General features: G+C 31.3%; 9 protein-coding genes, 4 long non-coding RNA genes, 8 other non-coding genes and 2 pseudogenes across 29 annotated transcripts in view; 15 read left to right on the top strand and 8 right to left on the bottom strand.

Annotated features, from left to right (window-relative positions):
- Nucleotides 1-4,998: 4,998 nt before the first annotated feature.
- LOC114402672 (phytosulfokines 3-like) lies at nucleotides 4,999-5,705 on the top strand. The gene is made up of 2 exons (XM_028365322.1): nucleotides 4,999-5,177; nucleotides 5,300-5,705. The coding sequence occupies exons 1-2, from the start codon at nucleotides 5,004-5,006 to the stop codon at nucleotides 5,423-5,425; spliced, it is 300 nt and encodes a 99-aa protein (XP_028221123.1). The 5' UTR covers nucleotides 4,999-5,003; the 3' UTR covers nucleotides 5,426-5,705.
- A 4,775-nt stretch (nucleotides 5,706-10,480) lies between these two features.
- Nucleotides 10,481-13,539, top strand: LOC114402609 (ribosomal RNA small subunit methyltransferase E). Of its 2 annotated transcripts, none has more exons than XM_028365257.1 (9): nucleotides 10,481-10,723; nucleotides 11,066-11,139; nucleotides 11,275-11,417; nucleotides 11,533-11,579; nucleotides 11,676-11,784; nucleotides 11,946-12,007; nucleotides 12,303-12,417; nucleotides 12,650-12,810; nucleotides 13,212-13,539. In XM_028365257.1, exons 1-8 carry the CDS (start codon nucleotides 10,559-10,561, stop codon nucleotides 12,799-12,801), a joined length of 867 nt encoding a protein of 288 aa, XP_028221058.1. In that variant the 5' UTR covers nucleotides 10,481-10,558; the 3' UTR covers nucleotides 12,802-12,810; nucleotides 13,212-13,539. The 2 variants fall into 2 exon arrangements, with proteins under 2 accessions (XP_028221058.1, XP_028221057.1); XM_028365256.1 differs by having other exon boundaries at nucleotides 10,482-10,723; nucleotides 12,650-12,814.
- Nucleotides 13,540-15,149: 1,610 nt separating this feature from the next.
- LOC114402913 lies at nucleotides 15,150-16,170 on the top strand. The gene is made up of 2 exons (XR_003664552.1): nucleotides 15,150-15,388; nucleotides 15,781-16,170. It is a non-coding gene; the product is annotated as an uncharacterized LOC114402913 (long non-coding RNA).
- Nucleotides 16,171-19,707: 3,537 nt separating this feature from the next.
- LOC114402815 lies at nucleotides 19,708-21,229 on the bottom strand. 2 transcript variants are annotated; one of them, XM_028365496.1, is made up of 4 exons: nucleotides 20,477-21,229; nucleotides 20,272-20,355; nucleotides 20,129-20,196; nucleotides 19,708-20,035 (listed from the first exon to the last, which is right to left on the bottom strand). In XM_028365496.1, exons 1-4 carry the CDS (start codon nucleotides 20,885-20,887, stop codon nucleotides 19,999-20,001), a joined length of 600 nt encoding a protein of 199 aa, XP_028221297.1. In that variant the 5' UTR covers nucleotides 20,888-21,229; the 3' UTR covers nucleotides 19,708-19,998. The 2 variants fall into 2 exon arrangements, with proteins under 2 accessions (XP_028221297.1, XP_028221298.1); XM_028365497.1 differs by having other exon boundaries at nucleotides 19,708-20,032; nucleotides 20,477-21,225.
- Nucleotides 21,230-35,209: 13,980 nt separating this feature from the next.
- On the bottom strand, nucleotides 35,210-37,271 carry LOC114402575 (cyclin-D4-1-like). 2 transcript variants are annotated; one of them, XM_028365201.1, is made up of 5 exons: nucleotides 36,685-37,271; nucleotides 36,514-36,600; nucleotides 36,132-36,426; nucleotides 35,945-36,009; nucleotides 35,210-35,738 (listed from the first exon to the last, which is right to left on the bottom strand). In XM_028365201.1, the coding sequence occupies exons 1-5, from the start codon at nucleotides 36,928-36,930 to the stop codon at nucleotides 35,496-35,498; spliced, it is 936 nt and encodes a 311-aa protein (XP_028221002.1). In that variant the 5' UTR covers nucleotides 36,931-37,271; the 3' UTR covers nucleotides 35,210-35,495. The 2 variants fall into 2 exon arrangements, with proteins under 2 accessions (XP_028221002.1, XP_028221001.1); XM_028365200.1 differs by having other exon boundaries at nucleotides 35,945-36,048; nucleotides 36,685-37,265.
- Nucleotides 37,272-39,961: 2,690 nt separating this feature from the next.
- Nucleotides 39,962-43,874, bottom strand: LOC114402107 (annotated as a pseudogene).
- A 1,512-nt stretch (nucleotides 43,875-45,386) lies between these two features.
- On the bottom strand, nucleotides 45,387-50,642 carry LOC114402352 (nucleobase-ascorbate transporter 4-like). The gene is made up of 14 exons (XM_028364886.1): nucleotides 50,366-50,642; nucleotides 50,163-50,260; nucleotides 49,874-50,050; nucleotides 49,463-49,563; nucleotides 49,263-49,338; nucleotides 49,097-49,156; nucleotides 48,385-48,563; nucleotides 48,012-48,108; nucleotides 47,626-47,712; nucleotides 47,485-47,543; nucleotides 46,926-47,017; nucleotides 46,354-46,431; nucleotides 45,896-46,056; nucleotides 45,387-45,800 (listed from the first exon to the last, which is right to left on the bottom strand). The coding sequence occupies exons 1-14, from the start codon at nucleotides 50,472-50,474 to the stop codon at nucleotides 45,582-45,584; spliced, it is 1,593 nt and encodes a 530-aa protein (XP_028220687.1). The 5' UTR covers nucleotides 50,475-50,642; the 3' UTR covers nucleotides 45,387-45,581.
- Nucleotides 50,643-58,812: 8,170 nt separating this feature from the next.
- LOC114401210 (cysteine-rich and transmembrane domain-containing protein WIH2-like) lies at nucleotides 58,813-60,320 on the top strand. Its single transcript, XM_028363673.1, has 3 exons — nucleotides 58,813-59,118; nucleotides 59,242-59,428; nucleotides 60,057-60,320. The coding sequence occupies exons 1-3, from the start codon at nucleotides 59,067-59,069 to the stop codon at nucleotides 60,100-60,102; spliced, it is 285 nt and encodes a 94-aa protein (XP_028219474.1). The 5' UTR covers nucleotides 58,813-59,066; the 3' UTR covers nucleotides 60,103-60,320.
- A 3,778-nt stretch (nucleotides 60,321-64,098) lies between these two features.
- Nucleotides 64,099-64,698, top strand: LOC114401570. Its single transcript, XR_003664301.1, has 2 exons — nucleotides 64,099-64,241; nucleotides 64,350-64,698. It is a non-coding gene; the product is annotated as an uncharacterized LOC114401570 (long non-coding RNA).
- A 3,473-nt stretch (nucleotides 64,699-68,171) lies between these two features.
- On the top strand, nucleotides 68,172-72,040 carry LOC114401733 (sulfhydryl oxidase 2-like). The gene is made up of 7 exons (XM_028364317.1): nucleotides 68,172-68,430; nucleotides 70,738-70,762; nucleotides 70,857-70,949; nucleotides 71,050-71,231; nucleotides 71,462-71,531; nucleotides 71,625-71,696; nucleotides 71,796-72,040. The coding sequence occupies exons 1-7, from the start codon at nucleotides 68,246-68,248 to the stop codon at nucleotides 71,814-71,816; spliced, it is 648 nt and encodes a 215-aa protein (XP_028220118.1). The 5' UTR covers nucleotides 68,172-68,245; the 3' UTR covers nucleotides 71,817-72,040.
- Nucleotides 72,041-73,426: 1,386 nt separating this feature from the next.
- On the bottom strand, nucleotides 73,427-76,069 carry LOC114401734. Of its 3 annotated transcripts, none has more exons than XR_003664340.1 (3): nucleotides 75,869-76,069; nucleotides 74,347-75,765; nucleotides 73,427-74,002 (listed from the first exon to the last, which is right to left on the bottom strand). It is a non-coding gene; the product is annotated as an uncharacterized LOC114401734 (long non-coding RNA). The 3 variants fall into 3 exon arrangements; XR_003664339.1 differs by having other exon boundaries at nucleotides 73,427-75,408; nucleotides 75,503-75,765; nucleotides 75,869-76,066; XR_003664338.1 differs by having other exon boundaries at nucleotides 73,515-75,765.
- A 9,904-nt stretch (nucleotides 76,070-85,973) lies between these two features.
- Nucleotides 85,974-86,045, top strand: TRNAP-UGG. The gene has a single exon. It is a non-coding gene; the product is annotated as a tRNA-Pro (tRNA).
- Nucleotides 86,046-87,045: 1,000 nt separating this feature from the next.
- Nucleotides 87,046-87,117, top strand: TRNAP-UGG. The gene has a single exon. It is a non-coding gene; the product is annotated as a tRNA-Pro (tRNA).
- A 1,017-nt stretch (nucleotides 87,118-88,134) lies between these two features.
- TRNAP-AGG lies at nucleotides 88,135-88,206 on the top strand. Its single transcript has one exon. It is a non-coding gene; the product is annotated as a tRNA-Pro (tRNA).
- Nucleotides 88,207-90,646: 2,440 nt separating this feature from the next.
- TRNAP-AGG lies at nucleotides 90,647-90,718 on the top strand. Its single transcript has one exon. It is a non-coding gene; the product is annotated as a tRNA-Pro (tRNA).
- A 3,530-nt stretch (nucleotides 90,719-94,248) lies between these two features.
- LOC114401459 lies at nucleotides 94,249-105,426 on the bottom strand. 2 transcript variants are annotated; one of them, XR_003664276.1, is made up of 6 exons: nucleotides 105,186-105,426; nucleotides 104,540-104,671; nucleotides 103,464-103,606; nucleotides 100,332-103,154; nucleotides 98,929-99,003; nucleotides 94,249-94,775 (listed from the first exon to the last, which is right to left on the bottom strand). It is a non-coding gene; the product is annotated as an uncharacterized LOC114401459 (long non-coding RNA). The 2 variants fall into 2 exon arrangements; XR_003664275.1 differs by lacking the exon at nucleotides 104,540-104,671 and having other exon boundaries at nucleotides 105,186-105,425.
- Nucleotides 97,103-97,174, top strand: TRNAP-UGG. Its single transcript has one exon. It is a non-coding gene; the product is annotated as a tRNA-Pro (tRNA).
- TRNAP-UGG lies at nucleotides 98,351-98,422 on the top strand. The gene has a single exon. It is a non-coding gene; the product is annotated as a tRNA-Pro (tRNA).
- TRNAP-UGG lies at nucleotides 100,350-100,421 on the top strand. Its single transcript has one exon. It is a non-coding gene; the product is annotated as a tRNA-Pro (tRNA).
- Nucleotides 102,185-102,256, top strand: TRNAP-UGG. The gene has a single exon. It is a non-coding gene; the product is annotated as a tRNA-Pro (tRNA).
- Nucleotides 105,427-107,368: 1,942 nt separating the features above from the next.
- Nucleotides 107,369-108,714, top strand: LOC114402399 (octanoyltransferase LIP2, mitochondrial). The gene is made up of 2 exons (XM_028364956.1): nucleotides 107,369-107,557; nucleotides 107,809-108,714. The coding sequence occupies exon 2, from the start codon at nucleotides 107,812-107,814 to the stop codon at nucleotides 108,514-108,516; it is 705 nt and encodes a 234-aa protein (XP_028220757.1). The 5' UTR covers nucleotides 107,369-107,557; nucleotides 107,809-107,811; the 3' UTR covers nucleotides 108,517-108,714.
- A 3,315-nt stretch (nucleotides 108,715-112,029) lies between these two features.
- LOC114402106 lies at nucleotides 112,030-113,558 on the bottom strand (annotated as a pseudogene).
- A 2,420-nt stretch (nucleotides 113,559-115,978) lies between these two features.
- The window catches only part of LOC114403439 (endo-1,4-beta-xylanase 5-like), a 4,059-nt gene continuing 2,004 nt past the window's right edge, over nucleotides 115,979-118,033 (bottom strand). For 2 of the 3 annotated variants that reach the window (XM_028366418.1, XM_028366419.1), the window contains exons 6-7: nucleotides 116,918-117,709; nucleotides 115,979-116,419 (exon numbers count right to left, since the gene is read on the bottom strand). In XM_028366418.1, the coding sequence (XP_028222219.1) occupies nucleotides 116,072-116,419; nucleotides 116,918-117,709 (1,140 nt within the window). In that variant the 3' untranslated portion in view covers nucleotides 115,979-116,071. The remainder of the gene's footprint in view (nucleotides 116,420-116,917; nucleotides 117,710-118,033) is intronic. The other variant, XM_028366420.1, reaches the window with a different exon arrangement.

The raw sequence follows: 118,033 nt of genomic DNA, 5'->3' as shown, positions 1-118,033 counted from the left end.
CAAGTTTATTTGTAAACAGGCATTTACTACTATGGCACTAAAAGATTATAGATAGTGCGATATCTTTAAGTCTAGTCTCAGATTATGGTTCAAAGTGCCTTTTTCTTGGTCAGAAGTGAAAAATTCTTCCACAAATAGCTTCTAGCCCACCCTTTTTTAATGACCAAGCAAAGTAAGAAAAATGAAGTCATTATTTCAAACAGAAAAGGATGGTAATGAATAATGAAGGTTTCTAAGTATTTTTTGGTTTGGTAGGACCAAATAATCGCTGCCTCTATTCCTTTATGCGCCTTTTATGATTCCTTTTTTTCCACCTTTCCATTCTCCTGTTTTTCTTTTCCATCTTTGCCATTTTTTCAATAACTTTTGTGGTAAGAACTTATTCCAAATAAAATGCGTGTGATGTTAACGATCAAGGTCTTATCTTCAATTCATTCTCAAATAAAATTTGTCATTCCAATCAATTTATTTTTCCTCTAAGACAACTAAACAAGCCCTTCACAATCTGGTGCCGTAGACGCAAGCAGCGAGGTACTTCTCACCCAATTAAAAAAAGAGACCGGAAATAATGACAACGTGGTTCAATCTTATCCTATTCTCTTGACATATTCGAGGTTAAGTACACACAGCAATATTACTCACTAACAGGTCACATACACCAAGTCAAAGTGGCATATATGCTTTAACTTGCCTCTATGTGTTGACAAGCGAAATCAAACTCATTAATGCGGATGAAGACTTAGGCAGCACAATTTCTGTATCTATCTCTTAATGCAATTAGTAATCTGGTCCCCCTCCTCTTGTATTTATATGACTAGAGAAATGGAGAGATTTTACGGGCATGCTGCTATCACTAGATGATAAATTTTGGGCTATTGCAGAATTTTCTGAGTTTTAGCTTTAGACGCCACTAGATTGTAGACCTCCTTAATTTCATAATCTATGAAAATCTGTCAATTGTCCAAATCATAGTTCTCCCTGTGATAGGTTCATTTAAAGCTTAATTTGTTCAAGTTTCAAAGCTGGTAATGTTTACATCCTACACCGACCTAGTATGTGAACAAAGTACTACCTATCGTAATAACTTGGTATGTGAGCAAAATACTAATTATGTTTGACTTTTGCAATCCTCTTATAATGCATTGAGGTAGGTTTGTTCTCAATTCTAATATGGACTAGTGTCCAACACCGTAAGTAAATCAACCATCAAATTCAAAATAAGACAAAAAAAAAAAAAACAGAGAGCTTTAGATGGACCTTTAAATTTGGAGCTTGTTGTGCCTTCACCGAGGGTGCTAGGGTGGCTGGCAAACAATGGCGGATGACAGAATGGTGACAAACCACGAGCTTCGATGACGCAAAATGTCATAATTGAGATTAAATTAATAATTTTAATTATTTAAATTTTTGTGAATGCTTTCATGAAATTAAAAATATTATGGGTTAAGTCAATAATTTTAAATTTACTTAGTTTCATTATTTATAATGATCATAAATGCTTTGTTGAAATTCAAACTTTTAAAACTGGAAATAGTTGCATGGAAATTAGTAATTTCAAATTAAGTAATTTTAATTACTTGATAATTGTTATAAATTTTTAAAAGTAATTAGTTGAGAATATTTAAAATTAAATAATTAAATTCATATTTACTAACTTTTGTTTAAAAATTGATAAAAATATTTTTCTTAAAAATTATTTTGTCAGATAATAAATGGGAATACAAATTAACACGAATATAATACTGTTTTAAATTTTAATCGTTTAAGTATGTGTTATTAAATTTACATTATTTCATTCATTTTGCTTAATTTTGTTTTTAATATTGTTTACAAGATGTTAAATAGATGATCTCCATAAAAGTGATTATAATGGAATAATGAGTTATTTTTTCATAAATTATTATTATTGTTTGGATTTTGTTACGTAGCTTCAATTTCTTATACCGCTTCTTTGATTTTAAGAGAGAAATATTGTCAAAATTAATTTTATAGTTGTATTCACATTTAATTTTCTTTTATTTTTAATAGCTCTTCTATTATTTTTATTAATAAAAGTTTTATATTGTAAATTTTTTAATTGATTTTAATAATATAAAAATTAATAAAATTGTTAATACAATTTTTTATATAATAATATTTCCTCCTCTAAATTTACTCGTGCACTAGTAGTATTATAATTATTATTAAAAGCTTGAATTTTTTTTATCTGTTTCAACAATATATTTTCCAATTAGGGAGGCTACGTTAGTTTTATATTTTATATTGACCGCTATAATAATTTTGTTTTATCTTTTCTTTATTTTATCAATTCGATAATGAAGTTTAGGTATTTGCAAAAAAAAAAATAAAAAAATAGAGACAATTATATTTAATAAATAAGACTAAAAATGCAAATTAAGGTGTTAAAATTAATATCATGCTATCATAAAATCATAATATAAATTAAAAAAATACACCATTCACATGTATAAAATATAGGTTTATAAAAATAGTGAATCGCTATAAAAATTCAGCCAGTACACATCATTTTAGAAAGAAATTACCTTTTTTTTACATAAAGAAATTACTAGCATTTTATAAGTTTATTTTTTTAGTGAAAAGGAAGGAAGCATATAAATAAAAAAATTTACTAGCAATATTACAAATTATATATTCAAAAAGGATGATACAACTGTTTATAACTGAAATCGGTTGTACAACTCAGTATATTTAACATTAAAAATTTTGGTCTTTAAAAAATCAAATTTAACCTTTAAAATGAATTTTAGCTAGAGATGATGCTATTATTAATGCATAAATTTTTTTGTGAAAGCGTACTAAATATAAAAAAAAATATCAAGTCATTTTTATAAAAAAAAAAAAAAAGAAGAAGATTATATATCTGTAACCAATTTTACAACTGGTTATATATAACCAATTTTGGATATATATATATATATATATATATATATATATATATATATATAATGATTTTACTAAACCAGAATCGGTTATGAAAATCGAATTATGGTTTGGTTATTATAATCAAATTTCGTACATGGTTATTAAAAAGGTTATTAGATTTCTTGTAAACTACACTTTTTTGTGGATGTCTAATTGAGAGAGTGAGGGATCCATTTTATATTCTAATTTTATAATATAGATTTCTAGTTGTTGTTTTTTTAATAAAATAATCTTATAAACTTATGGGGAAAAAAACATTAAAAAATGAATGAGAACATAGCAAACTAATGTATTAATCAAACGTCGGACGATCATTGAGAAGCATCATATCACATAATTAATCTTCGAAAAGGGACATCGATCGATCACTTGAACCACAAAACATGGGTTGTTCTCATCATGTAGGCTGTAGCTAGCTGCGAAACCAACATGAATGATTTTTGCATATATATATATATATATATATATGAACCATCATGGCTTACCTAAGAATAAAAAAGTGCTAATTCAGGAAACATCATTATTTCGATTTGAGCAGGAAATTAAGGAAAAGCTAGCTAATAATAAAAATTCTTCTGCTGGTAACCATTATAATAATTATTTTGTTGATGCTGCAGCAAGAGCAAAGGTGTGTGACCGTTCTTGTTCAAGATGGCATCTATGTTAACTTTCAAGGTGTCTCTGACCTCCTTAAGACGTTTCAGTTTATGCAACAGCTCCAAGGTCTTTGGACGATAACAGTCTATATGATTCAAAACAGTTTTACCCTTTCAAGAGCTGCAAAAGCTCCTCAAGACAAGTGTAGCGACTCTGGCTCGGTGTGCGAAGAAAATGGAAGAAAGGAGACCCTTGACCAATACGCTTCATTCTGCTGCCTAATGTTAGTTAGGGTTTAGGAAACTGGCCTATTTGAATAAATATAGGACTTAACTAAATTTTTTTAGGATAAAATCTTCACTATTTTAATAATATATTTTCAAACAAAATATAAACAAATCTAATTATCAAATCAAAATTTGACCGCTATGTAATTTCATTAATGGTTGAGGCAATTAGTTACTTTCGAGTAAACTTATGGGATCTTTTCTTAAAAGCCAATTAAAAGACGAATTCTAGCGTGAATACTTGCCAAATTAATGATTCACGTGGTGAAGTATACAAAGCGGTTATTGTAGATTAAAACTAGTGCATGTTCCCGTGAGATGTACAGTCATATTATTTGAAGTGAATAAAATATTAAATTATTTTGAACTTTAAAATTTAAAATTTGTAAATAATATAAAAGTAAATATGTTTTATAAAATTTAATATGACATATGAAAACATGATTTTTTTTTCAGCTTTTCATAGTAAAAAAACTCTAAGTTAGGATTTTTCATCTTTAAATTGTCATTAACTCAAATTTATTGTGATCACAAAAAAAGAACAATTAAAAGTCATTTACCATGAAATTTAAAATAATCATAAATCAATATATTAAATATATTATATAAAACACAGTTATTAACTGTATAGGTTAAAGTAGAATATATTTTTATTTTTGTTTATTATAGTGATATATCAATTATGTAATTAAAAAGGGTAATAAAAATTAAATGTACATTTATCATATTTATGTATAAAAAAACTAGATACAAAATTTTAAATTACATTTAATTATTTATAAATGCTTTCTTAAAATTTTAAACTTCTAAAAATTATTATTTACTTTTCATCTTAGACGGATCAACTAGCATAAGTATGTTCACGATTCAAAGTCAAAAAAGATTTTGTTGTGAAATAACCTACTAATCATATAAAATAATAAGTAAATGCATACTAAGTATGAAAAAAGTCTCCACCACAATAAGGTAGTGATTTTGTAACAGCTTTCTTATATACATTAAATTTTAGTGGGAATTTTATACAACTTGCATATTCTCTTTTGAAAAGTTTGGGGATAGCTAGATGTATGTGAAACACGGGAGTCTAAGTCTACTATTGAGAATCCAAAGAGTAAAGTTCCATTCCTGCCCCTACACCAGCCATCTATATAAATAAATGATCCTAGAGTCACATATATGATACATGTAGTAATTGTCAGTTGGCAGTTTTTTCTTAGAATGAAAATGTCGTCTAAGGTCACTAGTGCCACCCTTTGCCTAGCAGTCTTATTCCTCTTCTTAACCTTCACATATGCAGGCAGACTTGGCCCTGCATCTTCCTCTATCACTTCAATCAAAACTCAACATGGGGTGAGTTAATTCGCTTAATTCATATCATATCATATCATATGATCTGCATAACCATGGCAATTTCATCATATGCATGTCTTTTGTATTGTTCAATTATGAATAATCTTCTCATGTGCTTGAAGGTTTTGGAAGAGGAGAAGTTGGACGTGGAGGAAACTTGTGATGGTATTGGTGAAGAAGAATGCTTGATGAGAAGAACACTTGTGGCTCACACGGATTATATCTACACGCAGAAGCACAAACCATGAGATATTCATATATAGCTGGTTCTCATATCAAATTCAGGCTATATGCCTCACTCGTTTACATTTGTAATTTATGTCTAAGCAATAGTTTTCATACATATGCCACTTAAGAAATTCTAAGAGATAGTTCAGTCACTTATTTTTCATTTCTTGCTGTTGCCGATAGGAGTTTTAATAATCTGTATTAAAAGATGTATTCCTTTTTGTTTAATATTGTAAAGCAACGTAAATGTACACCGATTTTGGTAGATATAAATTCGGATATTACCTTTATTTTTATTTATCCATAATTTTGATACCGAGTTTAGACAAAAAATATGCTTTTTTTTTGGGGTGGTGGTGGGCACGGTAGCATGTTCACAATTTGATTGGTCATATTAAAATACAATGGAACCTTGCATGATAAAGATAAGCATCAGCTGTAAAGTCTTCAACTTGTTTGGCAAATAACCACCACAATGGACCGAAAGTCACTTTGGTTTCCAAAATGAATAATAACATGTGCGGGGAGGGATGGACAAAAGAGAAAAAGCTTAAAATTATATATATCCTTCACGATTATAGCTTTGGCGTTTTTTTTGTTTATAATCGATGTTGAAGATTGGAATAGATATGTGTAATTTTTTGCTTTATTACTATTCAAATACAATGAAACTTGTTTGGGACAAAAGATATGATACCACTGCCACCTAAATATTCTTGCACTAGTTCAACATTTTTTCCTAGATGACTACGTCGTGATTATTCTAATAAGATTTTATGAAGTTCCTCGTGCAGGATGGACTCAAAATATCAAACTATTATTAATTTTATCCTAAATATAAACGTGACTTTGTCCAAAAACTGTATCGGTCACACTCATCTAGCTCCCCCGGCCACGCTCATTATTTTTGCTATTTTGCATCTAAAATGTTCAGCTTTTGGAACATGGATAAAGAAACTCTTATAAATTCACCCCGCGAGTAGTAAATATACTAATTAGCCAATCCGATTAAATAAAACTAAACCGTGAGTTTGGTTTAGTTGGTTCACTGTATTGCTTTGTTAGCACTGCAAAAATATTTTTTAAAAATTGGATTATGGTTTAAGGGTTTAGACAAACCCTTTACACCAAGCTAGAGCTAGCATATAAATTGATTTCAAATGTAAGTACATGTGCTATTACTAATGCAACACCTTTTTTCTTGCAAGCTCGAACCGTTTCATGCTGATTTACATTTGAGCTATGTGGTATCCCTTGTGTTATCAATGGTTTTTTCAGTTATTTTTACTATAAATATTCAGAATTATGTCTTAGCTACCCAGATTGGGTTATTTAAGAGCCATAATCTGTTATTGTTTATTTGTTTCTTGTGATAAATTACAATGTTTTTTGGAGTATCATCGAAACAAAATAATTAGAATAAATTGAGAAAAGCAATGAATTGTGATTTAAGACCAAACGAAATTATCGTCATGATCATATATGGTTTCGTCAATTCCACCTTCCACGAATTTCCCTCCTGGTTTTGCTTGTTCGTTACCAATATGAACAAGATGACATACTTTCTTTTTGGTTCAAAACCTACCAATCAAAAATTCTTTCGTGGGTTTTGGGTGTTGGAAACTTCATCTAGACAAGAAATCATACGTTGAGATTAATCTAATATCAATTAACTTTATGTAGAAACAAGATTTTCAGAATATTATTTTCTATTAAGCTTCCGTTAATTATTTTATCATGAGGATCCAGTGGAAAATAATTTTTTATTTTCAACTTCTCCTAATATAAGAGAAGCGTCCACGACTTTTCCTTCTGAAGAAATTACTCTCCAATATAAAAGCTCCACCTTTTTCTCCATTCCCTTGGTAACTAGCTAGTACTTTGCAAAAATGTTATACAAGTAAACTATATTCATAATCAGTCATTGTGATCACACTATATGCTTTATAGCCTTAGGTCATCAAGTGCTGTCCTCCTAGATTCCTGTTGTCAGGTATTTCGCATTCAGACCGTACGTTATATTTTGTAAAACGAAGATTATACTACTAATATTTTATTTTGTAAATCCAATTTAAAATACACATGTAAAATGAGAACCATCCATATGTATCCTAATTAACAGTCTATATTCAAGATTACATGAATGTATGATGTAAGGAGCGAGTCCATTTTCAATCCAATATATTCAATCTCACATTTTTTTAGGGAAAAAAAAGAATATTATTAATGTACTCAACTTGGTACAAGACGTAACAAGCTAAGATAATTTGATAATTAAAAAAACATTACAATTTGAAAAGTCTCGTCTTAACAAAAACGTATGCTACTAAGTGGTAATGGTATCCCCCTCCCCGCCTAAAACAGAAAGAAAAAAACAATTATTTCACGCCTCATATTCCTCAACTCCAACCAAAATTATAAAGGACCTTTTGACTAAGGTTCTCTAGAGGCATTTTTAGGAAATAAAAATAATATGAATTTTTTGATAAATTAAAATATACTCTTCATTAACTAATTTATAGATATCTTATCATCTTTTTAAAAAATTATATGATTTTGGTTAACGTTGTCGTTGAGGGATGTGAGCCATAAAACTCATTTTATCTTTTTCTCTTACAAATCTTATAAAAACTAAGCCAAACAGGTTAAAAAAACAACTGTACTCTCGGATGGCACTATGCTAGAAATTTTACGGCTTACAAAACTGCCTAATGCATCAGAATCGACCAAGCCACTGAGTTTGAGAATGGTCTAACCTGAATGACTTTTTTTTGGGGGTGCAGAATGGACACGAATGACTTTAATCATATCAAACATGCTCATGTTTCAACCAACAACTAGCAGTGGACATTGCGGCTGCAAGCCCATGTACAACGCATGATTACTCAAAAACAAGAGGCAAAATGTTAATGTTATCTGTCATTCTGTCCGTTCATGTTTCCAAGTTAAAATTTCAACTTAGGTTTTTCTATGTGAAGTTTCAACCTAGGTTTATATGTGCATGACATAGGATTTTAATTTATTAGAACAACAAATTTTTTTATGAGGTTGGGGAGGTTGATGAACAATTGAAAGTGCCATAGAAAATAGTTGTGGAATATATGATATGTCCGTATCATGATCAGTGATTATATAGAGAGAAAACAAATTATACATTGATAGCCTAATAGTTTTACGTCAGTACATAATTATTAACTTTTATATATATATATTTAAAGCTTGGATTTTATTTTTTTAACATATATACTCATGGAGTGCATTATGGGCTAGTTAGTGTATTGTTGACCAACAAGGTAAGTAACTTGGCCTACAAGCATGATTTTGACATGCTATTGATGGTCATGTGTCTTTTCGCTGACTCTGAATCACTACGATTAAATTAAAGAAATTTTTATTTCGAGTGGATTAGTCGGCTTGGAAATCTAGATTCACAACCTAACCATAGAAGTTTCTCTGTTTATATGTCTATATTTTCATGACGCCTAGGTGACTCTTTGCCGTACGGTATTTGCTGCTCAATTTGGAAAAAGAAATTGATTCCGATTACTACTAGGTTTGACTTGGAAACCTAGGATTACTTGCGCTATGTATCGTCATAATTTTAATGTTTACCTTCAAGGGGAAGTCAATGTCTAGAAAATTGAACATACGGGCACAAAGGTACAGTAATACTTGAATTAAGATCGAAACCAACTTTCCTCGTAATTTGTCTAATCCAACGATGGTTGTCACTTCTTAAACAACACACAGCCAAAACAGAGGGCAAAACACTATATGAAGATTTCAACGATCAACACAAAGAAACAATAAAACAGTAAACTAACCCAAAAAAGAGAGCTATAGCAGGAAATCAGAATAATATGGAGCTTGCACAGGCATGATTTTGCCAAACAAAACTTGGTATCACTTCGTAGTTGTAGAATTTGCACAAGCACAGTGTATGATGATGTGGATACTTAATGATATGGTTAACAAGTATCCTTCAAGTATGTAATTTGGATTGGTATTATATATAAACTATGAAATAACATCTTTTAGGAGAAATAAGTCCTTTAAATGAATCTAAATACATTAAAAAAATTGTTTTTTTATTCTTGAGTTAGAGAATACTTCATTTCAACAACAAAAAAATGGAGTTACTTATTTTCATTAAATCCATAGAGAATTACATATGAATAAGTTAACTAGTTAAGTATCTAACCTTTTAATACTGATATTTATGGTTTATAATATTTTTTATATTTGTCAAGATATAATAAGTTGAATTTTTTTTGTTAAATCATACCATATTATTTATAATTAATAATAATAATAATAATAATAATAATAATAATAATAAAAGTTATTCTATAAGCTAGACATCACCTGGTTTGCTTAATTGATTTATTCTTAAAAGCCTTTTTTTATCAGGCTTTTTAAAAGCCTTTACATTAGGCTTAAGGCGAATTAGGATATAAGATCAGAATAATTAAATTAATCAATTTCCACCTAAATGCAATAAAGGTATAAAATAGTTTAAATGAGAGGAGAATAAAATAAGATGGAATTGAATTCTTTTTTATTAATAAATTGAATTCTCTAATGTAAAGAATGTATTTTAGAATGAAAGGTACAAATTTACCATCGTTCTAGGATCTGTTTATATTGTACACCAATAGACGATAAAGTAAGTTATTTGATCTTATAATAACGAAGATTCTTGTAGTAAATATAAATTACTATAAATCTGCATGTTTCTCTTTGATTGTACTCCCTTTAGATAAAAAAAAATCTAGGAATTCTTCATGTAATATTCATACTAAATAGCTTTATGAAGTTACATTGTTGCTTTTACATAATACAAACTACACAGTCTCATCTCTATTTCCCTCTTAGAGAATTTGCATACTCCCTTGAAATTAAAACGTATAATTAAAAGGAAAAAAAATGGCGACACAAAAAAGTTCTTGTAATTTTGTGTGCAAAGAAAGCCCAAAAGTTTTTAACAGGAACTGTGGACTAGATTTTTACACGGGCCTAACCAATGGGCCATGGTGGGTTTTTCCCGCCATAAACAAAAGACCTTTCTTTCTCTCCCTGAAATTGCAACGCAACCGTTTCCGACGAAGACAAGAACGATAACAAAATTGAAATCGAATTGGGTGCGAAGTGAAATGTTGCAAACCCTAGGAGGCGTAATCCCTCGCTTCGTGAGTCGCTCATGGCTCCGAAACCTGACGGTGCGTGCAATGGCATTCTCTTCCTCCTCCTCCGATTATGGAGACCAGTCACGTGGTGGCCTTCCCCGCTTCTACTCCGAAACTCTTCCTCCTTCCAAGGCACTTTCTTCCTCTTTCTCTCTGCTTCTTTCACAACTCTTTCGTAAGCATATTACTCTGCAATTCCATATGAATTCGTTCGATGTAGTTTCAATTTGGAACCAGTTTTAGTTAACAACGCCTCGTTTGTCATTATCCTTGTTGTGTTGGGTGTAAATTTTAGACAGCACTTAGCTTCATGGAGGGTTTAAGGAAAGTTCTTAATTCTTGTCTTGTAATGTTCATTTTAACGGCTTGCTGACATTTATTTAATTTTCATTGCGGTTACTATGCGTGCCTTTTTATTTGGTTTGGTTAAGATAGTTTTTGTTAGTTTGTTAATTTTTACCTGGGATAATGCAGGGTAGTGTTATACGCGTGCAAGGTGATGAATTCTGGCATATGACAAAAGTTTTGAGGTTGACCACCAATGATAGGTAATTCTTGTTGATCCTTGCTCGTGATTTGTGGCAATTTATCTTGTCCTTGAGTTTTGATATTTCTTTTTCCAAATTGAATAATCTTTTATAGTTTTGAAGATTTTGTTGATTATCCTAATCATGCTGTTCAAGGGTACAGCTCTTCAATGGGAAAGGAAGTCTGGTAGAAGGATGCATACAGAGCATTGATCGAACTGGACTTGATTTTGTTGCATTGAATGATTTGATATCAATCCCTCCACAAAATACACAATTGCATGTATTTGCTGGTTTTGGTAAGTTCGTGTAGTTTTCTGTCAAACTGCAACTACTTATTAACTGTTGCGAATTTTGAACACTTGATTTTCTTCCTTCCAATTTTTTCACTCATTGAGAACCATACCTGTCTAGGTACTCTGAAGGGTGGCCGTGCTGACTGGCTTGTAGAGAAATGCACAGTACGTTTCAATAATATATTGAGATTTTATCTGGTTAGACTTACAGTTTCTATTTGTTATGTTTTTTTTTTTCTTATTCATGTTTAAATACAATAGGAATTTGGAGCCAATAGTGTTACTCCTCTATTGACTGAACGTTCTCCGTCAATCTCAGAAAATCGGGTGGACAGATTGAAACGTGTCATTTTAGCAGCATCCAAACAAAGTAACTATATTTTTACTTGCATTTGGGGTTAAACATTTATTTTACTCCCATCAGAATTTTCTTTGGGCTATTCAGACTGAAGTAAATTTTAAAGTTGGGTCTAAATGGCAATCTATTTTGCTTTTGGTCAGTGAACATTACGTTGTTGGGTTTTTTTGCAGGTCAACGACTGCATGAAATGGTCTTGAAACATCCTATAGAGATTGATGACCTTTTGCACCTTGTGAGTTCTCCATTTCTTACTGCCTAACCAGAATTTTGGGCATGAATTTCAGTTATTTGAGAAAAATATTAACCAGGACATTGTGATAACCCCCATCTTATTAATCAGTGATATTTTGTAAGTCTTGATGTCCATACTGTTGTATATGCTTACTTTCCTGGAAATTCTTCAGAGTTAAACAAGGGATTTGATCCCATTCCCAGTGTTGTTAGCAATTTAATTGATATACATGGCTACATAATGACATTAATAAACTTATTATGCTGATAACTTTGGTCTATTTTCTGTCCCTTAGATTGCGCAATCAAAGCTATCTCTTGTTGCAACTGCGAAGGCAACTCCTGTTCTTAGTGCATTGGCATCCTTGGAAAAGGAAACTAGTGGCTTAATCATAATTGGACCAGAAGGAGGTTAGTATATGTTTATTGAAGTTCAGTTTCACCATTTCGTTTCAGCAAATGTCTGGACATGATTGGGCATGTCAATTGATAAGATAATAAGTTGAGGTTGGCTGAGTTTAATTCTCCCTTTCTTTATCAGGGTAAAATGAAAACGTGTTACCTCATGTGATTGCAAAACAACATATCTATTTTCTGCTTAAAGTCAAACTAACGCTAGTTTATGTTGCCATGGGTTCTCCAGATTTCACCGAGAAAGAAGTGAGTATGATGATGGAAGCAGGTGCTACAGCTGTTAGTCTTGGACCTCATCGTCTTCGGGTTGAAACTGCCACGATAGCACTTTTGGCAACTGTCATGTTATGGTCTGACTCACAGCAAATTTCAGTCTGTTGATTCCTCAGTGTAGGTAGGCCAGACATGCTCAAGTTTTAGAAACAATAAATATATATTTTGTTTTACTTTACTTCTCTGTTAGATATAATTTATTATAACGGATATAAACTATAAAGAATTAAAGGTTGTGTAGATCATTGCCTTCTCTAATTGAGAGTATTCACTGTGTCTATCAATTGATAAATCCAACTGTGGCAGGAGAATAATTCCAAGATCTATCGGGTAAATATGTAATTTGACCCTGCACAAATATATTTTCTATAATTGATAAAATGTGGATTTTAAAATATAGAATCTTTCAATGTGTCGCCTGGCATAACCAGCATGGATTCTTTATTTGCAACTTGGGGTATAACCACTGGTAGTCTTATTGCTAATACTTTGTTTGGTGTTTGGTTGTCCTGTTGAAGCTGAGAGAGTACGTGGATGACACAGAGGAGTGGGAGGACTACATAAACATTGCCCTGGATTGAGAAACAAAACCGTCTCCTGCAAATGGGAGTGAAGCTGGGCACAGCAAGTGTGCTTTTGAATGCCTTAATTTGTGTGACTGGTGTATTTGCCACGAACATTCATATTAAGCTATTTGATACAGGGATGCCTCAGTTCCTCGGGACTATTTTTGGAGGCATTGCTGCTTGCATATTCTTGTATTTGGTTACCGTTTTTTGGTATATGGTGGACTAGCTGCCCACCAAATTGTGTTCCAAATATAAATGTAATTTGATTTGAAAGTTAGTTTTCTTTTTTATCAGCATTGAAAGTTAGTTTTCTATGTAGGTGCTAGAAATTTTTTCACTACAAGACAACTACGGTAAGTCGGTAACAATTTCTTTCTAATATATTCCAATATATTTTTTTCCCCAATTTTAATAACTTTTTGAGTTATGATTTCTATTTCAAAAGATAAAATACTGTATATTTTTAAATTTAATAATTAACATGAAGTGAACAAATTACTAGTAATCTATATACTCTTAATTCTGTTACAGTATATATCGAAAGTGTAATAATAAAAAATTATACAGAGACATTAAAATATATTTTGGTAATTACATATTTAAAGTCAATTTTGATACAAAATATTCGAATAACATTTTTTTTTAAAATTTCAATACCCTTTAAACAAAAATCATCAATTTTACAAAATTACATTGATCGAAATCAAATTCTACCGATACAAATCCAAATATCCAAATACATACATAATCTCTTAACCTTTTGTAATAATCTTGTCTAATACCAAGATTTTGGGCTTTTAGCTACAAGAATATACATGTGCATTTACTATTGGGCTGGGCTACGCGATGATAGTTGGGAGTATCATGTTTTAGCTACAAACCCTAATCCAAATTAGGATACAGTCCCTATTTACAAAATCGAATAAACTAATTACTCAAGGAATCACCCTTCAAATTGGTTGATCGTGATTCGTCTTGATAAAAAAAAAAGTTATACATACAACCAACAATTAAGTCCTAATCAATATATTTAAAAATTCAGTTATCGACTAATTATGTCAAACTTTGCTAATAAATGTAATTAGTTTTTAAAGTATTATTTTTAATTTTAACTTTAAAATGAAAAAAATTAAGTAAAATGGTCCCTTAAAAAAATCTATAAAAAAACAAACATCAATAATCTTCAATATAGTTTTTTTGTGGCTTGACATTTTAATTTTGTGGGTCCATTAAAAAATTAGAAAAAAAACCTTTATAAAAATTAGTGTGTTAAAAAAATAAGAAAATATAATAGAAAAAGCTATGATGGATCATGGTTAGTTTTCCAAAATGGGATAATGAGCCTGTCTGCTGTTTATTTATAATATTCTTAACTTATTATTATTATTATTATTATTATTATTATTATTATTATTATTATTATTCGTTCAACACTGAAGTTTCATAAGAAATTCAATTGTAGATAAATTTCAAATTTTTACGACGATTCGATCCTAAATAACGGTGTGAGTTTAGTCAACAAGTTTTTTTTATACTATTATTCAATTACATATTATCAAATAATTAAAAATTATTGACATTTATAATAATTATTTCAAAAAATTATATATAAGATCTTTCTAATTAATTGTAATGACATTATTATATCAAAATTAAATTCAAATTTATTTCTTCTTTCCTGTATTGAAAAACGTTTTATATATTATCCCACGACAGGATGATACATGAACCAATCTATACTAATGAGCTATCAAAAACCATTTTTTTACAAATTATTCAGAGCTAACTTAGCTCAAAAATAAAATGAGAACTTTTTCTAGTGAAGAAAGAAATGCGTTTGCATAATGTAGTCCTAAGCAGTTATATAGTCCATGTGTCTTGTTCTGCCTCATCTCATTATCCATTCGGGATAACTCTTGGTTGTTGCTAAACAAGAGACAGATGAAAAATATCAGTTGAGTTCAATAGGGCAACGCATATTGATGGCACTAACTGTTACAGTAAACTAGTATGCTTCTAATTTGCAAGCAGTTCCCAGAACACAAGGAAGAGTAGCAACCAAAAAAACCACACCAACCTTAAGCACCAATGTGGAACTTGGAAGAAGAGGACTTGTCTTATCCACGGTAATCGCCACCACCCAAGTACCTGAACCTGACTCTAGGACTCAGCTTCTTAAAAGCATACACATTTTTTTACACATTCTTTAGTTGTATTTTAATGAAATTGTTATCAGAAGAAATCAGAGGAAAACAAGGAGAAAAATGACAAAGAGGTAAGCAAATCACTAGCTGAATTTCCCACCTGTGCAGTTAAATGTTAGAGGTGAGTATAAGATGCATTAACGTTTTTTTAATGTGGAAGTATATGAGTCAATGAATTAATTGATACTTTGTCATCTGAGGAATATTATTTTCTAGTCAACCACATTCAACATTTGTCTTTAGTGTCTGCATGAATGAGCATAAGATGTGCCCTTATGTTTTTCTAAGTAGTTTTATATCACATTGTTGAGCAGAGGTTGGAGAGTTATTACTAGCGCAACTACTAGGATTACTTTGAATTGATGGGAGAGGAAGGGAAGCTTTCAGATACAGAAAAGGGTATCCTTGATTGGCTTCAAAAAAACAAGTGAAAGGTTTTCTTAATTGTTTTACTTTTCAGTCGGTGCTCAGATGACATTGAATTTGCTTCTGTACACTGTAGCTTTACCTATGGAATTGTACATTAGAGATGTACATAGGCACCCTGTAGATTGTGATTTCCTTTGTCCTTGAAATCCTCCAATTACAAGCATTTCAAGTGATTGAGTTAATAAATTTAATTTGACATTGGTTGGCATCACATTCTTCAATAGTATATTGTACCACAATAACTATCTTTCTCTTTTTGACATTGATTGGCATCACATTCTCCATTTGCTCCAACATTTCCAGCCTTATGTGGTTTCTTCTTTCTTTCTCTTTTAGATTTTTTTTTCTCTCTCTTGGGGTATTTGTATATGGTGACAGTTTCTTTCTTGTAAGATGGGTCACCGAAATTTGATAGATACTGAGGGCAATGGTTTGTTGCACAATAAGATAAGCATTTCACTGCATTGCCATGACTTGTTCAAAGGACATGAAAATAAAATATTATTGGCAAGTTAAGGTCTGAAAGTCATCCCTTAAAAAAAAAAATACCAAGGATCTATGTGACTGAGCTGCCGAATGATTTGGTAGTGTGGTCAAACATTACTTTTAGGTTCACCAATCACCACCTGCATTCTTTACTCACAATTGGTGATTTAAAGCCAAATTTCATTATCATTCTTAAATCTTAGCTCCCAAACCTAATAAGGTCATCTAAAAGATAAATAGTGTGAGAACTTCTATAGTAGCATTGTGGTAATTGACATTGTAACTTGCATAGTCACCAGCTCATTATGTAACTAGTGGTTTGCATATCCTGCCCATAACTTTGTATCAGTTTAATTGGAAGAGCCCATCTTATACTTTGGGAATAAAAACAACTATATGAAGCCTGTTTTAAGATTGAATTTCCTTTATCAATGGCCCTCAAAGTAGATATTTTGAGTCAAATATCTGGCAGTTTGTACCTGTATATATATGTATCTCTCATCAAGGTTTTGTTTGTATTAACATTATGAAGGATCAAATTTCATTATCAGTCACACGTAGTTATCCAATGGTACAATTTGGTTTTCTTAATCTTGCCCACGAGTTGTATCAGAGAATCCAGTATCCCACATGTGAAGTCCAAGATTGAACAGTTGAAATTAAGTAGGAGTTTCCAAAATAAAAGTCTACACTTGAAAGAAAACAAAATTCCTTTAGGATTTGAAGTGTGTGGGTTTTGACTAAAGGTGAAGGAAGAATATTGCTCTTCCATGGGCATAAAAGCCATTACATTATACCGTGTCAAGTGAAATTGCATTTTACCTTTACTGCATCAGAAAATAGAGTAGTAACTAAAGTAAACACTTTGCTTCCTACGATGTCGTGGAATTTTGCAGTGACGTAATGAGTTACTCACTGCCCGTTATACTGTTTAACACATTCATGTCCTCGATCGGGGAAATTATTAATCTTTATCCTTAATTATATGATTTATAAAAAAAAATTAAGCTTTTTTTTTAATTTCTAAATGTATTAATTATTTTTTTACATATTTTTGCTTAATTATTTTCTTTTTAAATATTAATAGAAAAATAATTAAGTGAATATAGAAATAAGAAAAGAGTAATTTTAGAATAATATAAATAATTTACCTATTTAATGTGATTAACTATTGTTTTAAGAGAGATAAATTAGTTGAAAATGTTTTAGAATTAAGAACGGAAGTATATATCCTGATACTACTACCACTAGTGTGTTTGATTCATGGTTGTGAAAGAAAATTAATTATTTTCCACATGAAAGGAACCACAACTCTTTTGTAACTTGGAGATTTTCATGATGTAAAATTGATTTTTGTGGAGCCATTACGGAACCAATGGCAATAATACACTAATGTTTTTAATTTTATTAATTTTTTAAAATTAAAAAACTCAATTATATGTCACTTTAAGAATTGGTCATAATCATGTAGTTTCGAAGGATATATATACAATAATTGCTCCTGTCCTTGGCATAGAGCTTGCAACCCGCATGAGTGCAGAAGTTGTCCCAAGAGATAGAAACATCAAACATCCATACTAAATTGGCAATGGCCACAAAAATATAAAGATGAGACAATAAACTTGTTGGAAGCAACAAAGCACCTTCCCTACTCTCTTATAACCTGGTTTGATTTGGGCGGTGGTTGGAAGAGCAGAAGTGTTTCTCACACACCCTTTTACATTCTTATCCATTTAGATTTCAGATGGAATGCACCTGGGCTCATCACTTTCATATTATTTTCTCTCACTATAAGTTTGTTTGTTTGATTCATCTGCAAGTTAACCTTTTTCAATTATTTTAGTACTTTTTAGTTGCCAAGACTCCCATTGCCTAACTTCAAAATTATATAGGCAAATTCTAAGATCACATCTTACTTTTATACCATATGAGTCGAAAGAAAAAAGATAAAGAGAAAAAAAATGAATGTGATAAGAAATGATGACATAGATAGGAAGATAAAAGAAATAGAAATGAGAGAAACGAAAAGTTTTTAGATCACTATATTACGGATAGTATAAAGTATCCATTTTGTCTATAATTAATCTGTCGGAAAATTTGATTGAGTATAAATATAATAACTCAATTATATGAGAGAGCATGTGGGCTGAGATTATGATTTTTGTCATCCTAAATTCTCAATAGGCATCTTTTTCTTTAGCTTTTTCAACCTATCTGGACTCGTGCAAGATTATTTTTCTTTATTTTAACAGGATCTGACTAGGAATAAGTAAAGGAATAAAAAAAATCAAAGGCAGGATTGTGGATGACATCAAATCCTATGACAGCTTCCAAGCAGACAGAGTTGGAGAGAACAAACCCACAAAAACGAACATTACATATTCATATTTTAAAAAAGAGGATCCTTCCAAAAGAGATAAAGTTGACAAACTAAACAAAATGGGGCATGTTTCTTTGGGTCAGGAAGATTACAGGCAGGATCTCCAGTGCTTAAAAGAGATTTTAAAAGAGATACATATCAAATATTCCAACATCAACTTTGACATTTCCTCCTCATCTTAGTACAAGGTCCTCATTGCCCATCCCTCATAACACTACTTACCATCTTTCTCCTTTCTGGAAGCGGGTTAATAAGCCTTAATTCTGAAAACACTTGAACCAAGAAAAATAATGGACCCTTGTCTTGTCTTGACTTCCCCTAACACTCTTAAAGGCCCTGTCCCTTTTAACGATTAAAACCTTTTTCTTCCCCTTAATTTATTGTATCATGGCTACTAGAACTAATAATATAAAGATTCTACATAATCAATTGTAAATGATCAAAGTGATCCTACCTAACTTAGAAAAGAATCACGTAACACCTTTATCTGAATTATCTGTCAAACGAGCTTTGATATATTAAGTCGGCAGCAATTATTTTTTATTTTGGCTTTACTACTTACCCAATAAATTATCCCATTGGATTATCAAGCGCATATCTTAGTTTATTCCTGACTCCTTTCTTGATTAAATATTTCTTTTCATGTAAATTTGTTATTAAAATAAACGTGTTTACTATTGAATTTAAAAGACTTAAGATTTTGTATTTTAAATTAAATTAAAGATTAGAGTACTCTTCCTTCACCTTAAATTGAATGTAGACACATGTACAAGATCTGCTCTTAGCATGTTACTCAACTTGGAAGCTCTTAAAGTGGAAAAGTTGTATTTATTAAAGTGCTAATTTTATACAGCCAACGAAAAATAAGGCTAGGTTAATTATAGTATTTCATTTTAAAAGCGATGGAGTAGCAATTAAATATTATTTCAATTTTAAAGAGATTGAATGTTAGTACTGCATTTATATTGAGAGTGAGGCTTCATGGAAAACAAGAGGAGAGCATGCTTACACATACACAGAGCCTGCCTAACTGATCTACTACCTTGTAATCATCATTCATTGACAAGAAAATTAAAAATTTCTACAGCAAAAAATATAATAAAAAATCTAACTTGCCTTTTCAGGTTGTTTCCCACTACATTAACAAGAGAAATGAAGAGAAAGGTACAGGGTTCCTTTCAATACTAAATTCCTTCAACGCCATGATTCTCCATCCTTAGCAAAAACTGATATATCTTCACCTTATCCCCATCCCTTTCCCTCCATACCATCTGCTAAACAAAGAATGCAAATAAATAAATATGATCACAATCACAACCAAAAATTAGAATTATGTTTTCTTCCCCTACACATAAGAAGAAACTTACTTGTTGCCTTGAAGCTCATTTCCTGATTGTAAGAAACCAAAGTGTTCTCCTTGGAATGATGGTCTTCCCTGCCAGAATACAAAATGGTTCTAACTATTTGCCTCTTCTAAAGAAGTGTTAAATAAGAGAATGAAGCAAAGTACCTCAAAATAAGTTGCAGAAAAACCTTGTGAATAATCTAGCATACTCCCTATGGAAGTTTGTTGGTTGGCCACATTAACATTGTTCTGAAAATTTGTCAAAAAATAAACATAGAGTAACAAACACAATGCAAGCAAGCAAGCAGTCCATCATATATGGTAAAATAGTACTAAAAATAATGAAATAGCATGCAAGCCTCAAACTTACAGTGGAAAAGTCAAAGACAGGAGAGCTAGCAGTGTCATGAAGAAAAGAAGGCAGATGCTGCTGATCTTGAAGGTGTTGTTGATTTTCTTTAACTTTCTGCTTCTTTGCACCACTCTTGGCCAGCTTCACTGCCTTGTTGGAAGCTGAATAAAAGCAACCATTGACTTCTTCATTGAAGTATGCCTCATCATAATCTGGGAAATGTGGAGGTCCAGAAGAAGCATCAGATACCATGGACAAGTCCTCCTCCTCACCTTTGAATCTTTTGTCTTTGTGTTCCTCCTCATAAAACCCCTCAGTTCCACCTCTATGTGAAGCAGCAGCATTCTGGTTAAGGAAAGAATTCTCCAGGTATAGAGTCCAACCAGACTCACACCCACTACTGCATATTTCGGAACTAAATGTATTCATCTTCCTTTCTTTTTTTTTTCTTCTTCTATATTTTGTAGCATATAAGAAACTATAGGCGACTCCAATTTATGATGAAAGAGTGGTAAAAGGATGAAAAGAATGGAACAAATTGTGAAACTCAAAACACACCCTTTTAAGTTTTAACGGTATGGCTTAATGGCAATGTGGTTTTGGTTTTGGTTTTGGGGTGCAATGTCCACACACCAATGACCAAACCAAGTTGTATAGAAATAATAACAAGAGTGGATAGGAGGTGGAAAAGACCAAAAGAGAATCAAACTCAAATCCTAGACTAGTTTTGTCCTCACTCACTCTCCCTTTCTATGCCAATGAGTAAGTGCCAGTTGTGTGGATTATAGGGAGAGAGAGAAAGCCACACCCCCTTCACATGCTAGACAGCGAAGCACTGTGTACCCTTTTAACAAAACAGGATGCACGTCTATTTCCTCTGTATAGGAGTACTATGCAATGCATCTCTTTCTTTCTCTGTCTATGACCACTGTTATAATATCCCAATTTAGATGAAGAATTCAAATATTATATATATATATATATATATTGGTTTTTTTTATTGGTTAGTAAAGGATGCTGCTTCATTTTAGGAGTATAAGTGATTCTCCTAGAATTTGGATTTTATTCAGTATTCATAAACATGATTCATAGGTCGAATGCAAAAAAGAAGTATGCTGTTCTGAACATAGACAGTACAGTACTAGATTGTATTTGGTATATATCCTAGTGCCCATATTTTCCTTTTATGTGTCCATTTGGTGTGGTGAGTTTAAATTTCAAGGTTTCAAACTTGCAATTGTACACTTTAAAAACAATGGATCAAAGCAAATAGAATTGTGTTACCATTATTTTATGCAGATTGCATGTTGAAATGGCCTAGTCTTTGTTTCTTAACTTTCTATTTTATTTTATATGTTTTATTATTATTTTAATTAAAACATTCATCTTTATAGTGCAGGTTAGTAAAGTGAAAGTTTTAATTCTAACTTGAGAATATCATTAAAAACACTTAAAATATTATGCTTCAATCTTCTTTTCTTTTCCTTTCTTTTATATCCCAAAACCTCATCCTAGAGAAAAAAATATCACCAACTATCACTCATTTTTTCTCTCACTCACTCTAGCTTTACCAGTATTCTTTAATTTTTATCAATGCACGAAAAAAAATAAAAATAAAAATAATCTTAATCTTTTACATTTTAACTTTTATACCTTCTTTGTATTTTTATTGTTTCTTCTTTTTCAACCACATTATCTATTACATTTATTATTTATTTCCCTTTCTTATCTTTCTTTTTTATGTTTATATACACAACTTTCGTGGGTTATGAAATGATCTTTTTAGAAATATAAAAGTAAAATTATATTTTTAATTAATTAAGATCATTTTTATTGATTCCTTTTGTTTTGAGATAATATTTTAAATATATATCATAATAAATAAATTAAAACATATAAATATTTATAACATTAAATATAATTCAAATTATTTAATATTTAATTAATACAACTGAAAAGGTAAATTAGCTTTTAGCATAACTGCATCAGTAGAGAGACTGTAAAAATCTTTTGGGGCATAGGGCAGTTGACTAGGAATTTATGTATCCACATGCAATCACATTCACAATCCTTCCTTCTCTCCTTTTCAAGAATTTACACGGCCAGGATTTGCATAGGCATGTGAGCACGTGTGCATGGAAAGTACTGCTACTATGTATTCAGAAGGAGAAGCTTAAAGTGATAACTACTATTATTAAAAAAAAAATAGATTGATTATTATAAAATATTTAGACATTTTTAATAAATTATGAAGTTCTCGATTTTTTTTAGCTTTTTAAAATAGCTTGATACTTTTAATTGAATTGATACTTTTATATTTTAAAACATTCAAATCCGTGTGCTTGGTAGTATATTGGTATATAATTACATATATGCGAAGTTACAATTACATATATGTCTGCACGTGCACATGCACTTCTATCTATATCCCACCGGTATTTTTTTTTTTTTGTATAGATAGTTTTAAATGGAAAATGAAAAATTGTCAAAAAAAATGGAAAATGAAAAATAAAGATTTTAAATAAAAGTAAACTTACGAAAGGACCAAATTATTATTATTTTTTTTTGGTGTGGAGGACCTAATTAATTAAATACTGTAAAAACTAAAATTATACATAAACCAAAAAAATACACAAAATAGAAAAATTAAAAAATGATTAATTTTAAAATTAATAATGAGTAAATTAAAAACTATCGTGTGCGTTAAATTGTTAGTGAACACGTGTTAGTCAAGTAATGATCGATTTCGTTTAATAATTAATAGAAACGAAAGTCTATTTAAGTATTAATATGTCAGATTGTTAAAAATTAACCTCGTTTGAATTTGAAACTTTATGTGATAAAATTTAATAAATGTCTATCCTTTATTCCTTTTTACCTAAAAAATATTGTAATTGTTTGACGATCCATCTAGGCAACAAATGAATATTGTTCACAATATGGACAATGATTCTTAATAATACCTCTTAAAATAAAAGGTGCACGTGATGATGGTCAAATAAAAGAAGTACTACGAACGACGTACTGATTGGCTTGGAGGCCTTTTATATTGCGAAAGAAAAGATATAGAGGTAGGCTAATCTGTATTATTTAATTATTGATGGAATACAAGGTGAGGTGGATCAATTGTTATAGAATTATATTAATTTAATTAATATTTTGAGTTTAATTTTTTTTTCTTATATATTTGAGTTTAAATCTTAAATATATTATGACGTTATTTGAAGATTTTATTAAATGAAGTATGTATTTTATTACATAAAATGTGCATAAAATAATAATATTTTTAAAAAATAACAAAATAATTTTATCTTATACTTTAAAATTGTTAAAATAATTATATGAAATAATGAAATAAATTTCGTATATTTTATTTCATCTTATTTTAAATAATTCAAACAATAACAATCAACCATTTCTATTAATCCAAACATTGAGATAATATTCAGCATAGCATTTGACTCTTTAGGTGTAAGCAAAGTGCTTTTTTAACTTATAGAAAGTTAGATGCAAAGCAATATTTTTTTAAGCTTGTAGGTAGAAATTAATGTCCTTCAAATTAAATATTAAGAAATCATTAAAATAATATATTAATAAATTTAACTTCTTCTAATAAAGTCATTATATTATATATACATATATATCGAACAATAAGTGACATGGTTACTTATGCCTTTGTTTTTGTGTTTTCTTGCGTGCTATTGTACGTTTCTATGAATCAAGATAAGATCATGTATTACAATCAAATGGAAACTTAATTTCGAGTGGTGCGTTTGGTGCTCTACCAGTGCGCTCCATCATATGCTTAGATTTTAAGTTTGGTTATTTTATTTGTATGTACCAGCCATCAAATTAAGTTGAGCCACCCGTCAATTCATATTAAAATTTGATACGAGAAACCAAATGGTCAATGTTTGGTTAAAAATAATATTAATCAACCAAACTGAAATTGTCTGTTCCAACATGGAAAGTAGAATTAACGAAGCTTCCTAGCTAGTATTGATGAGGTTTTTATTTTTATTGTTATTTTCGGGGAGAGGGGTTGGTGATCCATACTAATTATTAAAACACTAGGAAGCAACCATTAGGAGCCTAAAGCCAAAGAAAGGGGGTCGTAAATAATGGAAGGCAATGCTAACTAGTGTGTCCCAAGAATATTGATTAATAAATTTAAAGTAATAAATATTTTTTAATCAAAATTCTTTAAGACACTTATTAGTAAGATCCATAATGTAAATATCACTAGAATTATTGCATGCAATATGCAAAGGCTACATGGCTTGTGTAGAGAGCACATGAATGGCAATAATAATGATGATGCAAATTGCAAACAAGGGGGAAAAAATTTAAAAAAACCCATGTGTAAATTATCCTTCTTGGATCACTCATTATCAGAGGGCAGTACTATAGTGCAACAAACAATCTAATAATAATAACTAAGGGTAGTATAAACATCGAACCTTCCCAAAGTGGAACTTCCCTAGCCATGGCATCATAATTGTCTTCTTACCCTTACCCTTATTTTTTTGATTTTTTTTTTTTTCAGTAGTTATCCCTACTGCGGACAAGTCTAACTGCATCCCAGTTCAAATCCAGCTCATATTTGCCATAACTTCACAATTTCTGAGATGAGGCTTCTCAACAGCTTTGGGCCCATTAATATTTTGACCAAGTCCCCTTCGAAAGTGTCAACTTCCATTAGCTGGTAATTGGTAATGAAAGGTACTAGTACATTATTGTTATTTCTTTTGTAAAAATAAACCTATACTTTAGTGGTCACTTTGGTGTCCTTTTATAAATTTCTCAAATATTCAGTATCCCCCATATGCAGTAAATGATAAAACGATAAGGAAGAATCAAGAAAGACGTTACTCCCTTACTTGTACTCAGAATCAGCAAGCCCTGAACTGAAATCCACATTAAAAAATGTGGGCTGGAATGTGTTTGTGGCTACACTGGGACCTAATGACAGCTGGTCGATCAATGATAGAATCCATTCATGCTTTATAAATTACAATATCATCCATCCATTTCGCACACATTATTTAAAAGGGGAAATAAAGTTGGTTCAGTTAAATATTTTACTTCCTATTTTTATTTTTCAGCTCAAAGCAACACACTAATCATTTTAATTCTCTTTATTTGACCTTTGTTTATTCAAAATATATATGGAAACGATCATTTAATACGTTAAAATTAAGGTTGAATGGATGAGATAATTTTTAAATTTAATTTTGGATGAAAATAACTTTTTTGAGATTTTATTTATCTTTTTGTTAAACTCAAAATTAATTAAAATCTTTTTGTCTCGATGAACTCAAGATAATAAATTATTTTAGATTAATATAAAATTTTATATATGTAATTTATGTGAAAAATATTTAAAATTTAATCATAAATTTTAAAAAAATATTATTTAATTAAAATTTATAGAATGATATAATAATTGTTAAAATTACAATAATGTAATTTGATCTATAATATATATATATATATATGTATATATATATATAATAATTGTTATAATTACAGTAACGATTTGCATTGTGCTAAGTATGATTTGTAGTGTGGAAAATTTTTTTTCTCTGTTTTTTGACAGAAGTCAATTTTTTTCTTACTTTCTGGAAGATAATACATTGTTCAATTATATTAATAACATATTAAAAATCAAATTTTATTTTTATTAAAATATGAAGTTAAATAATTAAAACCTGTTGTCACCAAAAAAATAATTAAAACCTGTTATTACACGCAATATTTTTGGTGTGCTTATTGATTGTCACGCGCAATATATCACGGCAATTCTTTGTACGGCCGCTTAAGTAACTCTCATATACGCTCGTCCGTACAATTGACTGAAAGCCTCGTACCATGTAACGAGTGGAACTGATCATGGAACCAGTGGATCAACGTCAAATGTTGTTTTTATTTTTTAGGTAAACGTTAACTGTACCCTAAAATAGAAATGTTCATAGGTCTTAAGCTTATTTGTTAAATAATTTAAAATGAAAATATTTTTATTAAGAAATAAAAAATTATATTATTCATTGATTTTTTTTATGATCTTTTGTAAGTTACGTGATAAATATTTTTTTTAGTTCTCTAATCGATATTCTAAAAATATTAGTTTTATTTTTAAGTTGAAAGAAAAATATACATATTTTGTGTGTATCGTACGAAAATTAATTATTATTTCAAAAACAACAATTTTATATCAATAACATGATATAGAAAAAAATAATATATTATTAAACTTTTAAAATGATAATTCCATATGTGTTAATACTAAAAAAATTATATTTTTCCCAGGAATTAAAATATACAAAATTTAATAAATAATTTATTAGTTTTATATTTTTTTAAATATATTTAAAATTTGAGTGATAGAATAATGAAATAAAAATAATAATAAAAGCTCATAATTAGATTATAGTATTGAGTAAAAAACATTTTATCCATTTAAAATATAGTTTAGTTTTAATTTCTTATATAAATTGGACAGAATATATCTCAAATTATCATAATTTATTTTAATTTTATTTTTTATTTAATTCAATAATTATTTGTAGTAGAATTTAAACATGCAGTCAAACAACAATTGCCTTAAATATAAAAAAAAAAAAAATTCTATAACATTTCATCTTTGGCACATTTTCTCACATGCAAACGAGAATTTGCAGTTTCTTCCAGTCATTTTTTGAATTAAGCAGAATTGGTCTTTGAATAAACATTTAATTTAAGAGGTGTTTAGTGTAAGAGAAGTATTTAGTTTTTCATGAATCTGACGAAGTTGAACATGCTTATTTTTTGTATTTGATTTATTATTTAAAAAATAACATTGTATTATTCTTCAGGAATTTTTTCATCTAGGTGCCACACGAAATTATTCTTATCGGAAGAGGTGGAATTTTTTTATTTGAACTAAAAAAATTGTTTTCTGGTATAAAAAATATCATGAAACATTATAAATTTAATATTATTTTTGGTCCATTAAGTTTTACACTTATTTTATTTTAGTATATTAAATTTTAAACACTCAATTTTAGTTTTTTTATGTTTTTTAAGTTTTATTTTAATGCTTTTTTAATTTTCTGTTAATAACATTAGTTTCCCGTTAACAATGTTAGAGTCTTAAATTAAAAATAATTAATTTAATATAGTGACGGTTTTTAACTATCACTTTCTTTAAAAAAACTGACTGCATCTTTCACTCGCCGTTCTCTGTCACAGTTCTTCCACTACGAAACCGCACGATCCTCCCTTGTCCCCACTGTCTCTGTTACACCATTTCTTTGCAAACACGATTTGAAAAACAACAATGAGAGAAACAAAAAGGAGAGAGAAAGTCCCAAAGTGAAAAAATTAAATTACAGAGTAGCGTTGATTGAGAAAAAGTAGGAAAGAGGGTAACATATTATTGACTAATTTTTAATTTTTTTTTTTTACCTATTTGCTGCTCAATCAATCTGTGTTACTATCTAATCTCGGAAATCTCAGAATGGAAATATTGCAGGAAGAGGATGATGTTGATTAAGGGGTTTGGCTGGTTGATTTAATTTGATTTTGTTAAGGTTTTTACTTTTTAGGTTAATTGATGCAAATACAGCGATGTGGGGTTGGATTTTTAAATGCTGTTTGGCTCACAAAAGATTGTTGCGGCTGAAATCCCCTACAACGTTTAAATTAATATATTTATGATAACATAATTAATTTAAAAATGGTAGCGGTTTTGAACTGCTGCTATTATGTTAAAATTAATTATTTTACAATATAAAAGTTAACATTTTAATGAAAATAAAAAATATATATTAAGATGAAAACTGTTAAAAATATAAAGGATCAAAATTGAAGTTTAAAACTTAATGTTTTATCTTCATCTTTTATATTTTTTAAAGTTTTATTTTAATATATTAAATTTTAAAATTTTCATTTAAACTCTTTATATTTTTAAAAGTTTGGTTTTGATTATTCATGCTTTTGAAATTTTTCGTTATAGTTATTTCTTCTAATTTTGTTTACAATATTAGTATTTTTTAATTTTTAAAATAATTAATTTAAAATAATAACTACTAAAATGTTGTTATCTTTAAAATGTATTCACCAAACTTATTTTTTCAACCTCTATTATCTTGTACAAATTTCATAACTACCACAATCCACCACCAACATAGATCATATATTCGACTATGATAATAATTGTTAGATATGATGTTATGATGATGATTTTGAGTGTTACTTTAATTTTTAATTGTCACTAGTTTAAATTTCAAAATTTAACACAATATTAACATTTTCTAATTAATGTAAATTAGAATAAATGATTAAAATGAAATTTTCTAAAACATAAAGGATCAAAATCAAACATTTAAAATTATAAATGACTAAAATAAAACTTTTAAAACTTAACATATTAAAATAAAAAATTTGAAAACATAAAAGAACAAAATGAAAAACTTTTAAAATAATTAAAATAAAACTTTTAAAACTTAATGTAAATTAACACAATATTAACATTTTCTAATTAATGTAAATTAGAATAAATGATCAAAATGAAAATTTCAAAAACATAAAGAATCAAAATCAAACATTTAAAATCATAAATGACTAAAATAAAACTTTTAAAACTTAACATACTAAAATAAAAATTTTGAAAACATAAAAAAACAATATGAAAAACTTTTAAAATAATTAAAATAAAACTTTAAAAACTTAATGTACCAGAATCAAACAACATTAAAACATAATGAATTAAAAATGATATTTAATCTTTCAAGAACTCTATTTTTATCATGATATCAAATTCTATTTAAAAATATTTTAAGAATAATCTTATATTTTACTTGATATTAATACAATTAAATAATTTTAATTCATTTTCTTAATCATTGTGAAATTAATTATTTTTATTTATATAAATTCAGAGCAGTACTATTTACATAATATTATATAAATTCAGAGGAGACCTTTCCGAATTAATTAGATCGTGATTAATTAAATTTAATCGCATAATGTTGTTTGACTTTCAATTCTGATAATCAGACCCTGGGTTCCCTGGTCATGGGCGAAGGGTTGTATTTATTATCTGTTGAAGATATGGTCTTGACTATTCCAAATTCCCACGATGACAAATGCAACTTATTCAGTTCAATGCCACTTCCTGAGAAAAGTAATCTTTAGTGAATAATAATATAGGAAATAACTCGAATGTTTTTCCTGTTTCCAGCATAATTCTTTCTAGTGGTTCTAAGCAAAACATAGACAAGGAGTCCATCATTTGTTTCCTACACTCTCATTATTGTATCTTTGTATCTCTTGTTGTATTTTGAAAAATCTAATCCAAAATGAAAATTTGAATTTGAGAATGGATTTTTTTGGAATGCAATAAAAGATGTAGGATGCAATAGTAGGAGTGCAGAATGCGGTAACCGGTTATTCTTTATTCAATTCTGCTCCTACGAAGGGTCTCCTAGTAGCGTCAAGGAACAATGGGCTAGTGGGCTCTTGTTTCCTGTGCCAAAGTATTGCTTCCTACACCTTTTACATTTTGCATTAGCCAATCCAAAAGATTAAAAATAAAAAAATTCAGCAAGAAATGGGTGAAAAAATTAGACACGTATCACATAAGTCAAACATTAGTCCAATAATATTTATACAAGACCAGATGCAATAAATTAAGAATATAAAAAAAATTAACAATTAGAGAATGAGAAGTAATAACTTAGGAATATAAAAAATTAACAATTAATATATTTGAAAATAAGTATATGTTTTTTACAATTAGTACAAAAAATACTCATTTATTTTTTATATACGAGACCAGATGTAATAATGTGTCTAATTACTCATTTATTACTGGTCAGATTGTTTAAACTTAAAAAATTTTAAAATAAGTAATTTTTTAAGACAAACATATCAAAAAGTAAAAAAAAAAAAAACTGTTTATTTTATTTAAGTAAGTGTTTTTTTAATTAAGCAAACGTGCCTGTATTTTTCTTTTTTTGGAAACAAACGCGCGTGCGTATATCACACCAACAGTCATTATAGGGTAATATGAAGTGCGACATGTTTATACTGACAGAATGTTTTTTTAAAAAAAATACTAAGATTGATACTAATAAAAATATTCAAGAGATTAAAACTAAATTTATTCATATTTACAACTGTTGAATGCTTATTTTCCCAAATAAATCTCCGGGTGGCTCCTCATGTTGATAAATGTTTGGTCAAACAATTGATGAAAACCCCATCAAACTCTCCACCACTGTCTCTGCTAAGTCTGGCCCTGACCCAGCGAATATATGTCCAAAACTAAAACAATGTCTACACAAAAAAATTAAGCGCAATATTTAAGGCATAAATTGTTCTGATTGAAATATAGTACTATAACTAATCAACTAGTAATAGAAATCACGCTGCTCAGTGTCTTTTGAAATAGTTTATGACTTTATGTTATTTGTCATTGACACCACTTCTTCAATACTCGCTCTAAGCTCTATCCCCTCCGTCCTAAAATATCACAGTTTTAGTCTTTTTTTTTAAAAATAAATTAATTAATGTTTTTTTATTTTTTAATGAGATATTTAAATATTTATTTTAATTATATTTTTTAATAAATAGTACTCCCTTAAAATATTTAATAATATATTTATTAAAATTAAGAGAAAAGAAGGACATTTTAGTAAAATTACTCTTTAATATATGTGTGAAAACCTTAAACATCAGCTATTTTGGGATCAAGAGAGTAGTTTTAATAAATACTTCCTCTTGATCTATGTATAAACAAAAAGGTTATTTTATATACTTAAATATAAGGAAATTTAATTAATTTTATCTTTATTTAATGATATTATTCCTAAAATATCACTCATTTAATTACAACTCTTTTCTATTCATGATGAAAAATAATTTAGAAATAATTTTATATTTTACTTAAAATTAATTAATAATTTTAACTAACTTTCTTAGTGTATAAAAATAATTAATATTCAGAAGGGGTATGGTTCTAAACTTATATGGATACAGAAAATAGAAGGACATGGTTAACGAAAATTATAGCAATGAGGGGTAGACAATTGTGAAAGGGTTACATGGAGATTGAAGAGAGTGGGTGGTGGCTATCCAAGGGTGTTAATGCTTGTTTGTCTCATGCTTCGGCTGTTTCCAATGCTGAGGTTCAACACACCTCACATTTTTCTAACTCTCAAAAAAGCCTGTGAAGCTTCTTACTACATAACTGTACACTGTTTTCTGGCCCCATTTTCCTCAGTGGACCCCTCCTCTTACATCGACAATTCAGATTTACAAAATAAATGTTAGACCAACCAAAAAGATTTGCAAAATAAATGCTACTACCTCTATGAATTTTCACTCTTAAAAATTACTAGTATGTTATGTATCTTTCTTATATCATGGCGCCTATTTTATAAATCTTTATTTTATCCTCTGAAATTATAAGATTAATCATTTAATTGTTTTATTTATAAAATATTTACTTTAGCTTTTATTTTGCAAAAGTATGAGTTTGAAAATGTAGCATTCTCGTATTTGATACAAATTATAAAAAATTATTCTCACATATGATCCATTCCTAAGAATCTATACTACATATAGGTTATCCTCTTTTTATTCCCATATAAAAGGATGGGAACCCTATATTTTCATAAGAATGAAAGCTACTTTTAAAATAACTTCTCATTTTTCTTTATTCTAATTTATTTTTATACTTTTCTTTGTAATTAAAATAAATTTAAAAATATTTCAAGAGATGATAAGTAGTTAGCAAACATCTTTAATGGAAATGACAATGAATTTATAACAACTCAAATATCATGTTAACCAATTAAGTTACATCCAAAATTTAATAAATTAAAACATAATTCATAAAAAAATTGGATCTAAAAATTAATAAACACCAAACCTAACTGGTTATACAATTTTTCCTTATGCATGTTTTTTCAATTTGATCGCTTGACTCACAAAAGTCACAATCAATCAATCTGTGGACTCATATGGACTCAATTGATTTTGAATATACTACTCAAAATTATTTACTACCCAACAAAATAAAATAACTATTTTATACACAATCACTCGCAATAAGCTAATTTTAAGTAGGATTCTTTTTTTATAATTTTTGTTTTTAGTTCTTAATTTAAATTTTAACGGATCAAAGTTTCATAACTTTTTATTTGTTGTTACTTTTAATCTTCTTGTAACAACAATAACTAACAATTTATGAGTAATGTTAACTATTGGTTAATTTAAAAGATCGAGATGATGCTAGATAAATCTGAAGTCGTGTATAACACTTTCAGATTGAATCAAATTTTGGGGTTCAACCAAAATTGTTCAAACGGATAAAATCAGAAGATTATAATTCAAGAGTTTTTGTTTTGGTCTTATATATTTTGTCACCCGTTATGCTTTCTGAACCAGAATGATTATTTATGATCAAAGAAAATGTGGTTTTTGGCGGTTGATGGAAGTTATTTCTTTTTAAAATTTGCCGTTGATGGAAGTTTTATTAATTTCCATGTAACTTCCAATCGTTGATGGAAGTTTTAATAACTTCCATATAACTTCCAAAATTTGCCTAAACCGAACATCTTGTTATTACATTAAAACAAACGTGTACTCTTATTTTAACATAATAAAGAGATCAATTACACTAAAATGTCCAACATTAACAACACATTAATTTGTAATATAATTAAGGAATTTAGTTGGAATATTCAAGTATAATTTTGTTTTCTATTGTAAATTGTAATTTTAATCTTTTATCCATCAGTCTTGTAATTGAAATTAATTATTTATATTTATCTTGCAATTTTCTTGGTTTATATTTCAAAAAAATTACGTAAATTAAAAATATTCATGAAAAAATAATATTTGTCAATTTTACCAAATTGTATGATTCCATATTCCTCCACGTGTTATTTTTTAATTAATAATTTTTAAAAATATTTCACTATTTTTATTTTTAAAAATTTGTTGTAAAATTCAAAAGTTAACTTTACTATTGTTTTTATACAAATTTAATTTAAAGATTGTTTATATATATATAAAAAAAAGTTTTTTTATAATAAAAAAAGGATATTTTCATAAATGAAAGCCCGAAGCCCCCATGTTCTTTGAAAAATGTTATCTGGAAAGTAGACATGATATTCTTTCGTGCACACGCGTTCTGCAGTGCCGGAAAATTTGCTGATCGCATGGGTCCCATTTACAGGCTGGGATGTGGAATTCAAATTGACCAACTTACACTTACACAGAAACTCCGACCCACGAAGGAAGCCCTATTACTAATACCTGTGGGCTCAACCTATAACTGATTAATTGTACGGTCTAGAACCCTAGATCACTACCCTAAACAAAACTTGCATGGACCCATTACAATCAAATTAAACTTGCCATGCCGTATATAGTATTCCCAAGAAGAACCTACTAATATTTTTGTGTAGCCCCTAAACTTTTCGATATTCTTCTTTTTGGCTTTTTCTGAAGAAAAAAAAACTCACATTTTGTTTCTCCAACTGAATGAATTAGTACTCTTGTTGAGAATATGACTCAGTGCATGCACAGAACTCTGAGGTCCGGAGGAAACGAATATTTTCATATCAAAGTTTTACCCGACCCTGTGATTTCGAGTGAGATGCAGATTGGAAATTTGGAATTAATGTGTTAGAGGTTTAGGGTTTAGATTAAAAAACCAAATTTCTAAATCATTATTGGTTCATTATAGATTACTTGATACTACTATAAAAACAAACATTGCAAATAGGTCATTTTCTAAGCTAGCATTTATAACTTCACAGTGAACAAATTTAATGACGATAAAAGATAGATTAAAAACAAAACTATGAACATGGATAAGAAAAAAAGAAAAAAAAACCTAAGGTCAACCATAACGAAAATCTTTGTCATTACCCGGAAAATAGTGTCTCTCCCAGTCCCGTGCTGTGTGTGTTGGGTTATTATTCAATTATTAGGAGCGTAAACGTAGTCGAAAGTCCTAAGGTCTCGTTATTCTCAACAGCAGCTTTTTGGTTCCTTGTTTGTTCCCCCTACCTACAATCCAATGAGGCTATGACTATATAACCCATAGACCATTGTCCTACAACTATACACTATTACTAGGACGTGATGTGTATGATTTGATGCAAGTATATGTGACCTCCTACACCGTTTCTTCTTTGCCTTGACATTGGTCAAATCATATCTCTCTCTTTGACCCTACCACCACCACTTTTCCCACTCATATCATATATTTTCCCTCCAATCTCTCTCTTTTCGTATCCATTACGTGGCACCAACCCGTCATACCAACGTCACCCTCTTCAAGCTCAGTAGTAACAGTAATAAGCACCACATGTTCCTGTGCACCAATTATCCCCGATGATTCAAGATCCAACTGCGGGCCCCACTTGTCGGACACTACGTGGCTCAGCCCCGCTGGCCCATTAGGCCCAATCACGCCAATTCCATTTTCTAAATTACGACCATGTTGTCCTTTCAAGCCCAATATCTCTAAAATTACCCCAAACACATCATAACACGCAAGCATTTTAGGCGGCACAAAATAATTTCAGCCTTCATCAGTTTCTCTGACCGATGCCGTACTTTCAAGCACAGGAATGCCACATACATGGCTTAATCGTTGCAATATCGAACCAAACAACTCATTAGATCCACGCAATTATTAATTTATACGAACGTCATTCAATTCAATGATAATACATCACAAGTTAAAAATTATGCAACAACAATAATAAATTAAAAATTGAAAAAGTTACCTTCGCCGAATCAACCAAAGACTACCCAAATCTTGACCTTGGTCTTTTATATAATCAAGATATAAATTATAATGCATTCAAAAACCACAAAGTAAAGTAACCTCTTTCTCCCTGACAAGAGATACCCAAGAAAAGGAGACATTTATATATTATATTGTGACTGTAATTATTATAAATATATGAATATATGAATTATATATGATGCCGAGAATGAAGTGAAGTGGAGTGAAGTTTCGGTCTTGCATCTACCGCCGGGGTGCATCCGAGGCAGAGGATCGAAGCCGTTTATTTGGCGGCTCGGCTTGTTCCTCGGCTGAGCCAGCAAAATTCCTCTCGGAAGGTGTGTCGCAGCTCCCACAGGTGGCGGCGTCGAGCACGCCGACGGGGCTGGACGGCGCCGCCGCCTCGGTTATTCTGACTTTAATGGATGCGGGACACGTGTCCACCACGTACTCCTCCATTAGTTGGTGACAGCATCTCACCATTTCCTGTCCCCGAAGAACAAAGATTCATTTGTCAAAATAATAATAATAATAATAAACAAACAAACAAACAAAAACCAAACAGAAAAAAAAAACAACTTATCATCACCCAACACTGAAACACACAGCTTTCCACGCTTCTTAAACCTTCCAATTATTATTATTATTATTATTAAACCAAACCAAATCAAATAAACATTTACTTAGCTTACACTGTTTAATCTGTCATGAAAACTCAGCGGTAATTGGCCGTTGGCGGAGCACTGCACGGCAGCGGCTGCGACGGTGGACGGCGCAAATCCCAAGAAGTTAATGACTGCCCCAATGAAAACACACGAGATAAACGACGATTGAAGGAGAAATGCATGTGGTTTGGAGAAGTAGAAGGTTAGCACTTACCACGAGTGGTGCTGAGAATGAGGTTGGAGGCAGTGGTGATGGATTGGGAAGAGGAAGAAGGGAGCTTGGTGAAGAAATAATGAAGATAGTCGAAGGGGGTGACAGAGCGGAGTCTCCATTTGAGGTTAGACATAACCCATAGTTCCATTCTCTGAACCGTTTTGGGCTCGAAGACGAACTTGGGCTGAAACAATTGAAGGTCCAGTAAGAAAGGCACATGGGACTCCTCCATTTTCGCTGCTAGAGACAAACATGCCACTGATAGCAGCTGAAATGCCCACCCACCACTTTCTTGCTGCCACCAATAATTAAATAATTAAGTATTACAGAGTCTGACTTTTTGCCTCAAAAGTGACACATTTTACGGGAGGAAGTAAGATACCGGAAGAGAACATCGAGAGAGAAAACGGTCCAAATAGTTGACGGAGAGAAACGCCGTTACCGGGGAAAACTCGTAGAATGCGTGGACCTGCATTGCCAACACTCAAAACATCAAACATTGGTTCATGCAAAAAGGACTTTCTGCGTTTACGTCCCAGAGCGCGTGGGTTACCTTTAAGATCCAGTTGACGGCGTCCAAGCGAGCGGTGACGTCCACGGAGCGGTCGCGGCAGCGGCGGAGGTAGTCCTTTTCCGGCATGTGGTGGGGCTCGGCGTCAAGGAGTCCGGCGATGGCGGCCTCGTCGGAATCCGGGAAGGGGGACGGTGGATGGTGGTGGTCGGAGGTGACTTCGCTGGCGTCTTCGGTGCAGAGGAAGGGAGGGTCCGGCGAGAGAGGCATTGTTGAGGAGGAGGGCATTGTTGGTGTTGGGTCATGGCTGGGTTCTTATGGATTTGTGTTTGACATATTAAAAGCGGTGTCTTTGCTTTGCTTTCTCTCTCTCTCTCTTTGCTTTCTGTCTCTGAAGTTTTCTTTTTTGTCTGTTTGTTTGGTTTCTCTCTCTCTCTCTCTCTTGGGTTTGTGCGTGTGAAGTTGCAGAGAGAGTGGGAAACAGTTTCGTTTCTTATTTGCTTGTGGTTTTCTTTTGCTGAAACGAGGAGTTGCCAAGCATAGACAAGACAGAGGAGAGAGGATGGATGAATATATGTAATGTATTAATGGCAGTGCACATTAACATATGCTGTGGGGGTGGTGATTTATCTGTCGCTACTCACTGGTTTATTCAACCTTTTCACAGCTATATTTATTGTCGCAAATACTAACCACTATACTATAATCTTCGTAATCTATCTCCTTTTAACCTATGTTTATGATAACTTGTAATCTATATTTTATTGTTCATTATTTAACCAACGTTCTTGAATTTCATACACTGAGAAGATTCTTTCACTTTTATATACGGCGTATTGTTTGCGAATATAACAATGACTTCTCATGAATGATTCGTCTAACATTTGCAATTTTCCTATTCGAAGACGTAGAGTGTGATTGGATTCGCATTGGATTATTTAAAATCACATTGAAATATTACTTAATATGATTTTAGATAAATATTTTTAGGTTTAGTTTTATATTAAAGAATTAATTAAGTCTAGATTTAAAATTAATTTAATTTGAAACAATTGTATCTATAATAACTAAAGAGAAGCATCAGTAACACTCTCTTTCTCTTTCTGATGGGTATCACATATAAATTAGGAAAAAATAATCATTAAATGAGATGTGAATTTCACTAAAATTATTTATTTTTAAAATATGTCAACCAATCAAAAAAGATATTAAAATGAGAGTGTTAAAAAAAAGTGTCATTAGTATCTTTCATAAATAAATTATTTTAACTTGTTAATGTGGGTAAACACAAACAGTAAAGGATCTTCGTCTTTATGAATGTGGCTTGATTTCCATGAACACCACCAAAATTTTCTAATGGGTGAATAATCCTTCTTAGGAAAATTTCCTAAAGACCAAAAAGTTAGTTAAATAATTGTAATTAAGAAAAATTGTTTGCATTTTAGACTTATATAATAATCTTTTAGATGAATTTTTACTGATAGTCTCAACAGGACTTCAATGTCCTACGCACATATTTGCGTGGGTGTATCACCTTGTCCTGTCACTTTTCTTGACATACGAGATACTTTCGAGAGTAGAAATGATATATAAACATGGTTTAAACACTGGAATGCTAAACTCATGAGGTCCACAATTATTACCAAGACATCATCATTTGTTACACCAGATTATGGATGGGCGAATTAAGGGGAAAGAAGAGTTAAAAAATATTAGACCGTCCCTCGTCTAGTGGTAGGAAACAGAGGAGAGAAGAGGTTTTGTAAGTGGGATCCACCATGATTTTGTGTTTCATTCATAAACGGACAGAAAACAGATGAAAAAAAGTATTTTCTAAAATGATGAAAATATCCCTATTTATATCACATTTTATTATTTATTCAATTAAACAACATACAAATTATGTCTATTTATTATTATATAGATAACTAAGAATTTTTTTTTTCTTTCATGTACCAAACAACCTGAAAAATGACTTTACTTTCTATTCATTTTTCTTTCCTTTTATTTTTTCCCTAAATCAAACACACTATAAAAAAACATTATTCAGTAGTGCATAACAAGTTTTTTTTTTCTCCTTTCTAAAACAAGATATTTTTAGAGTTATAAATCATGAGACAAATATATGAAAGTGTAAAAATCATTAAAATAAATTTTAAATCTTCAATAAAATTTTCTTCATGCACAAAATAGGAATATTAAATCTCTCTTAATATTTTTAAGAAATTTAATTATTTATCGATTGTGTTGTATCTTGTTGTTGTTCGTAGTACATAACAAATTAAAATTATTCAATTTACGGTGAAAAAGTAAATTACCTGCCAATGATCATTTAGTTTAAAATATCTAATCAAAATTGGATACTTGTTCATTTTCTCGTCACAAGTAGAAATTTCCATATAATGCGTAAAAAATGAAGTTTCCACGTCATTAATGAAAGATCAGATAAAAAATAACTTTATTTGCTTAAATAAAAACACATTTGACCCTTACATCTATCAAATACATTTGATATCTTACAAATAGTTAGTCCAAATTATTAGTGCCTATTTTTTATATCAAAGATTTTTTTTTCGGATTGTTGAGTGTTGACTTTAATATTTGCTGAATATAAGATTATTGATCAATATTATTAACATTTCATACAATAAATTTTTCACACAGTCCATCATTGTTGTTTTCTCATGTGAGTATATGACAACACGGGTGCGTGATTCCCGCATGACAATGGCTGCTGCTATATGGACCCGCTTAGTCTTGGCCATGCCTAAATAAGCCTATTAGAAAGCCATATATATTTCAAGTCCAATTTCACCACACAAATTTCAATACTTCAATTTGCACGCTTTAGTCCTTTGATTTATCGTCTTCATACATCATTATCATCTCCTCTCATGTGTTTGCCACTTTGAGCTTGGACTAGGCTTGAAAATCCTACAAGACACTACATTCTCATCCTCACAGCCCAAGCAGGCTTTCCTAATAAAACATAAGGCCCAATTGAAATTATTTAGCAGAGTCAAATAAGTGGACTATGGTCCTGTAGTATGTAGATATTCCTAATACAGAGAATATTCTACTTCCAAGTACATGGGTGTGTAAGACAAGAACTTAACATGCAAGTTGGTATTGCTATATAAAAAGTATAAACTGCAACACATTTGCTCTAATATCTTTTAATTTATACATATTTCTATAGAGATTCGATGATATGTTGTAATATATTCATACTATAGCAATTTGTGTAAGCACTTTTGAGACAATAAATTGTCTTGAGAATGATATATTTCCTCTTGTTCATATTAAAATGGAAGTGCACTCAATGTGAGGGGAAATATCTGCCCAGGTTTGAAGGGAGTGAATAGAAAAGTCTTCAGTTCTAGAATCCTGGTTGAAGGTCCTGAATTTTTGGCACCAGTGTCTCCCACTGTCTCGGCAAGTTGATCTCTCTCCACGACTCACAGTTAAATCCAAGAAGTAAGCAACTATGATTGCCACTGATGCTGGGGATGAGAAAAGTGCTTGCACTATATTGTTGAACTGCAAAAGGAAAGTTACAATGAGTCATAAGAACCAAAGAAAAGATAGCTATAGTAAAACTAAAATCATAAGAATCAACGTAACTTTGTCAGGTAGTATATGCAAACCCAAGTGGAGCCAGTATGAACAGGGCCATGTTCGTTGAAATACTTTGGAACAAATAAACCGATGCCCGGAGAAACACCAAGGATGAACATTGACCTATAACTGTTTATATTGCAGAACTGAAGATAGCCGAGGCCAGAGGATGCTTCTCATCATGGAAGAAACATTAGAGTCAAAGTTAGAAGTAATTCAGGAAGAAAACATGAAATTAGCATGAGTCAAATGGAAATACATTTTGCATGTCTAGTTTCATGGCAGTCAGTAGTCAACTTGTCTGTTTTTGGTTTATAGCTCATTAACTTGTTAGTTATCATAAAATGCTCATACACATAAAGATTGTAGAATTGTTTTCCCTAATTGACATTGCAATATTTTCAATGCATCTGACCACATAAGATATAAATCACACACATGCCTACGAAGGAAAAGAGAACGCAGTAAATAGCTGCTACAATTGACAAAGGTATTGAAGCAAGAAATGCTCCAAATTTTCCTGGCAGAGAAGCACAAACATGAATGCTTAAGTAAAAAACATTAGGCGGAAAAAATAACACATGTAAAGCTAGATAAGTTTGACTTCTCATCACTTAGACTACGTTTGAATTGATGGAAAGGGATGAGACAAAGGTGATCGAATGGAATGAAATATATACCATCTATTCCATCAAATACCTCTATTTTTCTTCTCTAAGGTAAAGGAAGAAATTACTGTTTGTTAATTTCCTTACTATTCTATTCACTTCTTAAGTAAGGAAATGAAAACTCTTTCCATTCCATCATAAACTATTCAAACAATGTTACTATATTTTTCTTCTTATTTCTCTCTTTATTTCTAACATATCATTGTTATATCCATTAATTTTTTCTCTTTTTTATTTTAAAAATCTTTATTTATCTTTCTTTTTCTCATATACCCTAAAAAATGAGGTGTAGGGTTTATCATTTTCCTTTGGAACACTTGGCATGATGCCCCTTTCCAATATTTGACCACTGGAAACACAGTAGTACAAATTAGCAAAGCACATGCATAAAATTGCTCACATGATGCAAAAAACCAAAAAAGAAAGATGTAGTGGTAGTACCGTAGAAGTTGTCAAATTACAAGATAATAATAATAAAAAAAAAGACCAAGGGAAATTCCCAGAATTTTCACAAATCAAATGTATACTTCACAAAGTCATACCGATCAAGTACACATTGTCATGTGCAAACTATTACTAGCAATGCATTAGCCTTTGTAATTATTTAATTAAAAAAATACAACAACCATCCCCACAAGTTTTGTCTACATTTAAAATAAAATAATAAAAAAAAGCAAACATCTACCATTGCAACAAGAGAAGCAGCAACAGTAGCAAAAATATCACCAGCATTAATTGAAAGAAGGGGGTTCCCATAGAAATGGATATGGAACTCTTATCCTGCTTAAATGGAGTGATGTCCAATTGAAGAATACCAGCTTTAGATGACCATCTACATGAATGAATTTACCATCAGCAAATGACCAATCATCCATGTGTGTGTGAGCATTTTATATGAGTTGCTGAGAACACATTCAGCTCCTCGTCATAGTTGTAAACATTAGTTTGATGCTTCAAAGCCTTAGATATATATATCATCATCTATTACATCACAAAATATAATATATGCCTTTGGAAGCACTAAATGATTCTTAATAACACAAGCAAGCTACTTAAGACTGACCAAGGAGCAGCACTAATTAACCCAGATCGGTACGGCAACTTGATTGAGTTATAGATGATCTTTTTTTGTATGCACTAGCTGCAGTCAAAATTTCAGCTAATGCCCACGCAATTCCAATTGAGATTATGATTGCAAATCGATCAACTCCTCTTGATTTCATTTTCAGGCATTGGGGAATGTACGGCAAGGCCATTCATTTAACATAAGCAGAAATATCAATTTAAAATTTTAGTTTATTTTGATATATGATATACACTGATAACAAGGGTAAATGACTTCTTACATTACCGCTAGTTTAGTATTCTTAAATTTTATTCAAGAGTCGGTCAAACCAAGTGAAATTATGCATTGAGCAATGTCCAGCAGAATCATATATATTTTTTGATTTGGATCATAGATATCCTCTATAGGAGACAATCTTATTCAAGCCAACAGCAAGTTGGAGGTAGCTCTTCCATCATGATTTTTTTTTCATACACAAGAGTTGAACTTGAGAACTTTAAGAAAATTTAAACATATACCAGCCACTTGAACCAACAGTTGGTAGAAGCATATATATTAAATAGCAAGGAATTTTGGATAATATATTTTAAAAATTGGAGCTTATACTTTTTGCCTCAGTATTTGGTAAAGAAAGCAACATACCTGGGACACGATGACAAGGATAAGAAATGCAGGGAGACCAATATCAATGCAATCTAGCATCTACAAGAATCAAAAAACAATTAGTAAACAACTAATAATCAGATGAAAGAGATATGTTACCAATATGGATAAGAAAGGAGCAATGCATGTACTCTTGGAAATGCTAATAGGAAGAGTCCTAGGCCAGTAAGAGTGACAAGGGGAACCACACTAAGGGGGCTGAGGCACCTGCAATATCAGTATATACTATATTGTTAATAACTTAATATTAGTGCATTTTTCTATTCTAAAACATAGCTGATTTTTTCAAAGAAGCAAATTGCACTATAACGATCAAAAGAGATTCTGTACTCAAGCATGTACATTGCCTGGCAAAAAATCCGTCCAAAGCCAATACTGATTTGAAAGACCGATGCAGTAATAAGTGCCCTCTGTATGGCTCTCATGGAATGTATAAATTTCTATATATATATATATATATATATAAATCCAACCAAGAAAAAAAATGATATTGGTGACATGTACTATCACTTTTATCTCCAAAACTGCTAATAAAAACTAGTCCTTTTCCAAGTAAACTCTTTTAATTACTTCTTATTTCCCAATGAAAATGAAACAAAAACATTTTGGAAACACCAACCTAATGTGAATTTTCAAACACAATCATCCTTTTGAAAACAGCAATGGACGTAGCAGGAATGAGGAAAGTATAGGATGCTCCAACAACCACTGGAAGACGTGTTCCAAACCACCAGCAGTATGTTAATGGCCGCAACAAAAAGTAGAGTATATATCACTTGAGCCTTCTCCTCCTATATGGTTATTATTATTTTCAAAAGAAAGAAGAAATTTTAGTGAAACAAAATGACTAAACAAATAGATATATACACGAAAATGCTATATTAAGAAAAGTGAAAAAAAAATTATTACATTGTCACCACCCATCAAAGGTACAGGGGTGGAGGAAGCCATGACAATGGTCCCAAGCGCAGCCAAGCAATGCAGAAACGCAACACGAATCCCTTCAGCTGCAATGAAACGAAAGCAACAAAAAAGCTAGGAAAATGCGTGTTAGTGTGTTAAGTGTTAAGTATGAAAGTTAAGGCAGAAAAAAGGGTTGGCATTAATGAGATATTAATTATACGTACGCCATGAGGGAGAACAGGCAACACAGTAATGAACACCGGGAAGTTGTTGCTTAACGCGATGAACAACGTACCACAAGAACAAGCTTCCATTGTTTCTCTCTCTCTCTCGTTATTCTCTATCTTGTTTGTTAATGTTTATAATATGTCTCTGATTTCTCTTATAATGCACTGCAGAGATTAATCAAGAAACATGATGATGAGTGAGGGTACGATGCCTGAAATGCTATTATTTTTGGTTTTGGTATGGCGCAGTTTTCAGCTACGTACTGAGGTTGAGACAGACGACTATCATTTTTTTTCTGCAGTTACGGTTATGGCCTATTCTAGCATTGCTTTTTTAATTTTTCAATATTAGTATAACTTTTATTCCTTTTTACATATTTTAATTAGTAATCCTAATTCATAATGCGTGTGGAGGTTTATTGCTTCTTCCTAAGATTTATGTTAGTGTTTTGTCGTCGTGTTTTTTAATCCGAGCAAATGCTTTTTCATTTCTCGTCCGTTATATCATGCTAATTTGTACATCAAATTAATCTAACTAGCCAAGCAGTTTCAGGTATTTATCTTGACTATAGATTTATTTATTACTATTATTATTATTATTATTGTCCAAATAAAGTGGTGCATCATGGACCACTTTTTACAAGGATACTCCGCAGTAATGACTGATGAGGACACCTTAATTGGTTCGTTGTGGTTTGGGAATGATAGCTTACTACTACGGTACTACCACTACATCTTTCTTTTTTGGTTTTTTGCATCATGTGAGCAATTTTATGCATGTGCTTTGCTAATTTGTACTACTGTGTTTCCAGTGGTCAAATATTGGAAAGGGGCATCATGCCAAGTGTTCCAAAGGAAAATGATAAACCCTACACCTCATTTTTTAGGGTATAAGAGAAAAAGAAAGATAAATAAAGATTTTTAAAATAAAAAAGAAAAAAAATTTAATGGATATAACAATGATATGTTAGAAATAAAGAGAGAAATAAGAAGAAAAATATAATAAAAATGAGTGTATGATAATAATAGTAATAGCTCTTATTGTTCACCACCTTTACATGGTGTCCGAATTTACAAAAGAAAGCTATACATAACTTGATTAAAAAAGTTTTCGATGACCTTTTGTTAAAAGAACTATGTTTCAAAAATTACTTCAATGTTCATATGTATTACAGATGAGGATAAATATATATTTATAATTTTACAATGTATTTAAATCAAGAGTTTATATTTAAGATTTTAGTATCTGCATTAAAGTTTTCCTTTAAAAGAAGAAATTGCAGTTTGTAAGACATACATTAATTGTCTATCTTGTTTAATTATCTAATTCACCTTTAATTTTCACGTCTGTAACATCCATCCTTCACAAACAAATAACCAACTAAACATATATAGCCATATTACATATGTCGATTAGCCAAAACTTGCAGAGTTGAAAGTTGATCTTCTGTTATGTTACATAAGAAGTTAAAAAAAATTGAAGGAAAGAAAGATATCGAATGTGCCCAAAAAGAAATGAAAAGAGAAAGACATTATGAAATTAATGGATTTTAATTTATGATGAAGCAATAGTATAGTTAAGGGTGGCAAAGTTATCTGTTTATCAGTGATCTATTTACGGAAAATTCAATCCATTCATCAATTGTTAAAAACAGTCAGTATTATATTGCTATAAATTGCAACCCTTGCTCGAATATTTTCTTATACATACTTCTATTTGTGTAGATATTAGACACTTTTGATTATCTAGAGAATGATAGATTCCCTCTTGTTCATTTTGAAATGGAAGTGCACTCAGAATGATGGGAAAAATCTGTTGAGGTTCAAAGGAAGTGAATAGAAGTCTTCAGTTCTAGTATCCTGGTTGAAGGTCCTGAATTTTTCCCACCAGTGTCTCCCACTGTCTCGGCGAGTTGAGCCCTCTCCACGACTCATAGTTAAATCCAAGAAGTAAGCAACTATGATTGCCACTGTTGCTGGGGATGAGAAAATCACTTGCACTATATTGTTGAACTGCAAAAGGAGAGTTACAATGAACCATAAGAATGAAAAATGGTTGTATCAAAAAAAGAATCAAGGTAACTTTTTTTCAGGTAATATATACAAACCGCGGTGGTGCCAGTATGAACAGGGCCATGTCCGGATAGCAATACATATTCGTTGAAATATTGTGGAACAGATAAACCCATGAAGAGAGAAAAGCCAACGATGAACATTGACCTATAACTGTTTAGATTGCAGAATTGAAGGAAACCAAGGCCAGCTGATGCTGCTCATCATAGAAACACTATAGTTACATTTCAGGAATAATACATGAAATTAGCATGATCCAAATGGAAATACATTTTACATAACTTGTTTGATTTCACAAAATGCATATACACATAAAGATTGTATTGTAGAATTATTTTCCAAAAGTTGCATAATTTTCATTGCATCTGAACGCATAACTTGTTTGTTTTCACAAAATGCATATACACATAAAGATTGTATTGTAGAATTATTTTCCTAACGTTGCATAATTTTCATTGCATCTGCCACATAAATCAGTAAATCACACACATACCTACGTAGGCATAGAGAACGCAGTAAATAGCTGCTATAATTGGCAAAGGTATTGAAGCAAGAACTGCTCCAAATTTTCCTGGCAGAGAAGAACAAACCTTAATGCTTAAGTAAAAAGAAAATCAGCAGAACAAAATAACAAAACTTAAGCTAGATAAGTTTGATTTTTCATCACTCAGGCAATTTTTAAATTGAAGGAGAGTGGAATGAAATGAGATTAACTGGCACTCTGGCAGTGCTTGGACTGTTTAATAGGAGGTATATTTTTCTTTCCATCAAAATACCTCTGTTTTTCTTTCCCCTATTTGGGAGGTATAGGAAGAAATTATCGTTTGTTAATTTTCTTACCATTCTATTCACTTCTTAAATAATGAAATTTAAGCTCTTTTCCATTCTAACATAAAATATTCAAACAATGTTATGATATCCATTTCATTATATTCCACCTTTTGTTAGATATCCAAAATAAAGCCTTAGGAAGGAACAAATTGTGCAATACACATATGAAGTATGACACATATTTCGCTTTCACCAATATGTGTGAGTTTAAATTTGAAGAAATCATTGCAAGACCTAATATAGAGAAGAAAAGCATGAATCCAGCTGATATTTGAATGACTCTCCGACTTCCTACTCGTGTTAAACCCAAGAGTCCTGCATTTTCACTTAATATCAAGGAAATAAAAGAAAAGACAATTAGATAATGTCTTTAATATAATACTAAAAGAAAATTTTCCAAGGTTCACACATTTAATAGAAGGCAATTAGGCAGCCATATTATTCATATATAGGGTCAATAGACAACATCTAGAGCATCATTTTCAGTCAGAAAAGTCCCTACAACAACCACACTGGCTAGCATCATTTTCAGTCCAAGGCCAATCACAAACTCTATGTACTGTAAATCAGTTGCTTCTTTATAACCTCCAAAATTTTCTTATGTGCAAACTTGAAACATCTTAATATCATCTGAAAGAAAATTTAAAAACTTCCGTATGACAACTGAAACAAGGAAATTTACGTTGATTGATTGAAAATTGATAACTCATCTTATGCCTAGAGTCAAGACAACTTAGACCCATAGCCTAAGAATAAAGCCAGTAAGATGATTTTTAAAGGTAACAAAATGTACACTGATGCAGTGGATCCAATTCCTGTGCCAAAAAAGCCATCCAACAGAGTAGATATGCCCTGAATTTGTCAAACTTTAACATATTAGTCCAATTTTTTAGAAGTAAATGCACACATAAATGTAATGTCAGCATCACAGTACCAGCCAGCCAACACCGCGACTAAGCACAGATGGTGGAACAGGGGTTGCACTGCCAAATCTTGATGCTGCAATGAATGTCCCTGTTGACTGTCCTCAAAGAATGAAAAGGACAAAACTATTATCCAAGTACATCCAAATAAAAAAGAACTATAATCATATACCTTTTAATTAGAAATTGTCAAATTACAAGAAGATAATATAGAAAAGACTTAGGAAAGTTCACAGAATTTTCACAAATCAAATTAATAGTTCACAAAGTCATACTGACCGTGGTAAACATTGTCATTGACAAAATATTGCTAGCATTAGCCTTTGTGATTATTATATTAAAAAGTATAACAACCATCCCCACGAGTTTGTCTACATTTAAAAAAAAAGAAGCAAACCTCTACTATTGCAACAAGAGAAGCAGCAATCATAGCAAAAGTATCACCAGCATTGAAAGAAGGGCGTCCCCATTGAAATGGATATGGAACTCTTATCCTGCATAAATGGAGTGAAATCTAATTGAAGAATAGCACTTTAGATGACCATCTACATGAATAAGTTTACCATCAGCAAATGACCAGGCATCCATGTGTGTGTGTGCTTTATAAGAGGTGCTGAGAACACATTCAGATCCTTGTACACAGTTGTAAACACTAGTTTGATGCTTTAAATCCTTAGATATCATCATCTATTTATATCACAAAATATAACATATTGCTTTGAAAGAACTACAAGATTCTTAATAACACAAGCAAGCTACTTAAGACTGACCAAGGAGCAGCGCTAATTAACCCAGATCGATCAGTACGACAACTGAATTGAGTTTTAGGTGGTCTTTTATTGTAGGCACCGGCTGCAGTCAAAATTTCAGCAAATGCCCATGCAAGTCCTATTGCAACTATGACTGCAAATCGATCAGCTCCTCTTGATTTCATCCTTTGGGGAATGTACTGCAAGTCCATTGATTTAACACAAGTTGAAATATCAATGTAAAGCGTTGATTTATTTTGATATATAGTATACACAGATAACAAGGTTAAATCACTTCTTAGACTACCACTATTTTAATCTTCCTACTTAAATTTTATTCAGTAGTCGGTCAAACCAAGTGAAATTACGCATATGCTTTGTCATGCATACATATTGTTTTGGTCTAGATCATAGATATCCTCTACAAGAGACAATCTTATTCAAGCCAACAACATCCACAGCATGGTGAGGCCAGCCCTTCTAGTGTGAATTTTTTTTTTTTTCAAACAAGACATGAATGTGAGACCTTGCTGAAGGGAAACCAAACATGTACCACTTGAATGAACTAACCGTTGGTAGAAGCATGCATATTTAATAGGAAGGAATTTGGATAATATATTAGAAAATATGGAGCTTATACTTTTTGCCCAAATACTATCTTGTTGCTGTGCTACAAATATTTCAAATGAATTAGACTAAAATTGATGAGAGAATGGTAAAGAAAGTAACATACCTGGGACAGGATGACCAGGATAACCAATGCAGGGAGACCAATTTCAACACAATCTGCCAACTACAAGAATCAATGGAAAACCAACAATGAAGTTTGTTAAACAACTTAACAATCAGGCGAAACAGATTTATCATATATATTCATAAGAAAAGAGCAATGCATGTACCCTTGGAAATCCTAATACAAATAGTCCTAGTCCGGTCAGAGTGACAAGGGGGACCACACTAAGTGGGCTGAGAAACCTGCAATATCAATATGTAATATTAGTGAATTTTTCTATTCTGAATTCTGAAACATAGCTGATTTCATCAACCAAGCAAATTGTACAGTAATAATCAAAAGAGATTCTCAAGTTATGTAGTCTACCTGGCAAAAATCCTCCAAAAGCCAAAAAAGCCAACAATGATTTGAAAAAAGGATGCAACAATAAGGGCCCCTTGTATGGCTCTCATGGATTGTTTAAATCTCTATAAAAAAAATTCAGTCAAGAATCAATTGAAATTAGTGCCATGCAGTAAACTAACACTTCAAAAATACTAATGAAAAGTAGTCAGTTTCCAAGTACTTATGTATACTATCCATTAACTATTAGTGTGTTTGGATTAGCATCCACACAACTCAAACGTGGATCACAGAAGCAACTTTTAGTTGCTTTTGGTGCATCGTGAAAATTTCATGAGATGTGGGATCACAGATGCTAATCTAAATATGCACATACACACAGTACATAGAGAGAAGTATAATACAGCCATGTAGACAAACACACACTGTACTAACCTGATGTGGATCTAGAAATATACTCATTCTAGAGGAAAAAGCAACGGAGAAAGCAGGAATGAGAAAAGCATAGGATGCCCCCACAACCACCGGAAGACGTGTGCCAAACCATGTTTGCAGCAGTGTGTTAATGGCCGCAACAAAAAGTAGAGTCTGAATTGTTTCAGCCTTTTCCACCTATGGTTTTATTTTTATTTTTCCAAAAAAAAAGAGAAGAAATTTGACTCATACAGAAAGTACATGAAAACGAAAGTGTTATGAAAAAAAAAGGGTCGAAAAAGTTGATTACATTGCCACCACCGATGAGAGGGACAAGGATGGTGGAAAGAATGAGAATGGACCCAAGCACAACGAGGTAATGCTGAAAGCCAAGAATAATCCCTTCAGCTGCAACACAACACAAAAGAAAGACGAATTCTATTGCCTCAGCAACAAATGGGTGTTAACTGTTAACTATTAAGTTTAGTTAGTAAAAGGGGTTGTTGTGATTACGCCATGAAGGAGAGCTGGTAACACAGTAATCAACACCGGGAAGTTGCTCCTTGACGGGATGAGGTTGGAACTCATCCAGCTTTCCTCCTCCACCTCCACCACCTGCCATTGTTTGTTTACTAGTCTGTCTTTGGTGTTTCTTATAGTGCAGAAGCACGTGTGTGAGTGTGGTTTACTTGTTACGAAATTGGCCAGAATGGAAACGGTGAGTGAGGGTAGGCGAAGACGTTGTGACTCTAACGAACATACACTTGCCGCACTTTTCAACAACTCTGACAGACCGGTGTCGTTTTCTTTGCTGCAGCTATGGCTCGGAAATCATACTTGTACAATACTAGCTAGAAATAGAATTAGAATACCACCGGTTACAATGGCTTCTTTTTTATTAGGAATAACCTTAGTCTTTCAATATTTTATAAATAATTCTTCTTGGCATGTCCAAATTGGTCATTTGATGTTTGGCTTAAAATCTCCAACCTGAGTGTCTTTGGGAGGGGAAGGAGAAAAATAAAAAAGGATTAAATATGTTTTTTACAACTAAAAAATAAATTATTTTCAGATTATTATTTTATTGACTTTCGATCAATTATCTATATGAAAAAAAATAACATTTCAATTTAATATCTGTTGTTAGTTTCATTTTATTAAGTGATAACATATTTAAGTTTAATCAATACATATCCAAATTTTATATATCATCAACACTTAATCACTCTTTTTATCATGTTACATCATCATTTAATAAAATATAAAATGAGATTAATGATAGATACTACGTTAAAATAAAAAAATTTCTTGACCAAAAAATAAATTCGAGATAATAATTTAAAAAACAACTTATTTTTTAGATATAAAAAACATATTTAAACTAAAAAAATTACTATAAATTCCATGGAGTTTCATATTTTTTACACTTTAATTTAAATATTTTCATTGAGACAGAATAACTACATCATAGACACCTATATGTTACTTAACACCTTGAAAAAGAAAAAAGAAATAAGATAAAGAAGTATAAATATGATAGGTTACATGATTTAATGGAAGAAAAAAAAGATACAAAGAAAATTATGTCAATTAAGTGTATATAATATATGAGTGGAAAAAAATCATAACTGTTTTTTTTAGCTGCGCTAGGGATTTCTCAACAAACGAAACCAACACAGACATATTCTCCATAGACTATAGAGGGATTATTTTGTAAAATAAAAAATACTAATCTTACTAGCCAAGCAAGTTTCAGGTCATTTATCCTAGCCGTTGATTTATTTAATATCGTATCAAATGGTCAAAATTAAGTGGTGCATCATGGACCACTTTTTACAAGGTTCCAGCAGTGATGAGGTCACCTTAATTGGTTTGTTGTGGTTGGTAATGTTAGCTTAGCTTACTACTACCACTTCCTCTTTTTTTGTCTTTGCATCGTTTGTGTATTTGTATGTGTATGTTTAATTTGCTTTGTTTATGGAATACCTTGCTCATTTGTACTACTATGATTGTGGGAGTCAAATGTTGGAATACCAAACAAGGAATTTCATGTCAATTGTTCACCACCTTTGCATGGCCGCCGCCGGATTTACAAAATAAAACCTATACACAACTTGATTAATGGTTAAAAGAACAATGTTTCGACAATTACTTCCATGTTCATATTTATTAATGGTGTGGATATTATCTAATATATTTGCAATTCTATAATGTATTTAAAATAAGAGTTTATATTAAGATTTTAGTATCTGCAATAAACTTTCCTTTAAAAGAGAAAAATTGCAGTTTGTAAGACATACATTACTTGTCTATCATCATTCACAAACAAAGAATCAACTAAACACATATAGCCATATATATCGATCGATTAGTCACAATTTATGATGTAGTAGTATAGTTTTTTGTACTTTGCATAATATAATAGTATATTCCTTTTTTAGATATCAATTACTAGTGTATTCCTTTTTTAGATACACAATATATATAGTCTGTAACTAAAGAAAAAACATTATATTTGTAACTAAAAAATACTACAGTACTGTAGAAAAAAGAGTGCATGCATTTAATTTAGCATTGTTTTCTCTTCGGGATTTATTGTGTGCTATGGATATATTTAACTTTTTTTGGTAAATGGGAAAAATGGATATATTTAATTGTTAGTACATAAGTTTTTTTATTAAAATAAAACTGTTTGGTAACAAAAATTATTTTCCTTTTTCAAACACTACCATTTTGTAAAAAGTTACTGTTTATCATTTGAATTTATAATTTTTTAACTTATTATAATTTTTATTTTTACTTAGTAATTTTAGAAAAAAAATATTTACTACTTTGTTAATATTACATTGTTTATTTAATAAAAGTCACTCTATAATATTATATCGGTTGGGGTATAACAAGCTTCTTGCAACCATCGTTGGAATAACATATATAACTAGTAAGACTCTTTTATATTGTAAACTTAGGAATTTGGGAAAGAGGGGGGGGAGTCTCCAACAGCCATCTGAACTCTGAAGTATAGACAATTATAAAGAAAAATAGATGTTTTAAAGACTACACCTTGGTTCATTAGGTCATGATGTGAAACCAAATCAAAGAGAACAAGGTATCTATCTAGTTTTAAGATAAGGACTAAATGGATGACCCTCTAGATGGACGAATTGGCTCCAGGTGATTTCATGAAAACTGTAGATAAGTTTGCATGTCTTATTTTAGGGACTATTTTTTAACAAAAGTATTTTTATGAATTTTCTTTAACAATAATGTTTCAAGGATGTTTTTAACCTCTTATGTATTTGAACATATTTTGTATTTTTATTTCTAAATTAAGTTTTAATATTTTTTAAAATAAACTATTAATAGTTTAAAAATGACCTTATATATATATATATCATAATATAATTATTTATTATAAATTTAAAATATAATTTATTTTAAAAAATATTTATTGGTTAAAATTTTTTATTATATAAAATAAATATTTATCTAGTGTATTACATATACTAAAATATGACCCTGATCATGTATAACTTATTAAACTCTTTTTTTATATAACTTATTTTGAATTTTATACAAATTTTAATCTATAAGTCGATGTTCACTGGGAGTGGGTAAGTGGACTCGGGTCCATGGACTGGCTTACAGGGTTCGTGGTCTGTGCGGGTAACGAATCAATCTTTTTTAAATAATTCATGATTATGCATATTTTGGGTCCATCCTGCTTAACCCGCGAGTTATGCAAGTTTGGTCCGTGGGATTCGCGGGTTGGCATGTAAACCCGCTTACTAAGTCCAAATATACATTTTTAATTAAAAAGTGAAAGTATTAGGCAATGTTGTGCATATTAAATAAGACAAAAACTTAGATGTAATTTCTTTACTAGATTAACTTTTAAGTGCTATCTATATTGTTTTTTAAAATTAGAACTAGCTAATAAAGTTTTATCTTAAAAATATGTATAATCTTTTAATATAAAATTTTATTACACAAATTACTAAGTACAACTTCAATTTTAATTGAAAAATAATTCAAACATTACTTAAGAACCAGTACGGTAAGAGATGTATCAACAACATTTCGTAGCACACATTAATTGCAGTACAAGTGCAGCTTTAAAACTCATTCATTAAGTGTATGTGATAAAACATTTACTTCATTCAATTAAAAAATCATTTGTTGGTGGAGATGTTTAAGTTTCATATTTTAGATTTATTGTTTGAATTTTCTTTTGTTAAGACATTATTTATTTTATTAATGTAATTGACTAACTGTTTAGATTTTATTTACATTTATGTTAAACTTAATTTGATTGTGTTATATTTTTGTTGAAATTGTAATTTTTTTAAAATTAGGCCCATGGACCGGGCCATTTGACCCTCGGGACGCAAGACATGGGCATATTAATTTATTAGGTCCATGTAAAAATGAGGCGCGGGCTGACCCGGTCCGCTGCCAATGCAAATTTATGCGAACAGACCTTACGCGAGACGGATTAGTCCGCTTACTCATCCGTAATGCTCAGAGAGAGATATGACACATAGGTTATATTTAATAAAACTAGTTATGAGTTAGTTAAAAACTTATAAGTTATAAGGTAGGAGATGAAAAATGGAAAGTTAACTAAAAATTTATTATAAGTCAATTGATTTAATTGAAAATATTTAATAAGATTAGTTGATAAGTTAATTGGTAAATGTCAAATGACATAAAAAGACATATTTAATATTTATAATTTTTGAATTTTATTTCTAATAACTTATAATCTAAAAAAGTAGGATAATAACTTTTTAAATTTTGTATTATAAAAAATGATAAAATTATTATTTTTTTGAAAAATTAAAATTGAATTAAATTAACTTTATTATAATTGTGTTGTTTAAAATCATTTGTTTTAACATTTAAATACTTTATTAATAGTATCATCTTAACACAGTAAATAATAAATTATTTTTTCTTTCTAATTTTCTTAAACATTCAATTTTTATTTCTAGGATAAGAACTTTTATGAATACATTTCTCACTTGCATAATTACTAGATATTTATAAGAGTTGATATGATTTTAAGAATTTTTAACTTTGGTGTAGCAATAGTAATTGATCAGATTGATTATCATTTGTGTTGTGTGTATATAAAGGGTTATTTCTGACAATGAAAAAAAATTAATTAAATAAAAAATAAAATAAAATTTTAAATTAAATAATAAAAATAAAATTAAGAAGATAAATAGTTAATAACTTATAAACTAATTTATTTTTCAAAAACTAGTTGAAGTAATTTATCAAAATAAGACTGTATATGGTGAAAGGAAATTATAAATTCCTCAAGACTTATCAAACATATAGTTGGCACAAATTAATCGTTGTCCTTGAATAATTTGTTTCCCATCCATGCTGGATATTAAAAATTACTTTGAATATCAATTAATTTAAGTCAAGTCAATTTGATCAGAAGAATAAAATTCTTTCTACACTTTTCCTTTAAAAAGTTACACATTAAGTTTTAAATTTCTTTTATGACGTGTTTCCAAATTTAATTAGTTAGGAAGCCTTTGAATTTTTTTTTAAAATTATACTGTATTTATTTGTTAGGTCATGACGACTTTTTTGTCATTGCAATGTTTTTGGGGAAAGACTATTTTATTGCTTTTAATTTATGGCTGCAAGACTAGTCTTTTGTCCTCCATGTATCGAAATATGGGCCCATGCAACTTGCAAGTAGGCAAAACGCAGACAGACGAAGACGAAGACTAAAACTGAGAAGAAAAAGAGATCCAAATAAAATAAGTTTTTTAGATTATTTTTCCATCACTATTTTTTTTTGCAGTCAATCACTAATTCTCATATATTTAGTAATTTATTTACTTCAAAATCATCTACAATGTGGTTTAAAAATTGTTGAACTGCATTTTTTTAATGATGTAAATATTTGAGTTCCAAAATAATATTTATAAAAATAGTAAAAGTTTATTAGCCTATCCATAAAGAAAATAATTTAGCACTTTGAAATGTGAAAATCAAAATATATTTGTAAATTGTAATCTAAATACGTTACATTAGTCTTAGTTGAATAACAAAAGAAAGAAGTAAGAATGAATTTAAATAAAAAAATATACAATAAAGTATTTTTTATTTTAAGGATACAAAAAACTAGTTAATATTTTTATAAAACTGACACTTTGATTAAAGTGAAACAAAATTACAAAGAAATCATCAAAATGAGGTTATTTTGAATTATTTTAGACTTTTTTTTTTTCACAGCTAGCATCCGAAAGTTTTTAAGTCAAGCGGCAAATTTCACGTAGTTTTTTTTATAAAAAAAAAAAAATTGAAGGCTAAAATTAGTCCTTGAAAATTTGAGATTTTTTATTTTAATTTTTATAAAAAATTCTTTACTTTTCATCTGTCAACAAATTAAAATTTTGTTTTTTTATCAATACTATTATTATGTGATACTCATTTACAATTTATGTGTTATTTAGTGTAAGATCAAGTTACCACCGCAAATTTTGGTTTTTTTTTTACTGTTAAATTTGGGTTAATGTTATCCTTATAAAATAGTAACCTGTTTTTTTTTTTTTCTGTAAAATTTGTTTCATTGGATTCATCAACATAAAACCCATAAAATTCAACTAATGTTCAAATGGGTTATAAATATGAAGAAATGTGAGTCTCACAAGGAAAAAAAAATATAATATTAGATTTTTCACTTCACACACAAATTTTACCATATTTATATTTGCTTTTTAGTTCAAATATTAGTTATATTTTGAAATTTTTCATGTAAGCGAATTTAATCGGTAAATATATTGTTCAAAATCTATCATAAAATTGAAGAATATGATTGTTTCGTAAGAACAATATTCACTCAAATTTTAGAGTTAAAACATTAAAATGAATATTTTAAAAGATGAAGGACCATAATTAATTTTAGTAAAAAAAAAACAAGGGACTAATTTTTTTTTAGTTATAAATAAAAAAAAATTATATATATATATATAATTGATATCCATTTATGCCATCACTCTAATGACATCATTTATTTAATTAACATTTATTCATATAACATTGTTTTGAATACAAATATGGTCCGTTGAGGATGGTTGTGAGTTTTTTTTAATGTAATTTTCAAAGCAAAATACATTTAACAAAAATGGAGTTAAATTGATTTTTAATTCAATTTCTAATTAGTTTTACATTTATTATCAAAATCAAGAAAAAAATTATAAATTTGATTTTTAATTTTAAAAAATACATTTTAACTACCATTACCACCACAACCCATCGTTGCCACCTCCACCACCACCATCACACTGTCATTGTCACCACTACCATCATTCCATCACTACTTTTGTTGTTTCCATCGTCGTTGTTGCTACTATTGTCACTATTCTATTCCACCACCACTCATAATTTTAAAAATTGAACTAGTGATTGATCTGGTCAAGACATTGGGTGAGTTGGTCAATGGTCTGACAAGTGAGTCATTAATTGATTTGCTTGGCTTGATCTTTATCAAAAAATAGAAATAAAACTTTGTACATAACCCCAATTGACCCGCATGACTCAACGCGTTTTCCCCCTCAAGTGTGACCCAATTTGGGTTTTGTGGGTCATTGGTATAACCCCAAACTCAATCGGGTCGTATGAGGTTGCACCAAGTTTAATGCATAATTGATCTGATATGCAACTCGACCTGACTAGACCTCTAGGTCACAATTAAATCAATCCAATTGGTTGAGTCAATCCGAGTTTTAAAGCAAAGTCATCACATTACCACTCCACCATTGTTGTCGCCATTATTCCAACCCACCATCATCGTCACCGCCATCAACACCCTTATTATCACCACCACCATCAACTTTGTCACTTCTATCTTACTACCCCTTCCTTTGTCATTATTTCATAATAGAACGAGATAAAATAAAATGAAATTCAAAACTTAAATTGGTTTTTAAGAATTTCAAACCTAAAAACAAGAAACTATCCTAAACGGGGCCTAAAAGTTTCTCTTTTTTATGTCATGTCATTCACTAAATACATGTCATCATAAACCAATAAGAAGTTAGAATTACTATTAAATAGGTTAACTTTAATTATTTTTTGAAAGCCTCGTTTAATAGGATTATAATATGACAATATATAAGAATATAATAAAATAAAAGCAAGATAAACTAAAATTCTATCAATATTTGGTCCATTTATTATTTAGATTAGATAATCATGTGGTATTAATAATAACAATAATATGAATAATAATGATAATAATAAAGATACTAATCATTACAATGTAAATGAAAGAATTTTAAAATTGTTGTCATGTTAAAAAATAATTACATTAATATACATAAACTACCGTAAAATAAATAGTAATAGTTTTAAGTATAGAGAATAAAATATTGAAATTATAGATTAATAAAATCAAACAAATAATTAAATCATCTTAATTTGAGTGAGAAAAATTAAATAAGAAAAAGGTAAAAAAAATAAAAAATAAAAATGACAGTTATGAGATATAATTATTTTATTTTAAAACTAGTAAGTGACCCATACATTGGCATGAATACCTTGAAAAATACAAATAACAATACAAGTAGACTATATAGTTATACTATTATACAATATTATTATTTCTTAAAAAAACAAGTAAATGAACTAAAAAGTAATATAAGATAAAAAAACAAATCATTCATTCGTACAAATTAAATTTAATGATGGTGTAAAACAAAAGTAAATATTATATATCAAAACAAAAATAATAAAATTATATTATTAAATACATAATAATATGTCACAAAAACTTGAGAATTAAATAAATGTTGAATTTAAAAAATTTACAAATCTTACTTCCACGTTACAGTAAATTTAGAATTGGGTGGCGCATACGCGCATTTGACACGGAATATACTGGATTTCAATTACCTAAACGAAGGAAAGAAAGACGAGAAAAGGAATCGAAGGCGAGGAAGTTACACAAGGCAACAAATTATCTTTCCGAGTGTGACGTGTGACGATGACACGTTTGTTCCCAGTTGCCAACAAGCAAATAACACATTATAATAGTGAGGGAAAAAATGGAAAGAAACAAACAGAGCATAGGAAATAGCTTTCCTCGGTTATAACCTTCAAGGTGGAAAGAAAAACCCACCCACTATCCCAATTCCAATAAATACCTTCCTCTCTATATTTTCGCACAATACCCTCTCACCCTTCAACGATGAGTTACTACAATCAGCAGCAACCACCCGTCGGTGTTCCTCCTCCCCAAGGTTCCATTCTTAATTTATTCTCTCACCGTTTTTTTTTGTTGAGATTAGATTAGGTTTACACTGTTACACGTTGGATTTTCTTGAATTTTTGTCTCACAGATTTCTGATTATGATGACGACTAGGTTACCCACCGCCGGATTCTTACGGAAAGGACGCGTACCCTCCGCCAGGGTACCCGCCGCAAGGAGGATACCCTCCGCAGGCGTATCCAGCACAGGGGTACCCTCCACCCTACGCGCCTCCTCAGTACGCTCAGCCTCCGCCGCAACAACACCAGAATTCATCTGGCCCAGGTTGCTTAGAAGGATGGTAAGTCTCTCTCTCTCTCTCTCTCTCTGCATATTTCTGAGTGAAGGTGTTCGTGGCAACTCAGATCGGGATTCACTCGATTGATTGCGGTTGCGATTACGGGTGCACCATCATCTATGGTGCGCCCGCCCGCGGCTGATCATTGATTAGCTGTAGTTGCGTTGTTTCACTGCTGTCATCTGACGCGACACGCGCGCACGATACTCGAAGTGGATGTCATCTTTTTTTTTCGCCGGGCCCCGCCACTTGCGGGTTTCTTAAGTATGATGTGCCAAGAGGAACGAAAATATTCATCGTGTAAATTATAGTAGAACGTAGAAATATCATAATTTTTTTCTCCTAATAAAATTATTTTTATTTTTAATTCTAAGTTCTTTAACCAATCTTATGGCTCCGTTTCTTTGCCATTGAGAAAATAAGCATTGATAAATCTTTCTTAATTTGAAATAGGAAATAATTTATGATAAATGCAAACTTTGAATTTTTAATTGAGAAGACTCGATTTTGAATTTTCAGTCTCGTCTGTTTTTTTTTTTTTGGTAAAACGAGGAATCGTTGCGATTCTTGTGTGAAATTAGTGAGAGTTTGTTCAATGCACGGGTTCTAATTTTTTGTTTAATTGTTGCAGTTTGGCTGCTCTCTGCTGCTGCTGTCTGTTGGATGCGTGCTTCTGAGAGGAGAAGAGGTTGCTTTGCACAAATTGGATTTGAAACTGTGTTTTGACTTTGAATATCGTCGTTAGTTTTTATTATTCTATGTTGATTTACATTTCGTGGATATGAAATATTGCTTCGAAAGATATGTTCTGTTTCATTTACAGGATTCTTGACTTACTGTATTTCTTGTGTTTTGTTTATATTGGCGATTATTATAAAGACCCTCTAATATCACACGAATCTGCATAATATTTTTTCATTTGCTGAATGCATTTGAAAATTTTGAATTGATCTGAACCTTAGAATGCTTTGATTAATTGATGGAGCTATCAAATTTGCAATCAGAGAAACCAAGTAATAATGGGTTCAGTTGCGTACGAAAATAAATGTGTAGCACGAAATTGTTTTGCTTTAGCAACTTTCTTTGTGATGATATATGATGATGATGCGAATTGCACTTTAGCTTTGCCTATAACGTGTTCTGGCAGCTTATTCTCGTTATTAACTTTGCTAGTGGAGTCCCCAAAATATTCGACAGTTTATTCCACCCGTGATCATTTCTTTTCTTTTCTCTCCCCCCACGAAGCACACTTAAAATTGCTACCTAATTTCACTGTTTAACCTTGTTCGTGGCTTATTCTGTTGTTAGTGTTGACAATAGTTGTGTGTGTAATTCACACATGCCTTTACTATCCCATCACAATGTTTCTGGAATACTTTACTAAGAGTTTATGGTAAGAGAAACAGAGAATTACTAAACCAATTGATAACAATCCCGTTTTTATTTTACACTAACTACACAATTTTCCGGCTGTAAAGACTAAATAGGGAGGTAGTACTCAAACACTTCTTGCGATAAATATATTAAACTAAGTTGATTTAGACGAAATCCACCAAAAAAATAAATTGATTTAGACACCATACAGAAAAAAAGGGGTGTGTAATACAAATAAGGCGTGTCGGTTTGTAATTCAGTATTTGGGTGATAGCTAGTAAAATTCAGATTCAAAATCTCTTCTGCGCGTCAATGGGATATTAATGACAATTTTGTTTTTGCCAAATCTTTTATATTTTTTATTATTTTCTTTGGGTGGCTTTTAAGAAGAGTCTTCTTTCATGTCTTGTAAAGTTAATCAAAGAATAACAAAAATCAAATGTTATGTATTAAAAAAGAATTTAATTTTCTAAATTTATTTTCTTTAAAAATATTTGGACAAACTAAGGTGAGAGTTTCCTATAACAAAAGCTATAGCACCTTGAACCCTAGATAAAGATTTCATGTAGAGAAACAATGGTTTGGTGTAAGAAGTTCCGTTGGAGACGGTGACATTCTCTCACGAATGACTCAATGTGTCCTCTGCTGTGGATCTGCAATGTTTTGTGCGGCAAAGCGTCCCCCTCTCCCTACATTGTCCATTGTCATTATGGCCAGAGTCAGGTTATGGTGGTGGCCAAAGGTTTGAACCTTGAAGCTTGAGAGGGAGAATGGGGATGGATTGCATGTGGCAGCTACGAGGGTTGGATGGGGAGGAAAAGATCAATCTAAATTGGGTAAAATATGCTTACTCATATCATCATTTATTTTATGTGTCATATTATTAATTTACATAAGTGTCATATCATTCATAAAAAATTATTCGTCTAAGTGATTCTAAACTTAATCTTCTTAAACACAAGATCTCAGATTGGATAGTAAGGTTCTCGGACAAATATTAATTCCTACTATCATGATAACGAATAAAAAAAATTAAAATTATATATTTGTAAAAATTGAGGGACTAAAATATATATTTAAAAATAGGATCAAATTACGGATTAAAAATTATGGAGAGACAAAAATTATATTTAACTTAAAAAATGTAATAAAATAAATTATTAAAGCCCTCATTTAAAAATGAATTGTTTTAAATATATGCATTTATTGAGGTTTATATCAGTCATAAAGTGTGAAAATATGATATTCTCTCTAACTTGATGGAGGAATAACATTAACTCAAATTTAAAAGTTAAAGAATTAAAATAAATATTTTAAAAAATAAGGATGAAAGCTAATTTTAAACAGGATTAATTATGTATTTAATTCCAAAAACTTTTCAAAATTCAAGTGTTAATCCTTGAACAAATATTTGATTAATCTTAATCTCTATTTTTTTTTTCCAGTTTCTGCGGTCTATTTGCACTATTAAGCGATCACGTGTATTAACTTTATTATTTTAAAACACACAAAAATTACTTCACTAAAGCATTTAATAAGTACTAAATAATTTTTGGGGTAAGAACCGTCAGAAAATGCTTCATTTATTCAACGAAAACCAGCACTTTCCAGATCCGATAAGTGGAAGAGCGCCCGAGAAGTCAAAGACGATACTCAATTACCCTCTACCTCCAATTTAATCACAAAATTCCAAATTCACACCTTCAATCACCCAGCAACCCCTTCGACACAGTTTGCCGCCGCCGGAGGCGATTTCCGGCGTCGGCATTTCGGTTTGTTTTGTTCTTTCCTCGTTGGCTCCACGGTCTCCTCCCTTCTTTTTCAGAGGTCTCGCCGGCGCCGATGACCCACCCTGAAATCCGCATTCCGATCTCACACACAAGCATCAAAACCTCCAAACACATACAATCAATTTCAAACTTCATAACAAATTTCATCCACAACCGACACTTCAAAACCAACCGTTGGGCTTCCTCTCGGCGGAGTGAATCTCTTAGCTAACGAAAATGGCCGTGCCGGTGGCATAAAAGACCAGATCGGCGAGGGGCACAAAGTGACAGACCAGGAGGAAGGCGTCGCAAATCAGATCGACTTCAACAAATATAACATTTATTTAAAATTGACTGGTCAACCACTAAATTATACTATAATATATTAATAAACATCATAATTAGTACCGGGAAGCAAAATATTGACTGATCAACGACATTATCTAATATTTAAAATGAACTAATTGTGTTATTTGTACTTTTATTAAACATATAGTCAAATTGTTCAACATAAGTAAATATTAAATTCATTAAATATAATATATTTATATTTTTTTATTAAATGTTATTTAGGATTGACTGGTCAACCACTAAATTATAGTATATAATATGTTAATAAACATCATAATTAGTACCAGAAATAAAGTTGACTGATCAACCACATTATATAATATTTAAAATGAACTATTTGTATTATTTATTAAACACATATAACTTATATAGTCAAATTATTCAACATAATTAAATATTAAATATCAAAATATCAAGAGATTAGAAAATATTTTCCAGTAAGATAAGAGTTTTTGTTTTGTTTTTTTTTAAAAAAAAAACATATATGTCTTCTAAGGTCTTTCTTTCTTAAATAGACAACAAAATATATACTCTTAAAGAAGAAAAGAGATTACAGAGTTATATAAAGAAGGCAGGGATTTTAAGAGATATCCTGATACGAGAGATATACATAAATGAGAGATTATCAAAGATTTCTTAACAACTATAAACCTAATAAAACATGCCATAAATTATATTAATATACATTAACATTAAATTCATTAAATATAATATATTTATATTTTTTTATATTAAATGTTATTTAAGATTGACTGGTCTACCACTAAACTATATATAATATGCTAATAAACATCATAATTTGTAACAGAAGTAGAATTAACTGATCAATCACACATTATATAATATTTAAAATGAACTATTTTGTATTATTTATAATTTTATTAAACATATATAACTTATATAGTCAAATTGTTCAACATAATTAAATATTAAATTCATTAAATATAATATATTTATATTTATTTTATTAAATGAAACAATTAATTAAAGAATTAGGGATGGTAACAATTGATAAGCACATGAAACTAAAATTTAGATACATTTACACTTTTGCTCAAGTCTAATTTGCTTACGTATAAAAAGATATAGATAAAAAAAATATAAAAAAACTCCCATTTATGATATATCACATTCCCCCACTAAGAAGTAATTACCGAAGTACTATAAATATGTAGTAGAATGTATTAATTGAATCCATTGAGACAATAAGCTATTGTTTAAGTCTAAACTTGACAAACAATTCATCAAAACAAGACATATAGAAATGACTTTAGTCAAGATAGCGTTTGCAGTGATCTTTTCTGCTATAATAGTTTGCAATGGTATTTTCTTTCAACATGCATCTTAATATTTGATCAGTATATGAAAAAACATATATAATTCTAGGAATGTGTCAGGTATTATTTAATTTGTATATCTTTTCTGTGCAGCGCTTGATTTTACAAGGATACCAAGAATGACAACTCCGGGTGAATGTCATGAAAGTGATGAATGCAACTTAGTTTTACCTAATTGCAAAGGAAGAGCAATTTGTGACAATGGTATTTGCATGTGTGTTGAGAACAAATCAAGCTCGAAACAAGAGTGTCAAACAAACACTGATTGTGAGTCTCATTGTCTTCCACCATGTGATATTCCATATTGTGATATAAAAAATGCTGTATGTAAATGCTTTTGTTAGGCGAGTAACATGTGTTGAGATCTGATTAATAAAGATGTAATTGGAAATAACTTTACATCTATGGTTATGAATAAAAAAGTTTAATGATTAATTAGCAATTTCAATTTCGTGATTATTATTTTACAGTAACTAAATTTTTTTTGGTACCATATAATTAACAATGTGTTATTATTGATTGATTTAGTTTACCTAACTTATTTATGGACAAGTAATTTTTTGGTACCATATGGAAATTATTTACTTATGTTTTCATGTTCTTTTTTCTTTTAATTGTAAAAATGTTTCATTGTTTTGATTTTGTTTCCTCTTTTAAAATATTTGTGCAAGGAATGCTATTGTTTTGTTTTCTTTGTTTCCTGTGCAAATATTTAAAGCATGAAATAAATTAGAAACAAGGTGATAATTTTGTAATTAAAAAAAGAAAACTGGAAATGAAAAAAACACGTCCTTATGTAATTTTCTCTTCGGTTGTATGATAAAGGTTATTTATGTATTTAATAAATTTCCTATGATCAACAGGCTTGAATTCTATAAAAAAAAAATGCTTGAATTAAAATTGACATACGATGAAAATATACTACATATAAGGAGGTATGAAACACGTCAAGAAAAACATCTAAACGATAACAATTTTTTTAAAAACTCAAACAAGGAAAACATAAATATGGAGACCGAATTGCGGTTTTTAAAAAAATTCTATTGACAAAGTAAAGTAATTTTTGGAAAAACTTTGCCAAAGAGGTAAAATAAATTAAAACATTGCAAAGAACAAGTTTCTTAAAACATATAATATTTTGTTTTCCAACACATTAAAGAAGACATACAGTTGGTTTACATATCCTTTGACCACTATTCACATTAAAAACATACGTACATTTAATATACGTATATTTTTCTTATTACATTAAAAATATTATATTTAATAATTTATAATATTTAATAAGAGTTTAATGTATGACAATAAAAAATAATTTTATATTATCGTTTAATCACAAATAATTGTTTGAATTATTTTAAAAGTAAAATAAATTATTATATAAGATGATTTGTAACGAGATGATTATGGAAATTTTTTACATCAGTGCTTTTCTCATTTAAAAATATTATTTAAGTTAATTATATAATATATTAATAAACATTATAATTAGTATTGCAAATAAAATTTACTATCCGACCAAGTTGAATACTATATCTGTTAACTATATATATATATATATATATATATATATATATATATATATATAATAATTCATACTGATTATGTATATAATGTATTTAAAACAATTTATTATATATAATTTTTAAACACTGTATTTATTAATCTTATTCTCTAATAAAGTTTCACTTAAAAAATTTCTGTAACTCTTTAAGGCTTACCTTTTATTACATTGATTGTTGAGCTGAAATTCGAATTCTAATAAGAAAATAGCACTAATAGCACCCAAGTATTTAAGTTTTGTCCATTTTTTTGGTGTCATTTGGTAGCTTTTGACACTTAAACTTTAAGAAGTCAAGTTAGGACTTGAGAACAACTTTAAAGATGAGGTGGAACATCATAGAAAAATGCTAATAGTACATTCTTCAAATTTTTTTAACACTTCCCCTATATATCATTGATTTTTTTTTGTAATTTTTCCTTAAATTTTATTACTGTGTCTTTCTTCATTTTATAATTTTTAACCAATAATAAATTATATATTGCTAGTGCTCATCATTTATTAGAATATTTTTAAAAATATTAAAAAATAAAAGAGTAAAAATTACATGACCAAAAGTTAAAGCCAATAAAATTTAGACAAATCACATGACCCCTTAACTTTATCCATAAATATTAGGGTCATACTCTCTAACACACTTTTTTGAACACACTATATTGATTGAAATTTATTGAAAATTATAAAATTCAATGAGTTTCACATCTTATTTAATGATTTTCCCTCTCTCCTTCACTTGGAATTTTGTAATTTTCAATACATTTAACAAAAAAAGAGAGTGTGTATGTTAAAGAGTATGTTGCTAGCACTCTTCAACTTTATTTTAGGTTGTAATTTAGTCTCTTATTCATTAAAAATTGTAAAATGATCCTTTAAGTAATTTTCTTTTATAGCATGTTTCACTATTGCAAAAAAAGCTTTCTTCATCGGTTATTTAACATTTTTCATGATGATTTTCAACCATTTTTGAAACTGTCATCATGGAAAGTTAATATTTTTCACGACAGTTTTCAAATCATTTTAGAAACTTGGTTTTTACATCGGTTTGCGTAGAAATCGTCTTAGAATACTTTTTTAAAAAAATTGAGAATTCTAAGATAGTTTTTCCAAAAATCGTCTTAGAAAATTTTTTTCAGACAATTTTTTGAAAAACCATCTTAGAATGTTTTTATATAAAAAAAAATTGAAGATTTTAATATGATTTTCCCAAAAATTATCTTAGAAAATAGATGATTTTTTAGAAATTTCTAATCTTAGAATTCTCAATTTTTAAAAAAAACACATTAATATGATTTTTCAGAGAATCGTCTTTTTAAGACTGTTTTTGGAAAAATTGTCTTAGAATATATATATTTTAAGATGATTTTTTTGAAACATATGTTGTTTTATTTTTCTTTTCTTTAATGTTTATTTACCACATAATTAAAAGTTGTTAATTTTTATGATAATTATTTTAAAGAATAAAAATAGAATTTAATTAAAATGTTATACCAATAAATTGTAAATAGGAGGCAACATAAAACAATCCTCCTGGAAACAAGATTCCTCACGAGTAATCTTTTTAAAATTTAATAGCAATAAGATAAATACATAACAGAATGATCCAAATTGGATAAAATTGTCGTTAAAAACACTCACTTCTAAAACAGTTTTAATAAAATTGTCTTTTTAATGATAATCTTTTAAGATGATTTTCGGAAAACCATCATGAAATGATAGTCATTCTAAGACTATTTTCGCAAAATCATCATGAAATGACAGTTTCCAAGACGATTTTTGTCAAACCATCTTTATTGAAAAATCTTGTATTAACAAAATTATCATTGTCTTATATATTTAGACGACTTTTGAGAACTGTCGTTAAAGGTGTGTCGTAAAAAAATATTTTTTTAGTAGTGTTTATTCTTTTTGAAATTTGTCGTTTTTTTTTTTTATTTTGGGACACAATTTTAAATATTTTTTTAATTGATTGAAGACATGAAACTTGTCTCATTTGATGTGCTGACATGAAATTTATAGAACACAATTAATGTTTATATAAAAAGTACATAAACATAATAAAAATTACACAAAAATTGTCTCACTAGTAATTTTTTGCTTGATTTTGAGTTTTTTTTTATAATTTTTTTGATTGCTTGTGAGACACACTTATTATACAATTTTCATATGATTTATGATCCATTTTTGTCTGCACATTAATTAAGTTTTATAATTTTGATGTAGGTGAATCAAATAAAATAAATTTTGTCATAAATAAAAAAAGAGAAATGTTTAGAGTCGTGGCCCAAAATCCAAAAATGATCGGTGTTACTTAAGGAACAATTTTGCAACTTTAAATAAATAATTAAGACCGAATTACTAAGTCTGTCTTGAAAATTGTCGCCTCTCTTCAAAACCTGCATAATCCTTTGTTCCTCGTCTAGGGACTAGGATGGAGTATTTACGTTTAAGTCTGTTTCTGTGCATGCTGTCACTGTCAGCGACTTCGCCTTCTTCCTTCGCATCGCCAAATTCGATCCGTGCCGATTATGCCGTTAATCTGAACGCAACGAACTTCGATGCTGTTCTCAACGATACACCCGCTACTTTCGCCCTTGTTCAATTCTATGCCCATTGGTTAGTCATATATATCATATCGTAATAGTGATTTCTATTGAGTTACTAGTATCGTATTTTATGTGTTTCTATTCGCGGATTTGTTTCAACTCTCTTCTAAGTCAATTTGAATTAACTTCTCAACTAGTAGCAAATAAAATGAACCATCAAGTGTAATAAATTAAACTTCACAAATCGGTTCAAAGATTATTTCTCAGAAATATTAGCTTATTTGCCAAAAGCTCTCTTTGAAAATTGACAAAAAATAGGCGATTCTTTTTTCAAAATAAGCTAATGTTTATTTTAAGAGAAACGATCTCGTTTAATGTTGTTATTTTCTTCACTCCTTCTCATCCATCTATCGCACACTTGATTTGATTCATACCCTAGTTGCCTTCCCTCTTCAGTTATAATTTTCTTGTTTTCTCTCATCTTGCCTTCCCTCTCGTTTAATGTCTAGTGGAATAATTAATTTTATTTTCATCTTGATCTTTCTATGAATATTTGTTCTGGCCTATATCTAAGCTTTCCCCTCGTGGCATCCTAATCTTGTCAACATGTAATATATAGGCATAGCCATGTTTTCAATTCATTCTCCTTAAAACAAATTATGGCATAATTCTGAAAAAGGAATTCTTATTAATAATTAAAATATACATAGAGGGGTTACTGCACATTATTTTCTAGCTCAAATTTGATTAAGATAATAATCCCAATTAGTTACTATTCGTTTTTTTTAATTATCAGGAGTTCCTATTTGTGAAATTCTCCCTTTTTATTCTTATTTTCTAAACTATATTCATACTCTTTCAAGAAACATGTGGTGAATTTTGGTGACTTTAGATACCTGCATTGCAGGTAAGTCTAACAAATAGATGAATTGAATAAATTGTATTCAACTTATAATAGATGAATCAAAAGTAGTCCATTAATCTTGTATTGTCAATTGCGAAAAGCTAAAAATATGCTATATCACACACAATATATATATATATATATATATATATATATATATATATATATATATATATATATATTAAAACTAAAGAAATTGAACATAAAAACATTTATTCATTCTCTCTCGACCCTTTCCTAATATAATCATCATTATTGTTTGATAGTAAGACATATCCTTTAATTTCTTCCGAGTCCTCAAAAGATGTCTCCTAAATTTTGAAAAAAAATTAGAAAGAACAATCTTTTTATGGAAGAAGAGAGAATGAGAAGAAAAATGAAAAGAACATAAGAAATTAAAATTTGGAAGCAAAAAAGGATAAAAAAAGGAAAAGAAAGAGAATAAGATTTAAGAAGAAAGAAAAAAAAAGATTAAAGAGAAGAAAGAAAAAAAAAAGAGAGAAAAAGAGAGCATTGCTACCTTATAAGAACAGTGGAGAACGGTGGAGTGAGCGTTCTTTTGAGTGAGAAGAGCTCACGTGATGTTTAAGTTTAGGAAAGAAATTGACGTGATAAAAGGTTGCGTGGCATGGGAATAAAAGAAAAATGTTGAGCTTATTTTAAAACTAAGGAAGCCCATTTCAGTAAAAACTGAATACAATTTGTTTTTTTTAAGAAGCTAAACCAACTTGCAGTAGCTAGCGAGTTTGGATTTTATTAGGTTTTGAGGGAAAGTAATTTTTCTCCCTTTTCATAAACTCCTCCCTCAATAACTTTTCAATTATAAATTGTTTTGAAGATAAAATTAAGTATTTTGTTTTTATTTAAATAAAATATACTAATCCAAACACACACATTGTTAACATCCTAATTGTATATCAACGACTTAAATATCAAAATGAAAAAGTATTCATAGACATCTAATATGTCATTAGACACTTAGTGAGAAAGTAATAAAAGAGAAAAATTATAAGTATTATAATGTGAAATAAAAAAAGAGAGAAAAAACTATAGATGTTTATTAGGTGTATGAAAAATATAAGTTTTTGTGTATCATTATTCTATCAAAATGACTTCAACTGAATATTTCCAACCGTTTTTAAATCCAAGGATTCATGAATCAATGAATGTGCATGCTTTCAGTCATGAAAAGGAAAATTGTCTCTTTTTATAGTTAAACCTCATAAAAAAATTCCTCGATATGCTTGAGGAGCATATTATTTCACTTTGGCTTCTTATATTTTCTCTTAGTTAAAATGCTAATGTGAGAACAAAAATTCAAAAGAATTTATTTACCTTCTAATTGAACTCGAACTCTTGCATTCCTTGGGAATATTTGTTTTCCAAGTTCTTTTCTGCATATAAGTAGATTTAAAAGAATGAAATATAGGTAAAAGAAATTCTCATTCCCGTTGTGTCCCTTGATTCTCTCAGGTGCCCTGCATGCAGGAATTATAAGGTATATTGTTTGCTAAAAATGATAATTATTTTTTGGGCTTTTTTTAATGAACATTTAAACTAATAACTATTATCTCACTGAAATTTTAATGCAGCCTCACTACGAAAAGGTTGCAAGATTATTTAATGAACCTGATGCAGTGCATCCAGGAATAATATTAATTACAAGGGTAGATTGTGGATTAAAGGTGCGTGCTTCTTATCTTACTTAATTAGGTGTGGTTTAATGTTTATACTAAACATGCCTTGGTGATTGGTTACTTCCTGTTCAATTTTTTGGTAGCACAGATAAATACTAAGCTCTGTGATAAGTTTTCTGCTGATCACTATCCTATGCTCTTTTGGGGTTCTCCTTCTAAATTTGTTGGTGGTGGTTGGGAACCTAAACAAGAGAAAAGTGATATACGTGTGATTGTTGGTGCACGCACAGCTGATCGGTTGCTTGATTGGATCAACAAGCAAATAGGCAGGTATGAGGCATAAATAAATTCATTATTGGTAAAGTTATGCTATGATAGGTGAATGTTTTATTTAAGCCAGACGATATATATTAATTCGGAATATCAACATTATAGACATATAATGGACTATAAACTAGACACTAGGCAGTAAGGAAAAATCAAATTTCTGAGCACAAGAGTCTAGAATTATGAGGAAGCATTTCAATTGTATGCAACTTACAATATTCATAATGTTACAGTTCATTCGGCCTGGATGATCAGAAATTTCAAAATGAGCTTCCTTCATCCAATGATTCAGACACCGTACAGGTCCTTTTCTTTCTTCACAAGCCCACATATTTGATTTCCTTTCAATTTATATTTGAAGATATTTTTACTTATTGGTATGCATGACTTGGGAAGATTGCAAGAGCTATCTACGATGATGTAGAAGAGGTAACTTCTACAGGTTTTGACATCATCATAGAGCACCAGGTAGATCATCTATTTACCCTGAATCCCTGATTGGCCTTTTGTGCACATTGTGTTGGATGATTGAACTAACAATTTATGTTTGTCAAATGTTAAAATCAGGAACTCGTGCTTCACTTATAAAGTGAATTCTACCTAAATCTTTACAGAAGATCTTTCAGCAAACGACATGGTGGATCCTTTCGGATATGGAAATTAAAATTAGCTATGTTGGCTTGTAATTGAGTACTTGGGTGATGGCAATTAGTTTCAAAACATGAACTCCTAGAACCTGAAGCAAATTGTATAATCTAAAACGCAAACACCAAGAAAAGTACAATTTCAATAAAACATATTGTTAGAAATAATTATTTTAAGAAATATGAAGAAAAAAAACCTTGTAAACAGTAAAATAACACCAAGCCAAATAAATTCAGCTACAGATCCGGGTGGATTCGAACCACCAACCTCTCAAAGCAAACTTTTTAAAGACCGAGCTAATTTACGTTAGCACACGGGCAATATTTGATAAGAGTGTGCCACCGTATTTCACTATGAAATTAAATTAGCATTCACTACTTTCGTAGATTAGGTCAACGAAACATGCTTTGAGCGCTCTACCATTTTGAGCTTACAGACCTTTCAAGAGAAAACCAAAGGAATTTATGATGCAGGATTTAAACAGATAACATAGCCATGAATAATTTAAGCATTAATATATATTAAGCATTTAAATATAAAAAATTAAAGCATTAATACATATTTAAGCAATAATTTAAGCATTCAAACAGATAACATATTAATATATATTTTATGAAGAAAAATTAAATAAAAAAAATTTAAGACTACTCTTTGTGCATACAAACTTTAACTTTTTTCCTTCCACTCCCTCCCCACAACCAGGTCGAATGATTTTGGAACTCCAGCTCAGCAAAATATTTTGAAAATAAGAAACAGATAAGATTGACCATTTTTCTGATATAGCATAAAAATACAACGTTAAGTATAAACTATAAACCCTCTCATAAATTAACAAAATTATGTTGTGTCCTGGATATTGCATAAAACTTATATTTACCAGGAGAAAATAAACATAATTCCAACATGACCTTAGTAATTTAAATTTGACACCAAAAGTCAAAAGACCCGTACCTAGGTTATAACCTTAGCATCATCATGTGTGCATCAAACAACCCCTTGACATCACTTAAAGTATAAAAGAGATTTCCTTTTAATCACAGTCATGTTCTCTATAAAGTACAAAATTAAAGTTGAACCTTTCTCACATTACACACATTATCATCTTTAACGAGAATCACCAGCTGAAAATAATGTAACTTTGCACAATTGGCATCATTGCACGTAAAAAATACAATCACTAATGATCACAATCGATGCACGAAAAATTCAGTCCTCAATTGTACCCGATTCAAATTCAAATTTAGGATAAAACATTAGAAAAACACTCCATTTGGAAGATACTCTACATATTTTTCATATGTAACATAATAAATAGAAGCATTGTGATACTACAAATTAAAACCAAATGCCATTACCTGTAAGTAATAAAACTGTAGAAAAACAACTATTTATACACATGCTTTCCCTGCAGTCAGCAAAGTGCTACAGTATCTAAATACGTTTTTCTCTCTCTCTATATTCCATTAACCTTTATTGTATGAAAATTGATGGGCGGGGCTCCCATTCCATAGCATAGTGTGATAGTAATACAACAAAATAAAACCAAAAGCCAATATAAAATTATTCCAGAAGAATTATGATTTATATTTATTCAAGGACTTCTCTTATATCTCTACTGCATCATTATGTTGCAACATTTAATGATCAAGAAAAATAACTAAACAATTGAGACAAATACCGAACAAGTGTTAACTTGAAGTGGCGGCTCTACTAGCCAATCCTTATGAATCTATCATACAAGCTGTTAGATTCCTGTTTTTTTTTTTTTTTGCACAGCAAAAATCAGATATTATTATATATAAGTCAGTACTAGGTGTACTGGAAATAGGATACAAATATATAAGGCAAGTTGCCTAACCCAACCAACATAAAGATAGACACAAAGCAAAAACAACAGAGACATAACCCCCCTAAGACAGCTGCTCCTTCAAGTTAGAAGACCACTGGTTGAAATGCATATCAAAGTCTTTGTCCATGCATTTTAGCCAAGACCAAGTGTGGAACAGAGCTTCGTCCATGACTTTTTCGGGGCTGAAAATCTGGTTATTGAAAACCACTGAATTCCTATGTTTTCTATACAGAATTGTTGAAGAACTCCACTAATTAAGCAAAGTAAGCATTATGCAAGTCTGCCAATTCATACCACTATTATGAGAAGAGAATAAAAGCAATCTCTCCCAAAAAATTGAAATTAATACCACTTCAATTACAAATTAACCAAATCTAAAGCACTCAAACATATAAACTTCCCTTTTATTCAGTTCTCATATACAAATTACTTGCTTTCATTAATGTAGTTATTTTGTTAGTTGGATAAACCAAAAGAGAAACTGTTATTTTTTTAAATGAAATGAATCCCATTTCATAATACAACAAAACTAAACCAACGGAAAATACATGGTTATTTCACAAGCTGAAGCATAATTTATCATATCAATAAGGAACTTCATTCAGTCAAATATGAGAAAGCTACCTCAAGATGAATAAGAACCTACAAAACATTCACTTGGACTTGGCCTTTTGCAGACCTGAGACCTTGTATTTCCTGTACAGATAAGCTCAGGAAGATCTCTGCAATACATGGTACAGTTACTGTTTGCACTTCTAGTAGCAGAGGCTTCACAAGAAGATATCTGCAGAGAAATCTACACAATTCGTGGGAAATTGGAATGCTGGAAAAAACAAGAAAAGGTGGTTTGTTCTCCCGAGAGAATGGTAGTGACACACGCACATGCAGACACAGTTGCAGGTACATTTGAGTAATATTTCAAAAATTTTATGAGTGAAATAAGTAAGGAACTCAATGGGTCAAAGAAGAGGGGACACGACGCAGGAGCGATAACTCTTTAAAAAAACCCCTCAGAAATATCAATATTTGTAATTAAATCAATAGAAGGATCAATGTTCCCGCCATGAATCTATCATACAAGCTGTTAGTTTAGATACTTCGGATAAATATACATTCTTTCAATGCGCAATTATTGAAGAACATGACTAAGCATTAAGGAACCTTTGTCAATAAGCAGCATTCCTAAAATATTTGAATCAATACCACTTCAATTATGTCGAAACTACTAGTAGTTAATTGGATTACACTGTCATTATTTTTTGTTGCACAACCATTTGCTTGCCTATAAAAGGCCACCATCATGTAACATTTGGAGTATGAGTAAAATCAATTTTAGTTTGAGAAATTCAAGTCTCTTCCTCCCTTGTGTGTGAATGAGTTTGTGTAGAATTTACTTGCTCTCTCATTTTATCTTCCGCTGTGTAAGTGAGTGTGTGTTTGTGAGTCTAATTTTGTGTCCAATTGTCAACAAATTACGAATTGACCAAATTAAAAGCACCTTAACATAAAAGTTCCTTTATTTGTTTATGACACAGATGATACCTCATTAGATCGAAGAGAAATGTGAGTCCTGTGATGTATCTGTGGAAAGAAGAGTAGCAGCAGAATAATAGTTAGGTAATAAAGAAAAAGGAAAAGGAGAACATCACACCAGAGGGAGAAGCCGAGAATTCCCGTGGGATCTCCCTGAAAACCCAAAAAAAAAAGTTTTTTTTATTAATTATTTTGACTTGCCATGCAAGCGCACCTGTCATGCCAAAGGTCGGTTAACAAAGTTCACCTGAACCTTCGTTGTTTTATAAAACCCACACAACATAATAGTTTCCCCCTTAAAAACCAGCCCTCACATCATTGTTTCAATACCACAACATGCACCACCGACATTGGAATGCGAAGAACGTGACTCCGCTTTCTTCTCTAGATCTGCGCTGCAATCTCCGATTATTGATCGAACGATTTTTTGAAAGAAACCTTAAAAGCAACTCAGACACGATCATCACAACTCTGTACGGTAGGTAGATCAGTGACACCGCGCTTCGAATACTGAGAAGAAATAAAACAAGGGCTGATTAAAATAAAAGTAGAACACGCGCAAAGAACAATCGAAGCTGCGCAAGGAAAAATCATAATTGAAAATCAATTGTACCGTATCCTAGGAAGAGCACCATCGACCTGTAGATCGGAATCCGACCCAAGGGGAAACGACAACGAATAGCTACACCGATATCGTGTTGGTAGATAGAAGATGAATGAAGGGAAATGTTGAAGTTTATCTGAAACAGAAAAACACACGTTTCATTTATACAGAGGGCTCAGATTAGAGGTGAAAAAATTAATCAAGCCAACCCAAATCAGGCAAATGTAAGACTTGAGTTTAAATGTTTTAGCTTAAATTAAATATAGTATTTTTAACCTAAATTAAATGAAATCTGTTTAGTTTGATTTAATCATGATCTAACGTGGGTTAAACTCATAAAACCCATTAAAAGCCTTAAAAAATCGGGTTTTTAAAGGATTGGGCTTTAATGTTAGACTTGAATTAAATCCATTTTTTTGTTTGCCTATAGCTCATAACCTGGATCGGATAAACCATTTTATTAACTATAACTTAGATGAACGAAGGATTAAGATTTACACACTTTTAATGGATGAGATTTGGGTAAGACAATGATTTTGCCTAGATCATATTTTAATTAGAAATAGTTGAGATATAATTTCTTTATAAAATACATATTGAAAAAAGAAAAGATAAATACATTAAAATTTATCTATTTGAAAGTCAAATAATCTATATAGTTTATATAAAAACATAAATATTCATTAAATACATTAAAAGATAAATATTTACTTTTTTTTTGGAAAAAGTAAAATAATCTATATAGTTTATATAAAAATTCAAATATTTACCTATTTAGAGTTATTATTTTCTTAAAAAATAAATAAGAGGGACGATCTTAATTCTTAAATGTGCACCCCACTCAGCGTCTGTGCCCGTCTATATAAGACAGGTCATTCCCCTTTGTTATTCACAACTTTAATCTTTCCTTTCATTTTTCTTCCTCCTACCAACCAATCAATGCTTCGCTTTTGCTTTCCATGGCGTTTCACATGGATCGGATTCCTTCGATCTACACGCTGATGGTGCTTTTCCGTGGTACGGTTATTTTTTATTCTGATTTCTCCTTCCACACCTTCTATTAATCTTGTGCGAGCTCTAATTTCATTTTATCCATTTTTTCTTCAGGATTTGAAGCCTGGTGCCACCGATCTACCTACTTTACAGAGGTGTGATGATATTGTTCATGTTGCTCTGAAGGTCTATTTCGAAAGATTGCTTAGTCAACGATCGGAGATTGCTGCGCAGATTGAGTGAAGACGAGGGTGTTGTTGTACCAATGTCATACCAATGTCACTTTCGTTGTAAGATCATCGACCTAGGCGTCTGGTGGAGTTGAACCTCAACCACCTATCACAATACATTGATCATTACCACCATTTTGTTTAGTAACAAGACTGTGCACAACCACTAATGGGTGCACTCAAGATTGACATGACTTTCGATGAAAAACATAATGTATTCGAACAGTCAAAGAATATAATATCAGAAATCATTTTGATTGCAAAACAATATATTTTGACCATAAATTGTTAAACTTTGTAAATCACATGAAAATGGTTGTACATGGAACTTAAGTGCATGCTATTCAATGACGCATAAGAAATGAATGGGTAAAAATATCAGAGGTTAGTACAGTTGTCTCGTGACAATGTTCAGACAAGATCATGGGCAAATTGACAAACATGTCATAACACATATCATTCAATCCAATGCCAAAATGAATCCAATAGTTTCCATCAAAATGTTGATTGCAGAGATTATAGCGTTCATAAATTATATGTCAAGCTGTCAAAAGTTTTGGGAGTTTTGCAATCATGTGTTATCAGGAAGTATACTGACAGATTATTTCACTCATGTAGGTTAGTGAGAATCTTTAATATTTTTTTGTTAAACTATATTTTAATTCAAATTTCATAACATATTAAATTGATTAAATATTTACCGCGTATGTATACACGAAGAAGATGCACTAATGACATCTTTGGGATATTCGTTCAAATAAGTAAAGTGCAACTAAATGACATGATTAGTCACCCAAAAAATATTGGATACAATGCTTTGATGAGAAAAACGTTGGGGACATATAAATTTGTTCGATCAATTCCATGTTTAAAGCCTCAAGATATTTGTCAGTGTCATCGTCAGTTGAGGAAGCTTATTTCAAAACCAAGAAGCTTTTTGCTACTAAAGGTCGACAAACCCAGACAAAGATCAACTTCGGCTCATAGTATTTCAAAGTCGTCTCCGAGCCAATAAATAGTGATCAACAAGAATAAGATACACAAATTGTTAACAGATTTGACAAACAAACACATTTATTGTAATAGAAATTCAAACCCCAATTGAAACTCCAGACCACTTGGAAGGTTTAGGGTCATATTATTAGTGGTTGTATACAGTCTTGTTGATGAGGTGGTGATCAATGTAGCGTGGTTGAGGTTCAACTCCACTAGAAGCCTAGGTTGTTGGTGATCTTACAATGGGGTGATGTTGGTACGGCAATACCCTCGTCATCGCTTTTATCATTATTGTGATGAAACGACTCTTGATACTCATGCTCACTAAAATCATTCAAGTTTTCTTCGTGAAATTGTATGATCTTCATTAGTGATGAGATCTTCATTTCGATTTGATGTTTGTGGTGATGTTGTGATGAATGATAGTTTTGTTGGTGAAATGAGGTTTGTTAGGCATAAAAAAAGAATCATTTTAAGATAATAACAGTATGAATTATAAATGTCAAAAGCATCTTGTGTTTCAAGGTTGTTGTACGAAGACAAATCATTAAGGTGGTTGTTGTACTATAATGGTTGTGGAGATAGTAGTTGTGATTGTGGAATAAGCTGAGTAACAATATACAATTAGGTGGAATTCAATTATGAATTTTGGATAATTGTTTCTAGCAAGCCTCTAAGATCGTCATTGTTGTGTAATTGTGTTGAAATAAAAACATGTTTGACCATGATGAAATGATATAGGGACACGATATAACAATTAAACAATTGTTTCAGTTGTTCGAGTAATGAGACTGATTAATTTTTCGAATCAATTGTGCTAATGTAATAAACTTATTCTCATATAGAAATATTGGATTTGCATATGAGTATGTCGATCTGTGAGTCGGATCATTTGTAGCCTAACCATGGTGGTGAATGACAATCAATATTTCTTTACGTAGAGGTTTTCATTCTGTACATGTCAGATCATGAATTAGTAACTGCATCCAATCTCCAAAAAATCCCAATTGTTTCGAATTTTTTCTCTTTTTGGTCATGGGTGATGTTTAGGGGATGTGAGTGGGACTACGAGAGTTAGGGATAGATGTTACTTTTGTGAGGATGTTGTGTGTGATGTGTTGTGAAATGATAGGATAATATACAGGGTGAGAAAGTTTGGTAGGAGAATTTAATATCCTACTCCAATGCCATTACGAGTTCTATTATGTGTTCTTTCGAGACATTAAAAATAAAATGCACAATATCCTTCCGCTAACTAATGATCAATTTGTGCTTGAAATCTACCACTGTCAGTCATCCATAGATGCAAGTTTTTTTTCAACTGGAGAATGATGATGATGTTTGCACAATAAGCAATACATGCTTGTTGATTCTAGAATTATTATGTACCATCATCAGAACAGTCGATGGTATATTCAACCTACTTCGATCCACCATTATTCCTAACCATGATGCAATGCTGGATTACAATGGCAAGTGGAAGATACCACGATAAGGTGATTTTTTGGGTTACTCCTTCATTGGAATAAATCTAATAAGATTTGAAATTCCTTGGGGATGCAATATCGAAACACTCCCTTATAGAATTCAGGAATCACAGGTGGTTAGATAATTATTTTTTTCGACAGTCAGGTCATAAAAAATATTCAGAAAAATTATTCAAATATAAAATAACAGAGTTAAAAAATGATGAAGATGTGTTAAAGGTGTTAGCGAAATCTAACTATTTTCGTGTTTCGATTATTATTGTTAGTATGTTTTGTTATTTTTGTTTTATTATGTTTTGTTTGTCTATGTAATTGTTAGTATTTTTCATAATTTGAATGTTTTAATTTTTTCATATAACATAACTGAGATGTAGTAATTATATATTTATTGTGTTTTTAATCAATTTATTTTTTAAATCATTTTTTCTTTTTATGTATTTATTTTAATATTATTAATTAATTATGATCATTTTATTTAATTATATTATTTTTAAATTAATAAAATAACATTGAAAAAATGAAGGTGGATAGTCGGATCTTGAAAACAAAAGGATAGTATAGTTCAGGAATTAAATTAAGAATTAGTATATATGGAGAATTATTTGGAGAAAGGTAGTATAGATAGGGAAAAATTTCCGACCATGATGCTAAGGGACTGTTAACTGACGTATGGTCTATTGAAGTCTAATTTACGAAGCTTGTGTTATTCCTGATGATAGACAATATCGGGACACAACACAATTTTAATGGAATTATTGGTTTGTAATCGAAAAATAGGTCAATCTGATGCGTTTCTTACACTTTTTTCTTTCAGAGCTGGAGTTCCAAAATCATTCCACCTTTGTGTTGTGGGATTGGAAGGATAAATGTAATCACAAGGATAAATCACGAGGTTCTCAATTTATTATTCAATGAAATGTGTAATCACATTCAAACTTTTTTGACAGAAGTTATTATGGTTTAAAGTATGTTGTTTGATTAATTATGAAAATTGAGTGAAAGATATTTCTCTCTGTTGATGTCGTTATAGATATTATAATTTTTCTCCTGAGGTCTGTAAGCTCAAAATGGTAGAGCGCTAAAAGCATTTTTCATTGACCTAATCTTTAAACAGTTCATTTGCTTTGAGAGGTTGGTGGTTCGAATCCTTCTGGATCTGTTACTGAGTTTATTTGGCTTGGTTGTGAATGCATGCCTTTTAGAATACCACCAGTCTAAATTACACAATCACCAAATTTTTCTTTTAAATATTTTTAATGTTTTGTAATTTTCTTGGTGTTAGCTTGTTCTAGAATGATATCCGTGTAATTTGGTTTTTTAGCCTCCTTTTATACCAAAAAAACTAGTATATATTTACAATAGTTGCTTGATCCAAATAAACTCACATATGACTAAGGCTTATTCTACTCTAATTTTCATGTGGGACTTGGGTGTTTTCAAAGCTTTTGTCCCGGCTGCCAGTTCTCTTGTAGAGTTGATCATAGTGAGGTATGCACTAGAGAACCCCCTCAAAAGAACAGTAGTGGGTAGGCCATGAAAACCTGCATTGTTTTTAATTAACTTGAAACTTGATTCTGTCACATATTCGCATTTTGAAATCTTTATCAAACCAATTCATTAAACAAACTTTTGAAAATATTAATACAATAAAATTTTTAGAATAATAGTTTAGTTAATTCTTCAATTGATACATCTATTTTGGCTTTGGAAATTGGAATTGAGGGGTTGAAATGAAAAACACATGCAAGTTTAGTTTTGCAATAGTTTGAAGAGTGGATAATAAAACTAAACAGAGAGAATGATATATATATAACTATACAAAATATGCATGCATGATTAATATCAAAGGATATTCTTGATCAAATGGAAAAATGAGTTGTAATTTGTACATACATTATATTATATACTGGCATATAATTTCTATACCTTAAGGGTATTACGGCAATGGTGGCATCGGAAGCAGGCCTTATGATAAATACGACCAGCTGCAGTTAGCTTATCAACAAGGTACACAGTTTTGGTACAAGCCATGCACTTTTGTGTGGTTCTTCCAAAACTGGCCATGGCTTCTTATATGACCAAACCCTGACCAGAAAGAAAGAGCAAGAGAGAAAGAGACGGAGGAAAGTTGTACCCTTCTACAAGGATTTCCTCTGCTGAAGTTTTTCCTTACCCCACTCTGCTTCTTTCCCTTCTTCTGCCTCCTATTAAAAATGGGAATGACAACAAGAGATAAAAAATATCATAGGAGGGAGGGGGAAGGGGTGAAAAACAGAATATAGTTGTAGACAGCAGTGAATTTCGGATGACCTTAACGAGGTTTATATATATGCTATATATGATGAATTGTGTATAAACTGTGGATCAGATGAACACAGATTTTATATAGAATATAGTTGCAGTGATGATTTGGCCACCCAACAGTGTTATTGTCCGAATTCAAAATAATCTCATATCTCATACATCAAGTGATTTTTTTTTTCCATTTTGGAAAAATAAATAATACCCTCTATTGAAGTGAGTTTGTTATAAAGTAGTGGTGTGTCAAGCTTTGAGGATGAATATTATGGTAAGTTAATATCTAGAAATAGTCTAAATTTAATTAATCTCAAACAAAAGTCTAATATCTCATACCTGTACGGCTGTACATTTTACATACTGACTCATTTTAAGTAAGTTTTATCCGTAACTTTATGGATTTATAAGAAACAAATCAAAATCTATACAGATGTGGGCACACATTCAACCTGGTATTGATGGCAGTTCTCGTCAAAGTTAGCAGCAGAGTGATCCAATGGTCAAGAAACATGAGAACGTTATATGAACAGATTGCCCTGCTTAAGAAAATGGGAGCATAGGCAGAAATCCAATTGAAGCCTCAATCTCAGCATTGTGGAGGCATCCATTACTTTATTAAGAGTGTTTTGTGACTTACAGTTTGATTCACCTATTGGATTTCCCTCATAAAAAAGATTAACTATGGTATTAGTACCCCCAATGTTGACTAGACTCTGATTTTAATGTTCTTTTGCTTCAGTCCTGATCAGAATATTCGCCAAATAAGATCCTATTGGATATGAATGTTATTGCCATTTATTTGATTATAGTTTTAGAAAAGATTTGTTGATGGTAACAAAGTGCACTTGTGTGTAAAAACTAAAAATAATGTAATTTTTGGAATGTCACTTCTGCCAAAACGATATTTTGATGACGACATGTGAGGAAAATAAGAGGTATATATACAGAAAGGATGTTTCAACTATAATTCATCCAAAATTTTACTAGTGAGTTTATAATCTAATTATTAGCAAACAACAGAAATTGCATGTCAGGGCACTTGGTCTAGTGGTCTCGAGTTGGATTCTCGTAATGTCCCTTTTTTACTCATTTATCAGCGCATTTGTTATTCTCAAGTGTGTTTTGTTATTGAAAGATTGACTTGGTTAAAGACCTGCTCTGCATTATTAATTTATTATCAGCAAGAAAGGAATTGCAGTTCCATTTCTTCCACAAAAGAACATGAGAAGATGGGAATCAAGTATCTTAATAATGATTTACAACACTCAGATCTAAATAAATGATAACCTATATATTATCAACTCAAATGCTGTCTTGATTTTATATAAGCCAGTCATAAAAGAAAAGAAAAAACTAGTCTGACAGCAAGTCACCAACAGAAGTTGCTTCAAACAGCTTGCATAACTTCAGTTCTTTGACTTTGAATGTTTTACAAGAGATCATGAAGCAACGGACATCTCTATTTCTAATGGATTTCAGCCCCGTTCACTTATCAGATGCTGCATGTGAGTGAGTTGAGATGAATGATATGATACATTAACAGTTTTGGATGGAAGTTTTTCAGTACCAAGTGACAGCTTGCCACTGAAAATGTAATATAATAATGTGTTGCAAGTCAGAGTTGATCCAACAATCCAATAAAAAAGTCATAGTTGATCTTACTGTAGAACTGAAGACAATGTGGCATACATAATATAAAACAAGGGGTAAATAATTAAACTCTCTTTGATACCTTGACTAGAAAAATAAGTTATATTGACTGACTATTGCCTATCCAGGTAAGCATATCTGCTCATTTGTAATTCTGTATGCAATCTTACTGTAGAACTGAAGACAATGTAGCATACATAAACAATTTTAATAGAGAACATGACATAGATTTGACTTAGTCCTTTGCCTCTTAATGTGGGCATTTGGTCTAGTGGTATGATTCTCGCTTTGGGTGCGAGAGGTCCCTCTTAAAATGTTTTGCTAGTCAATCAACCACTATACCTATGTTTGCTGAAGTTTTTATAACAGATGATGGAGCAACAAAGTTTATTGCTAGCTCCTTGCACTTAGAAGCAACATTAAAAGTACAAGTAATGTTTGAACTTGTGGTAAAAAAGGGAAGACTACCATTTTAGTGTAATGTGATAAAAGTGACATGTTAAAGTTAGAAACAAAGTTTTAACTTAAAATTCCACCTTAAAATTTAAGCAAATCGATATATTAGTGGTAAATATAATTACTTATTTACTGTAAGCAATAGACAATCATTGTATCATTGTATGCAATCTTACTATATAACTGAAGGCAATGTGATATAGGAAACCTTAGAAATAGGGGAAAGATTCAAGAACCAACTCTGGAGTAAGACAAAGAAGACCAAAGTATTCAGAATATATCTCTTTATTGAGAAAGAATAAGAAAATATTTACACAAGGAGCACTCTCCTTCACACTGAGAAATCTCCGTGAAACTAATGAATTCCCAAAACTGACCTCTATTTCCCTTAGAAGCCTATTTATAAGGCTCGTCCCTAATTGCCTAGTAACTACCTTTCTGACCAAGTCAACTACAGTTATTATGGAGAGCATTTGGTCTAGTGGTATGATTCTTGCTAAGGGTGTGAGAGGTCCCGAGTTCAATTCTCGGAATGCCCCTATTTTTTCACATATTTATCTGTAACAGTTTTCTCCTCATGTGTGATTTTTCATTGACTGGCACAAAGACTCACTGCATTCTCAGGCAGAACAAAATACTTGTGGTTGCCTTTTTTCCACCAAAAGAACAGGAGATGATGTGAATCACAGTCTTAGCAATCTGGCTGTAATTAGCCTTCACAGTTGTGCACCAAGACAGCTTGCCACGATGCACTTAACAGTTGCTTTGATTTTCCCATCTCTCCACAAGTTTGCAAGCATCAGTCACAATACTGATATTGTGGGCATGTGATCTTAAGTCTTTGTATGCCATTTGAACTCTACATTCTACAATGAAGTAATATTTCTAAATCAACTATGCTATTTCTGTTAATCAGGAAGGAGGTTGTGAATTGTTGTCCATGTTGCCTGGCACCTCAAAAATATCAAATTCTTAAAAACAATTACTATTCAAATCCATTACACACGTACCATTAGCAAGTATCTTCTTTTAGACTTTACAACACTTTGTTGTAATATGTGATTACCTACATATCAAATCACACGGGGTTTGATTTGATGTAAACCAGTCAGAGAAGGAAAGAAAAAATAGTAGACACCAACAGAAGTTACTTCATTCAGCTTGGTTCAGTCTGCAGTGCAACATACAAACAGATACACATTGTGAAATTTCAGTTCTTTGATTTAAAATGTTCTATAAGCCAATCAACAACTGTATTAATGTTCGTGAACATCTAATGGATTTCAGACTCCAGCAACATTAGAAGACTAGTAATGTTTCAACTAGTGGTAATAAAAAAGAGAATGCTACCAATTTACTGATGTCATGTGGTACAAGTCAGATGTACATAGAAGAAAAGGTTTCACTTCAGAGTCCTCCCTAAAATAATTTCACCAAATCAATTTATTAGTTCTGAATATAATTGGCAAACAACAAAATTTTCATGAAAGGCTTTTGGTTTGTATGATTCTCACTTGGGGTGTGAGAGAGAGGTCCTAACTTCATTCTTGGAATGCTTACAAGCTTTGACTTGTGAATTGTTGTACTTAAATACCAACTTTGTCTATAAATTTTAGCATTTTGAAGCTCTGGAAGCTGACAACCTGGACCTGTTAGTTAGTTTGCTTAAAAAACAATAAGCATCAGAGCTGAATTAGAATGCATTGGAATGAATGATGGGATACATTAACAGTTTTGGCTGAATGTTTTTCAGTAGCAAGTGACAACTTGCCACTGAAAATGTAATATAATGATATGCTGCAAGTCACAGTTGGTCTAAAAATATAAAACCAGATGGTTAAATAACAAGTTATCTTGACTGTCAATTGCCTATCCAGGTAAGGAAACCTGGTCATTCATGCAATCATACTGTAGAGCTAAAGACAATGTGGCATGCATAAACAATTTTAAAAGAAAGCTACACATAGATTTCAGTATTTCACTTAGCCTTCTGACTCTCAATGTGGGCATTTGGTCTAGTGGTATGATTCTCGCTTTGGGTGCGAGAGGTCCCGAGTTCGATTCTCGGAATGCCCCCCTATCTTTTAATTTTTATCTGTGGCTGTATTATTTCTATGTGTGTTTGTCACTGACTAGGCACAATGACATGTACTGCATTCTCAGCCAGAAAAAAATAGTTGCAATTGGGTTTTTCCTCCAAAAGAATAGGAGAAGATGTGAATTAGTCTTAACAATCTGCCTGTATTAGCTTTCACTGAGCACTAAGACAACTTCCCAAGAGGCACTTTGAAGTTACTTTCACAACACTGAGGTTGTGGTGTCTGATCTTATGTCTCAAGTACACCATTTGAACTCTGCATTCTACAATGAAGATTGCAAAATCAACCGTTATCTCATATTCAATAAGGAGGTTGTGAATTGTTGTCTTTGCAATGATGCCTAGCACCCAAAAGTATCAATCTTGAAAAAATGAATGAACAAAAATTGCACAATTATTTATTCATGTCCATCTTATTTTATAATATACAACACTCAGAAGTCAGATGTGATATGTGATAACCTATATATCAAATTATATGGTGTCTGCTTTTATGTAAGCCGATCAGAAAAGGAAAAGAAAAACTAGTTTGACATAGTTTGTTTAGTTAATTACCAACAAACAACCATCGAGTTTTATTTCTAAATTTAAGCCATTTTAAGCTCTGGAAGCTGACAAGTTTGACATAGTTTGTTTAGTTAAAAAACAGTAAGCACCAGAGCTGCATGTGAATGTGTTGGGATGAATGATATGATACATTAACAGTTTTGGATGGAAGTTTTTCAGTACCAAGTGACAGCTTGCTACTGAAAATGTAATATAATCATGTGTTGTAAGTCATAGTTGATCTTAAAAAATAAAATCAGGGGTAAATAAGTAAACTCTTCGATACCTTGACTAGAAAAATAAGTTATCTTGACCGACTATATCCTATCCAGGTAAGCAAATCTGCTCATTTGTAATTCTGTATGCAATCTTACTAACAATTTTAACAGAAAACTAGACATACATTTGACTTAGCCCTCTGCCTCTCAATGTGGGCATTTGGTCTAGTGGTATGATTCTCGCTTTGGGTGCGAGAGGTCCCGAGTTCGATTCTCGGAATGCCCCTATTTTTTAAATAATTATCTGTGCCTGTATTGTTCTCATTTGTGTTTTGCCATTGACTAGTCATAAAGAGATGCACTGCATACTCAGCAAAAAAAGAATACTTGCAGTTACCTTTCTTCCACCAAAAGTGCAGATGTGAATTATAGTCTTAAGTAACAATCTGATTGTATTAGACTTAATGGTTGAACACCAAGACAGATTCCCATAAGGCACTTAGAAGTTGCTTTGATTTCTGTGTCTATCCCCTAGTTTGCAAGCATCTGTCACAACTCTGAGATTGTGGTATGTGATCTTATGTTTCAAATACACCATTTTAGTACTGCTTTCTATCATGAAGTGATATTGCTTAATCAACTGTTATTTCAAATTGAACAAGGAAGGAGTTTGTTCCATGTTCAATCTCAGAATGCCTTTTTTTTTCCTTTGAAGATTTGAAAGCTGACAGACTTGGTCAAGTAAAATACCTAAAAGCATCAGGTTTTATTTTTAAATTTTAGCCTTTTGAAGCACTGTAAGCTGAAAAGCTTGACTCATTGGTTTGTTTAGTTAAATAGTAATAAACATCAGAGGCTGCATGTGAATCCGTTGGGATGAATGAAGTGAAACATTAACAGTTTTGTCTGGCAATTTTTCAGTGCAGAGTGACAGCCAGCCACTGAAAATGTAATACAATAATTTGTAAATTATGATTGATCTTAAAATATAAAACCAGAGACAATGTTACCAGTACTAAAGAAAAAAGCTAGGTAAAGAAATTCCGTTAAGAGAGGTGCCCACATATAGCGTGCGATATGCCTCCAACATGATTGTCTGTGACAGAGGATACTTATAGGAAAAAAAAGAGTGATTAATGAGTAAACTCCCTTTGATACCTTGACTGATAATTACCTATCAAGGTAAGCAAATCTGGTCATTTGTATGCAATCTTACTACAGAACTGAAGAGAACGAGGCATGCTTAAACAATTTTAACAGAAAAATATACATATAATTAACTTTGCCCTTGCTGTCTCAATATGGGCATTTGGTCTAGTGGTATGATTCTCGCTTAGGGTGCGAGAGGTCCCGAGTTCAATTCTCGGAATGCCCCTATTTTTACACATATTTATATGGTGCCTGTATTGCTCTCACGTGTGTTTTGTCATTGACTGGCACAAAGACAAGCACTGCATTCTCAGGCAGAATAGAATACTTGGGGTTGGTAAGGTCTGGATGTTCATCCATTGTGCTTAAGAAAAATTCAAAATGTATGCTTAGACCATTGTTAATTTTATTTAATTATTTTTTTAAAAAAATGACTATGCCCATAGAAATAATTTGGTTGGTTGTTACACTGCAATTATCTAATATTCAAATATTCATAGTTGACCAATGGGATTTTTCCAGGCCATTCATATGGACGTGAGTGTATCTACTAAAAGTACTTATTATTCCCGGCAATTGAAAGAGCTTTTACCAGCATCCCTTATAATGTCGGCAATACATTTACCGACTAGTGAGGACGCCACTATTATTTGATTGCCGGTAAATGTTTTAGTGGCAATTTATATTGTCACTAAAAGGAAAAATAATTGCCACCAAAAATCACTTTTGGTGTAGTGCACAAGATACTTAGATTTCCCTATCTCTCCTATCCACAAGTTTTCAAGAATCAGTTACAACTCTGAGATTGTGGTATTTTAGCTCTACATTCTACAATGAAGTAATATTTCTAAATCAACTATGCTATTTCAAATTAAATAAAGAAGGAGGTTGTGAATTGTTGTCCATGATGCCTGGCACCCAAAATTATCAACTTTTTAAAAACAAATGCATGAACACAATTATTTATTCAAATCTGTTACACATGTAGCATTAGCAAGTATCTTGTTTTATAGTTTACAATATTCAGATGTGATATGTGGTAGCATACATATCAAATCACATCCCGTCTGATTTTATGCAAGCCAGTCAGAAAAGGAAAAGAAAAACTAGTATGATACCAACAGAAGTTACTTCATTCAGCTTAGTGCAGTCTGTAGTGCAACATACAAACAGATACGTATTGCAAATCATCAGTTCTTCGATTTAAAATGTTTCATAAACGTACCAATCAACAACTTTATCCATGTTGGTGAACATCTTACAAGAGATCATGAAGCAGCAACAAAATTCTCTATGGCTAATAGATTTCAGACCCTTGCAACATTAGAAGTACAAGTATTGCTTCAGTTTGTGGTAAAAAAGAGAGTGCTACCAATTTACTGATGTCATGTGGTAAAACTCAGATGTACAAGATAGAAGCAAAGTTTTAACTTCAGAGTCCACCCTAAATTAATTTCACCAAATCAATTTATTAGTTTTTAATATAATTAAAAAAACAACAAAATTTAAATAGTAAGGCTTTTGGTCTTGTATATATGATTCTCACTCAGTGCGTGAGAGGTCACTAGTTCATTTTTTGGAATGCCCTATATTTTATTGATTTGGAAGCTTGCAAGCTTGACTTGACTTGTGAACTGTTGTACTTAAATACCAACTATCGTAATTTACTATTTATAAATTTTAGCCTTTTGAAGCTGACAAGCTGGACTTGTTAGTTTGTTTACTTAAAAAACAGTAAACATCAGAGGCTGAACGTAAATGCATTGGTATTAATGATGGAATACATTAACAGTTTTGGCTAGAAGTTTATCAGTACAAAATGACAACTTGCCACTGAAAATGTAATAAAATAATATGTAGGAAGTCATAGTTGGTCTTAAAATATAAAACCAAATGTTTGATACCTTGACTAGAAAAACAAGTTCTCTTGTCTAACAATTGCCTATCCAGGTAAGCAAATCTTGTCATTTGTATGCAATCATACTGTAGATTTGACATGCACTTATAACAAAAAACTAGACATAGTGGGTATTTGGTCATGGTATGATTCTCGTTTTGGTCCCGAGTTCGATTCTCGGAATGTCTCCGTACCTTTTCATATTTATCTGTGCCTATATTATCTTCAAGTGTGTGTTTGTCATTGAATAGGCACAACAACATGCACTTCATTCTCAACCCTATTTTTTTTATATTTATTTCTGCTCGCATTGTTCTGATGTGTGTCTTCGTCATTGACTAGGCACAAGACATGCACTGCATTCTCAGCAAGAAAAGAATACTAGCAGTTGCATTTATTCCACCAAAGAGAAGGAGACAATGCAAATTTGTCTTAACGATCTGGCTATATTAGCCTTTAGATTTGAGCACCAAGACAGCTTACCAAGAGAAACGTATGTTAGGAAGTCCCATATTGCCTATCTCAATTCTCAGGATGCATTTTATATATTTGTTGGACAACTCTACTTAATGTCAATTGGTTTTAATTTAAATTCTAACATGATATTAGAGTTTGTAGGCCATCTTGATTCTTGCCTATTTAGTAGGCTCATCTGTTCTGGCAGAAACCTGTTTGGTAGAACTGAAGGGAATCTGGCATGCATAAACAATATTAAGTATTAACAAAAAAACTAGACATAAATTTGACTTTGCCCTAACTTTATCAATCTGGGCATTTGGTCTAGTGGTATGATTCTCGCTTAGGGTGCGAGAGGTCCCGAGTTCAATTCTCGGAATGCCCCTATTTTTTCACATTTATCTATGCCTGTATTGTCTTCATTTGTGTTTTGTCATTGACTGAGATTTTGGCATGTGATCTTAAGTTTAAGTATGCCATTTGAACTCTACATTTTACAATAAATTAATGTTGCTAAATCAACTATTTGATTTCAATCTTAAGTTGTGAATTGTTGTCCATGATGCCAGCTGGCACCTAGAAATATCAAAACCTTAAAAAACTATTGTACACAATTATTTCCTATCCATTACACAGGTAGCATTAGCAAGTATCTTATTTTATAATATGTTAGCTAGTCTGAAAAAGAAAAGAAAAAACTAGTGTATACTATGATGCCAACAGAAGTTACTTTATTCAACTTGGTTCAGTCTATAATGCAAATACCAATAGATGCATATTGCAAAACTTAAGTTCTTTGATTTGAAATGTTTTATAATCCAATCAACAACTCTATCAATGTTGTTGGAGTTTTTAAAAGAGATCATGAAGCAACAAACTTCTCTATTGCTGATGGATTTCAGACCCCCTGCAACATTAGAAGTACAAGTAATGTTTCAAGTTGTGATAAAAAGGAGAATGCTAGCAATTTACTGATGTCATGTGGTAAAAGGCAGATGTACAAGTTAGAAGCAAAGTTTTACTTCACAATTGTTGAATATACAGATAGAGAGAGAATTGAACAATGTCATTCCATTACTGAATATCAGAATGATACAAAAGATGCTGAGCTTCTCTTTACAAAAACTATATATAGAGAATTGAACAATGTCATTCCATCTCAAGTGTGTTTTGGCCTTTTTTTTTTACTCAAAAGTTATTTGGCAAAAAAATTCAAATTTTTTTATTTTGTTTAAAAATATTTATCTCATCTAATAAAAAAACTTTTATGAAAATAAAATATATTAGTAAAATAAATTTATTCTAATGAAAAAACATTTTTGGCCAGTTTCTCCTTTTCCATAAGAAAAGCAAAAAATAAGCCAAAAAGTCGTGCTTAGGGTGCGAGAGGTTCAAGGCTCATTCTCCTAATGCCCTTTATGTTTTTTTTTTTTTTAAAGATTTGGAAGCTGACAAGCTTGACTTGACTTGGTAATTGGTATAGTTAAATACCAACTTGCATGCTGCAGGTTTTATTTCTAAATTTTAGCCTTTTGAAGCTCTGGAAGCTGACAAGCTTGACTTATTGGCTTGTTTAGTTAAATAATAATAAGCATCAGAGGCTGCATGTGAATGCGTTGGGATGAATGAGGTGATACATTAACAGGTTTGTCTGGAAATTTTTCAGTGCCAATTAAGTGAAACTTGCCACTGACAATGTAATAAAATAATGTGTTGTAAGCCATAATTGATCTTTAAATATAAATCATGCAGAGACAACGGTACAGGTTCGGTTATAAAGAAAACCAGGTAAAAAATCTCCATTAGCAGAGGTGCTCGCACATGCATTTAATGATGGATAGTGCCCTATACATGTAAATTAGTATATATAAAACCAGAGTGGTAAATTAGTACACTCACTGATACCTTGACTCACAGGTAATCAGATCTGGTCATTTCTACATGCAATCTTACCATAGAACAAAGAGAACATGGCATGCATAAACAATTCTAACAGAACCTAGACATAGATTTCACTTTGCTCCCACCCTTTCAATGTGGGCATTTAGTCTAGGGTATGATTCTCGCTTAGGGTGCGAGAGGTCCCGAGTTCAATTCTCGGAATTCCCCTTTTTTCTTCCACATATTTATCTGTGTCTGTATTGTCGTTGTCCTCATCCTCATGTATGTTTTGTAAATGAGTAGGCACAAAGACAAGCACTGCATTCTAAGACAGAATACAATGTTTGCGGTTGCGTTTCTTCCAAAAGAACAGGAGAACGAAGATGCAAATCACAGTCTTAACAATCTGGCATGGCTGTATTAGCCTTAACAGTTGAGCTCCAAGACAGCTTGCCACGAGAACTTAGTAGTTGCTTTGATTTCCCTATCTCTCCGCAAGTTAGCAAGCATCAGTCACAACACCGAGACTATTGTATGTGATCTTAAGTCTAAGTATGACATTTGAACTCAATATTCTACAACGAGGTAAAAATATTGCTTAATCAACTATGCTATTTCAAATAGAATAACTGAATAACGAAGGCCGTCGTGAATTGTTGTCCATGATACCTGGCACCCAAAAATATCAAATTCTTATAAACAAGTGTATGTACATAATTACTTTTTCAAATATGACACCAAAGAAAGCTGCTTCATTCAGCTTAATTAGTTCAGTCTAATGCAAGATACAAACAGATACATATTGCAAAACTTCAGTTCTTTGATTTAAAATGTTTTATAAGCCAATCAACAACTCTATCAATGTTGGTGGACATTTTACAAAACATCATGAATCAACAACAAAATTCTCTATCCCTAATGGATTTCAGACCCCTGCAACATTAGAATTTAGAAGTACAAGTAAGGCTTCAACTTGTGGTAAAAAAGAGAATGCTACCAATTTACTGATGCCATCTAGTAAAAGTCAGATGTACGAGATAGGTTTACACTTCAGAATCCACCTTAAAATAATTTCACCAAATAAATTTATTAGTTTTTAATATAATTAGCAAACAACAAAATTTGCATAGTAAGGCTTTTGGTCTTGTATGATTCTCACATAGCGTGTGTGAGGTCCAAAGTTCATTCTTGGAATTCCCTACATTTTGTTTAGATTTTAATATGTTTTTGATCCTTGTAAGTTAATATTTTTTTATTTTTGGTCTTTTTAAGTTTATTTTTCTAATTCTAGTCCTTTTAAGTTTGTGCATTTTCAACTTTGATCTCTACAAGATATTTTACTCATTTTTAGTCCTTATAAGTTGATATTTTTCCAATTTTGATCTCTATAAGCATGAACTTATGGAGACTAAATAAAAAAGTTACAATCTTAGAAGGATCCAAATTGAAAAAATATAAATTTACAAGATTAAAAATAAATAAAATATGTTACATGGACCAAAATTAAAAAAATGTCAATTTACATGAACTGAAGTTAAAAAAATAAGCTTACAGGATTAAACCTTTTGTTTAGTGGAAATTTTACAAGCTTGAGTTGACTTGTTAAAATTGTTCCACTGGACTCCCAAGAACCAAAATTTGAGGACATATACTAGTGTCAACCAATACCAATATCGATAGTAAGTATGCTCTTACTTAAATTTATCCGAATTTTCTTTTTTACCTCATTTCATTCTCATTTTTTCATCCAAAAAATAATATTTAAATACTTGAAAAGATTCTTTTAATTTGTCAAGTTGCCCATTTTAATTATCGAGATCTGGTTTTAAATACCAACTATCATCAGGTATTTGTTTTTAATATAAATTTTAGCCTTTTGAAGCTCTGGAAGCTGACAAGCTTGACTTGTTAAATTGTTTACTTAAAAAAAAGCATCAGAGGCTGAATGTGAATGCGATGGGTTGAATGATGGGATACATTAACAGTTTTGGATGGAAGTTTATCACTACCTAATGACAATTTGCCACTGAAAATGTAATAAAATAATATGTTGCATATCATAGTTTGTCTTAAAATATAAAATCAGAGTGGTAAATAAGCAAACTCCCTTTGATACCTTGACTAGAAAAACAAATTATTTTGACTAACAATTGCCAATCCACGTAAGCAAATCTGGTCATTTGTATGCAATCTTACTGTAGAACTGAAGACAATGTTTCTCACACAAAATATTTTAACAGAAAACTAGTGGTATTTGGTCTAGTGGTATGATTTTCGCTTTGGGTGCCGAGTTCGATTCTCGGAATGCTCCCATGTTTTCATTTTTATCTGTGCCTGTATTATCCCTCAAGTGGGTGTTTGTCATTGACTAGGCACAAAGACATGCACTTCATTCTCAGCCAGAATAGAATACTTGCAGTTGGGTTTGTTCCATCAAAGAACAGGATACGATGTGAACTTGTCTTAACCACCGGGCTGTATTAGCCTTCACATTTGAGGACCAAGACATCTTCCCAAGAGGCACTTAGAAGTAGCCTTGATCTCTGTACCTCTCCTCTAGTCTGCAAGCATCAGTCACAACAGCACTGAGATTGTAGTCTATGATCTTATGTCTCAAGTACACCATTTGAACTCTACTTTCTACGATGCAGTAATATAGCTAAATTTACTATGTTGTTTCAAATTGAATAAGAAAGGAGGTTGTGAATTGTTGTCCATGATCACCCAAAAATATCAATCTTAAAAAAATGTATGGGCACAATTATTGTTGGTGCAGTTGTCATAAGAGATCATGAAGCAACAAAGTTCTCCACTACTGATGGATTCAGCTCCCTTCACTTATGAAAATGAAACAACATTAGAAGTACAAGTAATAATTCAGCTTGCGGTGAAAAAGAGAACGCTCCATTTTAGAGTTGTCATGTGGTAAAAGTGTATAACGCAGAAGCGAAGTTTTAACTTCAGACTCTACCGTAAATAATTTCACCAAATTGATTTATTAGTTTTTAATATAATTAGCAAGCAACAAAATTTGCATAATAAGGCATTTGGTCTAGTTGTATTGGATGAATTTGTTTCTTGCTTAGGTCGGGAAAGGTTCCAAGTTCATTCTGGGAATGCCCTTTATGTTGATGATTTGGATGCTGACAAAATTGAACTGTTAATTGGTGTTGCTAAATTTCTGACAAGTCAACAAGCATCAGGTTTTGTTTATAAATTTAGTCTTTTGAAGCTTTGGAAGACGACAAGCTTGTCTTGTTAGTTTGTTTAGTTAAATAATAATAAGCGTCAGAGGTTTCATGTGAATGCATTGGGATGAATAAAGTGGTACATTAACTGTTTCTGCTAGAAGTTTTTCAGTACCAAGTGACAACTTGCTACAGAAAATGCATGTGATAGAATAATGTGTCTAAGTCATTGTTGACCATAAAATATAAAACCAGAGGGGTAAATATATTTTTTTTATTGGCAAAGAAGGGTAAATAAGTAATCACTCTTCGAAATGATGACTAGAAAAACAAGTTATCTTGACTTACAATTGTCTATCCAGGTAAGAAAATCTGGTCATTTGTATGCAATCTTACTATAGAACTGAAGAGGCTGTGGCAGGCATAAACAATGAAATAATATTGCTAAACTTCAGTCACAACACTCAGATTTTGTTATGTGATCTTAAGTCTAAGTATGTCATTTGGACACTACATTCTACAATGAAATAATATTGCTAAATTGTTGTCCATGATGCCTGGCCCTAAAATATTAAATTCTTAAAAACAAATGTATGAACACAATTATTTATTCAAATTCATTACACATGTAACATTAGCAAGTTTCCTATTTTATACTCTACAACACTCAGATGTAATATGTGATTACCTACACATCAAATGACATGGTGTTTGATATGATGTAAGCCACTCAGAACACTCATAAAAGGAGAAGAAAAACTAGTATGACACCAACAAAAGTTACTTCATTCAGCTTGGTTCAGTCTATATTGCAACATACGTATAGATACATATGGAAAAACTTCATTTCTTTGATTTAAAATGTTTTATTAGCCAATCAAAAACTGTATCAATGTTGGTTGAGTTTCTACAAGAGATTATGAAGCAACAAACTTCTCAATTGCTGATGGATTTCAGCTCCCTGCACTTATGAAACAACGTTGAGGGTGCAAGTAATGCTTTAACAGGTAAAAAATGAGAATGCTACCAATACTTATGTCATGTGGTAAAAGTCATATGTACCAGTTAGAAGCAAAGTTTTAAGTTCAGAATCTACCCAAAAATAATTTTACCAAACCAATTTTATAGTTTGTAATATAATTAGCAAACAACAAAATTTTCATATTAGGGCTTTCGGTTTTTATGGTATGATTATCACTTAGGGTGTGAGATGTCACAAGTTCATTCTTGGAATGACCAATATTTTGATGATTTAGATGCCGACAAGCTTGACTTTACTTGTTAATTGGTGTACTTGTAAATTTTAGCCTTTTGAATCTCTGGAAGCTGACAGGTTTGATTTGTTAATTTGTTTAGTTAAATAACATTAAGCATCAGATGCTCCTTGCAAATGCATTGGAATGAAGGATGTGATACATTAAAAGTTTTAACTGAAAGGTTTTCAGTACCTAGTGACAGCTTGCCCCTGAAAATGTAATATAATAAGGTACTGCAAGTCACGTTTGATCTTAAAATATGAGACCAGAGGGGTGAATAAGTAAACTCTCTTTGATACCTTGACTGGCAATTGCCTATCCAGGTAAGAAAATCTGGTCATTTGTATGCAATCTGACTATAGAACTGCAGACAATGTGACAGGCATAAACAAATTTAAAAGAAAACTAGACATAGATTTGACTTAGCCCTCTCTCCTTCAATATGGGCATTTGGTCTAGTGGTATGATTCTCGCTTTGGGTGCGAGAGGTCCCGAGTTCGATTCTCGGAATGCCCCTATTTTTTCATATTTATCTGTGCCTATATTATTTTCATGTGTGTGTTTGTCATTGACTAGGCACAAAGACATGCACTGCATTCTCAGCCCCTATTTTCTCATATTTATCTGTCCTTGTATAATTCTCATGTGTGTTTCACATTGACTAGGCACAAAGACATGCTCTGATTCTCAGGCAGAAATGAATACGCAGTTTGTTTCTTCCACCAAAAGAACAGTAGAACATGTGAATCAGTCTTAGCAACCTGGCTGCATTAGCCTTCACAGTTAAGCACTTTGACAGCTTGCCACAAGACACTTAACATTTGCTTTGGTTTCTGTATCTCTCCAAAAGTTTGCAAGCATCAATCACAACACTGAGATTGTGGTATGAGCTCTTAAGTCTAACTATGTCATTTCAACTACATAATATTGCCAAATCAACCACGTTATTTCAAATTGAACAGGGAAGGAGGTTGTGAGTTGTTGTCCTTGATGTCCAGCACCCAAAAATATCAAAATTTTATAAACAAATGTATGACCACAATTATTCATTCCAATCCATTACACATGTGGCATTAGCAAGTAGCTTTTTCTATAATTTACAACACTCAGATGTAATATGTGATAACCTACATTATACATATCAAATCACATGCTGTATGATTTGATGTAAGCCAGTCAAAAAAGGAAAAGAAAACCTAGCATGACACCAACAGAAGTTACTTCATTAAGATTGGTTCAGTCTGTAATGCAACATACAAATAGGTAATACATATTGCAAAACTTCATTTCTTCTCCTATAAGTGCTTATGGAGAAGCTTATCCAAACAAACCTTAGTCCAGGGAATGCTTTATAGAGATACACTCAATAAAGAAATTATGCTTTCTTTATTTTCTGATCCACTTCCAATCAGATAAAATAATAATTTTGGCTAGAAGTTTTTCAGTACCAAGTGACAGCTGGCCACTGAAAATGTAATATGATAATATGTTGCAAGTCATAGTTGGTCTTAAAATATAAAATCCGAGGGCTAAATAAGCAAACTCTCTTTGACTGGAAACTTCCTATCCAGGTAAGCAAAACTGGTCATTTGTGTGCAATCTTATTGTAGAAGTGAAGACAATGTGGCATGTATAAACAATTTTAAGAGAAAACTAAACATAGATTTGACTTAGCCCTTTCCCCTTCAATGTGGGCATTTGGTCTAGTGGTATGATTCTCGCTTTGGGTGCGAGAGGTCCCGAGTTCGATTCTCGGAATGCCCCTATTTTTTTCCATATTTGTCTGTCCCTGTATTTCCCTCAAGTTTGTTTTTCTTATTTAAGTCTCAAGTACATCATTTGAACTCTAGATTCTACAATGAAGAAACATTGCTAAAGCAACTATGTTATTTCAAATTAAAAAAGGAAGGAAGTTTTGAATTATCCATGATCCTTATGCCTAGCACCCAAAAATATCAATCTTAAAAGCAAATGTATGAGCACAATTATTTCTTCATGTCCATTACACATTTAGCATTAGCATTGATCAGGTATCTTATTTTATAATTTACAACACTCAGATGTGATATGTGATAACCCACATATCAAATCACATGCTGCCTGATTTAATATAAGCTAGTCAGAAAAGGAAAAGAATAACTAGTATGAGACCAAAAGAAGTTACTTCAATAGTTCAATCAGCTTGGTTCAGTATGTAATGCAATATACAAACAGATACATATTGCAAAACTTTGATTTAAAATGTTTTATAAGCAAATCAACAACTGTACCAGTGTTGGTGGAGTTTTTATGAGATCATGAAGCAACAAACTTCTCCATTGCTTATGGTCATGGATAGCATCCCCCTGCACTTATGAAACAACATAAAAGTACAAGTGATGTTTCAATTTGTGGTAAAAAGAGAATACTACCAATACTGATGATGTGTGGTAAGAGTTAGGATGTATAAGTTTGAAGCGAAGTATTAACTACAGAATTCACCTTAAATTAATTTCACCAAATTGATTTATTAGTTATTAATACAATAAGCAAACAACAAAAATTTCATAATAAGGCATTTGGTCTATCCGTATGAATATGATTCTTGCTTAGGGTGTGATGTTAAAGGTTCCAAATTAATTCTCAGAATGTCCTTTATTTTGGTGATTTGGAACCTGACAAGTTTGACTTGACTTGTTAATTGGAGTAGATAAATACTAACAAGCATTGGGTTTTATTCCTAAATTATAGCCTTTTGAAGCTTTGGAAGGTGACAAGCTTGTCTAGTTAGCTTGTTTAGTTAAATAATAATAAGCATCAGAGGCTGCATGTGAATGCATTGGGACGAATAAAGTGATATATTAACAGTTTTGGCTGCAAGTTTTTAAGCAGCAAGTGACAGCTTGCCACTGAAAATGAGATAGAATAATGTGTTGTAAGTCATTGCTGAACTTAAAATATGAAACCAGAGAGGGTAAATAAGTATACTCTCTTTGATATCTTGATTCTTGACTAGAAAAGCATGCTACACCTTGACTGACAATTCTCTATCCAGGTAACAATATCTGGTCATTTATATGCAACCTTATCATAGAACTGCAGACAACATGTGATGCATAAATAATTTTACTAGAACAAAGAAGCAAATAATTTTATTTCTCTGGTACTGTTTGAATAGTACATGTACTGATTTATATATAGGTCCTGTTTGGATAAACTTCTATAGAAGCACTTTTAGGAGAAGAAAATAATGAGATGAGCTTCTCCATAAGCTAAAATGAGCTTTTGATTAGCTAACCATTAGTTACTTTGTAGATGTCCTCTCATCTTTTATAGAAGTTATATGAGAGAGCTTCTACAAATTAGCTGATGGAAAGATCATTTTGGCTTAAGGAGAAACTCATCTCATCATTTTATTCTCTTAGAAGTGCTTCTAAAGTAGCTTATCCAAACATGCCCATAGGTAGAAGTAGCCCCAAAGAGGAAACCAAATTTGCTATAATCGGGAAGCAATAAATAGCTGATCATCTATGATCTGATCAAAATTCAGATTTTATCCAAATCTGATTCTGAACAGATTTATTACAAAATCAAAATCAACTAATCAAGGCATAAATTAGGAAATAATTGATACAAAATCATGGACAAACTTGCAACAAATTTCATCAGAAAACCAGACATAGATTTGACTTACCCCACTCCCTTTCAATGTGGGCATTTGGTCTAGTGGTATGATTCTCGCTTTGGGTGCGAGAGGTCCCGAGTTCGATTCTCGGAATGCCCCCATTTTTTCATATTTCTGCCCCCATTTTTTCATATTTATTTGTTCCTGTATTGTCCTCATGTGTGTTTTCTCATTGACTAGGCACAAAGACAAGGACTGCATTATCAGCAAACTAGCATAGTTGCAGTTCTTCCACCAAAACAACAGGAGAAGATGTGAATCAGTCTTCACAATCTGGCTCCATTATCCTTCACAGTTGAGCATCAAGATAGCTTGCCAGGAAGCACTAAGCAGTTGCTTTTATTTCCAAATCTCTCCACAAGTTTGTAAGCATCAGTTAAATTACTGAGATTGAGGTATGTAATGTCTAAGTCTAGTTGTGACATTTGAACTCTAAATTCTACAATGAAGTAATATTGCTAAATAAACTATGTTATTTCAAATTGAATAAGGAAGGAGGTTATGAATTGTTGTCCATGATGCCTGGCACCCAAAAATATCAACATCTTATAAAAACAAATGTATGAACACAATTATTTATTCAAATTTCATAACAAATGTAGCATTATCAAGCATCTGATTCTATAATTTACAACACTGAGATGTAGTATATATGTGATAACCTAGGGATCAAATCACATGCTGTTTATTTTAATGTAATCCAGTCAGAAAAGGAAAAGAAAAACTAGTATGACACCAACAGAAGTTACTTGTTTCAGTTTGGTCAGTCTGTCGTGCAACATACAAATAGATGCATACTGCAAAACATCAGTTCTTTGATTTAAAATGTTTTAAGCCAACCAAAAACTTGTATCAATGTTGGTGGATTTTTTACGAGATGAAGAAGCAACAAACTTCTCTATTGCTGATGGATTTCAGCTCCCTGCACTTATGAAACAACACTAAAAGTACAATGTTTCAACTTGGGTAAAAAAGAGAATGCTACCAATTTACGGATGACGTGTGGTAAAAGTCAGGAAGCACGAGTTAGAAGCCAAGCTTTAACTTCAGAATCCACCCAAAAATAATTTCACTAAAACAATTCATTAGTTTTTAATAGAATTAGCAGACAACAAAATTAGCATAATAAGACTTTTGGTCTTGTGGTACAATTCTCGGAATGTCCTATACTTTGATGATTTGGAAGCTTACAAGCTTGACTTGACTTGTTAATTGGTATACTTAAATACCAATAAGCATAAGATATTATTTCTAAATTTTAACCTTTTGAAGCTCTAGATGCTGACGAGCTTGACTTGTTAGGTTGTTTATTTATATAAACAATAAGCGTCAGAGGCTCCATGTGAATGTGTTGGGATGAATGATGTGATACATTAACATTTTTGGTTGGAAGATTTTCAGTACTAAGTGACAACTTGGACTTGCCACTGAAAATGTAATAGAATAATATGTTGCAAGTCATGGTTGGTCTTAAAATATAAAACCAGAGGGGTAAATTTAAAGCAAGTTACCTTGACTGAAAATTGCCTATCCAGGTATGCAAATCTGGTCATTTACATGCAATCTAAATATAGAACTGCAAGCAAGGTGGCATGCATAATCAATTTTAATTGAAAAAATTTGATCTAACAATCCAATAAAAAAGTCAAAATATAAAATCAGGGGTAAATAAGAAAACTCCCTTTGTACCTTGACTAGAAAAATAAGTTATCTTGACTGACAATTCTATCCTGGTAAGCAAATATGGTCAATTGTAATTCTGTATACAATCTTACTGTAGAACTGAAGACAATGTGGCATGCATAAATTTTTTTAACAAAACACTAAACATACATTTGATTTAGCCTTTACCCCTTCAGTGTGGGCATTTGGTCTAGTGGTATGATTCTCGCTTTGGGTGCGAGAGGTCCCGAGTTCGATTCTCGGAATGCCCCTATTTTTTTTAATATATATCTGTGCCTGTATTGTCCTCAAGTGTGTGTTAATCATTGACTAGGCACATAGGCATGTACTGCATTCTCAGCCCCTATTTTTTCATATTTATTGTGCCTGTGTTATTCTCAAATGTGTGTTTGTCATTCACTAGGCACAAAGACTTGCACTGCATTCTCAACCAGAAAAGAACACTTGCAGTTGTGTTTCTTCCACCAAAAGAATAGGAGATGTGAATCAGTCTTAACTATCTGGCTGCATTAGTGTTTTCATGTAAGCATAAAAACTGCTTGGCATGCTATGACACGCTTAGCAGTTGATTTGATTTCTGTATCTCTCCACAAGTTTGCAAGCATCAGTCACAACGCTGAGAGTGTGGTATGTTATCTTATGTCTAAGTACACCATTTGAACTCTACATTTTACAATGAAGTAATATTGCTAAATGATCTATGTTATTTCAAGCTGAATTAGGAAGGACGTTGTGGATTGTTGTCCATGATGCCTGCCACTCAAAAATATCAATCTTTGAATAATATTATGAAAACAATTGTTTATTCAAATCCATTGCATATGTAGCATTAACAATTGTCTTACCTTATAATTCACAACTCTCACATGTAATTCGTTAGAATGTACATATCAAATCACATGTTGTCTGGTTTGGTGTAAGCTAGTCAAAAAAGGGAAAAGAAAAACTAGTATCACACCAACAGAAGTTCAATCAGCTAGGTTCATCTGTAATACAACATACAAATAGATCAATAGGGCAGAACTCAAGCTTCAGTTCATCCATTTAGAATGTTTTACAAGCCAATCAATAACTGTATCAATGTTGATGGAGTTTTTACAGGAGATCATGAAGCAACAAACTTCTCTACCATTGATGCATTTCAGTCCCCTGCACATATGAAACAAATATTGAAAGTAAAGCACATTCTGAAAGTTAAATTGTTTAAATGAAATTATTAAACCACATTAGAAGTTGCAGACAGAATAAAGCACGTTACTTAGTAGCTATCCTTAAGATGGTGAAAGAAAAGATGATAATAACTTTGCAGCTACAATTATCTGACGTGCACATGCTGTGATTTGACTTGTAATTTCTTGTATTATGGAAATGTTTAAGCAAACTTTTGCTTTAATCAGCATTATACCCAACTTGGCTACGTGCATCTGAACATCTAATACACCTAGACATGATACTTACATCTGCTCTGTCAGGTCTTGCTTAGACAATGCCCCAGGTTTGTCAATCTTATTACCCAAAATAAGCATAGGAATCCCACTTAAAGAAGGTTTGCTCAACAAGTCATGAAGTTCATTTAGAGACAGATAAATTGTCATGATCAGCTGCGTCAACAACATAACTGTGAGTTCCACATAAAAAAATGATATCAATCATACGTTAAGATCTTAACCATATATATAAAATCTAAAATGAAATTATACAGTAAGTTGGAAAAAAAAGTGTGAAGTTGAAAATTTGTGTTGCCTTGGATGGAAACAACATACTCCTTTCAATTGTAAATTTGTAATCACATTATCCTAATAATTTTCACTTTTCACATTGATGCAATTAATTCCCCCTGTGATGCTGATGTGTCATATGATTGAATGATGCATCACTCGCTTTTATTTACTTTTCTGGCTAGAAAATAGCACAGCACAATGCCACGTCAACGAAGAGAAAGAGAGTTCACTTCATTCTGATCTCAATAAGTAAAAGAGCTGCAAGGTGAGATTGCAACAGTATTTTCATGGAACCTTAGAAGTTGGAACAATCATATTTTTCAATGTGGGAAACATAAATATAAAGTTTCAAACTAGCAAAGTAAATCCTACTTTTTTTTTCTAATTATATAGTTTCTTGGCATTAATTTTATTTCTGTTGTCAAATTTGAAATTTCTCATTCCTATTTCTTTGGAATTGAAGAAGCAAAAAGGAAAAACTACAGATGTTACAGGGAGAAAGGCATATGAAACTTTTCATTAGATAAGAAAAGACAATATTTCAGTGAGTGGTCTAATGATTGTGTGTTTCAAAGTGTTTAGAGGGCATGCACAATTGCTGAAACAGCATGACAGTATCTCTCCCACATACTTCGAAACCTTGATTGACCTCCAAGGTCCTATAACTTTATTGTTACATTCCCTTTAGTTACCTTTTTCATAATAAATCCTACCTGTAGGTAACAAAGTTCAACAAGTAAATTTGCAGAGAAACAAATTAACCTCAAATCAGTGGAAATAGACAACTTGATACAGTATGGAAAGCCAGTGTACCGTAGGAAATGAAATGGAAAATTAATCATGTAGAAGGTCTGGTAAGATACTGCAATAACATTTATAAGTGATGTTTTCCCAGCATCCTGAAGGCCAACCAAAGATAACTCCATTTCTTGCTTGAAAAAGAGGCTATCATTGGACAAGAGTAAGAGAAACAAATGTTTACAAATTCCACTATGAAGGTCATTCAATTAATCCTGTTCAATGAAATATCAATAGAACATACACACACACACACACACACACATATATGAAGAAGCATTTCAGTTCAAAAGGAAGAGCTACATGATATAATAGATTAAGAGAATCCTAGCAAGTCATAATCGCAACTTAATGTTATATATGCAGTATGTATTGTACTGAAAATAAGTAAATAACTAACTCATGAGTCATCATGTCACCAATCTCTTATTTATGCTTTCATATTTACTATAGGACTCATGGAGTAACACGTTCCGGTACATGATTTTTTTTTGTTTTTTTGTTGAGTTTGATGAGATCGATCATTGGCAACAAAAATATGCGACTGAGCATGACAAAACAATAGAAGTATGAATCTTAAATTTTCTGACAGATAATATTGAGCATGCATCCAAAGAAGAAGGAAAAGAAAGAGAAAAATGGTGGTAGCTAGTAAGTTCACCTGCGTAACCAATTGCCGAAGGCCTCCCATAACCCCATTGATTCAATGGAAACACTTTACTTTTTCGATTTCAACAAGTAACAACATTGCGCTTTTCTTTCTATTCCCTTGTTTGTTTTACCCTTTCAAAATGTAGAACAGGACATCTTAAGTACAATTCAAGATTATCTAAAAAAAAGTACAATTCAAGATAATACAAAACTACCAGTACAAATATGAAGTGTTTATTTTATCGCAGAAGAATGTTGTTTCGATTGTAAGTAAATGGATGTAATTATTTCGGAATATTGACATCATTATCGTAAATAGTAAATATACATGTAAAATATTGAGATAATAAATATAAAATCATTATTTATCTTAATTATTTTAAAGTGCAAATGTAATTATTTTAAATTTCTCAAAATGATTATTATGAAGATGATCTTATAAAACAGAGTATAGAACCCACTAGAGTTGAAAAAATAAAATAAAAAGATTGGAAGATGAAAATTCTTCAATAATTATCTCCATGGATTTTCTTATAATTTGGGTATATTATTTAGGGATAAATATTTTAGAAATAGGATTAAATAATTATGGTTCATTTACTCCAAATTGAATCAAAATAAGTAATAAATAACTTCAGAAATATAAATATCGAAAATATAATATATATATATATATATATATATATATATATATATAATAACAAACAAAATTTCGAATAAAATAATTGAAAATCCTTTGAATCAATTATTATAGTAGTGATTCAAGGAAATCTCGGGACAATAAATATATTTAATTATAATTCAATCCATATGTTATTAATATAACATAAAAGAATAACAAATAAAATTTCAAATAAAATAATTAAAAATCCTTTGAATCAAGTATTATAGCAGTGATTCAAGGAGTTCTCACGACAATAAATCTATTTAATTATAATTCAATTCATATGTTATTAATATATCAAACAAGAAATGTACATTTTTTTTATTGTGTATAGGATTTATTTCTATTTTTATTTATTTTAAATGCTATTTTTTTTGTCTTTATTCCATCATTCCACAAATTCGAATCTTGCTAATAGATAGAATAGCTTCAGGGTCTACTGATGGGATTGGGATAAAATGCACTTCATCATAGATTTAAATCTGGGTGCAAAAATTATATTAAAAAAATGGAGTATAATTAATTAAATCAAGATGCATTTATACTTATATTAACACAACATTCTTTTTGTATTATTATGTTTTTTTTTCATTTATCAGGAATATTTATACATATCCATATAAACTTGTACATATTGACTTATAGATTGTCCATCTGGCTATAAGAAAAGGAAAAAAAAAAGGACTCAAAGAAGAAGAAATAAAAAAAGGATAACATTTCAATTTTTTTAAAATATATTGGATATTAAAAAATTAAATAATATAGGAAGAATAACCCTTCTTTCCTCTGCACTGTGCATAGCTCAGGCCTAATGCTAGTTTCTTATAAAAATTGCGGTTTGGAGAGCCCACACACGGCAAACCATATAACTAACACACACACACACACACATATATATATATATATATATATATATATATATATATATATATATATATATAAAATTACTAAAACATATAATGTCTCCCGTTATTTATATAAATATACATGCTTACTATTTATAATATAAATTCGAATTGAAAAACCCAAATTTATACTATGATTTAAAAAAAAATAGATTTTTACATTGAGAATTCAAATTTCCCATTCTGAATTTTCAACATGTTTTTTTTTCATTTTTTAAAAATAATTTTTGAAATAATATAAATAAAGGAAATTAATAAAATTAGAGAAGATTATAAATTAAAAAAATTAGTTAAAAATATTATAATGTAAATGTTTTTAAATTTATAATTTTCTCTAATTTTATTAATTTCTTTTATTTATATAATTTTTTTAAAAATATTTTTAAAAAAATTTAAAATAAAAAAGTGAAAAATATATGTTGAGAATTTGGGTTGGGAGAACCCAAATTCTCAATGTAAAAACCTAATTTTTTTTTTTAAATCACAGTGTAAATTAGGATTGTTTAATTCGAATTTATATTATGAATAATAAACATATTGGTGGTCTAAATAATGGGAGAATTGTATATTTTGGTAAAAAAAATAAAAAAAATTGTTGTATATATGGGTAAAAAATCACCTTTCCTTACCCAAGGCGTTCCTTGCGTGCGAGAGGGATCAGAACGAGACAGAGTTATCTCAAGTTCGAATCTTTGGAAAAATTTCTAACCTCGGACAGATATTTTTCACTTGCGTGAACCGTTTGAGAAGCCAAATTACGATATCTGAGACATCAGAGAGCAATAGTTGCCGTTCTACTTCTCAACCCTTTTGGTAATTTTCTATGGTTTATTATTTTTCTCCTTCTCTTTTCTTTGTTCCGTGATTGATGCATGTTGAACGAATGAGAATCGATTTCTTGGTACTCATATAAGCATTTCTTTGCACAATTGATGGGTTCAAGCTGGAATTTCAATTTAGCCACTGTTGCCTAGCCCCTGTTTGTGATAATGCTTAACTCTCTTCTTCACTCTCTTAGCATAAGAACATGTTATGTATTCAATTAATAATGTATTTGTGAATAGGGAATGAGGGGTTTGCGAAGCCTTGAGGTTTGGAAACTGGGAGTTGTCAACTATTTGGATGCATTGAAACTGCAGGAAAAACTGGCCTTGGATAGAAAACTTCATAGGAGATGTGATACTCTTCTGTCTTTGCAACACCCCCCTACATACACTGTTGGCAAAAGGCAAACTGTTCACAATTTGTTAATCCCCCAATCAGAATTGGAGAAAATTGGAGCTGAACTTCACTACACACAAAGGGGAGGAGACATTACATTTCATGGTCCCCACCAAGCCATTTTGTATCCTATCATATCGCTCCGTGACATAGGACTTGGCGCTCGAAGTTTTGTAGAGAAAATTGAGTTAACCATGATTAAACTGGCTGCTATGTATGGTGTGAAAGCTTGTCCTGGACAAAGTGGCGAGACTGGGGTATGGGTTGGAGAAAGGAAGATAGGTGCGATTGGTGTTCGGATATCAAGTGGAATCACTTCTCATGGAATGGCATTTAACATTGATCCTGATTTGAGCTACTTTAAGAACATTGTTCCCTGTGGAATTGTGGATAAAGAAGTAACATCTTTGAGAAGGGAGACAGATTCTGTCCTTCCTGAGGAAGAAATAATACAGGAGCAGTTGATTTCATGTTTTGCAAGAATCTTTGGTTATAGTGACCTGATCCGGAAGGAGGATGCTTCAATATTTTTTGATAAAGAAACTGAATGAGATTCAGCTAGCTGATAATTGTACAACATTTGTTTTTTTCTTTCGTTCTTTGAGAAATCTTGTATGATACATTAATTGGCCAAATCCTGTGCAGTCTGCATTTGTTTCTTTTTTTTATTTTTTTCTGAATTTTTGTGATAGACTGATAGTTGATAATCATAAACCTAATTCAATAGATTGATTCCAATAATTAAATAATATGTTGTGTGTTGAATGATAAAAACACATTACTTAACTTTATATATTTGATTGTTTGTGACTTTTTTTTCCTTCTTCTCCAGTGACTTGAAAAGTAGATATAATAGTCAATTTGGGTGTAGTGGCGATGAAAATAATGCATCTTTACAATACTAAGATGTTGATTCCCTCATTCTCACACTCATCCTATCTTTACACGAGTACTGCACGTGTTAAATAGTGAGTGAGTACTTGGTAGGTAGTGTGTTGTGATGCTAACATGAGTTGGAACATGGAAGTGATCTTGACTTCATGACCGTGTGTGCTAATTGCTAAATAATGAGCTACGGTATTGCTGTGGCATATTTATTCCTCTTAAGATCGGGTGTGGAAAATCAGACCAGAGATTGTTGTGTTGAGACTACAAATTTCAATTAAATTTCTTTTCCAATAAGAACAAGTTTACTTCTGTCACGTGACCAAACAAATAGCAAAGCAAAGGCAAAGTACCCATAAGGAGAATTATGGACTTTCTGATGACAACTTAGACAACAAGTTTATTTTTTGGATCATTATGATATTGATGTGATATATTTATTAATTTTGTTAATAATTAATTTCTACCAGGAAACTTAATCGACCGTTAGTGGAGTCTTTCCTCCCAATCATATTTTTTTTATTCATAAGACTCAAACTTGAAACCTTACTTAAGAGGATCAAGTCCATAACCACTCGGAAAAATGACTTGTTGGTTAAGACAACAAGCTCATGAATCAAAGTCACTTGCATAAACAATAAGTGACATCTGACGGAAATTAGCCAACATAAGCAAAACAATCAACCATGTAGAAAGGTGCTTTCGCATTCAAGGGGAGCTGCTCCAGAACATTATTGATGAACCAATTTGATTAAACTAGCCAATTAATCTATAATTAAAATATTTCTTTAAGGTTGCTAGTGCAAATTCTATTTTATTATTGCTGACATGGATCACATGTTTTTTCTCGGCTGAAAGAATATTTGAAGCCGCAGTCTCACATGCAAGTTTGATTCTAAACGAGTAAGACATTTTGATTTAAAAACATCCATTATTAAAAGCAAAATTTTATTCCATACCAAATTTAAAAAAAAACGAAAAGAAACCCACATCCTATATTAAAATATCTGCGAGAGACCTCAAAACTGTATCAAATACCATACAAAAAAAATGGTTACATACTTTAATGGAGCAAATCCAGCTATTTATAGAAAATTTACCTTTTCTGTGTATAAATATCTTTCATAAACATGATGTGTATATAAGTAGAATTCGTAAGTTATTGAATTCTATACAATTATAGAATTGCACGCAAACTAACCAGTTACAAGTAGGAATATAATGAACTCACTATAGTGTTTTATGTCGTGCATGTGGAGCGGAAAATGATGCTTCCCTGGGAGGAAGATACTTCATGCTCCTGGAAAGTAATCTTACCCTGCTAAGTTTAGCTGTGCCTGTCACACAGAAATACAAAATAATAATGTAAGATAATATGGTCAAGAATGTCAGCAAAATGAGGAAAGGAAACCCATTAGATATCATGTTATTAGTCACATGATATAATATTAGCATGTGATGGAAAGATTGTGGAAATGTCAGAAAAGTATGGGATTTGATTAAGGATCACATGATTAGCTCCTTCCATTCCATGTTCCTACCCCACAACACAACAAAGATGTGGCAGGTTAACTAATCCATGCATCATCCTTCTCCTTCCTCTTCAATTCCCTAAATCTGAATCTTTTACACAGCTATTGAGTATTCATTGGCTGAAAAAACCTTAAATACGTTTCATTTCATCCTTTTAAAATAGTGCAAGCTACCTAAACCTCTTTGTTCTCCATTGTCCATCATAGTCTTCACTCTTCAACCACCAACAAACAATAAAAAAAGATTGCTACACCTCAGATTCACCACTGTACTTCTCCCTTCTTCTATCTTAGGCACAAACTACAACATAAACAAGCCTAGAAACTTTTCTATGGGATAGTTCCAAGCACCAGAACTCCATTCTTTTAACTATCTTCAATTGTTGATTTCACAAGACCCTGCCATGAGAACCACTCAACGTGCTTTGGTGGGTCTATTTGTCTTAATTCTCACGCACTTCATCATTTTCTCTATAGTTTCAATGACTACTGAGACTAGAAGTAATCTGATAGGTAGGTGCCCACCACGGAAGCTGCTAGATCGTGTCTCCTACTTCTCTGCAAGTTTAGATAAATTAAAAATAGTTAATGAGGCTCCTCAGAGATCAGTAAATACAAGTTTAAGGAAGAATCCTCCAAGCAACTCAAACCCAACCCATAACAAGTGACTTTGATTTCATTTATGTGTGGAGATCTCAATTGGAAGGAGGAATTAAGTCTAATTCATCCCTTTCTACATTTTTGCAATTGGTCAAGCTAACTGTTGGATAGGTAGGAAAGCTGGTTTTGCAATCAATATCACATTTTTTTACTTAGCTGTTAGGACTTTGTTGAATTTTACTTTTGTTTTGGACCACAGTAAGAGTTCTTAGTTGATGTAGTAGGAACTTTATGTAGCATGGTTTTGTACTTATGTTTTATTAGGTTAGATCACTAGTTGGAAGCAGGTTTCTGACAAAAGAGTACATTTTTGGTTTAGAGATTACTGAAAATAAAATGTGTTCATTAGTTTCTTTGTGGCAATATTAGAACTTTTACCTTTTCCTCATGGATCTATCTAACATTAAAAGGTACTCCCATCCATCTTTCTATGATGTTCTGACTTCAGAGTACTGATACTGAAAATCATCCCTTAACAATCTGATCTTGCAAATTGCCCTCTCTACCTTTTTGAGATTTTTCTCACTTGATCTACCCTTGGCTGCAGTATAACATCAGCACAAATGACAAGATAATATCTCAATCTTTCTTGTTATTTACTGGTAACTTGACTTATTTCTCCGACCAATAACTTCACTAACTATTTAGTATTTATGTAACTAATTATCAGGTACCAATAAGGACTGCCCCCCCGAGTATGGATTCACGAATCCTCATTCTTCTCTTTATTCATATGGGCTTGGACCGTTAAACTAGAAAAGGAACTCAGCCCATTCAGAAAATGGATGTCTTAAGTGAGACCTTAAACATCTTAACCTCCTTTATTATTTATAGGTAACATGACTTATTTCTTCAACCAACAAGCTTAACTAACTCTCTATGTATTTATGTGATTAACTATCTAATAGATATTTATCAAAATCACTTGTATATGTTTTATGTTGGAGTATGAGAAATAACATTGTTAGTTGTAGGATTTTGAAAACAAGAATAATCAACCATGATGCTGCAAGCCACTTTATTACAATCATTCAACTTTACACATGCAATGACTGCTTGCTTCAACAGAAGCATAACATTTTATGCACCCACTTTCACATGAATGGCTTCCAGTGGATTAGAGGATATGTAACAGTTACATCATAATCGTCATGGTGCAGTGAAATATCTACAACTCCTCTATTGTCTGCTGTGGCAATATGAGACCCAGTTCCCCACTCCTGAATCAGCTTGCACACAACGTCTCTAGCAGCAGTATTTTTGAAAGTCTCATCGGCTAGCATCGTGGTGTTGAAACCAGCTGGTGCTGGACCAGAAAACATTATAATCCCTTCAACAGCAGGATGAGAATAAGACTCTCTTAGTACCTCTTCCAAGTACTCTGCCTACTCAAGAAACAAGAATGAGAAAAGTAAAGGTAATGTCAGTAACCTGGCTGGTACGTTGAGATTTCTTTTTTTCTTTTTTTCTGACAGATAACAAGATAAATTTGGTTTATTTTCCATTAAGGAATCTTTTAAAGGAACTAAAGAAAAAAAAAATCGATAGTTTAATTTCCATGTTCTATCAATGAAAAAAAATCATTTGCACTATCAACCAATCATAAATTATTCCAGGTATGACTTTACTGACAAGTGACTTTGATTTCCATGTTCTTTACTAACATTCTAATTAAACTCTAATTTTTTTTACTATTGGTGTGAAGCATCCAATTTTACGGATGACTAATCTCCGCCGTAAAATTGGCTAACCATCTATAATAGACTTTCCCCTCTCAATCACGTTTTTAGCATCTTTAAGACTTGAATACAAGACCTTGTTTAAGGGATTCAAACCCAATTTCACTCAACAAGTTGGTTCAAGGGGGAGAAGTTTATTGGAATATTTTCTGATGTTGAGGAAATACCTGACTAGGTTGTGGATCCACACTTGCTTCTGTGAGCCATATTGGAAGTACAGTTGTAGCAAGAAGATCAAGACCTGACCTCATATAAGCAAGATTTGGTTGGCCACTGGCAAAATGTCCTTGCAACCCTATTGCTGCTGACATTCCAGAAACTCCTGGAAATGACAGAATCTCCTTAAGTTTCTTTATATATTTGGCTGGGCAGGAAGCCTCATCCCCACTAGCTATATTCAATGATGTTAAACTCATTCAGGAACATCTTTGTCTTTGGATCAAGCTTGTTATCTGTTGTATATGCTGCTGAAGAGGCATTTTCACTGAATTTGTCCTCCTAAAAGTGGAAGTGGATATTCTCATTCATCACATCCCATGCAATCAGTTCTCCTTTGTATCTTGAAACCACAGATTTCATACTTTCAGCTGCTGCTTCTCCTGATTTCTCAGATGATAGGGTCTTAACCCATTCTGGCAGTTGTTTTGGATTGTCCTAGAAAATGTTATGGCCCCTCACAGAAATGCCATTCTCTTTGGTAAATTTCATCATGGCATCTGGGATAGTGTAGTTTTCCTCTGTACTATACCACTTCATCTCATTGGTGAAGGATGTCATGGTTAAATATATTTTTATTCCTTGAAAAATATCATGGTTTTTATTTTAGTCTCTACAAAAAATTTCTAGAAGGTATAAATCTAGAATGTATTTCACGTCAAAAAGAATTTCAACTGGACTTGAAAAGGTTGCAACTATGCTGCCTTTTAGAAGGGTCCAGCGTCCATGCTTTGCTACCCTTGGCCACCTCGTACCATTTCACTTCCATTTGTTATAAATATAACTGATACAGTGTCACTTCCTTCACTGACCTGAAACCAAGCTGAATATGGGGAATGGACAAAAATTAGTCATTCAAAATGTTTCTGAAAAGTAGCGGCCAAAGTGGCAACGTTCCTCAAATGAATGCTAGTGAAAGAGATGTGATATAACTCAACAGTGGAGAAAGTGAAGTTACCAGAAAAGGTGTAGAACATTACATTCTTAAGTTGGACTTTCTGAGAGAAACTATCTAATGGCTGTGTTCTGTTGTTGGCAACAATGAATCTATTTCCTTCCTTCGACACTCCTCCTCGATTGCTCCTTTTCCGAATGCTGGCCAACCCTCTATGTTGTGATCAAATCCTGGATTTACAATTATGCCTCCTCCATACTGTGCTCTCTCAGGTTCTGCCAAGCACTGCTTGTTTTCAAGGCAATGGCAACACAAGTAAGTTTGTCTATTAATTGATGACAGAAACTAGCACATACCCATATTTAGTTATAATATAAAATTATGGTGTACTATGGAATTTGAGAAGGTAAACATGGAAAACATTTTGCAACTTTGAAAGAATATTCTAGTGGACATTTTCCAGGTTACTATCTATAAACTATTGGTGAGGAAGTGTTATTGCCTTTGTATTAGCAGAATAATCATAAGACAAAGAATGGACGCCAAGCCCTGCACATGTTAAGAAGATACATTCATTAGTTAGAAATGCTATTAGTGAATACTTAGCTGACATTGAAAGAGAGAGAGGGAAGGGACAGTTAAGAACCTGAGATCAGTAAAAGGTAAATGGTAATGAACAACAAGTTGCAGTCTTCTGCAGCAGCCTTTATCTTTTCACTAATCAACTAAGTTTTTACACAGTAAATTATCATGTTAGTAATGGGGGTATATATTGACGCTGGAAATCATCAAATATCAAGAACCTCCCCTAGTATTATAAAAAAAACAAAAAAAAATGCACCTTCACTGGTTGTAATAATTAACTAAAGATAAGTAAATTAAGTTTGAGCCTGAAAATCACCTTAAATTCCAATTAGGAAAAATAATTATTATTATATATATAGAGGGGTACCAAATATGAAAATTCTAAATTAATATGAGAAATAAGAATTATAAATTAATTTAGACCATACAAATACAAATATACATGATCAAAATTAAAAGTTGGTTAATTATTACATTATTACTACTTAAAAAGTCATATATAAATATGCATATGATGTATATATTTAAATTTGATGTTATGTAAAAATGTATTATTTCTGCGCAATTTATGCCATAAAAAGGGCTACTTTAACTATGTACGTAAGGCTGAATGTATTTAAAGGAGTTTATAACGGTTGGTCTACATTTACAGTAGTCATGCATGCCGAAGTAATAAACTGAACTGGCGATCCAATCTCAATGACTGTTCATCAAAACGCAAAATACCAAACATTACAACTCAAGCAAAAGGCTAAATTAGCTAGACGAAACGTTAAACAACTCTGGTCATTTTTTTTTATTACAACTCAGGCCAGTTTATTAGATAACTGAGGAGTTTGTTTCTTAGGTTTCAGTGTATATATATATATATATATATATATATATATATATATAGCATTTATTATTTTTTTTACACCCTAAAATAATATTTTTTTTATTTTGGATTAATTGTATTTTTATCTCAATTTTTTTATTTTTGGCAAATTTTACTCCTAACAAATTAATTTGATGTAATTTACCTCCAACTTTTAAGAAACTTGCAAATTTTACCATCCATCATTTATACATTAATAAGGACAAAAATTGGAGGTAAAATTTGTGGAAAAAATAAAAGTTAGGAATAAAATTAACCAAAAAATAAAAAATTAGAAGTAAAAAGTACAATTGAGCCTTTTATTTTTTATCACATCAATCGTATTATTTCTTTTCCTTTTTTATCTCTATTTGTTACACAAGTTTTTATTAAAAAAAATATAACCTGACAAGTGTTTATGGAGATGCTCATTCTTCTCCTTGTTCATGGCTTGGCCCATTAAGAAAATGGATGTCTTTAAGTGAGACCTTAGGCATCTTAACCTCCATTATTATATATAGGAACATGATTTAACTAACTATTATTGTAACTAACTAACTAAAATATATTTATCAAACTCATATGTATATGTCTTATGTTGGAGTGTGAGGAAGATCATTGATAGTTGTAGGATTTGGAGAACAAGAATAATCAACCACAATGCTGCAAGCCATTTTATTACAATCATTCAAATTTACATATGCAATCAATGACGGCTTGCTTCAACAGAAGTATAACATTTTATGCATGCATTTTCACATGAATGGTTTCTAGTGAAAAATCTTTCTTTACACTTAGATTCAGCGTTATAGGGGAGTGGATTAGAGGATGTGTAACAGTTACATCATAATCTCCATGGTGCAGTGAAATATCCACAATTCCTCTGCTATCTGCTGTGGCAATATTAGGCCCAGTTCCCCACTCTTGAATCAGCTTGTCCACAACATCTCCAGCAGCAGTATTTTTGAAAGTCTCATCGGCTAGCGTCGTGGCGTTGAAACCAGCTTGTGCTGGACCAGAAAACATTATAATCCCTTCAACAGCAGGATGAGAATAAGCCTCTCTTAGTACCTCTTCCAAGTACTCTGCCTACTCAAGAAACAAGAATGAGAAAAGTAAAGGTAATGTCAGTTAGTCACATATATTGAGATTTCTTTCTTTTTTTTTCTAATTGATAAAAAGACAAAATTGGCGTATTTTGCATTAAGGGGTCTTTTAGAAGAGCTTGTGAAAATAATTTGATGAGTTTAATTTCCTTACACTAAGTGAAAAGATTTTTATACTGTGAACTAACCAGATATCATCCTATGATTTTTAAGATAATCATTATAAAAGTGTCATACATCATAATTTGAGATTGTAGACAGCATAAACAACATTTACACTGCTAGTACATTCTAATTTGATACATATAAGATTTTTGGCTTATTTTAATGAAGTTTTTGATAGATTTTATCAAAATAAATAAACAAATTTATAACATGACTCATTGTGTAATGTATTAAGCTGAAGTTTCTGTTGCAAGTTATAGCTAAATGTTCATGAAGGAGAAGTTTATTGGAATATTTTCTGAAGTTGAGGAAATACCTGACTTGGTTGTGGATCCACACTTGCTTCTGTGAGCCATATTGGAAGTCCAGTTGTAGCAAGAAGATCAAGACCTGACCTCATATATGCAAGATTTGGCTGGCCACTAGCAAAATGGCCTTGCAACCCTATTGCTGCTGACATTCCAGAAACTCCTGGAAATGACAGAATCTCCTTAAGTTTCTTTATATATTTGGCTGGGTTGGAAGCCTCATCCCCACTATATTCAATGGTGTTAAACTCATTCAGGAACAACTTTGGCTCTGGATCAAGCTCATAAGCTGTTGCATATGCTACTGCAGAGGCATTTTCACCGAATTTGTCCTCGTAAAAGTGGAAATGGAGGTTCTCATTCATCACATCCCATGCAATCAGTTCTCCTTTGTATCTTGAAACCACAGATTTCATTCTTTTTGCTGCTGCTTTCGTTAAATCCGCAGGTGATAGGGTCCTAACCCAATCAGGCTGATATTTTGGATCATCCCAGAAAATGTTATGACCTCTCACAGAAATGTCATTCTCTTGGGTAAATTTCAGCATGGCGTCGGCAATAGTGTAGTTTTCCTCGCCTTGCTTTTTCTCTGTACTATACCACTTCATCTCATTGGTGAAAGTTGTGAATTTGAACCTTGACACAAACCAACTCTGGTAATCTTCGTTTGTGAGGATATAATGGTTCATTCCACATCCAAATGGGAAGTTCAGCTTTATTGGTCTGGTGATGACTTTAGCTCCTTTCAATGCTGTTTCGTTTACATGAGTTATCTGGAATCTCACCCTCCTCTTACGTACCTGCATGTTATAGATCAAAACTCATTATTTGTTTTTCCTTTTACAATTTAGGCTAAAATACTTTATGGTCTTCATCTTATTTTTAGTTTCAGTTTGGTTGCATAACTTTAAAAAGTTCTACTTTAGTCAATTGTCTTTATTAGACTAAGTTGATTTTCTTTCAATTTGTCACAGTAATTTGATCACAGCTCACTCATGAGAAATTAAGAGAGATGTCATGTCAAATGAAAGGAGTATATTGACAGAAGAATCAATTTGGTCTAACAAAGACATTTTAAGGGATCAAAATGAATTTTTCAAAATTTAGGTAACCAAAGTGATACT

The sequence above is a fragment of the Glycine soja genome, chromosome 20 (genome assembly GCF_004193775.1).
Source record: "Glycine soja cultivar W05 chromosome 20, ASM419377v2, whole genome shotgun sequence".
Taxonomy (NCBI): Eukaryota; Viridiplantae; Streptophyta; class Magnoliopsida; order Fabales; family Fabaceae; genus Glycine; species Glycine soja.
This window is presented reverse-complemented; position numbering and strand designations above follow the sequence as displayed.

Coding starts and splice junctions, on each gene's coding strand:
- LOC114402672 (XM_028365322.1), top strand. CDS start 5,004: ATGATACATGTAGTAATTGTCAGTTGGCAGTTTTTTCTTAGAATGAAA. Junction 5,178..5,299: donor CAATCAAAACTCAACATGGG/GTGAGTTAATTC, acceptor ATGTGCTTGAAG/GTTTTGGAAGAGGAGAAGTT.
- LOC114402609 (XM_028365257.1), top strand. CDS start 10,559: ATGTTGCAAACCCTAGGAGGCGTAATCCCTCGCTTCGTGAGTCGCTCA. Junction 11,418..11,532: donor GCATGTATTTGCTGGTTTTG/GTAAGTTCGTGT, acceptor ATACCTGTCTAG/GTACTCTGAAGGGTGGCCGT. Junction 12,008..12,302: donor TTGATGACCTTTTGCACCTT/GTGAGTTCTCCA, acceptor TCTGTCCCTTAG/ATTGCGCAATCAAAGCTATC.
- LOC114402815 (XM_028365496.1), bottom strand. CDS start 20,887: ATGAATACATTTAGTTCCGAAATATGCAGTAGTGGGTGTGAGTCTGGT. Junction 20,356..20,476: donor CTGTCTTTGACTTTTCCACT/GTAAGTTTGAGG, acceptor ACAAATTTTCAG/AACAATGTTAATGTGGCCAA. Junction 20,197..20,271: donor TTTCTGCAACTTATTTTGAG/GTACTTTGCTTC, acceptor GTATTCTGGCAG/GGAAGACCATCATTCCAAGG.
- LOC114402575 (XM_028365200.1), bottom strand. CDS start 36,930: ATGCCCTCCTCCTCAACAATGCCTCTCTCGCCGGACCCTCCCTTCCTC. Junction 36,427..36,513: donor TCTCTCGATGTTCTCTTCCG/GTATCTTACTTC, acceptor TATTGGTGGCAG/CAAGAAAGTGGTGGGTGGGC. Junction 36,049..36,131: donor CATTCTCAGCACCACTCGTG/GTAAGTGCTAAC, acceptor TCATTGGGGCAG/TCATTAACTTCTTGGGATTT.
- LOC114402352 (XM_028364886.1), bottom strand. CDS start 50,474: ATGGCAGGTGGTGGAGGTGGAGGAGGAAAGCTGGATGAGTTCCAACCT. Junction 49,339..49,462: donor TTTTGGAGGATTTTTGCCAG/GTAGACTACATA, acceptor TTGATATTGCAG/GTTTCTCAGCCCACTTAGTG. Junction 45,801..45,895: donor TTCATACTGGCACCACCGCG/GTTTGTATATAT, acceptor CTCCTTTTGCAG/TTCAACAATATAGTGCAAGT.
- LOC114401210 (XM_028363673.1), top strand. CDS start 59,067: ATGAGTTACTACAATCAGCAGCAACCACCCGTCGGTGTTCCTCCTCCC. Junction 59,119..59,241: donor CGGTGTTCCTCCTCCCCAAG/GTTCCATTCTTA, acceptor GATGACGACTAG/GTTACCCACCGCCGGATTCT. Junction 59,429..60,056: donor CCAGGTTGCTTAGAAGGATG/GTAAGTCTCTCT, acceptor TAATTGTTGCAG/TTTGGCTGCTCTCTGCTGCT.
- LOC114401733 (XM_028364317.1), top strand. CDS start 68,246: ATGGAGTATTTACGTTTAAGTCTGTTTCTGTGCATGCTGTCACTGTCA. Junction 70,763..70,856: donor CTGCATGCAGGAATTATAAG/GTATATTGTTTG, acceptor ATTTTAATGCAG/CCTCACTACGAAAAGGTTGC. Junction 70,950..71,049: donor GGGTAGATTGTGGATTAAAG/GTGCGTGCTTCT, acceptor TTGGTAGCACAG/ATAAATACTAAGCTCTGTGA.
- LOC114402399 (XM_028364956.1), top strand. CDS start 107,812: ATGAGGGGTTTGCGAAGCCTTGAGGTTTGGAAACTGGGAGTTGTCAAC.